Source organism: Pezoporus occidentalis, unplaced genomic scaffold, assembly GCF_034315485.1.
Source record: "Pezoporus occidentalis ecotype Australia unplaced genomic scaffold, CSIRO_AGI_Poc_V1 ctg23, whole genome shotgun sequence".
Classification (NCBI taxonomy): domain Eukaryota; kingdom Metazoa; phylum Chordata; class Aves; order Psittaciformes; family Psittacidae; genus Pezoporus; species Pezoporus occidentalis.
This window is the reverse complement of record NW_026914180.1, coordinates 8311061-8455239: the sequence shown is the minus strand read 5'-3', so window position 1 is coordinate 8455239 and position 144179 is coordinate 8311061. Positions and strand designations below refer to the sequence as shown.

The window sequence follows — 144179 nt, the reverse complement described above, 5'->3', positions numbered from 1 at the left end:
AAGAAAGATGACATTACTTTGTTACTGTACTGGGTGCATGAGGGATAGCTCAGCCTACCATGCACAACGAGAAGAGATATGGTTATATCTCTCATATATATTGTTATGATATAAATATTCATCATAACTCCCCAAAGTGCCCACCCAATTCCAGTTACTCATTCATATGGTGATCTGGGTGGATTGCAGACACTGAGAATTCGCAGAGTGGTTTCCGGGATTGCGGTCGTTTGGGGAAGAAACGCCCTGCTCATTTTACATTTTCATGGAGAACCCTTAGTTAACAACTTTGGGATGCTTGTTTAGTCTTGCCAATTAACTGTATGATCTTGTTTGGGCAAATATACGACCATGAGAGGCTCCTTCAGCTGTTTTCTGGCAACTGTTTACTTAGTTCTCAGGCCTTATCAGCAGGAGGAAAGTCCACATCCATTTGAAGGAAGACATCTGTTTGTTTTGTTGTGTGCCTTCCTTAAGAGTCCTTGTAGACTTGTTCATGACTATGTCTCTATACCCATAGACACATTCTGTTCTATCACAGTATCACAGTATGCTAGAGATTGGAAGGGACCTCAAAAGATCATCTAGTCCAATCCCCCTGCGGGAGCAGGAACACCTAGATAAGGTTACACAGGAATGTGTCCAGGCGGGTTTTGAATGTCTCCAGGGAAGGAGACTCCACAACCTCCCTGGGCAGCCTGTTCCAGTGTTCCATCACCCTCACTGAGAAGAAGTTTCTTCTCAAGTTTAAGTGGAACCTCTTGTGTTCCAGTTTGTACCCATTACCCCTTGTCCTATCATTGTTTGCCACTGAGTAGAGCCTGGCTCCATCCTTGTGACACTCCCTCTTTATATATTTATATACGCTCATAAGGTCACCCCTCAGTCTCCTCCAAACTATAGAGACCCAGCTCCCTCAGTCTTTCCTCATAAGGGAGATGTTCCACTCCCTTAATCATCTTTGTTGCCCTGCGCTGGACTCTCTCCAGCAGCTCCCTGTCCTTCTTGAACTGAGGGGCCCAGAACTGGGCACAATATTCCAGATAGGGTCTCACCAGGGCAGAGTAGAGGGGAAGGAGGACCTCTCTCGACTGTCTAACCAGCCCCCTTCTAATACACCCCAGGATGCCATTGGCCTTCTTGGCCACAAGGGCACAGTGTTGGCTCATGGTCATCCTGTCGTCCACTAGGACCCCCAGGTCCCCCTCCCCTACACTGCTCTCTAACAGGTCGTTCCCCAGCCTATACTGGAACCTGGGGTTGTTCCTGCCCAGATGCAGGACTCTACACTCTCCCTTGTTATATTTCATCAAGTTATTCCCTGCCCAACTCTCCAGCCTGTCCAGGTCTCGCTGGATGGCAGCACAGCCTTCTGGCGTGTCAGCCACTCCTCCCAGCTTAGTGTCATCAGCAAACTTGCTGATAGTACACTCAATTCCCTCATCTAAATCATTGATGAATATATTAAATAATACCGGTCCCAGTACTGACCCTTGAGGCACTCCACTAGTTACAGGCCTCCAACTAGACTCCGCCCCATAGACTACAACTCTCTGGCTTCTCTCCTTCAGCCAGTTCACAGTCCACCTCACTACCTGATCATCAGACCACACTTCCTCAATTTAGCTGTGAGGATGCTGTGGGAGACTGTGTCAAATGCTTTGCTGAAGTCAAGGTAGACCACATCCACCGCTCTGCCATCATCCATCCACCGTGTTATTTCCTCATAAAAGGCTAAGAGATTGGTCAAACATGATTTCCCCCTGGTGAAGCCATGTTGACTGCCCCTCATAACCCTCTTATCCTTGATATGCCTTAAGATGGCACCAAGGATAAGGTGTTCCATCACTTTCCCAGGGATGGAGGTGAGGCTGACCGGTCTATAGTTACCCAGGTCCTCCTTCTTGCCCTTTTTGAAGACTGGAGTGACATTTGCTTTCCTCCAGTCCTCAGGCACCTCTCCCGTTTCCCAAGACTTGGTAAAGATGATGGAGAGTGGTCTAGCAATGACTTCCGCCAGTTCCCTCAGCACCCGCGGGTGCATCCCATCTGGACCCATGGATTTATGGATGTCCAGATTGCTCAACTGGTCTCTAACCCATTCCTCATTGACTAAGGCAGACCGCTCCGCTGACCTGACTTCATCTAAGGTCTCAGGGGTACAGGGCTCTTCAGGACTGCCTGCAGCAGAGTAGACAGAGACAAAGAAGGCATTCAGTAACTCTGCCATCTCTGTATCTTCTGTCACCAGGGCACCCATCCTGTTCATCAGTGGGCCTACATTGCCTCTGGTGTTAGTTTTATCTGTCATGTATTTGAAAAAGCTCTTTCTGCTGTCCTTGACCCCTCTCGCCAGGTTTAATTCTAAGGAGGCCTTAGTCATCCTAGCTGCCTTCCTATGTCCTCTAGCTGCAGCCTTATATTCCTCCCAAGTGGCCAGCCCCTCCTTCCATGACCTGTAAACTCTCCTCTTCCACTTGAGCATACCCAGCAATTCCCTATTTAGCCACACAAATTCTATACACAATGAAATACTGTAATATTTAATTCAGTATTAGTTTCTTCTGCAAACTGTGTGGAGTATGATAAAAGATCAAAAAGATAACCTACCCACACATCTGCTGATCTGAATGGGACACCAACAGGTCTCAAACCATGTTCTTCTTTCCAAATTACACACTTTTCACCTGCTCCCTCTGGATTTCTGACTTCCTAACTGCCTAATACCACACTGGTGAAAGCCAGCCTTTTCCTGGTGAAAGCCACACAGCTGCCTGCTTTAGACTTGCCTAAGGGTAGTTATGCTCAGGCTAAGCCCTGAGTGTGGCCAAAGTGATTTTTGAAAATATGTAATTTCTTCAAACTTTATCCCTTCTGGGATTTTTTTTGCATTGAAAGATACAGAGTTAAGGCTTACAATTAATGAACTGATTATTCATTTAAATTATTTTAGATCACTCATCCACTTCAGCAGGTTTTAACATTATCAGGAAAAGTAACCATCCCTTACAGCTAAAGGTGGATTTTATTTGTGATTTTCTTACTAACCAGCTAGGTTGCCTTGGTAATAACTGATTGCATAAGGGAAGGCCATGAGAATCCTTGTGCAAAATATAGTTATGATTATCTCCTGTCCTACTTAGCACTGAAATAAAAAAATATGATCCAAGACTTCAAAGCACCTCAGATTTAAGGTAAAGACAAAATATTATTTTGCAACTTGAGTTGAAGTTAGATAACTTTATTATTTATTTCCTTACATACTGAGAATTTGGAAGTGTAAACTGCACACTGTATGAAATGAAGACATCTCATTTTGTTCTGTGCTCCTACAACACCTAATGTGATGGGAGCCCCAGGCTGGGTTGGAAGAAAAGTGCCACATAGCAGATAATGTGTGAAAATGATAACGGGATGTGTGTGTGAAGTAATTTCACTTATCACATTGCTTGGAAATTATAAAAACCCCACCAAATATACACATTTAAATAACACATTCTTTGTTTCCAGTTCCACTGAAGTCTGAGATTGCCTCTGAATACTGAGGTCACAGTAAAGGAGAGTACCTGAGCCAGAAGAAAACTGACAGTTTTAGTTAAAATCACCCCAGTTTTGAATTTGCTATAGTGTACCAGGACTTACTGAAATGGCATCACTGATAATTGTGGATGTCCTTATGCCTACAATTTTGCTGGGCCTTAAATTACACTTGTCTTTACCTTATCCTAGAATCATATTTGCATTTAGATGCCCACTTTATATATTTGTTTGGTAAACAATACCTTTTGAAATGATCACTTGGCATCTCAGATAGTTCAGTAATGCTTTTGATCAGATTTTTGATTTGATTAAATGCATCTGTAAATCCAGCAATAGATAGTAAAAGCCAGTTGTTGCTACATCAGTACTTATGGGCTTCCCATACATAAAAAAGGATGGAAGTAGTGGAGAAAAGATCATTAATATATAGGTGAGATCCCCAAGCATTTGGTGAGAGAGGTTACCTTGGTTCCAAGAGAAATAGCAAAACGGGTGGTGTATTTATTTATTTTTGCCACATGTATTTTACATATAAGTATCCTCCAAAGATATAAGAATAAAACCTTACTTTTTAAGGGTGAAATTGCAAAAATTATGAGTAGAATCTCTTCTTAAAGAACATTAACAGTGACTGAGCAATCACTTTGAATTCAGACTTGGCTATTTAGATGCAAGGAAGACTTTGTGTGATTAACTTCCAGGACTAGGATTAAGAACAAATTTGTCAAATTACGAACTCCTCAGTAGATATATCATGTGACATTAGATAAATTACTTCACCTATCTTCTTAATTTATAAAAGAAGATCCAATTCTTCTCTTCAGTTTCACCTTCCAAAAAATAAATCCTTTGAACAAAGTGAGAAATAGAGAATAATGCTGCAATCTTCCAGTTAAGGTAAATTTACATATTTAAGTCTTAAATACTTATTTCCAGTCCTGATGACCCATAGTTGTAGAGAGACCAACAGTACTAAGCATTAGCTCTATACATATCATAAAATTAATTTGGACAATATTTCAGTAGCATTAGTCCTTTGCTTTACATGGTTCATTGTTGTTTCAAACTTGTGCTATAAGGATGGGGAATAAATTATGGAGGCCTCTGCCATGAAAAATGAAGACAACACAAGTAGATGAAAACACTGATCAGAAGACAGCAAATCTTCCATTCTTAGTAATTGTGTCTGTAAGCAAATCTTCCATTCTTAGTAATTGTGTCTGTAATATGGCTCAAATATGAAAAACCTGCGTTTTACTGAATTAACAGAGTTTTTTGAACATATTGCTGATACTGAGAAATTTTAATAATTGAAACTAATGTCATATATGAGGAAACATTTTCTTAAGGAAAATAGATCTTACAGTCTCTCACAGGCAAAACTAATCTCTTTCCTTCCATATCTGCTCTGTCCCCCACTTCCCTGAGAAACTTATCTGTGATGGGGGGATCACAATGTGTGTCCACCTTACGAGGGGATGATGAGAGTGTTGTTGTCACCCTTAAGTGACTACCAGCTGCTGCTATTAAATCAAAAATGGCTGGAAAAATTGAAAGGGACATAAGAAAGTAATCCTTTCAAATCGCCACAATATTTACTGGAAAGAGAGGCTTTCAGGGGAAACCAAGCATGTAATCCTGTAAGCCCTCTGCCCAGTCATAGCAGGAGCACACAGGGGCACCTATCAAAATATGGTAATGATCACAGTTCCGCAGCCCAGGAAACAAATGAAAATAATGAGCACCCTTAAAAAATAGGGAGAGATTCACTTCTCAAGTCTTTTTCCACGGACTCAGAATGATTGTTACTATTCATAATTAAAAGCATCCAGCTACATATTTTTAGCTCTTATGAAGGTTTGTTTAGAACTGAGATGATAAAAGAGCTCTCCACCCACCACAAAAACATTTATAGAAATAGTCACAGCATTATCGTGCTGCATAATATCGAAAACATCAATTTTATGGCTGCACAATTTCCTCCTGATACTACTGTGCACCAGCAGTAACAAATACGAAAGCAGATCGATTTAAAGTTCAACTTAAGTTGCATGAGTTCCCCATGGTGAAGCAATTATTCCCTCAGAGGCTCTCATTTTCTTTATCACACCACGAATTCCTCAGACAACGAATGTTCAGTTTCCACCATGTGGTTACTTACATTGCAACAAAAATCTCAGGAACAATAGTTAAGGAGAGGCATTTTTCTCTCTGTGATGCTTCCTAAATTTGAAGTTTGATCTCTCCACAATCAAAAGCATTTATTTTTAACAAAATCATGTTCCCATTTATCTAATGTGAGCCATCCTTTACCCTTTAAGCTCAGAAGTTATTTACTTCTCAATAATAAAGATTAAACTTTATGATAAAAACCTGGGGATTATATAATAGCACTGTATATTGGGTTGCAATGAAATGATGCAAAAAATATTTTATACATCTAAGAGCTGGAAACAGACATCCTTACTGAACATTAACAATATACTTCACTGCATCTCATTGCAGGGTATAGACAACATTGGTTTCAAACCTGTCAACAAGCTCAAAAACGAGCTTCCCCCTTGCAACGCTCAGCTCTATATGGAGCAGTAGCTTCCATCTCCAGCTGTAGCCTTCCTGTAACCACCACCAGGAACAGGGTCTCTATCTCTTTGTTTTTTTTCTCTCACTGGCTTTATCTTTAGGGGGTAGAGAGCTGCAGTTTTTCTGTCCTAGAGTTGCAGGGTGACTCTGCAGAAATACATTCCTTACTTGAGTCCATCATTTCTCGTTTCCATTTTGTTGGTTAATCCAGTTAAAACAACCTGCTTCACAGCGAATTTCCTAAGGCAATATAAAGTAGGTCAGATAATTTCACATTGCAAATGTGAATGGACTTACCAAACTTGTTAAAACTGATTATGGTTTTATTTCTGGTTTGAAAAAGACATCCTTGACCATCTTCAGTGGTCAGGAAGAGACATATTAAGCCCTCTGGTTCCAAGAAAATAATATGCTACATTAATAAAAATAATTCCATTAATTACATTGTTTTTCTGCTAAATGTTATTTCCTCATCTCTCTTTTTTTCATTTAATTGCAGAGTGCCAGAGAACTCACCTGATCAATTAGCAAAAAAAAATACTTTAAGACCTGAATCCTGTTTTCATTCTTATACTGACTAGGCATGATAGGAATATGTTTTTTTGAGTTTTGATTTCCATTAATTCCATTTTTTCTGAGAATTTCTGCTTCACTCCCCCCTCCATCACCTACTTCTTGGCTTTGAAACTGGGACTAATCAGTGTATGTAATTAGGGGGAAATATAGTAGGAAAAATTAACATATTTATTGTTCTTCAGAAAGCAAATTTGTAATTTCTACGTTTCCCATGAAAAAGAAATTTTCAAAAATAATTCAAGAAAACAAATAGTTTAGTTGTATGAAAGTGAAATTCAACATCTTGCTGCTCCCTTGGGGAAGTTCCCTGCTGAACAAAACCAGCATCCAGAGAGTTATGGGTGAGTGATGGAGCTGCAATTTTTGCAGAGGCCCACCTCCAGAGCAGGCAGTAGGAAGGTTTACTATATTTGACCTTGCTGAGCAAAAGTGGCCTGAAACTATGCTTCCGTGAAATTTGAACTCCAAGACAGGCTCTGCTTTGGTGAAAGTGCATCAACATCAATCTATTTCCATGCAGTACTTCAGTTTTGACAAAGCATTGTTTCCCACAAAGAAGCTCAAAAATTCGTGACAGGCTTTGTTCATAGGGCTGAGCTTGATAAGAGCAGCTGTTTTTTGCAAGGGAACTTAGATTTTGACAGTTTTATAATCCTTACTAGAGAAAAAAGATATCTCCGAAGAATGTTATTTTTTTTTCTTTTAAAAGCATATTAGTAAGCCTTGTTACACCAAATGTATAATGGTGGACAGCTAGGTCATAACATAACGTTGCTGCAAATGTAAGTTATAAGAAGAGATAAAAAAGGAAAAAAAGCATGCATGTCATTTGAAGGTGCAGCTGAAACTACAATTTATCAACAATTTGATAACTGGTCAGCCAGCAGTGCTTGCTGGTTCATGGCTATTATCTACATGTTTTCCCATTTATTCAATACCAGCTGAGGCCAATTTTCAGCTGGGAACTATAGCAGCTGTCTCTGTGGAAAAGAAAAGAATGTCACTTTAAATTTCTTTGCAGCATGAAAGAAATGTCAGCTTCTTGCTGGAAATGTACAGTGATACATATTTTTTCTGACCTGAGCACATTGCATCAATTCATGCTCATGAAAATGTCATTTGGGTTTTTTTCTGCTTTTTAACCAATTTCTAACCTAAAAAACCCTCATTTTTAGCTGCTGAGTGATCACAGTATAAATTCAACGCTAACCTTTCACACAAAGTCCTGAAAACTTTAAAGAATTGATATTTGTGGTGGTATGGTTTGCATGGAATAAATTTTGATAGAGAAGACAATAAAAAAAGAAGGAAAGGAGGAGAGAAGGAAGCAAAACCTATTTTCTATGTTGTTTTCAAATTACATCAACAGTTTTCTACATTCACAGCCTGTTTTCTTCTCAAACTATGTAATGACCAAAGTTCTATAATTTTAGCTCATTTTTGGCCATTGCAATGTTTCATCAAGTCTAGAGTTGTAGATTTATTAGAGATCTGATCTTTTAATAACTATTTCTGGAACTATTCACCTATTCTTCCACTATCATCAGTCACTATCCCTAGAAAGCATAAGCCTGATACAGGACTAAAAAAATAGTTTTATATTAAGTCACTATCCAGCTTTAAACAATAGGAGAGAAACAAGAAAAAGTCACATTTCATCAGTCTTTAATTTTCTCTTCTCATTTACGGAGAGACTCATCTCTGTATTCTTTACAGAAATATAAAGCCCTCCCTACCTCTGATAATCCTTTTATGCTTTCACATTAATATGACAGAGTACAGAGTATTAATTATTAAATACTGCTTATACGGTGCTGTAAATATACACTACTTTACAGAACTTAAGATAAGCAATGGCTCCATTCCTAATGAGCTTACTATAATTAAATTCATTGTTGAGTCTACATATGGAATACAGCTAAGAATCAAGCCAGACAGGAAAAATCTTTAAAACACATAGGAGGTGCAGATGTAAATCTCACTGGTTCCTGGGTTATGAAAGTCAATAATAACAATTTTAGATTATGATTAAGTATTTATTCATATAATTCATTGAACATTTTGGCTAAACAGTTATAAAATATTCAGACATACTTGTGGATGTTGCATGCTATACATATGCAGTGAGTTAAAAGCGGACCTGTGATGTCTAATGGCCCATAATATCACAGAATCATACGCTGGCTTGGGTTGAGAATGACCCTTAAGGCAGGGACACCTAGCAGCAGACCTGGTTGATCAAGCCCCTGTCCAACCTGTCCTTTAACACTGCCAGGGATGGAGCATTCACAGCTTCCTTGGGCAGCCTGTTCCAGTGCCTCACCACTCTCACAGTAAAGAATTTATACTCAGCCTAGATCTCCCCTGTTTAAGTTTGAAGCCATTACCCTTGTCCTATCACTATAGTCCCTGATGAATAGGCCCTCACTGGAATCCCTGTAGGTCCCCTTCAGATAGTGGAAGGCTGCTGTGTAGTCTCCACACAGACTTCTCTTCCCCAGGCTGAACAGCTTTCTCAGCCTGTCGTCGTATGGAAGGCGTTCCAGCCCCCTGATCAGCCTCCTGGCCCTTCTATCTAATACATGTAATGTGTTTTTTTTTGCTTTTGGATGAATATGCTGGTTATAAAAAGTACATAATAGTACGCTTACATTGTAAGCACGTTATTACAAGCCAAGATTCATTTTACCCACAAAGCCTGAATGACAGAAATCTGTTTCCTGCCCACATCATACCTCGTGGCTGTGGCATAGTTGTGTGTAATATACTTTGCTTGAAAAGTGGAGCAGCAGAGTTGATCATCTGCTTCTAGAGGAGAATTTGCCTTCTTTTGGTACTCCACTTGCTTCACTTGGGGTAACATACATTTGTCCTTAAATATCTGCTCTTTGGGTGGTTTGGGTTAAAGACAAACACTTGTAAACCTTTGCACAGTAGAAGGAGTGAAATGGGTCCTTTGTGTGATCAACTTCCTATTTATCCCAACTATATAGATCACCTTATGAGCTGCTTTAGCATAGAAAGCCAAACACAGTCACACCCCATACCTGCAGTACTGACTGGCTTTATGCATGGCTAGTTTCTAGGCTGGGCAGATAAGTGCATGAAAGATAATAATTTTTAATCAAAAATCACAGCTGTCTTGGTCTTGATATAAATCAGTAAGTTAGAGATGAAACGCGTTGTACACATATGCTATCCACTTTACTATTCATTATGCATTAGTCAAAGTGCCGGGGGAAAAAATTCTGATTGTTAGTTTCATCAATAAAGCTTGGCAACATCCTGTTAAGCAAGTATATTTGAATACTCTCTGTGAAAATATAGGAATCTACTGTCCTATTCTGAAGTTTTATCTATATAATTTCTTTAAGAACTATACAGCATTCTTATTTCTAGTGGATTATCTTTCCTGGGAGAATCTCTAGATTCCCAGTGTTAAATACAAAATCACGCTTTTCATGTTTATTTGCAGCATATGTTTCTTGGCTGTAGTACATGACACACACTGTGTTGCTTCCATAAAACAGATGCAGCAAGGAAAAAAGAAAGCATGACTTTAATGTTAAAAGTACTGAACTAGCAGAATAGTAGATGCAGAAGCAAAATACCTGTAATTTTCACTAGCAGTTCAAATTGAAAACCATTTATACCATAATCTGTAGATCCAGCTTTAGGAAGCTGTTTTTCTTTTTTTTTTTTCTTTCTTTTTTTTTTTTTTTTTTACGTTAGCTTAAGCATATTTTAAACTATTTAACTTGACTCTTTGGGATTTTTGTATATCGACTGTGCATCAATATTTAATTCTTTATTTTCTCAGGAATTTGCAGTATAATATAACTCTAAATCCAGTGGATTAACTGATCTATCTGGCATATTTATGATAATAGATTTTTATAAATTGTTTTCTGAGAACAGACACTTTTGTGTCATATAATTTCCTTTGTTATCATTAATGCTGTAGTTATTACTTAGATTTCACAAGCATTGATGTGGATCTCCTTGAATGCTTATTTTTAATCTCTTTCGCATTCAGCACAGAACTCATTCTACTGCTCTAAAATGCTGATAATTTATCTTCCCACACATGTCAGGCAAACTGGTGGGGTCAGTGACATTTTGGTTGCTGTTAGCCAGAAGTAAAATAATCTAAGCTGATGTCTTTCCTGATTTACAGGTGGGCCAGTATGAACAAACGGTTGCATCTTATCACTACAAGCCTCTAAAAGACAAATAAAGATGAAAACTGCTTATGTTTTCATTTTTTTGTGAAATGATTGATCAGCTAGAGGAGTTGAGAATTCCTAAGAAACAGTCCATTCAACTTCTCTTGATTCATCAAATCATGACAGGCTTTTTCCAATGAAAGCAAGACAGTTTATCTCTTTTTATCAAAAGATCTTCAAGTGAACTTGACATGGAGTATCATCATATTTCCTTTCTCAAGGTTTACGTGAATTATAATATCTGACACTTCACCAAAGCTTTCTTTATATACTTAAAGATTTTTTTCTTTCCCTAGGTTACTAATATTCAGCCTAACTGGAAGAAAGTTTCCATGTAAAAGGGTGGGTGAAAAAAGTTACATTAAAAAAAAAAAAAATTAAAAAGGTTGTTTTCAACCTGCTGTAAGCTTTTAATTTTCAAGTGCTCTGACAGCCAAAAATCAGTTGGAAAGGGCGGAATGATTTTCTGCAGCCCTAAATGGGTGCTATTACAATCTGAACTTCCATAAACTAAAATATTAAGAGACGTTTTGAAATTAAATTCTGTCTCAAAATACAAATTATTTCCTTTGTTATTAATCTTTATTTATTTTTTTTTTTTAAGGATCCGATCCTGATAGTCTCTGTGTCATACAAGTGAGCTGCTGAATGGCTCATATCCCTTTTCTTCAGCACCTCACAAGACTAGGTATGAACAGCTAACCATACATCTATGCATACCCCTAGCATAGGAATCTCCTGGATTCCAAGGAGAGGAACTAAAATTGAGAAGGGATTTTTTATGCGCTGTGCATTTATGAGAGTGGCTTTGCTTAGGGAAAAAATCCTGTTTCATCTGAGTCAAGAGTCAAGAAATGTAGAGGCTAATATACTATAATAGATTAATTCTATTAAACATTCTACTAAATATTTTCAGACTACTAAGAAAAAACCAAAATAAAACTAAAATTTAATTTGTAAATAATATAGGAGATTTCAAGCTCAAAGCCTTCACTATCCTGAATTTTGAAATTCTTGTACTGGAAAGCAAAATGAAATCATGAATAGTCCAAAACTCTGGAATTACCTGTTTAAATATTAAGTAAATGTATGTGTGAAAAAAGCATGATCAAACTAAATGACACAATTCGTCATCCTCATTAATAAGTAGATTTTTACAATGTATTTATTATATGCAATATATACACTTTCAAGAGGTACATAAATGAAATGTACACTTTACACATTATATTGGTGTAAGTAAAAATGATACATTTTTCCATGTCACCATCCAGAAGTTGAATCTTTAAACTTTTGAAGAAACAAAATTAAATACAGCCTTCTTCCATTGTTGCTTACCATATCATAATCCTGTGCAATCCATCCATACGTAAGAATAAAATTGAACTTTGAATCTTGCATCGTACTTGATTACATTGTACTTGTTTATTTAAAGGTCAACCATTACTCTTAGAAATAAACAAAATGTTGTGACATAATCTGTAGTTATTATTTAAACTTTAAATGATGCTAAAGATATGACTAAAACCTAAATAAGATTCATTAGTATTCACCTGGAAAATCAAGATCAGAGAATGAGCATAGTTTTTTTTTGAGCAGTCTGATATGGGTGGGCATGAAAATTTGGAGATTTATGAGATTGTATTTTAAAACAAAACCTTGGTATTTTCTGATATTTGCTTTCCTCTTTAAGGTATGGATAGTCTTCTGAATATGGCTTGCTGTAGACAGCTACCTCAGAAAGGCCAAAGTACCTCTGAGTGAAAAATAACAGTCAGAACGATATACCTGTACTGTATCAATTTGAAATGTTAATCTTATTTTATCCTGACTGCTAATTGGTTATATTCCTCTTCCTCTTCATTAAAACAACACCACTGGAAAAAATAAAATTTATTATAATCAAAGGGCATGGATAAAACTCATACCTAACAACAAAGGCAAAAGACAATCAACTATCTTAGAAGAAAGTAATGAGACCTTCTGTCTAAGCAATGACAGTTGATCTGGTGCCTGAGTTTGCAAGGGATGAAAAGGAAAAGTGAGCTCAGACTGGAACAGATGCAGAGACAAGGTGCTTAAATGAATGAGGGAATGCTGTATCTGTCATCAAAGTGTGAGCTCATAGCATGTGACCTATTTAGTCTAGTGAAACAAAGGCTGAGAGAGGTTAAGACTGCTGCCTATAAAGCTATCAGAGAGGGGTTTAAGTTTGGGGAGTAAGAAGGCCTGTTTAAGCAAAAGGATATATAAAATCATGACTGTGAATACATTTAGTTTAAAAATGTATGAACACTCAGAAATGTCAAAGCTCAAAAATGCATATATTTAGCAGGATATAAAATGTAAGAAGAAAGCCTTGTATTACTCTAAAAGTACAAAACGAAGGAAATTGTTCTTACTGTGTCAAGAAACAAACTATCAAAATATGAAGCCTAGACCTTTGTTATTAATTTTTTTTAATGCATTATTTTGGCCATTGAGAAGGTCAGTTGTGATCAGCTGGCTAACTCACTTAACATCACTGACAAGGATGTAATACTCCTGTCTGGAAAACAGAACAGTATGAGAATGGTCAGATTACTTATTTTGCTTATGGATGGCCTTGATAAAATTTACAAGGGCTGCTTAATGTGAGGATGTTTTCTTTAAGAACTTAGAGAGGTGTCAGAGTTTCCAATCCAACCACTCTGTCTTTAAAAGTAGGGCTGGTAGTGAGAAAGAGAACCTCGAAAATCAAGGCCATGAATTTGGCTGGCTTACTTTCAGTTCCTGGAAACTGGAAACATTACAGAAAATTATAGGCCATTAAAATCACCTAGACCAGTGGAGCTCTTAATATCTGAAACTGGTGGGAAATGCAACAGAAAGTTTTGTAATAGATGTGTATGTTTGTGTGAACGTGTGTGTTGAGTAAGTGTGTGTGCACAAAAGGCACCAAAGGTGTAAGATACTAGCAAACAAAACAAAAACAGTGTAGTTTTCTATGTAGATCATATCCCCAAAGCAAGACTGCAAAATTATTATATATGAAAAGAACATATAAATACAAATACAAATATAAATATAAATAAATATAAATATAAATATATAAGGCCAATACCTTTTAAAGGACTTTGTCAATGCACCATTTTCATTAACAGCTCTAGTGGATGTATATCCGTCTCTGATGAGTTTAGGGATAAGCCAGCAAAATGCCCAGGGATGGCAACTGCAGAGGAGCAAGACAGCAAAGAAATCTACAGTGCATTTGCTGATTTTATTTGTCAACTCAGAAAATCTGCTTTATTTAATCTTGTAATAAGGAGCATTAAGGCAGGCAGTTATATGATAAATTTTCACCACTCACTGAAAAAAACAGTATCACAAGACACCAGGGTGTCCGTCAGTTTAAGTGTTCATTCCCATGTGTCACATACCTGACTCTGTCACGTTTGGGCTAGCCAGGGAAATTCCCAGTAGTGTTACAGCACCAGCACAGTGAGCTTCCTCTCCCAGCCTCTTGCAGAGCTGGGCTAGCTTGCAAGTGCACCATCTACGTTAAGCACAACAGAGAAATAACACTAAAAAAAATTTTACTAAGGGTTATATGGTTCTGGTAGGGATGGACATCACTATGCCAAGGTGAGAGTCACCCTTTATGGAGATCATAACAGAAGACGATTATCTGCCAACATGGAATTGTCAAGAAAGTCACATAAATTTTCTTCTGTAATTAATACAGTTGACAGGTAAATCGGCAAGGAGTAGGTGTACACAGGATGCTAATAAAACTGTCAGTCTTACAAAATGTGAATTTCAATAAATTAAGACAAAGAAGTGTAGATGAAACTTACTGGATGGGTGCAAATCTGTGTTGTAAAGCCATCCTTAGAGGTGTCTACAAAAATCTTCTGAGTGTGGGTCATACCACAAATGTTCATCTACAATTTTGTTGATGTAAAACTTAATTAATTGCTTGCATGACACCATTGGTTGCTCAATACTTTTTGTATTTTATGCATGTGTGTCTCAAAAACATGAAATCTGATATAGTATGCTATGGAATTTAATATGGAAATGTAAATTTCTATTTAGAGACAAGAATATCATTCTTATTTGTACAAGATGAAGAACAAATAAATAGCTTAAAACACCATTAATGAATTTGTGGGTTGTTTTGTGGTCACAAACTGAACTCAAGGTGTTTGTGTCTTACTGTTTTGAACATTCAAATACAATAATTTAACATTTTTGAGCAGAAGACCTGTAATTAAAAAAAGAGAAATAATTTTATATTGTATTCATGGATTCAAGAGCCTCAGCCACAAGAATAATCTTAGTTTTGGTCACTTATGTGATCAGCTGAGAATAGATGAGGTGAAAGCAGTAAGGATGCTCAGATGTCCACAAAAAGTGTAATGTTACAAAGAAAGTTTGAGAAAACTGAGGTTACTTAGGCTAGAATTATTATCTAGAAAATAGATGATAACATATGAAAAATTCATGCAAAATACAGAGGAAGAGATTAAAAATTTTCATATGTGCACAGAGATGGAGAAGTATTTTACTTAGAGCAGCAACTAGTGAAGTTTAGGTTTGGGATTAAGACAAATGTTCTAGCAGTACATACAGGTGAAAGATCGCTTCTAAAAACTCCATTGAAAGATTAAAATATTTTATTGAAAGATTTTAATAGTAGTTTAAACTGATATGTTTAAAGAGTGATAGAAATAAATTTCACCTTGGGAACCTGATATTGCTTAAGTGGAAAAACTTTCCAGAACGGTTTACCTACAGAACAGAAAAAGGATATTAAACAGTATGGTTTGGTGTACTTTTCCAAGTTAAGTTATGGTGTCAAAAATCACAATGATTTTAAAATGGAGTTTAACATATCAGTGGAAGAGATGGTCATGCTCTTAATTTTGAGGTACTGACCCTGTTTTTCAAGCAGGTAATTGAGGCAGTTATTCAAAACTTGGCTTTGATACCTGTTTCAGTCAGCTGAAGCTACTGAAGACTGGAAAAATTTTCTCAGGTTTTATCAAGCCTCCTCTAGTACTTAATATCTCAAACAGTTCATTTGAAGTGAGTCTATCAGTTTGAAAAGCACAGGATTGCTCACTCAAAATGTGAGTGGTAGCATTTGGCCTTGAATGATTACTTGAATATCACTCCAGTTTTATACCATGAATGAATACGAAACATGTGAAAGATGAATGTGAGGCTAGGAGTTTAAAAGGATTTTGAATGTGTAATGACCATATCCCAATGACTTTCAAAGGAACTGGAATCTTATTACCTTAACTACCTTTCAGCACCACATGTCATACAACAGTGCAAATGTTGTGATTTCAGATGCAAGATGTGTGCAGTTCTCCTCCTTTCTTTGGGGTCTGCAGATATACAAAGTCCAGTTTAATTCCATTTCAAGGATGTTCCCAACTAGTTCAAAGTAATCACCTTAATGCAAAAAGGATTCATAAGTGTATGCACATTTCCTAGCAAAGCCGTAGATTTTAGCAGTAAACTGAAAAGATTCCAAAGAGAGAGGTTTGGAAAATTCCAGGGGTCTTCTATAGCAAAATACTCTGTCTTAAAAATCATTTAGAATATTTTCTCATTTTAAAAATTATTTTTCAAATGTACTTCATAATGTGATTGGGTTGTTATTTTTCCCCTAAATATTACTAGTCAATTCTTGCATTTCAAGATTAATTCCAAATATGAATGTATTTCATTGCTAGTTACTTGAAATGTTTCATTTTCATTTACAAAAATTTTCCAGTGTTTTTATTTTAATTTTGTGTTTAAGCCGTGAAGTGCAGAGTGCCATCCTCCCATATAATATGCACAAATTTCTGTGTAGGGTATTTAAACTCTCTATAGATATTGCGTACCACCTCTTTTTCCAGTATGCATCGAGGCTTATTCTTGATTAGGCATTATTCACTGGTGATGTTACTTAACATCACAGTAACATGGACTCTGTGACTACAGTACATGTGGTTTATGGTGTTTTATTTCAGACTGCCTGTGATCTAATCTCTTTAACTCAATGCCTTTAGCAGCTGAAGCACATTTAACGTGCTCCTGGACATCAACTTTCAGTCCAGCCTCATGCATAAGGAATTCACTTTGTGCACTCTGAGATCATTCTGTAATGGGAACAGATGTGAGAAGAACTGGAAATTCTCTTCAAAAGTGTATGCCTGGTCTGAAATAGACATTAATGTACAAACACCCTATGAAAGGCAATTCCCAGGTGTAAGTTTTTATTAAACAAGAGAAAAATATCTTTGGAAAATTGTCCAAGGGAAATTAAAAACGAGATTTGTGTTTTCATTTATTCATTTATGAAACACATAATTTAGAGTGAAGGGGGTAACTGTGATGCAGTATAGAACAATGAGGCCATTTTCAGTTGAATACAAGAATTATTAATTGCTCTAGGTATGTATAAGCTAATGTGTGAATTCTACAATGTATTACAGAGAAGTTAATTAATCTAATCAAGGTTGTGATCAGTGGCACAAAGGCTGACTCAAAATGAATCAGCAGTGGTGACTCCCAGGTGTCAAGAGACATGGACATGCTGGAGTGAGATCAGTGAAGGGCTGTAGAGATGATTAGGTCATTTGGGTAATTTAACATGTGAAGAAATCCTGAGAGAGCTGGGGTTGCTCAGCCCCAACTGGAGGAGGCTCAGGGGAGACTGCCGGAACTTGCCAATGTGTATAAATACCTGACTGGGAGCAGGGATAGGAAGATGCATGAGCCAAGCTCTTACTGGTGCCCAGTGACAAATGGGCACAAACTGAAATATGGGAAATTACATTTAAAAATAAGATTTTCTTTTTTCCCATGAGAGTGTGAAAACATTGAAATAGGTTGCTTAGAGTTGTGCAGTCTGCATCCTTAGAGATATTCAAAACCCAATTGGACATGACCCTGAGAAACCAGCTGTAGCTGACATTGCCTTGAATTGGGGAGTGGACTAGACAGTCTCCAGAGGCCACGTCCAACATCATCCATTTTGTGATTTTGTGTTTTACTAGGTTTCTTCCTTTGTATTAAAATGGAAAAAAAAAATAATGGGTGTGTTTCAATTCTTGCAGAGCAGTGTCCAGGAATTGTAATTCTACCTGGGGGTAACAGAAATTGAGAATACCTAAGAGTGTATTTTCCAAGAAAACTGTTTACAGTGGATGTACCACAGTTAACATGCAGTGAGCTGTTTCTGTTTATAAAAGCTTACTATGTGATGCATTGAAGTTAAAAGCATTACTTTAAAACAGGGGCCTTTCAGCTCTTTTAACACCTGCTGCATTTGGGTTTGCTGTGACTGTAATATTTTTCAAAACTGTCTTTTACTTGTTCAACATAATCTAAATTCCATTATTTACTTACATTTGTGATGTTTAGTACTTAGCAATGTAGTCTTCCAGTGGTCAGAGAAATCCTGTCTGTAACAACTACAGTTATATATTTTTTGTTAATATTTTCATTAGCTTTCAGTATGGCAGTCTATAACTTGCAGCACTATGGGTACCTACTTTATGCTAACACATAATTGAAGAGGCTGAAAGATGTTTTTGTTTAAATTTACTATATCCACAAGCTGTAATTTTAAGCATAAATTCTTGCTCTGTACACTCCTCAGTAGCATTTCTCTCAAATGTTGTTTGCAAAGCCTATCACAAAAACCATCAAGAAGACAACCGTGAAAAGTTACAACTTTTTAATGAAGCACTAGGGTACATTGCAATGAACTCTAGAAAGTCTAAATGATAACTATTGATTACTACATTTTTCTTTTTACATTCCAAGTTTCTAACAAGTCAAGTCAAAAATTAAAAAAACGCCTGTTCCGTCCACAGTAAGTGAGAGAAAAGAGGCCTAACCCTGACTGAAGTAAATTAATTACAAGACGCATCAATACACTTACTGATATCAGCCCTACACGTTATCCACAAGTTATTCACAGAAAGTACAAAAACCTGCTTATAATGATGGAGTTGTATGCAATTTGCTACTACTGGATTTGCTACTAGAGGATTTGAGAACATACATTGCTTTGACAAGGTATCTAAGCAGTCTTGCTCAACTTGAGACAAATTCTCACATGGCCAATGTTGTCATTGTGAAAAGAAATGCTTTCAGGACAAACATTTTAGAAGGGGCTATTTAAAAAAAAATAAAAACGTAGAATTTCCTGAGAAGGGAATAGCAATATGATGCAAATTTTATGAGTAATCTTTTTTTTTTAAATTCAGATTAATTTTTCTCTTATGTAGAATGATCTAAACATAATAGTCATACAACCTCTTCAGTTATATTTTAGAATGCAGGTTAATAAAAATGTGGTACCAGGGGAGTTTTGCCTTCACTACTCGCCAGTGGAATGCCTCTGCTTTCTATTACACCGATGTATCCATAGAGCCATTTAAACAGAGAGCAGAATTTTTTGCTAGATTTACTAAATAAGACCTCAGTTAGGGAAAAAAAAAAAACACCAACTTTTAAGCAGATTCTTTAATACAACCCTATTCCTAATATGTGTTAATTTGGACAATGGATGATTCATAAAATGACACCTTAATTATTTTGATAAGAGACTTGACATCTTATTTTTCATTTTCATGGCTGTTACTTTTGTACTCCATGTAAAAATTTAACCTTTCAGAAAATATTACTCCATAGAGACTATAAAATAAAAAAAAAAAAACAAGCAGTAGGCTTACCCCTGAAAAGGAAATCTCACCAAGATATGTGCAGGTCATTTTTCTTTTAATGCAGCCCAGGACACGGTTTTCTGGAATTTTCTGGAAATTTCTGTCTAGCTTTTCATCTACCTCAAGTCCTTCTTGCAGGGCCTCTCTCAATTCATTCTTCACCCAGCCTGTATTGAAAGCGGGGATTGCCCTGACCTAAATCCTAGTACCTGATACTTTCTGGAAGTGGATGGATTTCCATAGCTTCAAACTTTATGTAAATGTAGAAAACATACAGAGAACAACAGTGCCATACTGATAACCTTATATTCTGATAAAGAGGGTGTAACTACTTGGCTGTATTTACCTGGGAAATCTAAAAAGTCATTGTAAAAGCCATGCATTTAAAAAACATGCTATAATGACCTCTGCCTGAATTATTAACACCCATTTACTTGGCTATAGGTGTACTAACAATATTTTGATCACCTGGTGCTGTTATATCAATTCTACTAAATTGTAATACTTGTTAATTCTGGGGAAGTATGATACTCACTGCATTAATCAGTGGTGTGCACTGTGTGAGTGAAATTCTCCTCACCTGACCTCTCTGGCAAAAAGTATGAGAGACATGGCTCTGATTTACTCCATCTGTTCCCGCCACATGCATATGAACATATAATCTACATGTTTGAGTTACTGATGGAGTAAATTCTTGGGATATTGTAATTTCCCATATTTTACCTATACTGTTCATGTTGTGCTATGCTTAATGTGCGTCTTTTATTAGACTCACAAACACTGGATGTAGTAGAAAATGATAGTTAAATTATAATACAGAAGCTCTGAGAACTGCCAGTTTTGACACTCAAATAAAATGTGTATAATTTAATAAATTATAAAGCACTAATTCTAGCTCTATCTAGCAGTTGTATGACTGCAATAAATAATCTTATGCTTATTCTTTCTCATGACACGAACTTGAGACTAGGCTATCACATAAAGGGAAAAGTAAATTGTGCTGGTTATGTGGTAGATGAGCTGTTTTTTCAGATGGGATGTAAAATAAGGCATTTTTTAATAATTCTATAACTTTGAAAGCTTTTATGGCACTTTATGAGTTGTGGGTCATGTCACAATGCAAAAATTGGACAAATATATATTGTAGATCTCATTTTTCTGAGACATTGCAGCTTCTAATTTAAAAGAAACCCTATACTAGGTTGCCCTGAAAGATGCATTATCACCTTTATTTGAATGAAGGTGATAAAAGTCTTGTGTGTCATGCGTCTTCTGCCTTGGTTCATTTAAATTCGGTAATTTATAATTAATTTGGAGATTCTTTGATGACATGTGCCATGCAGTAGCAACCAAGTACCACTGCTGAAATTGTTGTCTTTTAGCTTAGCAAATAGCATTCTTAGTTTTTCTCATTCAGAAAAAGCCAGTATAGATGAGGTATACTTGACCTCTTGCCATTAGAAAGACCAATCGTGTCATCATGACTATGACACCAAGAGCTGACTAAAGAGATTACTAGGTATGTTACTGCTATTTATTAGTAAAAATCAGGCAATTAGAGATGATGTACAATGATGCCAATTATATTTGTTCTCATCAGATGGTACATAAAGGCATTTGAACTTCAGTGGTGTTGTAGCAGGTGAAGAAATGTCATACAGAAGCAAGGAGGATCCCTGATTAATACTGAGGCTGCAGGAACCTTTCACATCCAGTGAGCTACTGCAGATACTATACAAAGTTACTTTACTGGTAGATGTCCCTAGCCAGCTTGGGTTATTTTCCTGCGCTGGACCTTGAAGGTTGCCATCTTCTTGATTCATGCTATGGCGGCCTAAGTTTAACCACAGTCCAGCTTCTAGAGAATATATTCTATTAAAATGCAGCAGCTTAGCAAAGAAACAGATTGGATTTGATCCTTAACCAGCTCCTGGGCCCCAAGCTGTCTAAGCAGTAATATACAAACATACAAAATCCGGGCTAACAAATGAAGCAATCACGTAGAATATGGTGACATAAATAAATATCAGCAGAGCTCCTGAAGAAAACACTACCCATGAATAGCTAACAGACATAATGTTTTAAGAAAGAGCAAGAGAAGTGAAAAGTTGCCAAAGAGAATAATTCAAAAGTTACCATAATTTGCCCTCTTATGCATATGTATTAGGCATTATATGAAATTCTATGAACTTACACAATTTTCCTACACATTCTTGTATCATTTAGTATATGGAATGCATGGTGTTTACTTTATGAGGAGCTATTCAAGATTTTGTTTCCCCCATGTGTCCCTAGGCTTTATTTATTATGGGAAAATCTGCCTTAAAGGCATAATTACTAATTTTCTCTTATTCTGAGACACTCTTCCAAGATGTACCTGAATGCCTGACAGATGCGGGGTTTGACACTATCTTGTCAGGCTTTTAATACGTTGTCTGCTTTAAGATGGTTTTGAAGAGACGTTGCCGCTGGAACTAAAGTACTTGGGGATGCTGGTCGATGAGAAATTGAACATGGGCTGGCAGTGTGCGCTTGCAGCCCAGAAGGCCAGCCATATCCTGGGCTGCATCAAAAGGAGCATGACCAGCAGGTTGAAGGACGTGATCCTGCCCCTCTACTCTGCTCCTGTGAGACCTCACTTGGAGTATTGTGTGCAGTTCTGGTGTCCTCAACATAAAAAGGACATGGGACTGTTGGAACAAGTCCAGAGAAGGGCCACGAGGATGATCAGGGGACTGGAGCACCTCCCATATGAAGACAGGCTAAGGAAGTTGGGGCTGTTCAGCCTAGAGAAGAGAAGGCTGCGTGGAGACCTCATAGCAGCCTTCCAGTATCTGAAGGGGGCCTATAGGGATGCTGGGGAGGGACTCTTCATTAGACACTGTAGTGATAGGACAAGGGGTAATGGGTTAAAGCTTAGACTAGACAGGGGAAGTTTAGACTGGATATAAGAAGGAAATTCTTTTGTGTTAGGGTGGTGAGGCATTGGAATGGGTTGCCCAGTGAAGTTGTGAATGCTCCATCCTTGGCAGTGTTCAAGACCAGGTTGGACAAAGCATTGAGTGAGATGTTTTAGTGTGAAGTGTCCCTGCCCATGGCAGGGGGGTTGGAACTAGATGATCTTAAGGTCCTTTCCAACCCTAACTATTCTATGATTCTATGATTCTACTGTTTTAGCTTCAATTTTGCACGACAATTTACCAAGCCGAGGAAGAGACAGAGTGTACAAATTTTTCAGTTTCCATAATGAAATCTGTAAAAGTAGAAAAATCTGGAAAAGGTGAGGTATGTGAGGTTGTTGCTTTAGGGAAATTCTTCTCAGGGAATGAAGTAAGTGTCAAGCAGATTTAAAAAAAGGAAATGCAATCAGTCTTCTTATTGATTTATATTTAGCCTTATCTAATTCAGTACATAATTTAAACCTTAATGTATCTACCATCTACTGCTATGATTTCCATCCACTGGAAATTAAAAACTAGTTGTTTACCTCATGCTGAATTATTCTATTTACAGATACTTCATTTCTGATTAATCAGAAGTAGCAATTGAGCTAGGTATATTCATTAATAATGCGCATTGATGGAGCCCACTAATCCCAGCTCACAGATTTTAATGACCTCAAACTCCGTTGCTGTGTTGGTGCAGATATTTTGCTTCCAAACAGGTTTTTTTTTACCTCACTTCCTACTCGACCCTGTAATTGGCTACTCAATTCCTAATTAATATTAATGAGTCACTTTACCCTGGGGATAATATTCAACAAAGAAAAAGCTATGGATTGCACAGGGTTCATTAATGTCACATTACTTTAAATATTTGAGAAGATACTTCAAAACTACAAATAACTCATTAAACTAGCTACATCACCTACCCCCTTCAGTGTTTCTATACCAAAGCTGTCTGCTTCTTATGTAGGAATGTATTTAATCTTCTGCCTTAGCCACCACCAGAGCACATTCATGAAATTTATTTTTTCATACATTATTTTTGAGATCTAAAATCATGGATATAGATTAAAGTAGACATAAGATGGAAGGAAATAAATTTAAAAGGATTAAGGAAAATATCTTACTTGAGTTGCTCATGTTCTGTTCAATAAATACCAGGTTCAATAAACACATACTGCCAAATGCACAACTTCACCTGTATGAGCTGGTGCTAAGTACAGAAACAAGTGTGAAAAGAAGGAAAACCTTTAAATTTAGCAATATTCAACTTTCCTGGAAGTTTTCCAAGGCAGGCTATAGAAAACATGCTGAAAAACCTGATCAACAGATGCTAGTGTGAAGGCTGCCTGTGCAAGTACAAGAAAATGCTGAAGAGAATTCCACATCTTATATGTACTTACCTGCCCCTTGGTACTCAGATACACTTAGATATTGATATCAAACATCTGTAATATACCAGATATTCATCAGTGAAGCATTTCCAGAAGTTCTATGTCCCTGTCAAGCCCGACTATTGTCACAAAGCTAAATGATGATTATTTTTTTTTTAATAACGTATGCACCAAAGATGCAGAGGACCTGTGTCCACTGCCTGGTTTGTAATACAGAGGTGGGCTGCAAACCTGACACAAAGACTGTTGGGTCATACCCAGGGATGTGAATTTAATTCTTTTCAGAGTATAGCCCTGGGAGGGGTGAGGGGTAGAAAAAGAAGTGTGTGCTAAAAAAATCTATGGATTGTGAATAATGGGTGTCCAAGGTGTGAAATCACACATCAAGGCCAAGGTGAAAAAATATCAGGGTCTCAGAAAACATTCTTCTCCAAAAAGAAAAGATGTTTGGATTAGGTAGAGGCAGGGGAGGTAAGAACTAGCACACATGGCCCGAACTTTTTGACTGTCATATGAAGCCCAGAAGGGGTAAGGATTACAGTGTTTTTAAAAATAAAGCTGTAGGAAGTAGTCTGCACCACTAAGAAACTGTACGGTTTCAGGGAAGAGGACATTCCCTTTGCTGGTATCAGCCAGGCTGCCTGCTAGAGTAGGAGAAAAAGTGCTTGCAACAGCCATGCAGCATCTCAGAATGTCAATGAGGTGTCTGCTTGGCTCTCCTCTGCTCAGCACAGGGTCATTCCTGGGAAAAAAACCTCCCTGTTTCAAGCACAGAACTAATTACTTCTACACTGCTGGACAGAGAAAGGATCAAAATGCTCAATTGCTTCTGGAGTCTCAGGAGGACCAGAGCCTCACTAATATCCCTCTGCACCTGCAAGAGTGACAGGCCACTTTATAAGCTTCAACACTGATTAGCTGCTACGGGTATTTTTTTCTCTCTGTGTGAACATAAGCACTGGCTGGTTCCAAGCAAGAAACTGAAGAATTGCATCTATTCACTGCCACTATATATCTCAAATCTCTCTCAGGAAAGACTTTAATTTGCAACACACAAGCAATCATTTTTGTCAAGTAACCTTATTGTGATTTTTATTTGTAGTATGCTGCTCTCAACACATTTATGCAAAGATGTGGGCCTACCTAAATGACCTTGCAGTAGGCAGAATCACTCCGTAGCCAGAGAGAAAAGTCTGTTTGATGAGTGCTTTGGGTATTTCTGAATGATTAATTGTAGACATCTACATTTTCCAACTTTATTTTGCAGTGGAACTTCTGGGTTTATCAATAAAGTTTAGGCACTTCACTAGAAAAAACAGAAATTTGTCTGGTAACTGAATGCTTTTATTGTAGTTTTGGTGTGCTCACTAAAAATGTTTCAAGTTCTTGATTAGTATTGCTTTTGTTTTAGAGTAGTTGGTAAGCAAAAAGTGATTTGTTTCTGGCTAATAGCAGAAAACTAATGCCAAAAATAATATAAGCATAATAAGTGCAGGAATATCAAGATATAAGCAGTAGGATGCCTTTTGAATTCTAGCTGAGTTTCTCCTACAGTCAGCTGATTTCATCGAAGTTACTGATTTCAAAAGGTGATGACCAGTATCCTAAAAACTTTTCAGCAGTACAGTCTAAAATTGCAAATATTACAGGAGTTAGAAAGGTTTTGTGCACTCTAGTGTGCTTAAAGAAAACTGTGCTTCCATTTATGACCTTAGCAAGCATAAAAATTCATGTACATTTATAACACTTTAGAAAGCATGTCCCCTTAGCAGCAGCAAAGCTCAATGGAAGAATTCATGGTGTAATAACATAATGTGCTAATAGCAACACCTGTACCTGGCTGAGTCTGCTACTCGTGTCCCTCTGGACATGAGGGCCTCATTTGAACACATTCAAATTGTCCTGGACTGTATATGCCTGAAGCTATTTTCAGCTCATTCCACTTCATATGTGCTCTAAAAATAAACTCAGAGTATTGACCTTCATTCATTTAAAAGCACTCACAAGTGGTATGCTCAGTTTAGGGATTTAGTAACATGAAATACTACAGGTAATGTGTAGCTGCTTTCCAGACAGCTTCTAGGTGTAATCTGTGAGTGAAACAATTAACTACCTATATAATTATGCTGAGTACATTCACAGTGCATTGTAGCCTTTGTTACAAATGCACATAGTCCAAACGACCTTAGTGCCTTAGTATGGTGGACCTTTCTGTCTATCTCATATGAAGAACATATGTAGGAATAGGCTACTGCTATTGCTATTTTAACATCTCATTGCCTTACATTTGTAGCAATGTCTTAAGGCTACTAGCTAAGTAGTTGTGCTCCTCTTGGCATATTAAACTTACATATATTAAGAAATTCCTCTTCAAGGAGTTCTGAGACAAAAGAGAACAGGCAAATACAGCAAGCACAGAGGAACATCTCTGGATACTGGAGGAACTGCTTTGTGTCATCAGTTGCAGTGACAGTAGACCAGCAACACAGCCATTACTTTTAAAAAGCATAATTTTCATATCAGTGGTTTCTACGTCTTTTGAGTTGTTTGACATCTGTAAAAGCAGAAGAGGGTATAGCAGGCTTCAGCTGTTGAATCGTTGAAATGCTTGAAATATCACCTAAGTGTTGCTTAATAGAAATGTCACAGTAGTTCTCAAACATTTTTGTTAATTATTCCTCCAAATGAATGAATTCCTTAAAATTGACTTTGGGCATATTTTCCCTTTTTCTCACACTTGGAAAGCCATTTATGAAGGAACAGGGAAACATTAATCTTCTCAAACCAAATAGGTAGAGATAAACACTTGATGCACTCTGATGCACAGAGATAATGGAGGCTCAAGAGGTATGGTGTTGGACATCTGTGGCTCTGAAGTGAAGAATTTCCATCCTAAAAAGTATCAGCTTCAAGTTCTCCTAAGAAAATGGAGGAAAAAAGGTCAAAAAGGGAAAAAATACAGAGGGAGGGGGAAAAAAAAGTCCCCAAAACAAAAAAATAAAGAAAATCTGTAATACAAGTTGATTCTTCTGCCTTGAGTTTCCTATCAGTTGTACAGGTCCAAATCTCAGCTGTTGTTGAAATACAGGACTGTAACTGACAGCAAAATTTAGTCTAGCAAAAATAGTTATATTTTATATTGCAGACACCTTACAACAAGCACTATCCTTTAGAAACAACCCTTTGAAATTGAATGTTCTCTTGCTGCCTTTTATCAGAGAACAGCAGCCTGCCAGACCTCTCTGCAGTTTCCCAGGGGTGTCTGCAGACATTACAAGACATGAGCAGGTCATGGCACATTAAAACATGAAAAAGTCCTGGACAGATCACACCCAGAATTTACCTTTAATTGTCCTCTTCAGGCAAATGTTCTTGCATAAATTCAACTTCATACACACCTGCCAGCAAGTCTGTAGAGTAAAAATACATCTTTTTCAGGGATGAATAATAAATCCAAGCAAGATAAGATAGCCTAGAAATACAGACACGTCAAGAATTTCTTGGTATTGCTGCTGATGGGAGTAACATACATGCAGAAACTGAAATGCCACTTAGATGGGGAAGAAGTAGGACCATGGAGTAGATGAGGCTGGTTTTGCACGTATTTAATATTTGGATTTTGTAAGTTTCAATTTGTCTGGGCATATTTAAATGAGCCTCTTTCTGTGCAGGTCTTTACCAATTATGTCAATTTATAATATTTTCAAAAGTTTTAGGCAGTGTAGGCCCCCATTTTTTTAAACAAAATTAAGTTCATATTTAGAAAAAAATGCATAGGTGCCTAAAGTATCATAAATGAATTTTTGATGGGACTGTTCATTGAGGTCATTTGCTGTTGTTTTGAGAGTGTCCAGCTGTGATTTTTACTTGACGCTTGCCAGGTTAAATTACTCCCAAACCAAACTGTTGTAAAGGAAGGGATCATATCTTAAGATGCAAAACTATGAACTTTTGAACAACCATGCTGCTCTCTTTAGATTATCCTTTGAGATTTCCATCCTTTGTATGGTTTCAATAATTGCAATGTTCAGTCATCTTATAGACATCATTTCAGTGTCTTATTGACTGAAATTATGCCTCCTATTCGCATCTGATAATGGTTCTGATTTTGATTCATACAATTCAGACACTTCACAGCAGTAACAGCAAGAGAAGCACATTGTAATTATTTTGCAATCCCTTTGTTATTGATGTCATTTTATCTCTCATCCCTGCATGCTCTTTTTGTACATGCACATCCCATAATATACATTTAGTACTAGGAACAGGGAAACAACTATGGGGTGGGAGTCATGTAAAGTCGTGTGTTTTGACCTAAGTGTTTTGTTATCACCAAACCCATGTAACTGAAGTTTTCAATTTTGTCAGACATTCATTTGGAGCTAGATCCTCTCAACTGCAGTGGGTTTATGCCTGATGCAGTTCGGAAGGGGCAGATGGGGTGCAAGCTCACTCAGACCTGAATGGTAGTCCAGTTGCCCCCTCCTGGTATGCTTTCTCCCTTCAGAAAAAAAGAAAAAAAAAATATTTATCTTGATAGCACATAAAAATGCACATGCTAAGTCACATGCCTTGTATAGCTAAAAAGGAGATAGAAGACTCCTGACAAATTATGAAATCTGCTATGTAAACCTATAAATTTCAGGACAAATACTGCTATTTAAATGATTCAGGGAAGGTAACTCCAGGTAGCTTAATCCAGGGTCTCAGAAACTTAACAAAAAGCTTTTTCTCATTCTTAGATTGAACCCTTATTGAACTTAGACCAATGCCCCCGTATTTTTAAAGAATGACTGATTCCTGCATTTATATGCTAGGCTGCTATCCCTTTTTCCAACTATTTTTTTTCTGCTTTCTTTAAAGAAAAAAGAAAAATCTTTTGAGGAAGCTGTGTTTTCCATAACTTTTATGTGTTTCTTTCCTCTAAGATATATGATTTATTTCCATATTCTAAAACGTTACCGGAATTAAGTACATACTATAATAGTTGTCTAACCTGTTTCTTAAGAATAGGTACATTACCTTTTTAACATCCTTTCAAGTATTCGATTTTTATACTCCCAGAATGAAGTTTTTCATTTTGGAAATAGCATTATAACATTGACTGTTATTTTACTGCCTATATACTTTAAGGTCCACATCCCTCTTTTCTCCGTATTACATTGCCTTTTTCTTTTTTCTCCTTCCTACTTGAAAGATCTTGTGTTTTCTTTGTTAATTTAATTCTCTTGATTTTGGACTCTATCTCTTAAATGCCAAGTTTATTTTTAACCTTTGATTCTTTCTTTTTATGTCTTTACATGAAACAGTCAAAATATTCCATAGACCTGACAGAAATCTGCACAAAAGCTGACTGACAATAATGTATATACCCACTTTACTACCTCAAGATAACTATGGTATTCCTTATGGGGATTTCCAGCAGCAGATGAACACAACATACAGGCACATGCATGATTTATAATGCATGTTTTATAATGACATACATGGTTTATAACCTCAGACCACTTTTTGTGCATAAGGCTCAATGGAAGATAGCTCTAATTATTGCTCTGTTTTAATGGTAGTTTGAGTGGGTTACGTGTTTATACTTGTGCAGAAAATGCCTTTCAGTCACACCTAACAAATGCCATACTTATGGATGCTGTGTCTGACACCCTTGCTATGAACATATGCATGTTTTGGCTTGACTTTGGTGTAGGCACGTTGATAAGCTCTCTCATGTCATTTATTTGCTATCATCTTGTTTATTCCAGTTTTGATTTCAGGTTATGGTGGCAGCAGTTTGTGCAACATCTAGTGCATGCTTATATAAAAGAAGTGGAGGAAGCTAAATATGCAGAGGTAAAACACTGTCACATAGTGGATAATTTTGTAGATTGCCATCATCACCAAAATCTGTCTAAAAATAAAAAATGTTAAACTAGTAATGCTGCATGTATGCACTCTTTGTAACAAGAAAAGGTAAAATCAGTGTGTGGCAATATGTGGTTTTATGGACAATGTAATTGGTCCAAGGTTTATTTTAAATTTAATCTCAAAGTCAAGAGCATGAAATATCTCTTGTAAAAATTAAATTAGCACATATCTGAAATGTTTTATCCTGATCTGACGCAGATAGAATGCATCCATTGATTTTGCTGGGAAAAAATTCAACTCCTATCACTTGGGGAATCTGCCCTCTCATCAGCACTGAAGATCTGAGAGGCATTGGTGCTTACTAAAATTAACAGGAATAGCTGATGTTCTTGGAAACAAACCCTGTGGAGTTGCATTATTTTAATATGCTACTTTTTTTTTTCTTTTTAATGTGTTAGCTATTTTTATTATAAGGTCCACCAGAAAGATTACATCCTGCAACACAGAAAAATTTCATCTTTTTGTGACAACCACTTTAATGACAATGACTTTTCCTCTGAGAAAGTTATTCCACAATGTATTGAGCAAGATATAACCCCTTTCAGCTAACTGACAATGATACTGTGAAGTAACACCAGAAAAATGTTTTTTATCATTGCAATTTATAGTATTTGATGTGTGCTCTGGTTTTACCAAAGCTGAAAAAACTGCTTAGAATTTTTTACAGAGGAGAATGTTATCACCAGTAATGTATTATTTTAAAGTTTCTTGAACATACATTTGCCTATATTTTAATGTTAATATGTTGCTTTTGAGAAGAGAAACACTGAACAGAGATAAAAACCTCCGACCACTATTTGTTGTAGCAATGTTTGGGCACAGTTGTAGTGAGCAAAGCATGGCCCTTCCAGGGGATGGATCTGTCTGTAATGTGGATTTTTAGGGAGCCACTTCAGGAACAGATACTCAGCCACCCGTCCCTTCTAGTCTTCTCAGAAGAAACATTACTGAAGGTGACCAAATATCAGATCCATCTCTGGGACACAGCAGTGTCAGCTAAGCTTAGCTCTTACCACAGACACAGGCTGATATGATTGTAAAAAAAAAATGGTTTCTTCTGTTTAAAGCAAATTTTATTCTCCTCTGATCAGCAGCAAGGGGAGTAGTTAGTGTTCACCAGACCTTTGAGTTTTAGAGATAAAGACCTTTCTTTGGCCTTATGCAGCTTATCTTGGATTCCATATATTAGTACTTAAAAGTCTATTAATCCTAACTGAATGTGTTTTAGTGGAAACTTTGAAATAAAAAGGCAGGGTAACAGCTGAACAAAACAGAGGGTATCCACTTCTTACCTGGTATTCCCCCTGACATTTCAGTATCCAGCTTCTCTCAAACAGTGTAGCTGTGGCAGCAGAGATGGGGAGATACTGAGTGATTGAATCACCTCTGACATTTATTTTGAGTCTTGAAAACAGTATTATGCATTTACAGTGCAGTCATTTTTCAAATTGAATTTATCCTTGTGGACTTTTCCAGCTTTCTTCTTATGAGGTGATAAGACTGTTTCAAGTTTTGCTCACATTTATTTTCCAGTCATGCTTCATAACTGCTTGAAGATCTTCCATACCAGTTTTGTTATGGCACATGGACTAGTCCACCTAACCATGGCTGTGAATTGCAGGAAAGGTCAGCAAGCAGTTTAAGTCACTGATGCTCTGGTTTAGCAGTCCTTCACAAAAAAAACCCAAACATTATTAGTGCATTAAATTTAGTGTGGTGCTGAAATAAATGTGTATAAGCTGTGAAATTTCAGCCCACTAATAAAAAATAAATAATTTGGTTTGCTTTAAACTCCTTCAGATTGTCAGTTGGTTTTCCCTCTGAGCAGTTTTATTCTGTTAATCCAACCTCTGCTATGAGCAACTGATTCATTCAGCTAGTGTTTTCCTGTAACTGTTCAGAATTAATTCTGCACATCAATTTCAAACAAATTCCAAACATGCAAGAAGATGCCCCAATGTTATGAAACTTTGCACAAAAACATAGGAGTTACACAGAGTCCATTCTGTATTATGCTTACTATATTACTTAATGTAATACAATAATACTATGTTACAAGTGCAGAAGTAGCAAGAAATCTAATTTTACATGCAAATAAGTTATGAAAGTCTTACTAATGAGACCTGCTGTAGTTTCCTAGCGTCTTACCTTATTGCTTTTTAACTTTCCCTGAATGTCTCAAGTCTTAGAACAAATGGTGTGGTATTGAATTGGTGAAGGAGCACTTTCTCAAAAATTCCATTCTTTTTTCTTCCTCTACTATTTGCTGTTGCAGTTTTCTAATTATTTCATGTAAATATGGAACAAACCTTGTAACATCTCCCATAGCAGTAGTATGCGATGACAAGAGGCAAAAAGAAGAGTCACTTGCATAGTGCTATGCTACCCACAATAGCATATGCAAGTTTTATAGTATATGAAGCAAATATTTGGGCTAATGTTTTACAAATATTTTTGATGTCTTGATGTTAACATTGAAAACCACTCAATTAAAAGGTGAACATATTTCAAGTCATAGCAAATCTCTGGAAAATACCTTTCACTTGAAGAACTTTTAATTGCTTGCTTGAACCAAAAATATATTATTTATGGATTAAAAATTAAGTCCAACTGTATTTGAGTGAATCATGGTGGAGATTTTTACTGTTTTAATATATTAACTGAATGTCTTGTATCACATCCAAAAACCAAGTCCATCCAGCTCCTATAACTGAAGAGCAGAAAGTTCCCCATGCCTCCCCTGCCTGTAGTCTGGTCTCCAGGTGAACTTCTGTTGTTCTACCTCTAAAGCACCTGTGTAATCAACTTTGAGTGGTCAGGAAGGTAAATCAATCCATTTAAAAGTTTTTCTTTCTAAAATGGTTAATTATAGCTCCTCATTATAACAAGTACTACATAGTAATATTCTACCTTTGTACAGCACCTTCTATCTCAATTAATTTTGCAAATGTACTTCTAGAAAAGTACAAACCTGCAAGACAGAGCAACAACCTTTCACTGAGAACTGCAGACATTTTACCTCACAACAGTAACTATTGAGGTTTATATATAATTTGTGCTTTGCTTCTACTTCACATCCAAAAGATGCTGCACTTAATACATTTGCTCAGTCCTACTCCATAAGGGAATAAACAGCAACAAAAATATGCAGTCAGCATTTTTCTTCTTAGCTGGCCCTGTAGGCTGTATCAGAGTGTTAATAGACAGCTTCAGTAGGTAGAGTAAATGGGCTGTCCCGTCTACTGTGTAGAGTTAAGGGGACACAGGTCCTCTAATGCCCTCTGAGATTTCTTTTAATGAGCCTTTGGCAACTTCTTTGCATGTGAAATCAAGAACTCTTACTGCTTCTCCTGCACAGCTGCACTGTAATTGTGAATGTTGTATTACACATAAGTTTTGTGATGGGATTCCTAAAACAGTTTTCTATTCTGAACATCCTTGAGTATAAGGTACACAAATCTCACTTTGTGTACCCAAACAGTATGTGTGTTTCACGTATTCAAAAGAGAATTGGTGGGACGATGGTATTCTGTCTACAGGATGAACCAAAACAAGTTCGTCTGTGGGCTAAAACTGATTTTCTTTTCCTTTTTAATCCTGGGACCCCTCCTTGTTTGCCATGAATTCTCACCAGGAACCGGATGGCACCGAGGAGCACAGTGACCTGTAAGGCTGGCTGGTACTTGCCTGGTGGCTGGCTGGCAGACTGCTGGCACGTACAGTGCACAATGGCTGTGTTCTGCCTGGTTTTCCTTCAGGGTGAACAACTAGAATGGGTCAATGTCATCTGTGCAGCTACTCATTTTCTGATGCAGTTTGCAGAAAATAAATTATCATTGAGAATGCTGTAAAAGTGTCATGTTAATGTTCATTGGAATCCCCTATGAGCACTAGGTTTCATCTCAGAGTCTAAAGGTTTTTCCACCTTATATACAATTGCCAGAAGAGTTCAGCATTAACCTATGGGAGGAAGATGAGACAGGAGACAATTAAGCCCATAATCTAGGGGGAAACCAGCAGCTATGATGCAAAAGGACAGGTACTTTTCCCTATTTTTGCCTTTACCGCTATGTGGAAAAGGAAAGAAAGATTCCTCTCCTGCCCAGTGAAATAGACAGACATTGTAGCGTAGGAATTAAGGCATTCATCTAAAACAAATTACTTGAGATATGATTCTTGTCAACAGATTATTTAATATAAAAATCAGAAATGTCTTGCTTATAAAGGTCATATCCAAAGAATTCTCTATTTTAGCTGAGAATAATAACCTAAACACCAGTCCAAAAAAGCCTCCACAAGTCCTGTTCTCTTTTTGTTTCCATGAATATAGAAATCTTATGCTGTCAAACAGCATGGCTTTGAAAGCTGTGATAAGAGTGCTCTGGGCTGTGACCAGGAGACCAGAACATTTTGGGCAAGTGGCTGTCATGGTTTAAGTGGTTGAACCTAGGACCGTGGCTCTTTGTATTTTGGATTTCTCAAGCTTCAGAGAAAATGAACCTGGAGAACAGGTTTGAATTTTGTATCCATAGAGGTAAAATGTTTTCTGTGGTTCTTAGGGGTATCTGAGGCCCTAGTAAAGGGTGAATGGATATTACACAGTATGTAGCAGAGACATGTGACACCCTGCATTAGCACCTGGAGGCCAGGCAGGACACTGTGCTATACAATGATGTTAAGCAATCAAATCCCACCCTACATGTTGGCCAAATATCATAATTTTATTTTAGAAAGCTTCATCTACCTCATTACTCCCTCCATGGGTGCTCCCTGTCATACACATTCTGTGCATATCCACAAAGATATAGCCATGCCTCTGCCATATTCCTGGGCTGTATTTGGGTGACAGATATAACATTAAACAAGTCCACCTATATGCATTTTTTTTTTCCCCAGCTTCTGAGAAAGGGCTTTTTGCCACCTATATTATCACAAATGCCTTCTCAGTAAAATGCTCAGAGGCACTCACAATGTAAATGGTCTAATGCGGGGTTTTAATAATATACTTTAACTTTTTAACCCTACATGATTCATAGGTACTATTGAACTTCTGATCACGAAAAAAACCAACAAAACACTATAGTGGAAATTATATTGCATTGGACAGAAATACAAGAAAGTCTGAGTACACTGGTTCTGATGGCTATTCTAGGATAAAGAAGGAACCTTCAAGAGTCCTGGTAAGTTACAATCAGAAGGCTGTACCTTCCCTTTAAAATGCTTTGCCACCTTGTGCTTTCCTAAATCCTTTTGATTGGATTGTAGCACAAATGCAACAATTTTGTTTTTTTGTAATTGAATTATATGAACATAGCCAGTTTTCTAATTTATGTTGTTAAACATTTTTGAGGAAATTGCCTATTGTGTTTTGTTGTGGTTTGCATGAATATAATGTAGCTCAGCTTCCCCTAAGATTTAAATCAAAGATGAATAACTTTGTGCTCAGCTAGAGCATGCCATTTGCTAATTCTTCTGAGATCAATAATGATTAAATGAATAATTTAGTGAACTACTGTGCACTCTTTTTGGCTTCCTTATTTTCTTCCACAAACTAAGCTTGTTATTTGCAATAATATTACTTAATATTATTCATTTCATTTTAAAATATTATAATCTCATTTAGAGAGCTAGGGAAAAGAAAGAGTTCCCCCCTTTATTTTCCTTTATTTTTTTCTTAGTAAGCAGAAAATGAGTGTGCTTTTCTCTTCTGAATACTTGACTGTAAATTCTTCAGAAAGTTAAAGGTTCAATGTCAGGGTTTTTTTTAAGCCTTCTTTGGACTTTATTTTTAGCTTTTGCTTGGTGATTGTTTCTATATTGCTCATTAAAATGTTGTGCAAATAAGTAATTATGAACAACATACCTAGGGTCATCAAACGTATAATGTTTTATACATGTGTGGTGAGTCTAATTCCACCAGACAGATACCACTTGTCAGACAGATTGATGTTGTGTATCAAGTCCAAAATGCCTAAAAGAAATTATTTGGACTTGAGTGTGAACAAACCATTTGTAAAAAGTTAGGCCAGTGACCTAAATTAAGAAGCTTGGGTCATTCTAGGTATTCAGGTGTGATGCCTCTCTTCAGAGCCATTTTAATCAGGAAAGACTGAAAAAAAATCAATCACTTCTTATGTTTCTATCTAATTGCAACCTAAAATCTTTCTCAGCCAAAGTCTTATGAGTGGTCCAGCAAGTATCCTCAGGCCACATGGGAAACCCAGCAACTATAGTTCACCTCATCCCCATAACCCAGCTCTTTTATTTTCATTTTTTATTGAAAATTCCATCAAAGGAGACAAGTACAGAGATTTTAACTTATACAAGTTTCACCGCATTGGGTCAGGTCATGGAATCAAATAATAAAGATCTGACCAGTGAAATCTTCTTCCAGGGTAGGTTTCTCTGAGAGGTTAAGAGAACCAGGCAGGGTTCTCTTACAATCCTCACAATTTTTATTCCATATTAAAATCTGTTTTTTTTTTTCCTTTTCACAGACAGTTAGACAGTAGAAGGAATGGGGATCTGGTATCCAATGCTAATGTTATACATTGTCAGTATTAAGTAGAAGGTTATTGAGTTGAACAAGAGTGTTGCATGACATGTCATTACCCTGTGTAAGTGAATTAAAGCAAACAAAATAGCTGGGAAGAGAAAATCAGTTTGGTAATACTGCTGGTAGTCATAAGGAAGTATTGATTGCATATTAACACAATAAAATATATAGTTATATGCAGTTTATTAATTTTTACATTGATGTTCATTAAGATTTTTAATCTTGGGTCTAATTGTCCCGTTATACTTTGTTTGGTATCAGATTACGAGGACTTTTCACTAATGGCTAACTTGGTATAATGCTGCTTTCCATTTTATTTTCTTCTGGATTACAGAAAAGACAGATCCATGGTGATCTTACAGCTGATCCTACTGGCTACATGCTGAGCAGAACTTGGACATACAAGGGAGATTTTTCATTGAGCTATGTATGAACATGTGCTACTGTGTTACTGAATAATTATGAGTAAGCAACTTCATTTTAAACTTTGCATTACCTTTTTTGTGTCAGTGACAAACTCTCACCTTTGTGTTTATCTATCCATATTAAGTGTAAATCTGAAAATACATTTAATTTCAAAACTGAAGTGTGTTATGAAGTGACAATGAAAAGAGACCATGACATGTTTATGTTAGTGATTTTTTCTAAAGTAATTCAGTATGCAGCATTTCTTCAGTGTTCTACAGACATCATTTCACATGATCCAGTGCTAGGCAGTGTATTTTGGAGGCAGTTTCATGTCCCTCATTTGGTTTAGTTTCTTTGGTGTCAGATTGCTTTCTGCGTGAAGAATTCCTTTCATAAACCCAGTGTTTCCCTTTCCCTGGCAGCAGCACTGTCAACAACCTATCTGTCAGCCTGACTGAGGTATTTACAAATTGTTTTAGATTTGCACATTAACATGATTCAGAGTAACCTTTTACATCCAGTACCAAGAGATACATTCTTAACACAAACAACATCTAATAAATACATCCAGGCTCTTTTTGTGCAGCCCCTGGCAATAAAGGTGATGCCAGACAGAACAGCTCCATTGGGTACTTGTTTAAAACCCTGTATTTTTATTGCCTGCAAATGTCAGGTATCTAACCAATGCTTACAGATAGATTGATATAGGCAGACTTCATAAGTGTCTTGTTTATTTAGAGAAAAATATCAGAGAACTCACTGGGGAAAGAACTCTTACAAATCATACTAAAATGATAGACTTGAACAGCTATCGTGGAAAGATTCCTACATTTGTGTTAAACAAGCTAACTAGATTGAATACCAGAAACAGTCTTTCTGTGCAACATCAAGCTAGGAATAAGGCTTGCCAAAGTATAGTGAGTATATCAAATTATCCGGTGTGATGGATTACTATTTAGCTCTCTCGTGTAAAGCTAAGTAGGTCACCCCTGTAAGAAACTGGAACTATAGTATAAACGCAAGGCAGGAATGGAATATCTTCCTATAAAATTGTTACTTTGTTTGGTTTTTTTTTCTCTCCAGTTCTAGTAATTGATATAGAAAGAGAGAGTATTTTTCACATCTGACCTCCTCATAGGCTAAAACAGATGCATAGAATGGTTAAATGACTATAGCAAATTTTCTCATGATTACCATATCCATGGTAAGATCAAATTTGTCTCCATATGGCAAAAATATTATTTGAGGGTTTTTTTTAAATGTTTAATATCAAGTAGAGTGAGTGCATCAATAACATTTCATACGTTTAGCAATTCAGTAAAACTCCCTGTAAATTGTTGTTATAGTTTATGCCATAATTCATGACACTGTCATGTACCCTCCGTGACAGTTCAACTACACTTGGAAATAGTTGAAAATAGTTTGTTTTCCATAGTTTTGTAAGATGTGTCCTGAATACAATAGCAGGGCCTTCACTGCTACTTTTATGTTAAAGTGTTACGTATAAAGATTACCAAAGAAAAGCTACATTAATTTTCAGCTCAACTCTAAAAAGTGAGTCCAGGTTTGCTGTAACCTGTTATCTAAAACAATGAATGTCAGTAAAATCAGTGTGACAGATAAGGACTAGATTTCACATAATCTGATTTTAACTGTCTGAAAATTAAAAATCTAGTTTAAATTGCTCTCTGGTTAATGGGGATATTTAGGCAGCCCAGGAAGGGCAGCATGGGTAAGAGTGGACTAAAATATGACATTTAAGGTGGATAGGATAAATCATCCTGTGGAAATGCCTGTAGAAGTACTCACAGTCTGTGGAATCTGGATACAAGCATGATTCAGTCACCTAAATATTGGTGCCTGGTGCTGTTTAAGGCATCCTTACAGGGATCATAATTCATCACTGTATTTGCAACTAATTAAAAATAGATCTGACAGGAGACCTGAGAGTATCTCAGATGTTAGTGGGTGCGAATGATTAACAAACCAAGAATCAGGACACTAACTTTTAAAAATCCCAAATTAGAAGAAAATAGGTCTCAAAGACTAGAATACTTCAAAATAGTTCAAAACCTCAACCCCTCAAAAATCCTTATTTGAAGCAGCTCTGTTTAACATCTTTGTTGGTGACAGGCTGACAGACTTGAGAGGTGGTCCTGTGTGAACCTTGTGGAGTTCAACAAGGCCTGCTCCCAGGTAGGGCAATCTCAAGCACAACTACAGGCTGGGCAGGGGATGGATTGAAAGCAGCCCTCATGGGGATGCTGGTTGATGAGATCAACATGAGCCGGCAGTGTGCACTCACAGCCCAGAAAGCCAACCCTATCATGGGCTGCATCAAAAAAACCTTGACCTCCCAGATCAAGGAAGGTGATTCTTCCCCTCTCCTTGGCTCTTATGAGACTCCCACCTGCAGTACTGCATTCATCCCCAAACACAGGAAAGACATGGACTTGTTGGTGCGAGCCCAGAAGAAGTCACATAGATGCTCAGACAGCTGGAACACCTTTCCTGTGAAGACAGGCTGAGAGAGTTGGCTTTTTCAGTCTAGAGAAGACTCTGGGGAGACTTGATAGCAGCCTTCAAGGGGCCTACAAGAAAGCTTGAGATGGTATTTTTGCAAGGCCATGTAGTAACAGGACAAGGGTGAATGGTTTTATATTGAAAGAGGGTAGATTTAGGACCCTACATGCCTGGTTTTACTGTTTTCTGGAGATTTAGGCTATTAAGGATCATTCAGAGCATTAGAGTTAATTCATGTATTGAATTCATAGGATTTGGAGACCCTAAACTCTCCAAAATACAGGTCCTAAATTACCAGAGGAGGTTGGAAGAGCTGCACGGATGAATCAATTACAAAAATATTGCCTATGACTATCAAATATGCTTTGTATTTCCACCACTTTTAAAAAGTATATTTGATGACCTTTCTAACCAGGAATAAACTCAGACAAAACCCAGTTAAAACTTTAGAATAGGCCAGCTAATAGTAGAATTCAGACATCTCTTAGTCTCACCAGGGAATTGACTTTTGCTTGCTAATTGCTTTGGTCTCCTTGATATGGTTCCTGCTGTGCTGCTTATAAGCCTGACTGATATCCTAGAAATGCCTTCTAGATGACTTCCTTATCAGTGACAAATTCTTTCAGCTCCCTGGAGGAGCAAGGAAGAGAGTTGTTCTATCCTCTTTTACTAGGATATGAAGATTACTACTGCTTTTCCAAAAATTTATGTACCAGCAGACCAAAATGCAGATACTATGGCAGACACTTATTTCAATGCTGTTTTCCATGATGAAAATTGTTTATTGTGGATTCAACACTCTGTCTTACCTAAATCCCTCTAAGAAAAGTCAGGAGCACAAAATGAATTAAAAAATGTCATAAATATTCCTGTGTGGTATAGATAATTCCTTGGTTTGCTGTTATTTAGTTAAGGAAACCGGATAGGAGCTAAGGCGAAAAGACAGTGATGGAAGCAAGTGCAGTGAAATGATGAAAGAAGGTAAACAGTTTTGAGGAACTTCAGGTGAGTAAATAGAAGGAAAAGAAGGAAGTGCATTGAAGGAAACAGTCATCAAGGTCAAAACAGGGAAAAATTAGTTTAAAATACAGTACCCTCAGAAAGAAACTGCAGTTGTTCCTCTATTTCTCCCTTCATAGTACATCCTGCCTTCTTCATTCTGCCTGTCATTATAATATTGTAGTCTTTCAATAATGAAATTATATTTACTTTACATTTGTATGCTCTCTGAATCTTTTTTGCTCTCTGTGTCCTGGATTCAATCAAAGACAAACTGTGCAATCTAATAGGTGATCATGGTGTTATATTTTTTACCTGCTTTTCTGTTGCAGGAAGTTTGAATTCTCCATGATTAGTAAAGGAGCTTCAACTCTGGAATAGCTTGTATAGTGACACTGTGAAAATACTAGTGTCCTGGTTTGACTGGGTATCTGAAAGCAAAACTCGAGGTGGCACTGACAGATCTGAAGATTAAGTTTTTAATTGTGCTTAAAGTTTACACTGTATTACAATATGAATGGAAGTGCTTACAGATGTATGACCCTTTTATATTTATCTGTGAGGAAATATATTGATATTTCTCAGTGATATTTGGTGACTACAAGTCATTTGTAAAGCAGAAGAATCTCCAAATCAGAGGTTTTCAGTGATGTAGCTTTGCAGCTAAACTCAAAGGGAGTGCTGTGATAATAGGTGGAAACAGAACAACATCAGATGTGAAATTAGATACTGAAGCTTCAAATTAAGCCTCTTTCATATGTGTATGAAATACAGTCCTTTTCATGAACTCCAGCACCATCCAATTCGACATTTTTGTTTGCACTAAAGGAAATGTCTTTCCTCTTGCAAAATAAATGTATCCATGACAAAGGTGTACCTTAGTGGTTTTATGCCAGTCTTGTCCCTTAGCTCAGGTAATGGTCTTTACTTCCGTGATCTGACAGCCAAAATATCCTTTCAGCTTCAATCTCCAGCCCCTGCAGGTTGACTTGAGGGGAGAATCCCTTGTAGCTCTTATTGATAAGGAAACAAGTTTAAAAAAGTGAGCAATACTGATTATCTTCAGCAGAGGTCAGTGGTGCAATTTGCTATGAAATTGGTTGTCCCAAAAGTGCGCTGAGACCCAACTTTACAAAACTGCTTACCTAAACAAGGTGGCCTAAAGCTCAGAAGCACTTGGCTTTCAGAGTGGTCAGAGATAAACAGCCACAAATTCAGCCCAACAGGTTTACTGATACAATCGTCCCTCTAGTTAACAGGGTTTTGGAAGGTTTTGTAACCCAAAAATAGTGGAAATTTCTTGTGTGTTTTGTTCCTGGGGCACATGTCTAAGTTTCCAGACTCTCACTGGACATGATACTTACAATCTGCTTTCTCTGTGTTCATAAATTACAGTCTGCAAGATTCCACGATGCTTAGCATTAATCTATTTGCCGTTGTGAGGTTTTGATATTTCATCTCTTCTTACTGAATGTAAGCTAGGCTTTTGTATAGTTTAGATTTAGCTTTGTTCCTGATGGTATGCTGGGGATTAATGCCCAGTGGACCACTTCTTTCTGTGACGGTGCCTGAGTTCTGGGCAGAATAGCTGTCAGGTGCTTCATCCAGATGTTTTGGAAAGACACTTATAAGCAGAATGATTTTAGGAGAATTGTTCCCTTGTAGCCTAAGTTACAAATCTAAAGTTGAGTGTTACAAAGTCTTCCTCCTCTGCTCTTGCCTTTTTAAAGCACATTTAATTTCTCAATTACTGTGGAGTCTTAAGTGAACAGCTTTAGGTAAAAGAGGTAACACTACTTGCATAATGTATCCAAAAAAGTAATTAGAACAGTGTTTTATAGCCTGATTCTGAGATAACATATATGGAGTTTGAAACAATGAAATATATGTCTTTTTCTGCTATTCTTATTATACAAATTATGTCAGTTTAGGTTTCACTGTAATTACTGCACCAAATACAGAAATAGTGGGTGAATCAGGTATGATTTATATGTCAGTATCCAGATTTAAGTATAAAAAATTCAGACCAGATCACGTTTTTGGTCTGAGCAAGGGATCAAAAAATGAAGCTCTTTACATTTCCTTGCAACCCTGAGAAATTGCAGTGGGCTGGAAGCTCAGCTCCATGCAGACAAATATACAAACCTTTCTGGGAGGCATTGTGGTGGGGCACATACTTACTGTTATGCTGCTTCAGGATCCTTTTGGGCGATGTAAATCTTTTATACTTGCTAATCATAGCCAGAGCATCCAAGCTTCAGGAGCCTAATAGGGAGTATTCTGCTTATATTATTCATCAGAGAAAAATACAAGGGCCAAAATAACTAGTTCAGAACCCAGATTGCCTTCTGCACTTGGGCCATAAATTCGGGTTCATCTACCTCTTATACATTTCCAAGATATTCCAATTAACTGCAGCATGATAACAGTACAATACTTTGTAATTCTTAAGCATATCCAAGTAACAGCTGAATTTGTCCCACAGGTCTCTAACACTGGAGTTCACCAGCTAAAAAGCTAAAATAATAACTGTACTGCGGAGATTGAATTTGCCCCAGTGTTCAGTGAACGAGTGGTATAAAACAACAGTGTATAACCTCTGCTAGAAAATATGTTGCTTTTATCTAATATTGTTTATCAGAAAGCATCTAAGCCCCTAACAGGAAATGCAGGTATTACTGTCTGTATTTTACAGGAAAAGAAATTATTTTGTCAAAGTCATGTAGCAAGCCTTTGGTATAAATGGGACACATTGGTACATCTGACTCATCAGTACACCTTTCTGCCCTATACAGTGTCCGGTAGGCTATGCCAGCCCTGCAAACTAGCTGTTAGAGTACAGCTATGACAACAATGACTGCAAGCACCACAGCCAGTGGTTTTAAGAGAAAAATCTAAATAAAATGTATTATAGTAATAAAACAAATTAGCAGCTGTTATCCTGAGGCAACAGTAATGAAGCCCTCACAAAACAGGCTTTATTGAAAGTAGTAACAGTAATCATAAGTTCAAGTTTAACTAAGTGAGCAATTAAAAGTGGAATGCTGAAATGAACTGAACCTAATGGCAAAGTAAAACATGCCTGGGGCAATGAACAGGTTTCAAATTTGTTTAACTTCTATCTCTCTGGTGTCTGGCTCTAAATAATGATGTGACAAGACTCCTCACTACATTATAGTCTGAATGTTAAAAAAAATTAATAACAGGAGACTGTAGTACATACAGCCTATTCATCTCCCACAGTGCTGACATCACTAGCCCTCTATGTCTTTGTGCTTTGGTTTCCATTATTCAGAGAAAACCAGAGTGTCTCCATCCATAAGCAGTCATGGAGACTTTCATATAAGAAGGAGCTACCAGACCCCATAAACCCATCACCGTTTGTCTTAACAGAGGATTCTTATGCTCAAATTTAGCTGTAAAATCACACTGAAAATTTCCTGTACCTTTTCTGATTTTCTTGCTTTAGGGGGAGTTCTGTTGATGTGAACTGCTGGGGGTGTGACACCCCTCTGTGAGCACTTCCAGGCAGACTTGGCATCTCCTGGGCACTGTACAGGCTTATATCGTTCAGAGAACCGCTCTAGGACATTCTCAGAAACTGTTACCCCCAAATCAGAATGGAAAAGAACACCAAATCAGGTAAAAGCTACTTTTTTGAAACTTCTCTAGACCTTCCTATAAAATTCATAGTTTAGCTTCCTTTAAGGCAACATAGTAGCAATTTTGCAGTATAGTCATAACAGGACCGTTGTTTTGTTCATATTTGCTTCCCTGATTTTAATTCAAGACTGGGTTTTGCTCCTATAAGCCTGTTTTGTTTCTGTGAAAATGCATTTTCTTGTGTACCAAAATATTAATGAAAAATAGTGCCAGAGAAATAAAGGTAACCGTGGTTTTCATACAGCATTTGTAAAGCTACTTTAAATGCTGTAAATAGCTATTTCCATCACCAGGCATATTAAAGAAAGTTAACTAGAAAAAAAGGTCATAATGACTTTCAAGGATTTACTGAAGGCAAAAAATTGCATTTTATAAATCAAATTCCTTCAAAATGCTGACTTAGTTTCAAAATCATTTTCTCTACTTATCTACCGAGTTTTTCCTTGCTGTGCTAGAAATTATACAGTGAGCTTTATATGAGCTGTGAAAATGGATTTGTGATTTTTAAGCTGGCAAATCTAAACCAAAAGAGTAGTTACCATTTTAAAAAAACAAAAACCCTACACCAACAGCTTCTGATGTTAAAAACAGCAATCAAAAGCTGACCAGTCAAAATCTGGTTATTACAAACATCGTTACAATATGGAGATTTTTTAAATTTTGTTCTTCATTTATGAGTCAGTGAGATAGTTTCCTCTTGTGAAGAACTGCATGCTACTCTAAATGTAAATAACTTCTATAAAATGCATTTGTGCCTGGAATACAAAGAGCTGTGGAAGCAAAACCTGAAAAAAAAAAAAATTCACGTGTTTATTAAGACAACTTCATAGTATGAGTTGTTGTAGTCTATATAAGAGTGTAAGAACTGCTGTAAGAACACTACATAAGAGTGCAAGAACTGTACAGTGTGTGATCTTGTGTAAATACTGAACGCACTGTGAAAAAATATTACAAAAAAGGGTCAGCTTAGCTATATGCCTCCTAGTCCCTTGCAAGGAATAAGGTAGGGGCCTTCCTGAATCTGATGTTGCATCCAAATTTTCTTGTTGAAGAGCTTCTACTAGACTTACAATAGTCTACTTGCTTTGTTTTTTTCAAACCACTGGTATCTCTGATCTCCATGAAAACCTGTGGCAGCCAGTTTCACAATTTAAATATAGCAGAGCATAAAAAGAAGTATGGAAGAAAAGTAGAAGGGTAAAAAATCATCTTTCTCTTTTACACCTGCAGTACAGTAATTTTGCAATGGTAGCCAGCAGTGACTAATCACAGTTGTTGCCAGTAGTGACTACCCATAAAATATTCACTTTCTCCAAATAATTTTATAGACAGAATTAAATTTCCTATATGGATACATGAAAAAACTGAAGACTCACACACCATACTAGAAAAAGAATCACATACAACTGCAGCTTGGGCAGAATAGCTTGTACTCCCTCTTCATCTGCACATGCTTACCCTCCTGTGGGTAAAATGGTGGTATTCACACTACACAATATTTTATCCTGGTTATTATTTCATAGAATCATAGAATAATAGTTAGGGTTAGAAAGGACCTTAAGATCATCTAGTTCCAACCTCTCTGCCATGGGCAGGGACACCTCACACTAAACCATCTCACCCAAGGCTCTGTCCAACCTGGCCTTGAGCACTGCCAGGGATGGAGCATTCACAACTTCCCTGGGCAACCCATTTCAGTGCCTCACCACCCTCACAGTAAAGAACTTCTTGCTTATATCCAATCTAAACTTCCCCTGTTTATGTTTTAAGCTGCTACCCCTTGTCCTGTCACTACAGTGTCTAATGAAGAGTCCATCTCCAGCATCCCTATAGGCCCCTTCAGATACTGGAAGGCTGCTATGAGGTCTCCACACAGCCTCCTCTTCTCCAGGCTGAACAGCCCCAACTTCCTCAGCCTATCTTCATATGGGAGGTGCTCCAGTCCTCTGATCATTCTCGTGGCCCTCCTCTGAACTTGTTCCAACAGTTCCATGTCCTTTTTATGTTGAGGACACCAGAACTGCACACAATACTCCAGGTGAGGTCTCACAAGAGCAGAGTAGAGGGGCAGGATCACCTCCTTCGACCTGCTGGTCACGTTCCTTTTGATGCAGCCCAGGATACGGTTGGCTTTCTGGGTTGCAAACACACACTGAAGCCAGCTCATGTTCATTTTCTCATCAACCAACACCCCCAAGTTCTTCTCTGCAGGGCTGCTCTGAATCTCTTCTTTGCCCAACCTGTAGCTCTGCCTGGGATTGCTCCGACCCAGGTGTTGGACCTTGCACTTGGCATGGTTAAACTTCATAAGGTTGGCATCAGCCCACCTCACAAGCGTGTCAAGGTCCCTCTGGATGGCATTCTTTCCCTCCAGCGTATCAACTGAACCACACAGCTTGGTGTCATCGGCAAACTTGCTGAGGACGCACTCAATCCCACTGTCCATGTCAGAGACAAACATGTGAACAAGACCGGTCCCAACACCAATCCCTGAGGGGCACCACTTGTTACTGGTCTCCAGTTGGACATTGAGCCATTGACCACAACTCTTTGTGTGCAGCCATCCAGCCAGTTCTTTATCCACCGAGTGGTCCATCCATCAAATTGATCTCTCTCCAATTTAGAGACAAGGATGTCGTGTGGGACAGTGTTGAACGCTTTGCACAAGTCCAGGTAGATGACATCAACTGCTCTACCACTGTCCATCAGTTCTGCAGCCTCATCATAGAAGGCCACCAAATTGGTTAGGCAGGATTTCCCCTTAGTGAAGCCATGCTGGCTGTCACCAAGCACCTTGTTGTTTTTCATGTGCCTTAGCATGCCTTCCAGGAGAATCTGCTCCAAGATTTTGCCAGGAAAAGAGGTGAGACTGACTGGTCTGTAATTCCGTGTCATCCATTTTCCCCTCTTGAGTTATGTTTCCCTTTTTCCAGTCATTAGGAACTTCACCTGACTGCCATGATTTTTCAAATATGATGAATAGTGGCTTAGCAACTTCATTCTCCAGTTCCTTCAGGACCCGCGGATGTATTTCCTCAGGTCCCATGGTCTCGTGCACGTTCAGGTTCTGAAGATGGTCTCAGACCAGATCCTCTCCTACAGTGGGCCCAAGGTCTTCATTCTCACAGTCCCTGCATCTGCTTTCCAAGACTTGGGTGGTGTGGTCAGAGCCTTTGCCAGGGAAGACGGAGGCAAAGAAGTCATTGAGAACCTCAGCCTTCTCCAAATCCAGGGTAGCCAGTTCTCCTGATAGGAGGGGGCCTACGTTGTGCCTAGCCTGTCTTTTATTCACTACATACCTGTAGAATCCCTTCTTGTTATACTTAACATCCCTAGCCAAGTTTAATTCTAACTGGGCCTTAGCTTTCTTAACCTGGTCCCTGCCTTACCAGACAACATCCCTGTATCCTTCCCAGGCTGCCTGTCCTTGCTTCCACCTTTTATAAGTCTCTTCTTTCCTTCAGTTTTCCTCAGCAGCTCCTTATCCATCCAAGGAGGTCTGCTGGCCCTCCTGCTGCATTTCCTTCTAGTTGGGATGCAACACTCCTGAGCTTGTAAAAGGCCCCTTATGTTGCCCCTGTGATTTTAAGAAATAATTATTTTTGCGTGTATGAAATAGTAAGTGTAAAAATCTTGGGGTAGTGGCAGAGTACATCGGAAGAGGATGAATACAGCCATATGAGGTGCAAACTGCTCCATGCTACCTCATGAAAGCAGATTCTGGAGTGAACTATATCCAGAACTTCAGCAGGGTTTTTTGTTTGGTTGGTTTTTTTGTTGGTTTTTTGTTTGGTTGGTTTTAGGTTTTTTGTCTTTTTTTTTTTTTTAATTAGAGCAAACTAAAAGGTTCCTCAAACAAAAAAAAGGTTGGGAATGAAATAATATTTGTGCTCAATAGACACAGGAGGGAAGGAGGGAATTAGACCTCATAGTCCACTGGAGAGCCATCATTTGCCAGTGCAGTTGCACTCGCAAAGAGTATTTCATTGCTTTTTCCCATTCATGGGGAAACTGTAGAAACTTCTGACATTTCACGTTACTCAAGACTATATCAGTCTGAAAATACCCTACACAACAAAGCCTGAGCTAAGAATGTCTTTCCATGCCCCTCACAAGAGACACTTTCTGCCCTAAATTCAGGCAAAACACCCAAGAAAGCGTCACTCTTTGAAGTGTGATGTCTTCTGTGCTCAGAAAAATCAGTGTTGTCATACTGAAAATATCACTGCAGGAAAATGATTCCTGATTTTAAGCTTTTCCTTCTCAGGGAAAGTTCATTGTCTTACTGCTGAAAGTGACCCTTAAGCTGGAAGAGGAGATCTTATTCAATTCCTTTTGTTAAGGGACCACTATGTGCATCATCAAAAATTGCCAATCTCTGACTATGGGTTGATTTTTCTTTTTTTCTTTTTTAACATTATTTATGGCAAGCAAAGGCAAGATACTACAAGATGTATCTTGTAGTCATGATCTTTGTAATGGTAACGCATCTGAACACCCACCATGTGTACCTGGCAAAGTTGTAGAGCTGGAAGCACTTTTCATTTGTGTACTTCATTCAGCAAATATTTGAACTGTATAATATTTTCCTGAGCATATAATTTGTGCACATTTGAAACTACAGGGAAATATAATTGAAAATTTGATATAGCAAGCTCTGCCTTTGATATGTGCCTACAACTTTTTTAAATATGGGTCTAAGTATTTAGAAAAGAAGTGATTACAAATGAGATAGCCAGCAAGTGCAAGTCAAATGATGATAAGGCTAATGCAATTTTGATCTTTCTCTTTGAATGAAATTATATTTGTTTTTTAACTGCTCTGAACAGACGTTTCTATTTAGTTTTACTTGGTTTTAGGAAATTCTATGTGATCCTGATTACACCAGTAGAAAAGTGGTGAATGTGTATGCCAATATTCAAAATTCTATAATAAAATGTATTTAACACACATGCTTTAAGAACAGACATCGTCAAAATGGATTTGATCAACAGATCTTCTAGCATGATGTTTTTTTGTTTTTTGTTTGGGTTTTTCTTTTAATTTCTCTTGGAATCCTCTACATGTTTTTTCAAAGGAAGTTACAAGTTGGACAATAATTATTCTATATATGAAGTTTCTTCCTAATTTCCTAAGTTCACTTATGCCCTGAGGAATGCCTGTATTTCTTTTCTAAAAACATTATTTTATATCCTATCTGAATTAACTATGGATGTTCTCATTATCCTTATAAAGGTTTAATCCTTTTTTAATTCCTGCTAAGCTCTTGGTCTGAATGTTATATTGTGACAATGAGTTTTAATAACGTATTATTTTGCCTTTGACTATTTAAAATCCCTCTTAGTCCATGTTTCTAAAGTACATTTCACCTGCCTTTTTTTTTTTTTTCAATGCAGGTTTTAATAAAAAAGAAACACTCTTCTTTGAAAGCCACGTTTGGCTGACCATTTAGATATGCACTTACCTCTTTCTTGCTTTTTATTTATATGTTTTAATTTCATTATTAATTATGATTGTTAAAGGAGACACAGGTTCAGTGGTTAAAGTATTAGCTTGATCAGCCTTTCCTTATTGTGCAGCTTCTGCCTAGACGATCTTAACCAAATCACTAAGAAGTTTTGCCACAGTGAATCATCTGTACAAAGGGAATAGTAATATTTTATATATTAAACTACATTCAGCAATGTCCAATATGGTGACTGAGGTTCTCTATATAGGTGCATTAAAAACAATGTCACTAGATTTTCTAAGATTTGGCTTCACATTCCTTTTTCCTATTTTAATCCTCACATTTTTATTCACAGTGTTTGTTTTTACATAATTCTTTTACTGAGGGTGTTGAATTTAATTATATGTTAATCACAGTTTACATAGAAACTCAACTATATTAATGAATTAAACAACTTCCTTGTGTTACAATATATGGCTATGTACCACACCATCCTGTGAGGTATAGAAATATAGCTACTTCAGGAAACATTTAGAGTGTCAAGAAATTAATTTACTTTTCATCTAGTTGGACCATTTGACCAGTATATATTTGGGTGCTTCAAGGACTTCTCAATTGCTGTTTTATAAAATGCTGAGTCCCTGCCTTTGGCTTCTTCATTGAGTGATAAGAACTGAATGCTTCGATGAATTATTTGCTTAATTTTGTATGGACATTGGTTATTGATTAACAACTTTGACAGAAAATATAGTTGTCAGATGACCACCTCAGAAAGAGTTAAAGTGGTTATACAGACTAATCATTAACACCATTCAAATAAAAAAAAATGGAAGAATTATCCAGAGGACCCCAACCTAACTCTTTTCCTCTTAACTACTTCTCTTTATACGAACTACAAATGAGATATTCTAAGAAATATATGAATAATTTTATGCATGGATTGCATATTTTTTTTCATAGCAAGATTCATAGTGAAGAAAAAAAAGGTCTTTGTTCCCCTAGGTAAAGTCAAACAGGGCAGACTTCTCGTTTGGCCTTTTTCTAGTTACAGTGATTTACTGGAATCATTATTTTAAGTAAAAATTCTTGTTAAATACTGCATTTACAATGGAAGGATGACTCCTATCTACACCTTTAAGCAGTTTCATTACACTGTTAGTTCTGTTTTGTCAGTATTTCTGTGTTAAATTTTTCATATGACTAATTAAAATGTGATTCTAAATTCTATTTGTCATTACTTCTATTATCTTTCTTATAATATTTCGACATAACATGTTTATAGGTTCTGTAAGCTAACCTAATCTAATATTTTGCTTGTAAATGAAATGCCCTGAATAACAATAGCTGCCCTTGGAAAGCTAATTTAAATATGTGTATACACACACATATATATATTAGTCGACCTGATAGATTTTACCTAATTCTAGCCATGTCTCCTTGTTGTCACTCCAGAGAAGCACATCTTTCCACGTATGACATATTCAAATGGAGATGTTAATTTGTGTTCAATTAAAGGAAAGAGAATCAGGTGTATAAAAATCATATCTGTACTATATCCAAGGACAAAAAGGAAACAAGCATATAAAGGAAATGTATTTTGCTATTTCATGTTGCTCAGGCTGTGAAAAAGCAGATATAGTCTTTCTTCTGGGAGAATATTAAATATATTAAACATGCCATATTTCTTGATTTCATGACCTTTAGTGTGTGAGCTTTGCATCTCCATCACCCTTAATCCTTTCTAGCAGGCAGTGCTGAGTTGCCTGTCGTATTTCTTCATCCTGTTTATATTTCTTCTTTCTTTGCAAGCATCATTTGACCCATAGATTTTAAATGGATCTTATGAAATTCAAAGTTAATTTAGGCTATATAGAACCTTAGTTTTGTTCCTGTCATACATAGCATATTCAATCACAATACTTTTGACTATTTCTAATTTGGATATTCAGACAAAGGTAGCTTGCCCAAAAGCACTTCCAGTTTGGTATGCTTGAAAGTAACTCCTTTAAAAAGTGGATTGTCCTCATCTTTGGTAGTAAAGTTTCCTCTTAATAACCCAAAGCAATACACAGTATGATTAAAGGCTAGTTGGGAGGTACAGAAAAAACAGTGATTGTGCAAAAATTTGTCAGAATATCTTGGGTGACTAAGAAATTATTTAGTTTAGGCTTTGCTTGAACCAAAACCTCAGAGTTCTCAAAGTCAGTAGAAATCTTTCCATCAACGTTCAGAGAATATGAATATATTACAAAGAACAATTGTTAGATTAAAAAAAAAACCCCAACAATAAAACAGTCACATTGTAAGACACAGAAAACTGAGTTTTCTCTGAAATTATGAAGGAATTTGATACATTGCAAAAAGGAATCTAGTCACCAGTATGTTTCTTTGAAGAATTTTATTTTTCTATGTTGAAGTAAAGAAAAATCAACAATTCAAATGCCATTCAAAATCCAATCAGTATCTATAGCATATGTTTTCCAAGTTCTGCTTTAGTCTTGTTTGTGTCTGTTGTCTTTTCTGAGCATCTTGCAGCCGTGTTTTAATTTATGTGCATTTACACCTGCCTTTTCTGTAGTTGAATTACACCCCTAGCTATGTCCCCAGAGAAGCTATCTCCCCCCAGTCCCTCCAGCCAGAAGACTAAGTGTGTCGTTTAAAACAACAGTAACAGTAGCCTTTTAATGGACTTCCTAGGTACCAATGTCAATTTTTCAAATAGTCTTGGACTGAATGAGCAATTTTGTCTCATGGAAAATATTGTAGTATATCCTTTTCTAAGTTTTCCATTGTTCATGCAAGTGACCAGCTTCTTAAACTTGAAGAAGCAGTTAGTAATAGGTGATTCTCACACTTTTCATGAGACCACCTAAAGAGTGGTATTATACTGCATTATACTAGGCTACATTATACTAGGTACTGTGAAATGATATTTAGTGTAGAAAGAGTATCTCCTGCCCCAAAGAACTTTCATGAAACAAGCATGATAGATACAATTAAGGAAAATTACCTTATTTTAAAGCTAGGGATTATGGCAGGGAGAAAGCAAAAGCCATTCATCCAATATTGCAAACCATTCAGATTACAATAAAATCTTTCCAATTCAGAATAATACCTGCACCAAGGAAGACAAATAATTTATTTGCATGTGTTTATTTAGTATTGTGTTGCCCATTCCTGAAGTTTTATTGTGAGTTTTGATTTTGCCTGAAACATCAGTTTTCAAGGTTGTATGAATGTGTGTTTGCACACAGTGATTATAACGTATAGATGTAGTAGCTGGAAATAAAAGCCCAGTAATGTGATCCAAACGCAATTAAAATTTTAAAAGAAATAGAGCCATTTAAAACCAACAACAACAACTGCTTAATTTTAAACACCAAAAGAGGCCTGAATATATCAGAAGAAGCTTTCTCTCAAAAGATAAACACATTTTAAGGCATGTACTTTCCCGCTCTTCTTTTTTCACAGCATAACTAAGGAAAATAAAAGGTCTTCACAGAAGCTGTCTTGCTAAAGAAATAAGAAGCTGTTAAATAGCTAATTTTGGCTGTCCTGGATATGTGGTTACTTACTGAATGTAAAACATAAAAAAAAAAAAGAAATTTGAATGCAGATATTGCGAATTTACCCACAAATCCAAAAAGCAAAAGTCCAGAGTTAATACAACACCACATAGTCCTCATAATTACAAGCTCAACATGAAAGTCCGGTGTCACAAGGAAGATAAATCTTCTAATTAGCCAAGATTTGAAAAGCAAAGGCAGAATTGAGATGTGGAAGGTTAGACAGGGAGAAGCAACATTGTAACATTATAGCGTGAGAAAGTGACAGGATTTAGACAACCTGCAGTAGTCCATATGTCTGGGTATGTGATGGTCTCCACTGGGAATTTTGTCCCAAGTCTTCTGTCTCAAGTTTATCTGTAACAATAACAGCAATAATAACAATACTGCCTTTGGAAGACAGCTTTCTGTCAGTCCAGCACAAGTAAAGTCTGAACAGTTGGGTCTGGCATGAAAAATGTTCTTGATTAGCATTTTGGTATCTTACATCAGGAAAAGGAGGTAAACCTGCACTGGTGGAGGCTTAGTGTGATAAGGATCTTTATATTACACCTGTTTCTCGGAGATCATATCACAGCAACTTGTTTTGTTTTGGCTCACTAACAAGAGCTCACATTTTAAGGCAGTGAAATTTAGGTTTTCTTCAAAAGACTACATAAATAAAAGTAGCAGTAGAGAAAAGACACAATATGGACTTTACTATGAAATTTAGCTGATACTTTCCATCAAGATGCAAAGATGAATTCTTTTATTTATATAAAGCATCTTTAAAAATGTAGTTCAGTAATGGATGTACAGCACAGAAAAATGTAAGCAGGTACAATTTCTGTGAAGTTATCTAAAAGCTTTTATCAGGTACACTATACAAATAAATTACATGCAGAAAATAATGCAGTATAATTGATGGACAGATGATTACTGCATTTCTTCTTAATCAGGACAAATTCCTTTTATTTAAACACCTATTTGAACCAGATAATCATAAGGCATGGTATTCTTCAAAACTAATTCTACCACAAAAAATGTTAAAATTTAATCTCCTGTGTATAATACTGCATCATGCATGTCTAAGACAAAAAATACCTTTGATTTCAGAGGGCCATGATTACTGCTACTGTTCTCAGAAATACTGATAACTTTTGCAATATAGTTGCAATGCAGTTATGCTTTTCTTTAAGTAGAAAGCATAAATTGTCAGTCCTAACATCTGATTTTGCAGGGCTAGTTCTTATCATAGCTCAGGATTTTAGATCCAGACTTTCAGCTGGAACATGCAACTTAATTTATTAAAGAGGCACTGGCAATTTTTTGTTTGTCTTCTTATGGGAGCAAAAGGCATTCAATAGACTATGGATATTGATATGGAATGAAGAATGTACTCAGATGAAAAAAGGCTTGCAACTTCGGACCATATTATTCTGTGGAAATCATGAACATGTACTGGATTTGTTGAGCTATGGTATTTTCATCTGACAGACTCTATACATTTAACAGTCTTTGTTACAAATGCTTGCACAGATGTCTATAAATTCCAATACATTTTAAAGAGAGATTTTTCCTGGGCTGAATAAGGCATTCTATTTTATCCAAATAAAATGGCTGTATATCTGAAGGGGAGAATGTTGTTAGCTGTAATAGCATATCTAAGTGGCTCTGAAAAAAGAACTCATTAATTTGTAGCTTGGGCTCATTTTGCACTGAAATATTCATGCAACATCTGAAGGTGTTGTCAGTAAAACATCTGGCTTGAAAACAGAAATCACCATTCACTATACAGAAGTGGCTGCTCATTCCCATCTCCCATATGATTCTTTACATGCTCAACTTGGCTTGATTATACTCTTCTGCTTTGTGTCTGTGACATAGATGCATTGGCATGATTATGAGGATTTTCAAAGCAAAGTAGCTCTTGTAGTTGCTATAGGCCAACTTGTTTAGCCTGCAGCATGTTTGTAATGATCAGGTTGATTATCGCTTCTAACAAAACAGTCTCTAGTGACTCTCATCTGCATTTGCATATATTTCAGATTGGTATATGTACTGAAATAGGTATTTAAGTAACCTTAAGGAGAAATTATCTTAATTGGTCTACTACTGCAGTGCCTACTGCAGTACACCACCTTTACCTGGAGCTATGTGCCTCCTCATATTGAAAAAGAAAACACATCCAGTTCAGTTATCTGTGTCTGGATTACCTGAGTGAGTTATGTCATGGACTTTTATCATCATGATATGTCTGTGTTATCCAGGCTGTGCTTGAGTACAGAGGCTCAGCTGAATATATATTCAGACCTGAAGCAATCAAAAGGGACTTACTACATAAGTTCAGCCTTAGCTGTGAAGTCAGTAATGCTGTTGTCTTTATGTATTAATTCTCTGCTATGACTCAGTGTGTGATTTTAAAGCCAAAATTAGGTTTTACATGATCTGACTAGAACAGCCTGCTTTGACCAGCCTGTTCTAGCACTTCTTTTCACATACACAGACATCTGCACTTTGTCCCAGTGGGAAGTACTCCAACGCCTTGAGGCATTCCATGCAAACAGAAGATGCACCTCAGGGTAAAATGGCAATTCATAGAAATGTCATTTTGGCAAAACTTTCCACTCTAACAGAGACTAATTTTTTTTACAGATGGATTTTGTTGTTTTGGGAAATTTTGTATGTGTGTGCAGATTTTTTTATCTGTGATTTTCAAATTCATGCTGAATATTTTGGTTCCAGAATCTCTTATTTCCCTGTTTTTTTTTTACAATGTCCTAAAGTGTTTTTTCAAACTTTCAGTGTAATTCACTCATCAAACCTATTTACCTGAGGTGTCTTTAACAGTCACAAATTACTGGGGCAAAATAATTGGCCAAGCTTTCTTTTTTTTTGCTTTTTTGTTTGCATGTGAAAGGTTGATTGGAACATTTTCCTGGATCTGTGACTCTCAGGAATGCACTGAAGTTGTGAAATACTTGTTAATGTGCTAACAATCTGATTGAATGCAGGTACTGCTGCTATAAAAGATTACCAGACGGACATACTTAAATTACAAAAAATAAGGTTTAAAAATGTAACAATATTTGGAGAATATCCAAATGCCACAGAAAGGAGAAGGAAGGAGGAATTGAAATTAACTTTAGTGTAAATCATGTGGCAAGGGATGAACTCCACTTCTAACAACAAAACAACAGGGCAATAAATTCTAAGACATTTCAGCTTTTAAAACAGAAGATAGCTAAACAGATCCATCAAAATCTGTCTGCTGAGGAAGTGAGAAAATGTAACACTGAGTAGATCTCAGCTATGGAAAACCCTGCTTAACAAGGTATGTAGTGACAGGGCTGTTGAATCTGCAATTAGCCTTTACCTCTTTGTCAGGGGTGAGTGAGTGTTGGTAAAGCCATGAGTATGGTCATCTGGAATATTATTCCCAGTTCAAATCCGCACTCTTCTCCATCTCCATTCCCAACAGTGCCTTCAGTTAAGTTGCACACTGAATCCTGAATTTAACATCAAAACTTGGTGCACCAATGACACACTTTCAGTAGCAGGCAGCCACTTTACTCTTTAAACTCTGCTCAGAAGTACTCAGGCACTGAACTCCTCTGTATTGATGAATCAAATTAGATTCTCTCACATCTAGTTTCTAATCTGAATTTTCTTGCAATTGATTTCAACACATGTTGGTATTGTCTTTTTCATTCTTGCTACAAAAAATGTTAACAAATACCATCTTAGAAATATATCACCTATTTGGACTTTCAGTTACAAATTATAGCCAAGCTTTTCATATTTGGGTCAAGCACTCCTTTAAAAACTTGACAGGAAGAAGAGATAAATGTGTGCCAGAAGTATATATGTTTCATTTCAGTTCCTCATGACAAAAAAAAAGACACAGGGGAATAACTTCACTACATCATTTATATCTTCTGATGCCTCAGGCTAGTAAAATCAAATGATTTCTTTAAAATATAATGCTATTTCTTAATTCATGTATTTGCAATGTTTCCAGTATCATTAAGAGCAGCTTTCTAAGTCTGCCCTAAGTCACTGTGTATTTATTTCCGTGACAAGAAATCTTGTAGAATAAAATCAATTAATATATTCTATGCAACAATTAATGATACCAGAATGAAATTGCTGGAGAATTTTCGGTCTTTAGGTACATATTTTCAGCTTTACGCTTGGATATATCAGGCTTGCTAATAGTAACAGCAACTATGTATTTATTTTTGGCATTGGAAATGGAAAATCTTTCAAATAAAGAACAAAAACATAGGTGTTAATGCTCGATTTTGGCAAGGAGAAGGAAGGTGTAACCCACTGAGGCTCACAAAGACACCAGAAAATTTGGCAATGGAAAAACACAGAGATTTGGCAGAGGGCAAAACCAGAAGAGAATATATTTTCAGTGTGGCATAAGAGAGATTCAGCACTCAAAAAAGAAGCCAAATACAAAGACATCTGAATTCTTTGAGACTGCTCTGGCTAAAAAGGGCACTCAGAATTGCTGAAGAAACCTTGGTACATACTTGTGTGCTGCTATTATCCATATAGGTTCTTGCTAATGTGAATAGACTTTCATAATTGAGTCTATTACAAACTGTGTACATCCACTTGCTTCCACTGTTAAGTACTGTGAGAGGCCTCTACCAGTGTTGGAGGTCTTTTTTGTACACAGCAAGCAGGCATGGCCAGTTGTGAGACTGGACATCAGGGGAATTCATTTTGCAGGCTTTAGGCCACCAAAGGGCCTTCAGACTGTTGTAGCTGGGTCACATCCCAGTTAGTTAGCCAGAGGAATTGGTGATTCAAAGCCCTGCTCAGCAGGATGCTTGAGCACCATCTGAGCTTCAAGTGTCTGATCAGTGCCACTATTTAAGATGGGAAATGTGAGATGATTGAAACTGGCCCTAGCGCAAGCTTTGCTAACTAGGTCCTCAAAGAACAAGGGCTCTTGATAGCATTGTTAACTCTTACTAGTAATTATAACTTCATTTTTTCCCAAGCCTTATTTAAAATACATTTACACTGATTATTCACCTGCTTTTAATGAATGCCAATGTTAATCAGTTCATGATGGGTAAGCTCCCAAAAATGCCACATCTCCCCATGTTCAGACATAAGCAGGATGGAGGTCCCAGGTGCTATAAGCCTTTGCAGCATCACGTCTTCCAGATGTTGCCCTTGGCATCCCTTCTGCTGCCAGCCCATTCTCAGAATGGGATGGAGCAGTGAGAAATAAACTTCCAAATGTTTCCCAGCCCTCTGGAATGATTACTGCTCAAAAGGCTCCCATGAAGGTACAAAAAACCCTAAGTTATGAGCTTAAAGTTGAAGTCTAGAGGTTGCCAGATGCCTTTCTCACTTGCAATTTATAGGGAGATTCAACAATATGGACATTAGAGGTAGTCTGACCTTAGGCAGATGGATGTAACTGGATGCAAGTGAAGTGTGAGCCCCATCTCTCTCCTCCTATCTATCTGATATCATGCACTGGACTTATCCTAATTGTGTGACCTGTGTGAAGGTTGAAGCAGCTTTTGTCTCTCCTTTCTGAAACCAGGGCTGTTGAGGGGAACATGCAACTTGCAGATATCTGATAAAAATTTTTCTTCTGTATATCCTAGGAGAGGACAGAAACTACCCCTTCCAGTGCAGCTGGTGACTTTGCTTTCCTTTTCTTTTCTTCCTAAATCCCGGGAAGCAAACAGTGCCACTGAGCTGCAATGCTGTCCTTGGGAAGCAAGGGAGAGAGCTGGTGACAATCTGTGCTGCTGACATAGTGTCACAGTGTAATGAGGCATGTTGGACCATCTCAGCGATGTGTCAAACCTGAGAAGTTTCAAATGGTTTGGTTAAACTGCCCTAAAGGATTAAACTGCACTGGAAAAGGTTTTATAGTCTTTTGTTGTTAGTGTTTAGAACAGGGTTGTACAAACAAAGCAATCTGTGGGCTTGCCATGTTACCGGTGAGGGTTCTGGTGCATCACGATGGTGCACAGCATCTCCCAGAAAAGTCAGTAGTTTGGGGTTTAATCTGTTATAATGTCTTACACCAACACAAGTGTTTTATTGTTTTACTGTACAAGGGTGGATTTCTGTCACTTTCCCAGGTTGCATATTGCCAGCTGTATCTTCAGATTGAGAGATTTCCTGCATGTTCTGTATTTGTCTCCAACTTGTACAAATTGTTTACTATAGTTATATTTTGCCATTTTGAATCAGGAAGTGTGTATGCAAACCACTATATTTGATTTAAGCATTTCTTAAACTGGTATTAAAGAGTGTCCCTGTCCCCTCCGCTGTGGGGTGTGCACGTTCCTTACAAGCAGCCAGGAAGGATTAGTGAAAACCTCATTTTCACTAAAGTTTTCACTAACTAAAGAAAAACAAAAGAAAAAAGGGGGCCAATATTCAAGTCCTAAATGTTGTCGAGTTTCATATCTCAAAAGAGGCTTATGAAGGTCCCCCTTTATATCCCTTTGCTGTGTAAGAGAGACACTACTGTTTCTCCTAACATTGTTAGTGCTCTAAAAATCATTTGGCCTCGTAAGGTTTGATGCACAGAAACTGTATGAGGATATTATCCATTAAATACATAAAACATTCCTTGAACATCAGATGTCAGACACAATAGAAGTATAAAGCATTATTAATTGGTACTATACAAGGGTACCTGGAGGAGTAGTTTCAGTTGTTATATTTATTAAAATAGCTTGAAAAATGAAAAACATTATGTAAGGGGTAGGAATTATTGTCCTTATAGTTCAGGCCAGTCAGAAAGACTATTTAAAAATTAATTTGATCAGCAGCCTAACAAGGGAGGATGTCACAGTGTAAAGCATTTTGCTCTTACATGTGGCTCCTTTGAGTTTTCCATGCCCAGGAGAAAGAGCCAACTGCTTATACAGGCAGATTTATGTTAGTACAAATTGATTTACACATCCACAGGCAGCAAGGGCAGGTGTTTGATGTCATTTTTGTCATGGAGCAGCAAGGCTGGGCTGCTCCGCAGGGGAAGGTGAGCTGCGGTGGAGATAATAGCAAGGCAGTGTTCTTGCAGACCAGTGATGCTGTACCATGGTGCCCAGGCAAGAAGAGCAAAGCATGCCCAGCAACCTTGACCAGATCCAGGCAGCAGTCTCGATCGCTAGAGAAGTTCACAGTGATAAGAGAGAAGACCGAGTCAGAAAAGCAAGGGTCAGATCAGCAAAGTGAAAGGATATCTCTTTGCCTTGCTCTTATGTCAGTGGTCTTTAAGGGTTACATCTAAATTTGCAGTATAAGGTGTGCTTCACATATGTTGGATAATTGCTATTATTGCTAGTGCTGGTTTTACCTTTAACTCCAAAGGCTGTAGTCCTTTGTGAACCAGTATTTTTAATTAGGGCTATATGAAGTTCATATTGTACAGAACAAGCACTTTTTTCCTTTCTATTAGCTACAGATACATGTAAAACACTGTTATACCACAAAAAGTAGTACAAAGCTAAGCAAAAGCTGAATCAAAAGAAGTAATAGTCAGCTGACTTAGACAATCGCAGTTAAACAAACCAAAAGCTTAAGGAAGGACCGGATGGATTCAGACAAAACCTGAAAAGTCCTGGAACTTGTATTTTCAGGTTACTACAGACTATGGCTTGCTGCTAGTAATGACTACATATATTCCCTGGGTCACAAAGCTATACAGGGCACTTGCAGGAATAACACCTTCAGCCAAATGGTCTATTTTTGTTTGCAGTAGAAGAAAAATTTTAACTTTTTCCTGAATGCAATAAACATACTGCATTTTGTCTTCTAAAGGAGGTCAATATTATCACAGATCTAAAGAGATACCTTTTAAATAGAAGGAAACCAGCGTTATATTTTTCAAATTGTCAAACTATGACAAGCTTATACAAATACATATGTACATAAAAAGCTATTGGAATTGCTTACATAAATAAATTTAAAATTACTAAATTACTAGGTTTGTGGACATAAAAGTTTGCCTTCAATCCTCCTTCAAGTACTAGAATTTATTTTTCTTTCTACTAGTCCAAAAGAATCAGCATTTTCCTTTTGATATTAATATAGGAAGAGGAGCTCCTTTTCTAAGAAGGTGTCTAATAATAATAACTATGATGATAGTAATAATGATAATAATAAAGAGTAAAATTTTGTTAATACAATTTGCATAAGGCCTTACTGACTACTGCTTAAATTCATGACCCATGGTCCTGAAGGCTCTATGGTACGTGTGTGAGTAGTGATGCTATTGGCCTCCTGTCTTTTTCTGTAAATGCTGGAATTGTGAGGCATCTAACAACATAGTGGTCTACAGGAGCCTGAGATCTGTGGGAGATCTCAGGTGCTTAAGTCCATAGCCATGATGCTGAGAGATGCTGAGCCTGAGCTGTAACTTAATCCTTGAAGCCGATAAACTTTGTAGGCAGCTGTGTCTGCCTTCAGGTTACACAGCTGTTCAGAGACATCTTTCATGCAGGCTCATTAATAAGCTGACATTTGGCTCACACCTTGTGGATAAGAACTTTAATATTTTGTGCTATTTTCTATCATTACATAAAGCCTTTCTTACATTACTGAAGCATGTATGATGGATCATGGATTTTTTCTGCATAGGCCAGAACCTAACACTCCTATTCCTTACATTTCCTTTTTCTGTCCAGATGACAATTATTATAAACAACCTCAACAGGAAGGATGTTGAACTCCCATACCCTTCCTACCCTAACATGGAAATGAGAGATGTGGTTTCAAAGGTCCTCAAGCACAAAGAGAAAAAACCTCTGTGTCCTTGGAAATGTTATACCAGCTGGCACTGACAGTGCTGCCCTCTGAAAGCAAGTTTAAATTTGCCCTGCACACTTAGGTTCTGTTTGGTTCAAGTTTGCACAGGCACAAACTTTTTTTCTCTCTTTCACTGATTATGTTTATACTCAAATTTAAGTGGCAATGTCAAGAGGCAAGTATTTCCATTGAAAATACAAAATCAAATCCTTCTGCATTGATCATGAAGCTTTGTCCTCACTTTTTTAAAGTCATTCTTTGGAAAGAGAGGACCATTTGCACTTCTCTTGCTTCATGTGTTCTGTATGTAATTGAGAATGTTAACCTGTAATGACAAGGGAGCAAATATATCTGTATTACCACTTGACCACTGACAGTTTTGGCTGATGTTCAAATTTAATCTACAAATTCATTTTTTTACTTTAACATTTTTTTGGTTGTTATTGTGAAGCTCTCTGGTGTTATCCATACATATTTCAGCCAATTTTTGATATTTCTTTATGACTCTATAGGTACGTAGCAAATAAAAGATTAGGACAACATAGGCCCCCTCTGGAAGCTATTGGGAGAACTGGCTACCCTGGATTTGGAGAAGGCTGAGGTTCTGAATGTCTTCTTTGCCTTGGTCTTCACTGGCAAAGGCTCTGACCAAACCACCTAAGTCTTGGAAGGCAGATACAGGGACTGCGAGATTGAAGACCTTGGGCCCACTGTAGGAGAGGATTCAGAGCAGCCCTGCAGAGAAGGACTTGGGGGTGGTGGTCAATGAGAAACTGAGCATGAGCCAGCTTCAGTGTGTGCTCGCAGCCCAGAAAGCCAACCGTATCCTGGGCTTCATCAAGAGGAGCGTGACCAGCAGGTCGAAGGAGGTGATCCTGCCCCTCTACTCTGCTATCGTGAGTCCTCACTTGGAGTATGTGTGTGGTTCTGGTGTCCTCAACATAAAAGGACATGGAACTGTTGGAACAAGTCCAGAGGAGGGCCACGAGGATGATGAGGGGACTGGAGCACCTCCCGTATGAGGATTGCCTGGGAAAGTTGGGGCTGTTCAGCCTGGAGAAGAGAAGGCTGCGTGGAGACCTCATAGCAGCCTTCCAGTATCTGAAGGGGGGCTATAGAGATGCTGGAGATGGACTCTTCATTAGGGATTGTAGTGACAAGACATGGGATAATGGGTTAAAATTTAAAAGGGGGAAGTTTAGACTGGATATAAGGAGGAAATTCTTTTGTGTAAGGTTGGTGAGGCACTGGAATAGGTTGCCCAGGGAAGTTGTAAGTGCTCCATCCCTGGCAGTGTTCAAGGCCAGGCTGGATGAAGCCTTGGGTGAGATGGTTTAGTGTGAGGTGTCCCTGCCCATGGCAGGGGGTTAGAACTAGATGATCTTAAGGTCCTTTCCAACCCTAACTATTCTATGATTCTCTGATTCTATGACTCCCTAACTGAATAAAACCTAAACTCCACAAATTTAGTTATCTGTGAGATCTCACTGGTCACAAGTGTGTTAATATAGTTATTGATAACTTCCTAATTACTTTTTACCATCCTGCCTGAATTCCATTGGTAATTGAACGAGAAAGGATGTAATTTTACGTAGCCCTTTCTTTAAGTTCAAAGGCAGACCTAAATGACTAGTGGAAGCTATCACTAAGGAAGCAAAGTCCTTTTCCTATGTCTCACGTTTCTGTCTGGCTAAGCAGCATTTTCTATCTAATTATACTTTAATTACATTTGCTTTCTCCTTCTTCTGCAAGAAACATATTTAATAGTGAAAATGGCACTCTTCATCAGCATAGGCCATTTTTAAATTTTCACTTGATATTAAAATTCCCCCTGCTTTCAATCGTGAACTCTTCTGGTGCAATGTACAAAACAATTAGGTTTTAATTTTTGTGCTTGGAGTGGAGGACAATCGAGAGTTGGAGAAAGAAGCCAGTTTATACCTAGCCTGCAAAACCTACAGGAGCCAGCTCAATGACCGTAGTCCAAGCAAACAATAAGATTTCCGTCTTTTTATTATTGCTTTCAGAAATGTTCCACTTCTCCAGCTACCCATTCATACCTCATTCTTGTGAAACTTCCACTGAAAAACTTTTCTGTCATGTAACAGCACACACACACACATTGTCCGACATGTAACACAACCAGAGAGAATACATGAATCAGGGCAGAAAATGAAAATGCATGACATGCTAACAGAGTAGTAATTTTCTCCATTCGTAGCTAATAAATCTGCATCACTAACTTTCTGTCCGCATCCCAAGTGCTCATTACTCTCTGTTCTGGAGATCCCATCCCTCCCACTTATAAAAAATGTTGAATTAATTGTATGTACAGCTGCTTTCTGATGGAGGGGTAAAGACAACTCTGGGGAGGAGGACTAGAAATGATAATTTATCTTTTATTCACTGGGTTCTTTGTATTCATTGCTGGTCGCATGAACAAGTGAAAATAAGAGCCTTCTTGATAGCAGGGGCCAACTTCAGTAACGGACATGTTAATCCTAATTTAGTTCCAGAACTAGAACTGCAAATTTCTTGTAGGAATCCATGTCCGTGTGAAATGAGGATAATATTTCCATGTTGGAGAGGGATAAGTAGTTAATAGAAGTTGCCAAGGCAAAAAAAAAAAAAAAAAAAAAAAATCACTGGTATGTCTGAGGAATACATATCTAAATCTGTATATTGACAAGTGCTATTCCTAACAGAAGGAGAAAATACATCATTTGAAGTTTTGGCTTTGATTTCTCTGGACAGGGGTGTTGTGTTGGTTTTTTGTTTGTTTAGTTTTGCTGTTTGGGGGGGGTTGTGGGTTTCCTTGTTTTTTGGGGTTGTTTTTTTTTTTTTACTTAAAATATTGCAATTAAAGGGAGGAAGTTCTATGTGGTGGTTTTCATGGTTTTGTTTTTGTTTTAAATCCAGGTGCAAAAACTACAGCAATTAGTATTAATCTGAATTTGATTATTTGGCTTTTCAGCGTTTCATTGGATTATGTTGACTTTGTAATTTGATTGCTAAGCAGATGTAAGCTGTACTGATTGCATTAAAATATGCAAAGGAAATGAAAAATTTTACCCAGCAATGTTCAGAAAACTCTTCTTCCTTGCTAGCTGTGAAAACTTCCTTTGGGAAGGTAAAAGCAAAGGATGTTATTAATCATACTCTAACGCCAGCTATTGAGTTACAAGTTACATCTGCATAGACGATAAGTATTTAGGCTGCAATACTTTGTTTCTGGATTAATATGTTATATAAGTAATGGAAACTTACTAGACGTGAGATATACAGTACACTAAGATATGATAAAGAACTGGCTGGATGGCCGCACACAAACGGTTGTGGTCAACGGCTCAATGTCCAGCTGGAGACCAGTAACGAGTGGTGTCCGTCAGGGACTGGGGTTGGGACCGGCCTTGTTCAACATCTTTGTCGGTGACATGGACAGTGGGTTTGAGTGCGTCCTCAGCAAGTTTGCCGATGACACCAAGCTGTGTGCTTCAGTTGATAAGCTGGAGGGAAGGAATGCCATCCAGAGGGACCTCGACACGCTTGTGAGGTGGGCTGATGCCAGCCTCATGAAGTTTAACCATGCCAAGTGCAAGGTCCAACACCTGGGTCAGAGCAATCCCAGGCACAGCTACAGGTTGGGCAGAGAAGAAATTCAGAGCAGCCCTGCACAGAAGGACTTGGGGATGTTGGTCAATGAGAAAATGAACATGAGCCAGCTTCAGTGTGTGTGCTCGCAGCCCAGAAAGCCAGCCGTATCCTGGGCTGCATCAAGAGGAGCGTGACCAGCAGGTTGAAGGAGGTGATCCTGCCCCTCTACTCTGCTATCGTGAGTCCTCACTTGGAGTATTGTGTGCAGTTCTGGTGTCCTCAACATAAAAAGGACATGGAACTGTTGGAACAAGTCCAGAGGAGGGCCACGAGGATGATCAGGGGACTGGAGCACCTCCCGTATGAGGATTGCCTGAGAAAGTTGGGGCTGTTCAGCCTGGAGAAGAGAAGGCTGCGTGGAGACCTCATAGCAGCCTTCCAGTATCTGAAGGGGGGCTATAGGGATGCTGGAGATGGACTCTTCATTAGGGATTGTAGTGACAGGACATGGGATAATGGGTTAAAATTTAAAAGGGGGAAGTTTAGACTGGATATAAGGAGGAAATTCTTTTGTGTTAGGGTGGTAAGGCACTGGAATGGGCTGCCCAGGGAGGCTGTGAATGCTCCATCCCTGGCAGTGTTCAAGACCAGGTTGGACGAGACTTTGGGTGATATGACTTAGCGTAAGGTGTCCCTGCCCATGGCAGGGGGGCTGGAACTAGATGATCTTAAGGTCCTTTCCAACCCTAACTATTCTATGATTCTATGATTCCACAATATGAAAAATGTCTCACGTATAAGGAAAGCCCATGCATTAGGCTACTCCTGGGCAATTTCTGAGAATCATATATATTAAACGTAACACAATCTGCTATGTCATTGTTGAGGAGCTTATTAACTAATAACTGCTGTATGGTGGTTCAGTCAGAAATGGCTTAGTCAGTACCTGGGTGAATCCAAGCAGTAATTTCTGGGGCCATCACCTATCACATGTTCTTTTTAAAATGAACAATGTTAAGCTGTGGGGAACTGAGAAACAAGGATGTTCTTCCTATTCCTGCTTCTGTGGCCATTAAAATTTGCACTCACCTCTCTGCTGACTGCAACAGTCACTGAGTGGTTTTCTGATGTACATGAATTCTGTGTATGATGGGACACAAGTGGTTGTTGTGCTCCTTCTGCAAGTAGCTTTCATATTGAAAGCATTTTCTCTTAAGCAAGCACTGTAAGGGAAATTTAAATAATCTTTTTCTAACTTTGGCTATAGAATAATTTTTTCACTGGTACAAAATCATTTTTTCAGTAATATATAGTTTATCATTGTACGGTTATATTTTTTTTTCCCCACTGCTTGTTCAGGTGCCCCAAAAGAGAAGCAGAAGTAGAGAGTAGTGTTGAAATGTTGAAATTTAAACTCTTCACTGTAGTTTTATGTTTATTTGCAGAATGAAGGTGAAAAAAAAACAACCAACAAGGATAATAAAAATGTTAACCCTGTTATTTAGGCAACTCCTCTGTGACTGAGTTTGGAAAAGATGATGTAGTTCTAGTTGGAAAATTGGGTTTGCTAGGCTTGTATTCAAATAATCATACTGATTTTAGAATGGCTGCTCATGGAGCAAGGTTGTATTTCACATTTAGAATCCAAGTCTCAATAAGGAAACAAGCACAATATGCATGAAGATAACCAAAAGATGATTTTAGACTTTAGAGGGTTTAAATTTCATCTCCACTGGGCAGCCTGAGGCACAGCACAAGCTCACCTGCTCTGCGGTCAGGGGAGCTGCCTTGCCAGTCTTGCTGCACAGTCCTATGCATAGATATGCTCATCCCTTCCCTGGGAGAATAGAAAGGAACCTGCAACCTGGGACTCATCCTCACTAAGTCTTGTATATAAACTGGAATTGCTGTGCTAGCACTTTGTCCACAGTGAGGATATGTAAAACTCTACCAGTGAAACTAACAGCTTAAATGTTCATCTTTTTTTTTTTTTTTTTTAACTCAAGCAATCCCTTAAGAGCATTTTTTTAATAACTTAATAATCAGATACACACATAAGCTTTCTAATTGCTTCTACAAGTTCCTCTGGTGTCTAATATTGTACTAAACCATGGTAGCAGGATTTCAGTTACTTATGCAAAAATCACATCTGCAATTGATAGAAATATTTATCAGTGTATTCACTAAAATGAAAAAGCATTGAAGCAAGTAATAACATTTAAAACAAATAGGAAAGCAAAAATGAAAATGAAGCATCTGAATAATTTCACAATATGTAGTGCAGAATAAATGATATCAAAACTCCACTTCTGTTTCAAATCAATAATGCTGCAATGTGACAGGAACTTGATGATGGTGTGTAACTAAAAATTTAATGCAGTCAAAATATCTTCACAACACACTCAGACAGTCGAATCGAAAAAATTATTTCTTAATGAAAAGCAATTGGTTTCTGGAAATGATTAGCTTATTTTATAGCCGCAGTCAAAGAACATATGGAACTAGACAAGAGTCCTGTTCCCAAGTTAAACATTCTAATTTGCAAAGTAAAGCAAAATAGTGTATTGTAATATTTTACATTCATCGCTTTGGTTTCATTTTATGTGAGCTTTTGGGGATACATTCTTAAAGGATATATGATAAAAGCACAGAAACAATAAATTAAAGCAGACCTGTAATGGCCAGTTCACAGCAATATTATGGTAAAACAGGAAGAATAAATACTGAGCATAAGCCTAAAAGAGAGTTATTCTGTTCCTAAGATACCATGCTAAAAATGAATGCTGGTGTCCCATCACCTGAAAATACCTGAGACAAACTAAGATGTTGAAATGTACTTCTGTGTTGAATGATTTATAGTTCCTGAAAAACATAGATGCATAAATGCATAAAGCTGTAATTCTTGTCAGCATAAACCCCAAGGAGGGAAACTTTCAATTAGTTCACTATAAATACTGACTACTGCCGTGTCTTTCTTTTCCTTTTCTTTATTTGGTCAGTTTGTTTGTTAAGCTTTACCTTCTTCAGGAAATAGTTAAAGAAGTAACTTTTCAGAAGCAAAGAATCTTTATCTCAGAGGAAGCAGTAGCAAAACTTAAAAAGGAGAACAAATTTAGGTTAGGTATAGAGATGCAGCATTTAATTTATGGGAGTGCACTGGAAATGAGCTTCTCTAGATAATTTAAGAAAGGAAGATTCATGTAAGCCCAGGGATAAGCAGGTCTTAAAGATAGCATTTGTCCAGTCACAAGTGAGATACAGGCACTGCAGCTTGCTGCATCCTATGATCATGTAGAATAAACAACTCTTTTGAATGTCTAGCAGGGTTTGGGGTTGTTTGGTTTCATTTTTGTTTTTTCTTTTTCTGAACCATTTTAAAAATCATTACTGGAAGCAAGACAAGGAATAAGCAGCATGAATGTATATTTCAGAAGTAACTCTGTAGCAAAGATTTCCCTCAGAGAAAATAATAACAGTAAGCAGTTGCTGAGGGTTTATGGATGTATAGAAGTATACATAGAAAACACACAGGCAGGGTTCCCTTCAAGAAGAGGTAGGTTTTCTGTTCAGTTATGGCTAGCTTGTCTTCTTGAATTCATCTTTAATTCTCTTTCAAAGCCCTACCCTGCAATTATTATTACTTGTGCTGTCCCCGTCAAGCTGAAACCCATGCAGCTCAAACAGACAACAAAGCGAGAAAGAAATCCTTCAAAGTACTGTATCTTAACTTCAAATATTACTTCAACTCCTATGGTTTAGAATCCATGTAGTCACACAGTTGCTCAGAAGGATCAACTAAAGGATTTCATTCAGAAAAATGGTATACCAGAAAGTGTTTTTTTATATTGGCAATACAAGCAATATTGTCAGGCTAGTATATCCTAACTGCTACTGCACATCTCTTAAAGTGTGGTAGCTATCAATACACATATTTTTATTCCTTTATAATATGAACGCAAATATCTACAATTTATTTGTCTGAAGACTGTGTTGAATTGCTTCATCTTTACTGTGGTCTTGGAATGTTTTTTTTGAAATTTACATTGGCTCAGTTAACGCAATGCAAGTTGTTATGCATCAGAACTTCATCATATTGCATATTCCTGAAGGCAACTCTTTTAGAATCAGCCTTCAAGTGTCTTCAAAGTGACTCAGCTTGAGCCTCTGTGCTAAGAATCTGCTGGTTTTACTGTGGTATCAGCAAAGCAGAAGTTGTTCAGGGAGTTTCCTGAAAGTATTTTGCAATGATCTTTTAAAATAAGCACTGGCTGAATATGCCTCTTCAAAAAAAGCCAAATATGGCAACACAGTGGCAATATGGTGATTAGTTATACCTTTCTGCTTTACAGTAATGAATTATGAATGGCATTTATTTAACAAGCTTCTTTGAAGCTTTTATATGTGATTGCAAATGACATGTGTGACGTCCAGCAGTCCTTTCTTTTGCATAATGGTCACAGATTATACATAGGAAGAGTAACATGGAGGTAAAGTGACAGCTCCAGTCACTTAATGAGAAGTTTATTAAGAAACTAGGACTGATTATCAGTTGCAAATTAACCATAATTCGAGTAATCAGCAGAGATGTCACATTGGTGCAAGAAAAATGATAAACAGAAGAATGTTCGTCCCTATGCTAATCAAAAAGTACCTACAGCTCATTACAGAATGTCATTTGCAAGAACCTAGTGGTGCAGGGTTTGGGAAATGTGCTTTTGGAAAATATATTTGGCAGTATCACCATACATACTTTTAAACTGCATTTCATATGCCAAAAGAATGTGGGTTTTGATAGACTCAATGGATTATCTGTGTGATAAAAGCTGTACTTGCAATATATAAAAGCTTGATTAGATTTTTGGACCTCTAAAGTAGACAGCATTTTTGAAGCAGCAGTAAAACAAATTGTGATGTTTTAAATGCATCATTTTGCTAGTTCCATAAAAATAATTGCAAAATGTATGCAAAATCCAGGCCACAGTAATCAATCTTATATATGTTGTTCTAACAATGATTATATTTTTTTTAATTATTAAATAGTATGACTAGCTTTTACAAACTGCAAACTGGGATTCAAACCTCAAACCTGCAAGAAAAGAGCCAGTCTGAGATACAGAGCTTACAGTTTTGTATTATTCAAAACATAACAATTGGTAAGAATATAGATGAGAGGACAATGTAACAGCATTTTGCCATAGCAATCTTCTTTCTATTGGTCCTTAAGTGCACTTTGTTCTACCATAGGTACATTGATTCCTTTAACTCTAGTCCTTCAGCTCAACTCATGTGCAATATTCTGATTCCCCTTTTCCCTGGCAGTGCCCACATCCTCTGAAAACATCAGTAATATCCGTTGATCCTTTTTTCTCCTTTTGCCAGGTTCATTACTGGAAATATGAATTAAACCTTTCCTTTCCTAGAGAAACTTCTACTATTTAACACAGTGCTTTGTCAACACTTTTCCCAGATTTTACTCACGGTAATAGTAGTCTGCAGAACAAAACTGCTGAACCAGGAATTTTTCCTGTGGCACAGATCCACTGTATTATTTTTTAAAAGTTTGCCTACTTTAGAGTATTTTCATTTAGTCACTAATGAAATTGAGATAGCAGAATAGTATTGTACAACCTATCTTTTTTAAAGTTCTGCTCCATTTTATCCCATTCATCTGTGTATAGCCATGTCTTTACCAGTCTTTCCCTCAGTGTCTGTTCTAAAGACAAAATCAGTGACTGAATCCTAGATTTTGTTACTGAAATTTTTCAGTTAGATTTTCTCCATGAGCTATTGTGTTATTTTGAAAAAAAATTTCATTATCTGCATTTCAGAGTTTGATGGGAATAATTGACTGTGTCCAGCACCCGTATACCAGACTCTTCGTATCTACCATCAGAAACAGGTAACAGATTTCCTGAGTATTCTTGTGAGCTTGGCATCATTAAATCACCTCAATACGTTTTAAGAAAGCTGAGGTCTGTAGATATGTTTCTGCATTGACTATTTTAAATATCATTACTATATCAAGACCCACACAAGATTTCCATCGATATCTTTATTAACAAAAGAATTTAAATCCTCTCCAGCAAAGAGCTACATTAATTTCTTTAAATGCAAAAGATATTTGGATTTTTTTTTTTTTTTTTTGCCTGACTGAAATTGAATTGAGATGAGGGTCTTAAATTTTCCTTCCTATAATTCTTTCCTGGAGCAAGGGGGAAGCTTGTATTTATTTTCAATCTTTATTTACACCCTTTGATTAAAAAAAAATAAATAAAATTACATTTTCTTCAGGTTGTAAAATAGTCAGTAAAATGGTCAGGCTATAGCTATCAGAGGAATCAAGGTACAGATTGTTTTTGAGAATACAAAAAAGATGTGATGGTTCCTGTTGTCCCAAATACATTTTTTTGTGTATACACAGACAAAGAAATAACGCTAGAAAAATAAACTTTTATTCTGAAATTACAGCTGTTTGTTTGACAAAAAAAGTCAAAATATTTTATTTTTCCCCCCAATTGTCGCCAGATGTTTTTATAGGACAGTTACAAAATAAATTCTAATCTATGAAACAATTTGTCCATGCATGTTTCATCCCGTTCTAGTCCCAAATCTGCTCATTTTAATCAGCATTCATCTTTATGATGCTTAATAGCCTTCAGCAGACCCAGTATGTGACTTGTATGTGGGACAGCTCATTCTTAAAATTAGATGTAAGAATCTCCAGTGAGTGGATATCTGATAAGCATAAAAACATGCAGTCGTCTCTAGGCACCAAAATCAGCCAGGTACATTAAATATTTTCTGTTTCTGGTTTTATGATGTCTTAATAAAGTAACTAGGTTTTAATTGTTGCAAGTTTTTCATGATTCTTTTTCACATCAGGAGTTAAAATTTTTTCTTAGCTATTTTAACACTTCTGTCAGTGACTCACAACTTTGATGAATCAACAAGTATCATGATGTGCTACCTTGATTCAGAGTTCTTGGGAGAGCAAGAAAGGAGAAAACAGAAGCTGGGGCAGACAAACATATGGAGCTTAGAGCCTATAGACAAAGCTGTAAACTGCCGGGAAACAGAAAGGGCCAGAGGAGCAAGGAAATAATAGCATTGGGAATACTGAAGAAATCACAACTCCTGTCCAAAGCATTGATCAACTTTAGTATCTGTTTCAATGAGAAAAAAATAGTGATTTACAAATAGTAATATCAAATTTGTGTTAATTAAATGGCCTAATGCAGTGCAGAGCTTTATGTACCAAGAGCAAAGGAGGAGTTGAAATGTGGTGTCTTTTTAAAGCCTTTTAAAACATATTATTTCCACTGTCCACAAACGAGCCAGTGCTACACTATGCAGGTGGGAAGGAAACCTTGAATTCTCATTCTGTCTAGCACCCATCCTGTCAAAGGCTGGTCCAAATGGAATACGCAAATGGAATCTTTTGTGTTCTGCCCCATCCCTATGAATATCTTCAAAAGACAAAGTGAACATGGGCATTATGAACAAAGTAAAACCAACAGAACTAAAGTTAGAAGCCAATATTTCCTTCATGTCACACAAGGATAGACACGGTTCCAGTTTAAAAGGCAGTTCTGTGAAGGCAAAAAATATAATATGACACAGATACTGATGCCACACCAAGAAGAACTAATAGCGTTTGTGGCAAAATTCCTTCTAAGCCTCCTAGTATTTCTGCATACTGACCTAATCTGGACGGCATGCCACAAAAAAGCACAATTGTCCTATTCAGTGACCTTAATGAGATGTCAAAGGGTTAATAAGAAAATTAATTTATCCTTTTAAGCACAAGAAGTAATTAAAGTCTAAGGGAAACCTGTATCATAATTGAAAATGAGTAATGAGCAAGTGGGATGTGAAGGAAAAATGACTTTGTAATTAAGACAGGAAGTTCAGTATAACAAGAAGGAATAATGTATTTGTCACCTATGGCACAATTATATCATACTGATATTAAGTGGGAAAGCTTAAGATGAAGCAGAACAATAGAGCTGGTGAATGAGGAGGTGTTAGAAAGTGACACTGCAGTCTCAGCTGGCAAAAGAAACTACTTTGGGGACCAATAGTAGGTAGGCTCCTGATAGCATCAGGCTTTCAAATTAATGAAACTGAAATACATTAAAAGGGATTAAATAGTAATTGTACTAGCATTTATATTAAAGCTCTTAAAGTTATTAGTTCTTTGAATTTTAAGAAAAGGTTCCTGAAACACACACTAGGAACATGTGGGCTACTATTTTAATAGGATGGGCCACAATTGCCCTTGATATCCTTCCCCCAAAGTCAGTAGAGTTACCCCAGTGATGAATATGGTTTATTTCTTCCTATGTTTCTTATCTGAATTTTTATTCTGAAAGTTTGAAGCACAGGGAATTCTTGTATCTCCAGAGACATCCGAGAGGCTATAGCAATTCAGAAGGCACAAGAAAGCTTATGTATAATGTCCTTCGTTTTCCGTGGCAGTTGATGCCAATGATGCCTGGATGCAATAAAGACATGAAAGAAATTGGTAAGGTTGAATTCTGCAGATGACTCTTGCATTCCTAACTCCCAACACTGTTTATTGTGTTGCTTAGGAAGATGCTTGTAAGACTTATACAGCAGACCTAAAATTAACTCTGCAAGCACTCTTTTTTCCTTATGTGTGCAAATGTGTGACATACTTTCCTTCTACCCTCTCATCTAAATAGATTTTTTTTTTACAGGCAAGGTATTGTTAAAAGAAAAAAAAAAGTAAATGTATACATAAAAGCAAAGATCATGTCAGCCATAAGCTTTCTTGCATATATGAGGCTTTTTGTCCTTTCAGAGTTGAGAGGATGGTAAGTAGCACCGAAGGTGAACATCGTGATGAAGTCATTGCATATGTCCAAGTCCTATACTTTGTTCCTTCACCAGTCTTTTCAGCCTTCTTTTTAGAAGATCAAGACAAATAACAATTTAATTTAGAATCTAACACTGTAAATAGATTTTAATGAGCAGGTAACTTATTCCCATTCCTTGACATCCTTTACTATTTCTGAGAACAAAATTCATCTCTTCAACAGAAACAAAGGAAGGCAGAGACCTGAGTATGGACATTTGTTTTGATTCACGTGGTACTGAAAGAGAGTGAAGACCTTTACTGAATGAAATGAAACCAGCTTTACTTTTCCAACCATATACTGCTTTTTACTGAACTGGAAAATATTGAGTTGACTACATATTTCTTCATCATAGTTTGAGCAATGGAGGATTGAGTTTTAGTGAATACAAATCTATGATGGATAGGCATTATTTGAACACATGCATTGTTTAGCACATTAGTGCTCTCTCTCAAAGTATTAGGAAAAGCAGGATTATTTTAGATAAACACATTCAGAAAGGAGTCCAAACAATGGAACTCATATTCTATCAAACCCATAAAATTAGAGGCTATTTTATCAAAACCATGAGCCAAAATAAATACTTCAAAGCAAAACCAAAGCAACAATACATGAGTAACCGTACAAACTATTTTCTTACTTATCTCTACACTATCATTTCAATGAAGAAAATATTAAGTTTATGAAGTGTTCCAAAAATAATATAATAACAGTTATGTACAATCTGCTTAAAAAATAAGACAGAAGATCATCCTGGGGAAAAAAAAAAAAAAGCATAAGCTATGCTGCTTTTCTCTATAGCATGTAGAAGAGCTAAAGAACCAATCACTCACCAACTGGAGGGAATATTCCTATCCTATCCTATCCTATCCTATCCTATCCCATCCCATCCCATCCTATCCTATCCATCATGCTGCAAGCTAACCTCCGCGGTCTCCAGTCTCACAAGCTACATTTGCTAAACTTAAAGTTTTCACTCAGCTTATGTTATTGGTATTCATAAAGTCTCACGTGATCTTGATTTTCCATGCTCCAGAACATATATAAGATATAGATTACTTGCATGTGATATAACCATGCTTTTCAGAGGCTTTGGAAAATAGTTGAAACAAAATTTGAAGTTCTGCAGCCCAGCTCATAAGCTGCACTCACTTATAGATACAGAGAATTTTATTTACCCAGCAAATTATACTGCCATTGAAGTTCATCACTTTAGAACACCTTTGCCTCTATGAAATGAAGCACTTCCACTTCTCAAAGCTGCATGTGCTCCAGATACGTCTTGTGTCCTATGCAGCTCTGATAAAGGAAGACATGTAGCTGAATTACTCCCAAGTTAGCTATGACATGTTTGGTTTTGTTTGGCTGGGAAGATCAAACATCACCTTTCCCAAGATCTGAAAGGTGATTTAGTCTTTCTGACTCTTCTCAACCCTTATTCTGAGAAAAATGGAGCTGTCTGCTCCAGATTTTAAACAAAACCAAAAATAATAAAACAAGAGATGGACAACAGCTGCTGTGTGCCTACAGTATTGTCAGCGTGAAATTCATGGTTTGCTGACTACCTAAATTACTCGGCACACTGCTAACCCTGATCTTAGCTTTGCCTAGGTAAGCACCTGTCATTAAAGGGGTAATTAATCTACTATTCTAATTTTAAGTAAGGTAATGTCAGAAAAGAAAACAAGAAGTGTCATTTAAGCGCTTTTACATTCAAAACCATGCAAATGTCACAATTCACAATAACAACAACAGAGAAACTTTTAGCAGGCAACCCTTCATATTAATCACATATTGCCAAAGGTTCTGTCTTAAACATTACTCACAGGTTAGACAAGTTCCATTAACCTGTAAAATACCACATAACTACTTACTTCTTCAAGCATTAAGGCTGAGAAAATCGTGTTTAAACAGAAAATACAACCAATTTGGGGCAGAAAGACTTAGTCTTCTTTACAGTACAGGAAAATAATAATTGTATGCAAAGTCTGTAGTAGCTAACCCCCAGTCATAATTGGGAAATCTTTATTCTTAATTTACTACTGATTTACATTTAACTGTATCACAACAGATACAATATATACCAAAGAGGAAACTCCTTGACAGTTTTTTCCAAGTTTGAAGAATTTTCATTACAGCATCAGGAACTAGTAGTGTTCAAATACAGCTGTGGTTTAGGAAAGATTAGGAAATCTGGGCTTTCATATATGCTCCTAAAGACATTCAGCCAAAGCAAGGAAATAATTTACAGCAGAAATTTTTATTGGTTAAACCCAAAATCAGATGGGAAAAAAAAAAAACAAACCAACATGTTACTCCTTTCAAAAAGTGCTGGTTTGTGCTACAGTTCCCACAAATTTCTAATGGATGGGAATGGGCAGTACAATACAATTCCTAATAAAGGAAAATAAAGATATTTTATTTCTACTAAAAGAAAGAAAATCCTAGTCTTCCTGCAGTGATAAATTTATAAGTGATCTTTACTGACAACAACAAATTTCCAAGCAACTTGGAAAACCACAGCTGTGATATCTTGGTGTGGCACAGTGACCCTGACCCACTCTGAGACTGCTGTGGACAACCGTAGAGCAATGGCTGCTGAGAAACCTGAGATCAACCTCATCCCCTCTTCTCTTCAGGTCTGTGATCTTCCTCTTGCTCCCCAGCTCATCCACAAAACTCTCAGCATAGAGAGATACCAAATTACATTTATATTTTTGCTTATAATTTTTGTTCCTAATTGGATGTTGAGGACAACTTTTTTTCTTGGGACAGAAAAATTAAAAGCCACAGAGGCTGCTTCTCAAAACTCCTATACAGCAACTTGGTTATGTTTCCCCAATGTGCCACTTGCAAATTTAGGAAATAAATTTAGAAAGCATAATAAGTTTCAGTAAAACAACTCTCTTCTCTGCATTGTCCTGAAATCCTCATGGAAATGAAGAAAATTAAAACTTTCAATACACCAATGTATTTTTAAAGTTGTGTCAAAGCAAGAGGGGAGGAGGTGGCTGCTTTTATCTGGACCCAGGCAGGCAGGATTAGATGTTATTCATGCAAGGTCATAAGCACAGTTTTTTGTTCTGTTCAGAGAAAATTCTTAAATTTCAAGAACTACCTCATTCTGCGCTTTAAAAACTATTTCAGCAAAACATAGAGGCTTATTTTTTTTTTAAAGTGAAGCCAGGTCTTTTACCAAGAACCTCACTAACACTGAAGTTATTAACACCTGAGCTTTTATAAAAGACAACCTCTACTCCCAAGACCACTGTTTCAGACATACACTGGGGTGAATTATGACTCTTGAGTTTTGTAATGGCAATGCAGGCAGGGTATTTGTGTGTGAGAGAAAGACAGGTTGTCAGTACGTGATGTTGTCATGCATTAACTGCAAGAGCACAGAAAATATTCTCTGCAAGATGAAGAAAAATAGGCATGAGACAGAATTTAAAAAGAGATTAGAAGAGTGATGTAGTTTACCACTTAAACCCAGTGAGTTGTAATGGAAAATTCAATGGGGTTTCTGTCCCTAACCCTCTTTACTCTTTTAAATTTTCTGTCCTAAGAAAAAATGTTATTGCTCAGGATATAATTAGGAAAACTAGTTAAAAACACAAATACAGAATTAATTCTATATCTTAAAAAAAAAGTTTAGCTACAACAAATCCTCCTTTTCAAGAAGATTAACACATTGATTTCATATCCAGCCTTAGAGGAAAGATAAACTAATCCTTCTGTAGGTCATTATATTTGACAAATCCTCACTTGATCTTTATTTTGCTGCCTAAAGAAATTGAATTGTGAGTGTAAACTATAAAAAACATAGAAGTCCCTGTAACTTTTTTATTTAGTAATTGATCAAATTCAGCAGTAGTTAATGGCATCTGGAAAGTCAGTAGGAACTGTAAGGCGTGATGTACTAATGCAGATGAAGAAACACTCCCAGACACAAAGGACTTCCCACACTGACAATGTTGTTATTACTACTCTGCCTAAATCATAGCATCTGTAAAATTCTCTTTGGAAAAGTAATAATAAGTAGTAGGGATACAACATGATTATAAAATGCTGATAAACATATTATGATTTATTAAAATAGGAGTAAATTAAGAAAAAGTCAACAAAACAGTTTTAAAGGAGGTGGACTTACACTGGTAATATTTCACCATAGAGCTGCATACCTCTGAATTATTGACATCAGCAGGGGTCAACGTGGGTGCAGTGATCCATCTGTATAAAGATAGCTGCTAGATAAAAATCTGAAATGGTGTAATTTTGTGCATATATATATATGTGTGTGTGTCCATGTATACACATGTACATACATGTGTGTATATATGTGTGTATGTCTAAGCATGCGTATAAACATATAAGGATCTGTGTGCTTATACACATATATGTACACATACATATATGCATGTATAGATACATGCATATATGCATGTAAATGTACATACATAGATGCATGCACGTATGTATGCATACGCACATGTGTGTTCATGCCCTATCCCTGTACACACATGAACACACAAGTTTATATATGCATAAATGCATACACGTGTGTTCTTGTGTTTAAGTGAATAGATATCTATACATATGTACACATATGTATATCCCTATATGTAGATATATATGCATATACACACATACATACAGGAAATATATATATATAAAATTTATATTTTTTTATATATATATATACAGGAAATATATATATAAAATTTATATTTTTTATATATATATAAAATATATATATTTCCTATTGGAAATGCTTTTGCACCATTACAGAACAGAAACTGATATTGTTTTCCCTGGAATTTGTCTAGTAAGAAAGATATATATTGCTTGCTTTTTGTTTTATATTATTCTGGGCTTCCATCACTACCACCTCCAGTTTATGTACCTGAGACAAAAAAAAAAAAAAAAAGAGGGTACGAGGAAACCAGAAATTACAAATTTAAAACCCCTATTTTCTTCTAGAAAATGGGAAAAGTGACTGTAAATAAAAGAACAATGTATATGATTAGATATGTAACAGTACTTATTCTCAATATGTGATCTTCCTAAATTTATTCTTTCTGCAAGAAAATATGACAGCAAGAAGCCAGCTAGAAGCAGATAATAGACTATCTTCAAAGAGGATCTTTTTATCACAGCAGTTAGTGATAAATGGTTCTAATGTCAGTGCTTACTATTTTCTTCTGGTCTTATTTTTTCCTTGCAGCATATGTCAAATCAGAGACTAACAGCCCCCCGAGATAAGATACCTTGACACAGCCTCTTTCCATCTCCAATGGCTGAAGCTATCAAATACCTGTCATGAACATGAAATGGGAAAGGATGTAGATATCTTGTTCCTTGTCAAGTGTATTTCTTTCAGATTATTACAGAGAAGTGAGTGTTATAATGATATTTTTCCATAAATATGTGTCTGTTTTACACTCTTGCTTATAAGTATCTTTTCTTGCTAGCTCTGAAGCTGTTCTACGGAAAAGGTGAGAACAAGGAAAGAGCCTGAGTAGGTCCTGACCAAAGATGAAGAGCCAAAGTATTGTACTGACCTATTTATGACTTCAGAGATGTTTAGTGACAACTGTCATCCTGAATTTTCACTGGAAATTATTAATTAACATGTCATTTTAGGGTCATGCCACTTTCAGAAGAATTTTTAGGCATCAGCAAAACCTCTTTGCAGCGAACATGAAAGTGAAGAGAGGACATGCACTTGAAAGACCTGATTATTGTTCACTTACTGTTCAAAGTCTGTTTTCTCTGACATTTCAGACAAATACGAAGAATCTGCTGTTTCAAGTAAAACTTGGATTCAGTGCAGAACTCAACTACTAAGTATCTGCAGGCAAATCCCTTTGCATTTTTTCCTCTGTTCTCTATCTGTTAGATGGGAGGAGGTTTCACACGCTTTGTAGCATTTTTGTGAAGACAAAATTTATGACTTTGATGTTCATGATGCTATAGTCCTATGATGCATTGGTTAGGGACCTGAGTACACATAACCATAGCAGGTAGGATATTTTGGTTTTTTTGAAGAAATAAATTTTAATAAACAAATTCTATTAAAAATGAAACAGTTGAAAAATTCGATGTAAGTGAGCAGGGAACCAGTAAAGAAGGAGTAAAGGGATGTATTGTATTCCTCTGGAAACTGCTGAAGACTTAGAATCATAGAATCATAGGACAGTTAGGGTTGGAAAGGACCTTAAGATCATCCAGCTCCAACCCCCTGCCATGGGCAGGGACAACTCACACTAGACCATCTCACCCAAGGCTCTGTCCAATCTGGCCTTGAACACCACCAGGGATAGAGCATTCACAGCTTCCTTGGGCAACCCATTCCAGTGCCTCACCAACTTTACACAAAAGAATTTCCTCCTTATATCCAGTCTAAACTTCCCCTGTTTAAGTTTTAACCCATTATCCCAGGTCCTGTCACTACAAACCCTAATGAAGAGTCCATCTCAGGCATTCCTATAGCCCCCCTTCAGATACTGGAAGGCTGCTATGAGGTCTCCACACAGCCTCCTCTTCTCCAGGCTGAACAGCCCCAACTTCCTCAGCCTATCTTCATATGGGAGGTGCTCCAGTCCCCTCATCATCCTAGTGGCCCACCTCTGGACTTGTTCCAACAGTTCCATGTCCTTTTTATGTTGAGGACACCAGAACTGCACACAATACTCCAGGTGGGGTCTCACGAGAGCAGAGTAGAGGGGCAGGATCACCTCCTTCAACCTGCTGGTCACGCTCCTTTTGATGAAGCCTAGGATACGGTTGGCTTTCTGGGCTGCGAGAGCACACTGAAGCCGGCTCATGCTCAGTTTCTCATTGACCAACACCCCAAGTCCTTCTGTGCAGGGCTGCTCTGACTCTCTTCTTTGCCCAACCTGTAGCTGTGCCTGGGATTGCTCTGACCCAGGTGTCGGACCCTGCACTTGGCATGGTTAAACTTCATGAGGCTGGCATCAGCCCACCTCACAAGTGTGTCAAGGTCCCTCTGGATGGCATTCTTTCCCTCCAGCGTATCAACTGAACCACACAGCTTGGTGTCATCGGCAAACTTGCTGAGGACGCACTCAATCCCACTGTCCATGTCAGAGGCAAACATGTTGAACAAGACCGGTCCCAGCACCGATCCCTGAGGGACACCACTCGTTACTGGTCTCCAGCCGAACATTGAGCCATTGATCACAACTCTTTGTGTGCAGCCATCCAGCCAGTTCTTTATCCACCGAGTGGTCCATCCATCAAATTGGTGTCTCTCCAATTTAGAGACAAGGATGTCGTGTGGGACAGTGTCAAATGCTTTGCACAAGTCCAGGTAGATGACATCAACTGCTCTACCCCTGTCCATCAGTTCCGTATCCACATCATAGAAGGCCACCAAATTGGTCAGGCAGGATTTCCCCTTAGTGAAGCCATGCTGGCTGTCACCAAGCACCTTGTTGTTTTCCATGTGCCTTAACATGCCTTTCAGGAGAATCTGCTCAAAGATCTTGACAGCCATGGAGGTGAGATTGACTCGTCTCCCCCGGGTCATCCATTTTCTCCTTCTTGAAAATGGGGATTAAATTACCCTTTGTCCAGTCTTCGGGAAATTCACCTGACTGCCATGATTTTTCAAATATGATGGGCCGTGGCTTAGCAACTTCATTCACCAGCTCCTTCAGGACCTGCAGATGGATTTCATCAGGTCCCATAGACTTGATGGAAGTTTTATACAGAAGCAAGCGAATTTTTACTATAATAAATCTGAAGTCATACATTCTCTTTATACTTCAGACTGCTTTAGTAGAAATAAATGATTCATCTAGAATCTATATCCAGAGTTCCAGGCATGCAGATACTTCCCTTATTTTACATGTGGGACAGTTTTGGATTGGTAGGCTGCACTCTAGTAAAATGCACATAGAAAAATTAAGCACAACTGTTCTTAAACCCAAATAATTTTTTCTATCTTTTTCAACTGAAAATACCTCAGGAACTTCTGGTTGAATTATAGATAAGTTTCAGTTAGTAACTGTGGGTTTGAGACTACAGTTGCAAATGTAACTGTACTCAAATTTCCTGAGAAATTAAGAACTGGACTGTAGGAAAGAGATAAAAAAGGGATAAAATTCACCTACTAATCATTGAATAGAAGTTTACTAGATAAATAAATACTGCAAAAAAAACCCAACTTAGATATATTGGGGAAGTCATGTTTCCCATATTCCCAGAAAGCTATGTTATTCTTTCTGGAGTGCTCAAAGTCTTGGAAAGCTGTAATTTTGCACTTTACTGTGTTGAACACAAGTGACTGCCAACTTCTAGGCCAGGAGGAGGATGGATGCCCCAGGCTAGTCCAGCTAGGTAAAATTCATTTGGGAAGCTAAGGAGTGCTATCAGAATTCTCTGATCACACCATCCCCAAATTATTTCTTCTAACTCTTTCCATCTGCTACTTCTCTCCTCCTGGGGATGAGTGGTTGATATTTTTTATTTTTTTTTTGTTATAGATAAATTACTATCTTAACAATGGCTTACATATCTTAGGCTTATGGTAGTGAATAACACTCAAAACTGAAAGTGCTTTTCAAATTGCAGGTCTGTAGTTATACATACAGTGTAAGGAAGGAGAAAAGAGTGGTATGGTACATCTAAGAGAATCACAATGAGCTAAAGAAAATAATCAAGAAACAGAATTCATATGATTTTTTGCATTATTTTTTAAAACAAATTGTAGTGACAATATTTTAAGAATTATGATTCACTAAGACACCTCATTTATTACTGGCAGTACTTTAATGGCTACTAGGATCTTCCAGAAGACTGAAGATGAAAGGATTTCAAAGATTTCACAAGCCTACTGGTTTAAAGGATAAATTAAATCTATTTTACTCTGCATAACACAAGGCAGAAAGTTTCACAGAATAACCATAGATATTTTAGCTCTGAGACACATTTCAGAGGGTGATCTAAATTAAACACCTCTATCTCTGGTTTGACAAATCATTTACGCTAAGTACCTCAGTCAAAGGTTTGCTGGCCATCTATTCTTCCTGAAATTTCCATGAAATGTCCTCTAGTCATAATTTACTGGTTAGACTCTGATTGGACCAGTAAGTGATATGATATGGCATCTGTTACTTTTGATCTAAGAATAAAAGATGAAGGGTTTTTATAACAAGAACACTTGGTGTCTGAAGTCTTATAAGGAGATGGTCAGTGTGAATTTCCAATTGTGTTATGCACTCTTAAACAGATGTGATTTTTTAAATGGAAATTACTCCTACAAACTAGATCTTCTACTGGAAACTGGGTTTCTTAATATTGCTTGCACGTGATTTTCTCTCCAGAAATATTTTAATGGGTTTCTCTCTTATGACAAAATTTACATCTCCTATTCTCTAAACAGATTTTTAAAAAAATCTACCTGTTCAAGCTACAAGAAATTTGTCATGTGGTTGTTGGTTTTGGGAACCACCTGAATTAAGATTGTCCTGTGTGAATAAAAGCTATTGAAACCTGTGAAGGAAACACATAGCTGTAAATAAAATTAAAACCAGTAAATACATTTAAAACCAATTTTATCTCTTATAAAAGTAGTCATTCCTCTTTAACTTCAACCACAGGACGGTCATGAAAGACAGCCAAACACACTTTATCTTTTGAGAGAGGAATTCTAGTAAGGAAGGTCTTCTTTGTATTTTTAATGCTATGTGGCAGCTAAACAAATAGATTAGTGAATTGAAAGCTTCAAAGGGTCCAGTATTACAGCCAGGCCTAAATTTCTGTACACACAAGTCAAACGATAAGTCTATCAATATTTTATATATCAGTAGATGCAAACATGTAAGTCAGGCCTGTTCTATGCTATTACCTTTTAAAACACGTACAGTCTTTTAACCTATTTTTTTCAAGGTAAAACTTTCTGGTAGGATCTACATATTAAAAAAAATAAAATAAACATATATGTTTTACAATTTTGAATGATAATGGAAATAACTTCTTCTATTACTATTAATAAGAATATCCTAAGATTATTTTCTACACTTCTTTTCTTTGGCATCTTTACAAAGCCGTTTGAGAGCAGAGTGTTTAATGAAATAGCAAGGAAATTTTGCTCCTGAGAAGCCTGAGCATTTTTTTCTAATCAGGGAATAGCAACAAAGAAGTCTGTGAATATCTTTTCTACTGGGAGTACCAGCTTCTGTGTTTACACTTGCACCCAGGAACTGCAGCTTGGTGATGCGTGCTGCTCAGAAACAGACACATTGTGTTGTTTTTATTGATAGCACTTGAATACTTTTTCACTTCCATATGGACAAAACACATCACAGATTGCAAAATCCTGCTGTGTTCACAAGGATGTAGACCTAGCTCTGATATTGTTTTCCTCATGTCTAAAGTAACTCAAGCATATTCTCCACATGAATCACACAGTCCGTGTTGCTTCACTAATTTGAAGTCTGACACAGTATATATATCAACTGCAATTTAGATGGTGTGTTTCGATATTTCATTGGCACAAGAGCCAAGAACAATAGAATTGCCATAACAGATCAGAACCAATGGTCCATCTAGTCCAGTATCCTGCCTGAGGCGATGGTTGCACGCTTCAGAGGAAAGCACAAAGGCCTTGGCATGCGCACAAAATTTAACCATGGAAGCAAATTGCTTTTTGATTCTCTCTGTTGCTCAACTAATGCTACAAAGCATGAGCATTACTTGTCCCTGTAATTGTTATACTAGTCAGTGGAACTGTGCATGATAGCCTAATTTATAAATGTCTGATCCTTTTTTGAAATGCGTCACACAATGTTGTGAGGGTTCCTGTGAACATGTGTTGCTGACGTTAAGATCATTTTTTTCATTTCTATGTATTTTTTTTTAAGTGGGTAAAAGATCTATCAGCAGATGGTGCTGTTGCAGAAAGCTGTGTTAGTTTTGAACAACCTAACGTATAGGCAATTAATTCTTTAAAGGGTGGTTTATTGTCAGGTGTAATGGAGTCCTTTTGGTTTAATAAGAAGAATACCAGAAGAGTTGACTCTTCTTCTTAAAGATGCCTAATTTATACATTTTTATTTTTTAGTTTCAGCTACAGCTCATGGTCAGTGCCCAGAAGCTCGCAAATGTAATTAGCCAAAATGTGAAGTTATGGATAAATTCATGCTGCAATGATATTCCTGTCCCAAAGTGGATGAATAGAAATTTTGTGTTCAACAGAATAACCAGATTATCTCAATATTTTGCTACACCACAGAAATGAGCAATAGAACTCTAAACACAAAGATTTAGTCAGCAACAGGTGCTTTCTACCCCATGCCTGTGCTGGAGAAATTCAAAATCGTATAATGTCATGTATCACATATGTGTAAAACATTTTTACTGTTACAGTTTTCCAGGTCCATAGGCCTCAGATCTGAGGAATTAAAGGGCAGAAAAATTGACAATGGCTGGCAGAAGACCTCAAAGAGAAAGCACAGAAGGTCACAAAAAGTTCTCAATAAACTAAAATATTGATGAAGACAGAAGACAACTACTGGGTATCACCGAGTATCTGGTAAATAAGGGCTTTGACAGAGACCTCTAGGTTGTAGCTATTCTCACCTGTTTGCTCTGTTCCTCTAGAAAAGGCTGAACCCGTCATCTTGCTGTGTCATCCTCCCTGTACAATCAGCACAAGAAAATGTTAGCCTGTCTTCTTCCTTCCCTAGTTCAGTAAATGATCAAAAGTCACCAGTGGATTGATTTTAAATCAATGCCTGAAGGACAAATGTTATTCCTTTCTTTATTACCATGTAGTAACTTTGGGGCAGGTTGATGCCTTCTTCAATCTCTTGAACTGCTTTTGTGGGATTCAGCAGAACCCATGCGTTGGAGTTCCTTGTCCTGGGATTCACTATTTTATTCCAAGACAAACTCTTGCTTGAATAACAATCTGGTGAAATAAGGGAAAATCCAACTCTAGCGACACAACTTGAATGATAAATCTAAAAGTGTTTGTAATAAATCCTCTTTTCTATATTCAAAAATCATGGAGATTCTAAATTATTGCTCTGCATCAAGCAGAAAGATCAAAAGACAAGGAAAAAAAATTGCTTACTAACCAAAACTAGTGCCAGCGGTTATATAGATACAGATTAGAAAGATGAAAGACATGTAAAAATTACTGTAAAAATAGCAGCCAGTTTGCTTTAATTCATTGAAGTCACAACAGTGAAAATAATGATTATCAAATTCCCTATACTTTTAGAATTCACAGCTTTTTCTAGATGATACACAGACAGATAGCATCTGGTATAAACAAAGTTAAAGTGAATAGAAGAATCAGAGTAATTAAACTCTGTGAAAAAAAAAAAAAGTAAGTTTATAGAACAGACACAAAATATATGAACTTTATCATCTGCAAAAATGGTTGCCAGACAGGGAGTTAATTCAGGTTTTTTTTTCCTGTCACTGTCTGAATCAAACTTAATCTTGGCCAGAGAACATTCAGGGAAGTCTAGCAAATCTTCACCAGCTACATGCTCTCCACAGATGCTGATTTTGGGTCGTATTTAACAGATAATTTAGCAGAATAGAACTAGTGGGGAGAGACACTTAAATGATTTGTAGATCTGGTTTGGATAAGTCCCCAAAAGACAAATGCTGGACAAAACTTGTCAGATCTATTTGGTCTGCACATCTCACAAAAAAATTTGTTTGTTACCATGACCACTGATTACAAGGTCGCAGTTGAGATTTGGTTAGTTGCATTGGAAGTTTTAATGCTCAATACATATAGTGACTCATTTTTCCATAAACAGAGTGAAATTTTATTTTGATTCCTAGCAATGTGAGAGACAAAGAAATGGGAACATTCTTGCTTTTCTAGTATACAAAAAGCTTTGGGATGTGTATGTGCTACTTCAGGCATGTAACATCTAATTTAAGTGAAATTTCAAAACATGGGCAGATTTATACCTGTGTTTCAGATCACACTTGTGTAAATCGTGGGACATATGTTTCTTTATTCCTCTAACAATAGTTTACTATCTTTATAACAGAGTAAGTCTTTTTGCTAAGTTCTTTATATCTGTAATAACCTTCATCTTTGTTCTTCTATCCCTCCACTTTTCTCCACAAACTAGACAAAATGTGCTTCCTTTGAACTTTTAAACATATAAATGCAAGCCACAAAGATCATATTGTTTCTCTTACAGCTACTTTTTAGACACATTAAAAAGCTTCCTAGGAATATGAGTTTTGGTACAAAATTGACCTGGATGCTTTTTCTGGACACTTTCCCTTCCTCTAGTAAATATTGAAGATCTTAAATAATAACTTCAAATGCAGAGTCATTCCCCTCTACAACTGAATTTTCTAGGGTCTCTCTAGTGTACTGTGGGTAGATGTGTTATGACTTTAGAATATTTGGAAGAGACCATTACTGAAAACTCCACATTTCATTCTGTGCCATGATCAAAGTTGGAGAGCAGTTAAAAACACTGTAGTCCAAATTTCTTTATTAATGGTCCTCGTAAGATCTGCAATATTTTAATATATATTTGTAAGATTTTGCAGACACAGAAATTCATGGGGATATGGATGATACTTTCAAATAAATGTGTATAACTTTTTTTTTATTAATTTCATTCTCATGAGGAGCTATCGCTGATCTGAACTGAGGTTTAGTTTAAACTACAGTCTTCTGATATTTGCAGAGATGCAGATAATAGACTGTGATTCCCCAGGGTATCACTCTGATTAAACTGCACATATATTACTTTTTTTATTAGCTTACCCAATGTAACATTATCTTTATGTCAAAATTCTTTCTAAATCTGAAGCTAGGTGGTCCTCTGGCTTCAGGAGATTTTGATACTCCTGTGTTTATTATGTAAAAAATAATGTAACCATCAAATGTTTATTATAATTTTCCTACTGACCCCATTTTCTTGAAACATATGGAGTATCTGTTTCATGAACAAGATTTCAGAGCTGGCATTTTTTATTGTGTCTTTGTGTCTTCAAATTTAAGTTATGACCTAACATTGCAGATTTAATGTGATACTTATGGAAGGACCAAGCCTTCATATTACTGTTACAGTAGCTGAGTTCCAGAGGGATCTGCTTTTAACAGCTTTCAGACAGTGAAATCTGGCTTTTATAGCAATGCTCAAGTAGCTATGGTGCTTTAATGGTGGCAACTTCAGAGCTTCTGCAAAGATTAGAGCTTCACTGCAAACTCCCTTTGTCAAAATTGCACATTCCTTCATAGAAGAAATACTGAGGATGATCCTCACTACTGAATTGTTCAGCAGCCAAGATATTTTATTGCCACAATTATTTCAATATATATTAGCAGCTATTGTCCACCTCCTTCATCTCCCTTCCCCCTCCTTTAACATTCAGAAAACATGGTCTGGGTGAGGTGTTCCTGCCCATGGCAGTTAGAACTAGATGATCTTAAGGTCCTTTCCACCCCAAACTATTCTATGATTCTATGAAAACAAATATTCTGACCACTGTTGGGATTTAGACTGCATCTCACCAAACCACCTTCTTCATCATCCTCTCTCTTTCTGCTTGAAAGCTTTTGAAGTTCACTACTAGTTTTCAAGAAGAAAACAAAGAAAGAATGTGCGTAATATGTTCATTGCGATAATGGCACATGAGACTCAGCTTTCAATGGTCAAACTCCCCCCATGTTATTCAGTGGCAATAAGCTATAAACATAATAATCTACAATGATTTCTCTGTTTCTGTCTAGATCCTTCCATACAGTATTTTAAAACACAGCAAGGAAAATTCTGGCTTCTGGGGGTCAAAAAACAGAGAGCTTTCTCACTTACTTGTTTTTAGAGTAGGTGACTGCTTTGCTTGACATGATATATCTCTGGGAATATATCGTGCAAATAACATACAGCAACATTTAGCCAACTTTTGTACTTATTTTCACTTATCCTATTAGCTTCCACTACTATGTTTCTCTTCAGGATGATAGATCTATTTCTAACCCTCCCACCTAGGATTGGTAAATCCCTGAATTTATACTCTCATAAAAGTTCCTTTGTTGGTTTAAGGAAATAGTTTCAGATTCCTGTTATATTCAGATAAAACATTTTGCCTATTTTCAGGTAAAGGGTTCTGCCATGGCTGGAACAGAAGCACCTCACTGGTCCTCTTCAGTATTGCCTTTTATTGGATTAACCTATATTTCCACGTGCAGTCACATAGCTGTTCTCACTCTTAATTTTCTACATTAATAAAAACGGAAAGTTACTTTACACTTCAAGTTTAAATCAATATTATTTTTAGTGTAAATTGTATGCACAGAATTCTTTGATCCTCCATGACATCTTTTCATAGAACATTAGCATAACAAAGAAGAATAAAAGCAACTGGAATTGAATGGTTAAGAATTTCTTTTCTGGAGAATTTAAAATGAGGCAGCTGTAGATCCCAAGGATGTGAGAATGTTATTTCCTTCTGCAGCTATTAAAATGGCTTTTAATAAGAAGAGATAAGATAGGAACAAAGCATCAGGAGTTCCAAAGTAGACAGCAGGCAGAATCCATAACTTGTAATTCTGTGCTGACGATTTGTATTAGCTACCTGCTTACTATTGACTACCGTAAATTTTGTGGTAATTAATTTTATATTTCTAAGAGGTCTACAGCAGAAAAAGATCTAATTTTTGTGTTCTAAATGCAGAAGTCTTCTAGTTTTTTTAAGAGTTTTGTTCAGAGTAATATAACTTAAAAATGTTAATACAACTGCTCCAGATGAGCAACCCTAGCAGTAGAATTGAGTAGGGAATCAATAAAAAAATCTGATTTGTTTTCAGACCTTTAGGACAATATTTTTGTTTCAGATGTTTTTGTCATTTTTATTCATGGGGCATGTTTCAGGCAAGTTTTATGAAGACTGCATTCAGAATCAGAATGTAGGTGCCCTCTTGTTTTGTATTGCATTGAAATACTTGTTGTAAATGCCTCTGTACTGCATGAAGTCTTAATTTTACAACCAAATGACCTTCAAGGAAACAATATGCAAACAATGGATTTCTTGCAAGACAGGTGTTTAAGATATCCCATGAATATTACCCTTGAGCAATGATTATCTTATCCAAATGATAAACTGTATATTTTCATTGGTTTATTATGCATATACAGCTGTGATTACACTTTGGTGTATAGCAAGCAGTCCTATAAATATGCTAAAATGAATATGCTATTTAAATGAATAAATACCTTTTTTTGCAATAGCAAGCTAATCTGTTACTGGAGACAGTTTATAAATGCAACTAAGGAGTATGTGAGATTGGATTTAAGGGGAAAGTTATACTGAAGAGCTCAAGAGAACATTCTTTTTCTCCTAATTCCAAATGTCCAGTCTCTGCTGTCCATTTCATATGTTACTGAATCCTTTTGTATAATGAGTTAACTTTAGAGCCACCTGAAGATCAAACTTTACATCTCTAATCATATAGTTAACAAATAAAATGCTGTTCAGTATTTTCTTTCCCTTGTATTTCTGCATTGAAGCTTGACACACCATGTTAAAGAGTAGGCTTTTCAGGTCATCAATCAGATGCAAGATAAGTGAAGCTTCCTCAAATGCTTCTAATGACTTTTTTATTTGTATACTCCAGAAATTCAACAACATAGACAATTTGTCAGTGTACATCCAGGCAAGCTCTTTTCAGCACCATAGTTTTCTAAGCAGTAGGTGGAATGAAAATTCTTCATCTGTAATAGCAGAATATTCATGAGGGAAGGGGGAAAGGGCTTTTCTATGGCTCCAGCATAAGCAAGAACCTGCTTGCAAGCAGAATTTCCTATTCTTTAAAATAACTTGTGTGCTTGCAGTTGGTTTGAACACCTCAGTATCTTATTTGGGAACTAAAGAGGACAGATTATGATAAGTAAGCAAGTACAAATTTGGCAGGGAGTTGGCAGGGAAGTACGGTTTTGATGAACTATGGCATTTTTCACAATATAGACTTCTTGTGCCTGATGTCAGCCTTTTCTTTCTGTCATACATAAGCACTGCTGGGTGCACAGTGCTGATAAGTTTACTTCTGTGCAGAGGGGAGAATATTAAATGAATATAAAGAAAGCATGCTTCATGGGAGAAAGATTTCATGCTTTTTCCAATTATTCTACTCTGTAAAACTGACATCTAAATGACCAATTTTAACATTTTAAGAATTGAATTCCGATCTGTATAAAATAGGATCTTTGCTAGCTGAGACTTACAGAGCTTCGTCATCCTATGGCTCTGAGTCACACACATCACAGCCTACTGTGTTAACACAAACCGAAGTCAAAGGCATTTTAATTTAGCGTGTCAGATTGCAACTTGTGATGGCTAAGGAATGGACAAACTGCCATTTACAGCACTTCTGTGAGGGGATGGCAACCTCTGATCTAAATGCAGAATGGACAGGTGAAGACAATTGCTGTCATTACCCATCACAGGGAAATCCAAGAAGGACAATCAGCCTAAAACTTTATAGTGAATCAAAAAATATACTTAACCCAGACTGTAGTGAACTTCCTTTAAATTTTGTTGAACATGGTATTCTATGAGAAAAGGAAAGCACACATCCCATTATACCCCCTGTACTTTTTTCTTTTTTTCCTTCACAGACCATTAACTTAAGGTTTCAACCATGTGAGAATTCATATCAAGGCTCTTTGTAAGGAAACACAAAAAAGATCATGATAGGTTACTCACAGAGGGAGAATGTAGTTCAATTTACTGCTACCACAGAGTACAGTAAAGCTCCAAGCATCTTTTCTGGAGCTTTCAGGACTCTAGCAAAAATAAAACCAGTATCAGGTGTTTTTAATTTGTTGTTAACTGAGGCACCTGCACATTTGAAAAGAGAAAGTAGCATGATTTAAATAAGTAGAGCAGACCACATTTCCTCTGCAATAAAACCTATCTTCCTGATCCATAATATATTTGTCTTTCTTCTGCATAATGGGAAACAGTGTTTCAAAGCTTAACAAACTGAATCACTGCAGACAAGGAGTAAATATCTATTTGTACCAAGAATTTATATAACACTCCTCATCCACAAAGCAAAACCATTTTATTATGTCAGCATTACTACTCTATTGCTATGAAATAAAACAAGATACTGATTTGTTCACTATAATAAGGGAAGTAAATAATAGAGCTCACGTAATCTGATTTCCCATCCAATCTCTATATATTGAAGGCTTCAGCTATTTCTATATACTATTAATATTCTTTATTACATCCTGAAATCCACCAGAGGTTTGTGTCCCAGCTTTCTGGCTTCAGTAGAAACACATAAGAGAATATTCTCCAATGATCACTAACTGATCAAAAGCAAATACTTAGCTTCTGTACTACTTCATAGGTTTGATCAAGCTTGCAGCAATAAGACTAATCTAATTTTTGTGGAACACAGTACCATTTCTCAGGTTCTAAAGGAAAAAATAAATTAAATTTAAGTGGAAGCACGGCTACACAATGAAATCACATGTAGAGCAAGACATTAGAAAATGTATTTTACTAGAGGTTCCCATGTAAAAACTAACTTGATTGCATCAGCTTGAACCACATTCCATAATAGGCTGTTTTCCCTAGTTTTAATAAAAGTGGAAAAATACTTTTTATGCTTGACATTTTTTTTAGAATATACTGCCAATTTTAAAAAAGCAAAAAGACATAGCTGATACAGTTGGTAGTGCTTAAAATCAAAGGCAATATCTGTAAGTCTCGACTTAAAGTGGTCATACTGTAATTTCAAGGCCGCATTTGCAAATACTGTTGAAAAACACAAGTTAAGTAATTCTACAGTGAACACTTTAAAAAGCATATTAATATAAACTTTATACATGGATATAAACTTTATACATGGACAAGGCTAAAGTAATCCATATCTAGATATGTTGATTTAAAATTTCAGAGAAGAAAGAAGATTTTTGAAGGTGAAAACAGCCCATTAAAGTGAACTATATTACTAATTTGATACTTATGGTCTTGCTAATGGTGATAAAGATTTAGATTCCATTCTTAAGTACTGGAAAACAAAAGCTGTGTTTTGTATTTTGTATAAATTGTCCTTTGTCCTGATGAAGAACCATTACATTTCGTTTCACCATTTCTTGTATTAACTTGTATTATTACTGTAATATCCAAACCACAAGAGGCACTATTTGTGAGACAACAAAAACATAGCAAAATAACCACATACCAGAACTGGCAAATCACTAGGAACATAACCAGACTCCAGAATCTGACTCAGTTTTGATGTCTCTGGGCACGTCGTCCCCAGTGCTATGCTGTTAGCACTCCCTATGTTAAAGGACAGCCCAAAACTTATATATAATTTTATCACAGGACACCAGTGAAATAAATAGCAAACTGAAGATTATTTACTGCACATTAAATATATACTTGCTGGAGTAAAGAAGGCAAGACGAAAAAAAAAATATGGGGAAAATGACAACAAAAAATGTATTACACAAGCAAATACAGTGTATAAGTTACATTTTAAATGGAATATAGATTTAAACTCTTAGGAGGGCATAGATCTCATGGAAGCATACAATGCTTTTTTGACAATAAATGAACAAAAGCAGTGAAACATGGAACCTGTGTGCCTAGGTTGGAAGGTTTATCCAATGCCAGCCACCCCTTCCCTCTGTCCTTCCAGCCTGTCTGCATTTTGGTTTTTTAAATTTCTCCCACAATTCCTTCTGTTTTTCCTTTTTTGTTTGCTTTCTCATGTGTTTCTTTATGGTATGAGCTAAACAGACTCTGAAAGTACAGTCACTTCTAAATCCTTCAGGCTCTTCTACTTTGGGGGGAAAAAAAAGTGAGTTAAAAGGAAGCAAGGTGGGAAAAAAAGTGTTGATTAGGACTCTGTTTTGTTCAGGGCTGTTTTTCCAGAAGCAATTCTTGCAGCACCCACCTCAGAGGACTTTCTTCCTGTAGCAAAGTAAAAAACACAAAACATGGAAAAGATTAATGCCTGCAACGTCTCCAAAGTAACCCTGCATTTTGAGAGGTTCTTAACAATGAGGCAGATCTCATGTCTTGTGAATATTTCTCATAACCGAGGCTAGTCTTTTGTGAGAATATTTGCTCAAACTATTATAAATTTGAGGTCTTGTTATAACAAACCTTGGTCTGCCCTGGGCAAAATGCTTCCATACAGGCAGTTCTGTTGCAGTGTGTTCAGAACAATAATCAGCCTTAACAGGTACTTATAAACAAACGTGTTAAAGCCAGACATTCACTAATAACTTCAGAGAGGAGAGGAGTCAAAGAGTCAGGAGTCAGGAACATAGACCTAAATTACATTAATGGCATTGCAGTAATCTTACAACTATAAGATTGATTTTGCTTTCACATTGTGTTAGTTGTCTACGTGGGGGATTTCACTAGGAAAATTTCTAAACTCCTAAACACTGCTCTGTATTTTAATTTTCTATAGAAGTATTGTCACAAAATCACTGTGGTCCTATCTCTGAAACATGCTGAGGATCCTGGACTTTCCACCGTATGAACAGGTATTTCTATCTACACGCAGCTGAACCCCACAGAGATAAAAGTCTCAGGCCTCAAAGGCATTCTGATTACACCAGCATGACACCACTCTTAAGCTAATTATCTCTGCCTTTTGATAGGACCAGCTATTTTGGCACATTGTAACATCAATGTACGTATACTGTTTCTGATTCTTGGACTAGCTTAGTATTAGTTTCAAGATATTTACCCAAATATGTCTTGGATGTCTTTGAGCAGATTGCATAGCTACTACAGCAGAAATCAAAGGCCTGAGAAAAACTTCTATGTAAAATCTATGTGAATAGTACATTGGATGCAATGCAACTGAATTAAAGTCTTTTCATTGCTTTGTTTGTTGTTTTTGGTGGTTTTTTTTTTTTGATAGGAGGAATGGATGGGAGTTATGTTTATCGTCATATTTGTCACTTCTTTATATGTATGACATTAATAAGCATAGAAAGAGAAACAGAGAGTTAATACAATCAGCAGCCCTATTTCCTCTGTAGTGAGGACTAGGTGAAGCCACCTCTAGAGAAAACTGTACAGAAGAATGAGCACCGTGGAGTGCTGGTGGGGCAGATCTGGTAAAGATGGAGCCAGTGTCTGTCACTGACCATCTCACTCCACAGTAATGCTGGGGCAGCAAATGTATACACCTACACACTGAAACCATGGCACTTATGTACAAAGGAAGAAAAACCTCATGGCTTTCCTGAGGAGATACCAGGCACTGAGCTGAGTCCTGAGTCCCTGACACTGAAAAAATTAAAATGACAAGTGCTTCAGTGAGGGAAACCTATCATGATGCTGAACTTCGAGTAAAGGAGAATGCCGAAAGCATTTGTTATCATTTTTCCAAATGCTTGACATCTCCTGTCTCTGAACAGCAATCTGGGATCACTGTTTGTAATGGAAATACCAACAATTGGAAACAAGACCTCAGGAGACCCTGTTGCTACTGGGCTGTAGACTTTTTCTTACACTTGAAAGGTTGTAAAAGAAGTCACAACCCCTCAGCTGAAGCCAGTATGGTATTTTCTCTGTTTGTTCCCATTGTCTGTGTCACAATGGCGCAGAACTGAACCCTATACACTTTGTAACTATTAAACCACTTATAAAGCATTAGGACCATAAATAAGTCTGAGACAGGTGTTCATAAAACACATTTTTTTACCAGACACCTGTTGATCCCAGACAAATATCAAAGGAGAGTCTAAAGGTCTTCTTGCCCTCTAACATTTTTATACTAATGCATAGAAAAAGATTTTGAGGAAGTATTTAAGTAATCTTGTATACTAAGGATATGATTGTATGCAGTTTTACTGGAATTGACTGGAATTCACATTATGGTCATCACTGAAGATTTTTTAAATGGTAACACGCATTGATGCGAAGGCAGTGAAAATTGGTTTGATTTGTACATATGCTCTTTAAAATTATATACTTACTTATACATATTTTTTTTTCTGATATCATTTTCCATAGGAGCTTGGTGCATATTATTTACTCCTAGACTATGGTTGGTTTATTTTAATTCATACATCCCATGATATATGTGGTGGAACACTTAGAACTTTACACATAAGTGATGATTTTGATTCAGAAATTTTGCTAACAGAATTATCAATTTAAAACTTCAAAACCCCAAACTTATTAAAATTATTAAAACTAAATTAAACCTTATTTTTCCCCTCATAGCTTCCTCATGTTAAAAAAAAAAAAAATAGAAACCTGTTCCATTTGGGCAAAACAGTTGTATTTATTTATTTATTTATCTGTGCATCTGTAGATTTATGCTCAGAACCATATGAAAAAACAAATGTCAATGAATGCTTACATAAAAAAAGTGGTAAATGGTTTACTCTTATTCCTCTATCCCCTTGTTACAGTACTCAGCAAGGATGCAGGAGGATTCAGTCTAGTGACTTTCATAGTCTGAAACAATTTAAACATGTATCTTCCATTTTAACTCCATTTTAACTGCAGAGCATCTGTGTGGGGCTTTTTTCTGATCCTTTCACTGGAGATATTTCAGTTCAGAGATGTATCAGTCCTGTAATTCTTTAACTTAGAAGCTGGGACATTTATTTTTTAATGTAGCTGTGGCGTATATTAGTAGACTGTGAAACCTGAACGCAAGCATTGTCCCATGATTGTTTGCTGATAAAGTGTTAATGTGATCCTTAGCACAGTGTGGGTCTGTGACAAGTGGTGTCCTCCAGACAACTTCTATGTATAGCTGGGATTAACAGTGGAATCCTTCCCAGTCATCAGACTGGATTCTGCCACCATGTTTTTGGAAAAGTACTTAACCATATGGATACAAGCTGTGAAGTTTCTGTTGGTTGAGATCTGTTTTGACTACCAGCATACTTCAGAACTTGAAGAACTGTGCCAGATCTGTGTGCCCAACAAAGCTGAAGGAGGGAAATTACTAAATTTTACCAACCCCAGTTTTCCCTGAATCTTTTGCAGAGTGTACAGATGACATCTTAACTCAGTTTTGTGAAGAGGTAAAATAAAGGATACACAGAAGTTGAGATCATACCCCAGACTTCTTAATTTGTATGTGGGCAGTTCTGCCCATGAATGCTTTAACAGCCTTTGTTTGTCAATTTTCTGTAATCTGTCTGACTGCAAGGGGATGGTGTATGCTATATTAAACACCCTACACACTCTATTTGTAAATGCAGAGTTTGAAAGCAGTGGCCACCAATCATTCATAGAGCTACTAGCCCTGTGTGATAAGATCATAAATACACTTGTTTGAAGAAAGGTATACCTTCTCAGTTCCCAAAGCATACCAATAAAACTGCCTCTAACGTTGTAAGCCAATAGTCACAGAAAAAACTGCTAAAAAGCATTGAAACATAATGGAATCAAAAAGCCAGCGTGAATCTGTGAAACATCACAGATATTTTGCTTATTATTTGTTTGACTTATTTAATGGTAATACATAGTTCCTGACAAATGCTTTTCCTGAATCTTGCTTAGACTTCCAGATAAGGTAGAATAAATATGCCTGAAAACACCATCACAAACAAAAGAGCCCTTTAGGAAGGACAACACAATGGTTCTATTATGTTTTCAGTATTTTGGCATCGATTAGAATAACAAGTGCTATATGAAGTTCAGTGATACCTTCACATTTAGATAAAAAGCAGTGCATAATTCCTGCAAAGGTATGTATTGTTCTAGACAGCAAAGCAGAATATATAAAGATGGTACTTGTTAAAATGTAAGAGCTTTTGAATTGAAGATTTTAGATGCTTTATCTTTTGATTACTTTAATAACATTACCCTAGCAAAACAATTATACACAGCATTTTGTCATTCTTCTTTCTTCAAAAGATTTCTACTGCAAAATTTTTGGACTATTGGACTAATTGATAACAAAAATTGTTTTGTGAAAGTGGAAAACAGAATGATTAACTGTTTTCATGATATCCAGCTAAAACTAAAATAGATTTTATAGTAAGCGTTTAATTCCTCAGAAATATTTGTGTCTTTCAGCAGCAGTATGTGATACTTGAGATGCACCCAATAACTTGTAGGAGATTGAAGTTTGAGTTACAGAAGAGGCATGATACCAAAGTCTTCTTGATATCTGGACCTCACTGTTCATGAATGCATGCATAACATGTTCTCAGGTGTGCTTACTAGATCATGAGTCCTGGTGAAAGCAAAAAGGACGCAGATTTTCTTTTCTGTTGAGCAAAGTAGAAGGACAAGAGGTTTGTCCAGGTCATCTTAAACTTCTAAATGCAAAGGTAAATTGTCCATCATAAATGACCTGATGTGGTAAAGTAAATAATATCCATTTTTGGTTGGTAAAAGTTGTGACATTTAATAAATTATAATTCTAAAAATGGCATGGCAATATTATTGCAATTAATTGTATTTCCTTTTATGTTATCTTATTAAAAACATCAATTTATCAACTAATTTCATTTTCAATTTAGTATAACCAATGATTTTTAACACTAACATTAAAAGTCATTGATCTTGAGAAGTACCATGCAATAGCCATTATTAGTTAAGTACTGTTTTGAAACCAGCTTGAAATTTTATAACATATTTTGTAGTGCCATGAATAATCGTAGAATCATAGAATAGTTAGGGTTGAAAAGGACCTGAAGATCTTCTATTTCCAGCTCCCCTGCCACGGGCAGGGACACCTGCCACTAAACCATGTCACTCAAGGCTCTGTCCAACCTGGTCTTGAACACCACCAGGGATGGAGCATTCACAACTTCATGATAATACTTAATTCCTAATTTGTTGGAGTAATGTTTTGGTTTTCTTGCTTCTGGTTTTGTTTTTATGCTTGGGTTTTCTTTTTTTCATCTAAGTTATAGCTGCAGTGTTTTAGAAGTTCAGCAGAGGAAAAGTGATGGAGCTTACATTCACTACTGTATTTAGAATTCACTGTTAAATTGGAATGTTTGTAAAGATGGGTCTAAATTGCAAAACTTAAAATAGCCGCTATCAGAGTGTGCTGATAGAGATACATCCAAAATTTGTAAACATGGAAGATGTAAGAGTATTACATTCAGAACTCTGAAGAAACCTTTTCTGGTTTTAAAAGCTTCAAATGGAAATATCCAAAGGCAATGAAGTGGAAGACATTTTGGATTACAAGTTCATAGACAGAAAATTTTTACTGCAACATATAAATTATCTATTTATGTTTTACTTCTGACAGAAAACTTAGTCTCTTGAATACTGAAAATTCATGAAGAAAATTTATAATTTTGAATATTTTTTTTCTCTTAGGAAAGTCAATTTGAAGTATTTTGTTGAAGTCATCTGATGTTAATCTAAAAATCTATAATTGATCGAAACAATATCTCATTGTACGAATGGGAAAAACAAGGGCCCGGGAAGGCTTAAATTACTGTTGTACCATTTTGCCTCTCTACCTGTGGTATTTCAGTCAAATAGTTTACAAAAATTCTAAATTGATTTCATAGCTTCATAAGATCTCCTTTTCACATCCCCCTATTTAAGATTTCTTCTACATTTTAAACAGGACAACCTCCATTTACCATGACAATAGTTTGCATTTGCTGTTATAAAGGCCCTTTTAAAAATTAAGACAAATTTTTTTTTCAATTTCCACACATTTTTTGTTGTTTATCTTTCATTCACAAATTCTTATCAAAGTTGCTGAAAGAAATACGTCAGTCCACAGTGGATAAACCAGTCAAAAAAGAACATCTGAGCTATAGATCCATTATTAAATATAATTAATTCAGTAGTTATGCTTTGTGGATTTTTCGGCATCTAATTTACAACTCACCTACTTACATGTGCACTGAAATACCTATTCATATCAGCATTTTGGTTGAAGACAAACAATAAAGACTACACACCCACTACCCTGCTTTTCCTTTTTTTTAATGGAATGGAGTCGTGATTTGGAAATCTTTACAGTGCATTACTGTATTGTAATTAGAATTACAGGGTAAATCACAAGGTATGGTTTTCACCGTAGCCTCAAACTATGCCACTGTAATCAACTAGACTACTTCTGTCAGATCCAGAAACATTTGCTATGCAGAAATAGTGAGAAGATTTACATGCCAATACCCAAAACTTATGTTAAGCACTACCTGCTTCATTGCAGAACTGCTTTTTTAGTGAAAGCAGAGGTAAAAAGAACAAACTCCTTTGCCATGTTTAACATGAGCAAGACCTAATTTTTTATTTTTTCCCCATGCTGACATTGGAAGGCTTTTCTTCACTTTAATGTTCCTTTGTAGACCAAGGCTATGATAACTGCTGCAATAGGGAATGCCGAATCTGCAGAGTATCACAAATAACCTTCTCAAAATGTTTTGCTCCTTTTTTGCCAGGCTGTGTAGACGTGTCCCAGAGAAACAAACGTGGGAGGAGGTATGGAAGCATTTGGTCGTTGCATATATGCCTTTTACTTTCTGAAAAACAAACACTTCATTGCATCTTCTGATCCTTACAACAACAGAAATTGCTGATAGTGTCTCTTGCAATCATTGGTATTAATGTATGACCTTCTTTACATTAGAAACCTCTGCTTTCTTGTAAAGTGCACAGCTGTGTGACCAAAACACTGACATTTAAAACATGTTAATGTGAGGTGGGAGAAAACATGGTTTAATTCTAAACCACTAATGCCCAATTTTAATCTGATTTAGAGTATTGGATGTGATTAAAACTGATTATAAATGAAAAGTATCTACTTCATTCAATCTACTTAATGTTTTAGCCTCTATATTACAGGATTTGTACTTTTCAACAGTTCCCCATTTTAAGTCTTAACAAAGGGCTTCCATAAATCATCTTTCATACCTTTGGTTGCGCAAACAAGAAAAGAAATGACAAGTTGCCGTTTGTCAAAAGAATCTTAGGTTCAGAGATTTCATTTGCTCATTTTACTTATAGTCTACATATAAGTTTGTGTGACAATCTTCCTCTTTTATTTGCCCTTTGTTACAGGGGAAAATAAAAGCCAAGGATAAAAGGGATCAAACTGGCAGCTATTTTTAGCTGTTCATAAATGGTTTAGAATCAGGCTGTTCTTTCTGTGCTCAGGGCCATAGAAAAGAGGGCGACACATCTGGTTGTGGCTCGCTTGTTTTAAGGGCTGCCCTATGCAGAATGTGAGCTGACAACACCTTAGTGGAAGATCGGAAAAGCAGAACAGAAGTCTAGCTTGACTTTCTCTGTCATTTATCTTCTTTCATGAGGACTATTAAGAGCCTGATGGCAAAGCACTGAATTCCACAGCTGTAGGTCTTCAAAGACTTCTTAACTTCAATCAAGGAACTATTAGTCATTCAGACTCTTCATTCACTCTTTAGTAAATAACAGATACAACAAATTTTGTCCCCCATGAAATACATAATCTCTTGAAAGAAAGTAGCTCAAACTTCAGAATTTCAGCCTCTGCTGTTAGAGAAAGTATGGCATATCTTTTGGGTTTTCTACCATGTCCACTTTCAACAGTTAAACATCTGACTTTATCCTCCATGTCATGGCAGTTGCAGACTGCCTTATTCCTCTGCTATCTACTTTCAGAATTCCCAAAGCAAAATTCAGGCTTTGATTTAGAATATCTTTCACTATAGAAAATACAGTTTTTACACTGCAATCCAATGCTTTAATTTTTTCCTCAGAATCTTGTCTCTTGACTAGGATCCAAATTCTTCTGAAGACTGAGATACATCTTTGTTCCAACTTTGAAGTTGGTAAATCTTTTCACTTGTATCATCATACAATCTTTGAAGTCCAAAGGGCAAAGAATCAGCAAAATAAAAGGAATTTTCTGTTTTTCAAGATAGGAAAATTAATGTGTGTATTCGCTAATACTGTTTTAATATATGCAGAAGAGTAGCAAAAAAACTTTCTGTCTTTGGAAAAACAACAGGTAAATCAGGCATGTCAGTGGGCAGGTGTCTGGTATGCCTGGAGGGGACAGTTTAAAAAAAATCTCAGATAATTTCCTTAGACCCCCATAAGGAGCAGATTCTTTGTATGTGTTGTCCCCCAGAGAGATTCACATGCTCATAGCTGCTGGAAGCTAAAGTCATCATCCATGGCTGACTACTTCTCAGGTATGCTAAATATATGTTGAATTTTCAGTGCTTGAAAAGCAGGTGCTTCTCAAACAGATACCTGGTACATTTGTTTAGAGGCAGATGAATCAATAAGACAGTGCCTCTTGGGCAGCAAACTATGCTGACCTGCTTGAAAAGGAGGTCACTGTCAAGAGTGCCTCCAAGGTAAGCTGGTGTGCATGCTGGCTGAACAGACTACACGTGGCAAGGTTGTTTTAAAATGAGCTACTAGGCATGTAACTTGACTGAGGACTGCAAGGGGGAAACTTGTTCACACAACCAGTCTAGTCAGTCTATCTTAAAGGTCACATAGGCTGTATAATAACAAAGGGCTCATCACTAGACTCTATAATTCCTTTCCATTTTGCTCTCTTATTTATTTTGCCTGCTTTACCCTTTCTTCTCTCTGTTTCACAATCTTTTCCCCACAGTGAATCACAGCCTGAGCTTAGATAATCTAAAATAAATCCCCAAGGAGGAAATAACTGTTTTCTATAGTTTAAATATACTCTTTCTTCAATGCACTGTGCAGAATTGGTAAAGCCCCAGTACCAACGGAAAAACCTCTGGGCTGATTGTTCTGCCACTTGTGCTCATTTCCTCCTGGCAGAGGAAATGAGCACAGCAGAACTCAGGGCATGTGTCTCTCTCCTCCATACAGTTAAGTGGTATGTCTGGGGACAGTGGACTGACAGAGGGGTATATAAATTGGCCCTGTGACAGTAGGACTATCCGATGTTTGAATTCAAGCCTGCATTTTCTCAGGGAAGTTATCTATCTTAAGTGGAGCGCAGGAACTGGGGCAAGATCAGTGTTACAATTTACTCTTGGCAAAGATAGGGCAAAGAAGCATAACATATGACATGGTTCTCCTTGGCAGATGGCAAGCTGACATTTTACATTAGGGAATCAGTAACTACACTGCATTAAACTTAATCTTCTTGTGAAAGAGTTACTATGTCTGCACCCAGTGAAATGCAAAGCAGTGACCACTACACCCACATTCAAAATAGAATAATTCAGAACTCCACGTCTGGGACAGAAAATCCGTCAGTTTTGCAGAGCTCATGTTTGCTTTTTCCAGATTTCTTCCACGGGTTGTTACAGTTACCATTCAATGGAAGAAGTTACTCAAGAGGCAGGTGAGAAGCGTGTTGCTCTATCTGCCCTTCATGTATTGCTAGGTCCACTTTTTTGGTACGATGCCAACACTGTGTGGGCTCTGCTCCCAGCAGGATGGCAGCTCACCTAACCAGAAGCCAAAACTGGTTGTGACAGGTAGTTCCTACATGACAGGTGTTTTTGACAAATCCATGCTTCAAAAATAAAACACCATTACGAGATGATGGAATATAGAGTAGACTTGCATATGCAGAAGCGTAGATACCAAAGCATGTCTATCTTCTGTATCATTCTTTTTCTCTGATGCTTTCAGTCACTCTCCCTCTAAGTATTGGCCTGAATATAAACATTTTTTTCTCTTTCAGTGGGTTATAAAGGTTCACAAAAAACAGCAAGTCAAAAATTCTTGTGGTTACTGACTTGAAAATGTTAAGATTATATTGTCCGACTGGAAATTACTTGGATTAATTCCTTGCTATGTATGGTTTTAGCATGTTTACTTCATAACCAAGGCACTTGGTTTAAAAAGTTAAGTCTTTCAGTACAGAAGTTAAATATGCATTTATTTTCATCTTTATCTACCCCCAGAAGCTACTAAACAGAAGATATGTATTACAAACTCAATAGGAAGAGGATCCAACCAGCTGCTCAGCAGAGAATTTCTTAAAACAAAAAATCATTTAAATAAAATTCTGATAACAATTTTAATTCTGAAATCTTATGATTTTATTCAGACATATTGTGTTATGTGCCATTTGTCAGAAATACTTTGTAAGAGCAGAAGACTATATAGATGCCACTCTTTGACCTGAGCTGCAAAAACTTTGTATATTATTCTCCTACATGCTTGTATTCTGCATGACTGGATTAATGAATACAAGAATAATAGGCCTCCAAGGTGATTTACATGCATTGATTAAATGTCATCATTGAAATGCAGTAGGTTCTATTGCTGCAGATGCTGGAAACAAAGACAGTGGGATTTTAACCATTGGTTAAACAAGTTACTTATTACTTCTTTTTAGCATATAATTACATTTTCTGGTTTTACCGAGAGGATACTCAAATAATAAAACCTTTGGAAAGTTGTACATAAATTTATTTAATTTTCAAATTGCAAGATATGTTGTTCATTCTTGTACTGTATGCTAACGTGTAGAGTACAGTAAAGATGGGGAAAACACTTTTGTAACTGAAATAAAATTCAACATGTTCATGGGATAGCAAGTGATTGATACCAAAGGAAATAATATTAAACTTGCCTCAGTGTAACTTAATACAGACGCTGTAAAAGTGAATTAATTTTTTACCTCTTCAAAATATTTAAAAAATGTGATTTGGGCATGATGATTGTTCAATTAAACCTCAGTGAAAAAGTTACTTTTCTGTGTTTATCAGTATGTATCAATCAAATATCCATCCTAACCACCACAACAACGCATCTAATAGCAAGATCTCCCAGGAGACTAAGTAGTCCATGACTGGCAAAGCTCCCTTCACAGCAAATAAAAAAGCCTGAAAAAAACAGTGACCCAAAACACACTGCATGCTTTAATATGGTGTTTCCCCCAAGTCCCAAACTATGTGTAGCGCATCATATGTTGTATTACCCACATGTGATGTGTTAAATGCAAGTTAAGTAGGTCTGCACAGTTACGGTCAGACAAAACCCAATTGGCTAGTAAAAGCAATTAATAACTATGGGACAACACTGTGTTGACATGAATCATTTACGCAAAGTCAAAGTGATGATTCATTCAAGTATATTTGACAGGATGAAGCTTTGGACTATATAAAGATATATATACATGCATATGCTATTTATGTTTTTTTTCTAATAGGCACAATTTATCATGTACTAACTCAGCAAGGTATTTTTCCCAGCTCCCCATCCTGACTAAATCAGACATTATGAAATTTTAATAGATTCTTCCTGTTACTACAACTACCTTATTTTGATTGAAGGCCAAAAGATGATATGTCACATCACAAGTAGTAATAATAAAGAATATGTAATAGCTAACACATTCAGGGAATTGAGCTAGGTAAGTAGTAAGTATAAAATGAGACATATCAGATATCTGTGAACCATCAGAGAAAAAGGTGGTAAAAATCTAAGTACTTGTAGACAGGAAAAATAACATATTTGTTCTGAGAAGATTAGTTTAACCAGGATTTAAGATTGAGATAGCAGATGTGCACAAAAGGAAATGTACACAACACCATTAAAAAACAAATAAACAAACAAAAACCTTAAGGCTGGATTGTTAAGAATTTGTGTATTGTTAAAGATTTACTCTCCAGCTTGATAGCTGATTAGTGACTCTTTTGAACAACTTATTATGTTGATGCATGTATGCACTACTCCACATTGCAACAGTACACCAACCTTAGGGAGGGAGGGGGGCTGAAAAGTATCTTCATGGATCAGTATTATACAAGTTATTTCTTACTCCAAAAATCATTCTTTCTCATGTTATTTTCCAGCTCCTGGTGTTTCTGAGTGATTTTTCTGTTTTGTGCTGTGGTGATGAATGCCAGTAAGAGCACAGACTTGGATAGTCACATCTCCTGTAATGCCTGGTCTTTACCTCCTTCAGGGTCAGGAAGGTGCCATGATCCCCAGTTATGAGAAAATACTCGGATGGAGAAGTAAACATTACCAAATCTGACATTCACTTTTAGTGCCATAAAAATTATTTGGGGGGATAATGGGAAAAAGACAGATGGTTTATAAAGACATCAAATAGTTAATTTCCAGTTGTTCAGAAAAGAAAGAGGCTCCCTGAGGCTTATACTGCATCTTGGTATTTATTGAACTTTAAGCTACAACCACCAGGCTGGTTAATAACAATTCATGCAGCTGTCAATCTTTTTGACCAATGTCATCAATATTTCACGCTGCCAAATAACAACAATTAAGAACCAGGACTGGAAGAAGCACTCAGGGCAAAAGTGTTTCTGCCACTATAATGAAATTGACGGTGTAGGACAGACATTTCCAATGGGTGTTCAGGGAAAGGTTTTGCTGTGATTTTCTTTTCAAAACAGTATGAATCAGTGTCTTTTATCACGCACGCAAAGCGTTCACACACTGGACAAATTTCACAATCTTAACTCATGAAACTCAAATGTATTTTTTTGCATGCACATTAGTTAGGTAAAGTAGAATTTTAATCTGAGAGCAATGCCTAGATTTTTATTATGAGCAAAATTTTTCAAGTGTGAATTAAGCATTTACATTTTGGTAAATTCTTACTCTCAGCACTAGCTGAGACACCTGCTCCCAACCCAAATGAGTAAAAGCAACCAACTTTTTTAAATTCTTTTTCAAAAACTTCATTTAAATGTTCATATTTCACATTAAGAAGATCATACCAACAGTTCTGCTTCCAATCATAATCATAGACATAAAAAAATTTGATGGTTATGAGCAATATCTGACAAAAAAAGATATAAAGGAAAAAAGGACCTATGCTCTTCCCATATTAAAACAATTAAGCTTTTATTTTAAGCATTTATTTTAATCATATTATTCAACTATAGATACAAAACCCATATTTATCTAACAGTTTTTAAAGGGACATTTTTAGAGGACATTTATGTGCATGTATGTCTTAACTCTAGGTAGGTAAGACTATCCTAATAACTAAACTTACCCAGGATCAGGAAACATCATCAATTTTATTTTAAAGTTGTGCAAGTCTACCACAATTTTTAAACTGTGTTAATTTACATTTCTTCAAGCCCACTGTTCACATTTCTCGGATGTTTCCTATGTCCAACATATGTTTTTGTATTTCTCCTGAGCTGTAACATGAATTTTATGAAAAGGATCAGATAAGTTTGAAACAGTAGCTGTAATATCTGTTTTGGTATTTGTTTCCTTTGCAAAGACCCCCAACACAGCTCTTTTAGATCGCATGCATTTTATTTGATGCCATTGAATTAAAATAAAGGTAAAATCTCCAAGTAAATGTCAAAGTGCATACCAGCAGTCAACTTACACTAATTCACAGGACTGCAAACAATTTTGCAACTTCATTGTGCTTTTAAAGGTGTAATATAAATCCCTATGTCATACAGGCTTATGGTATATTCTGCAATAGCTTTCTTACAGCACTCAAGGACTCCTAATCTTTTGACCTGCTGAAACAAATGGAAGAGCTTTAATAAAAAATAGTTAATTAGACCACAGAATATACATATCTTTCTAAGCGAAGAAGAACAACAAGCAAACAAACAAAAAAACACAAAACAAACAGAAAAATGATTAAGAACTCCACAAGTGCCTGGAAACACCATGTAATGAAAATAAGTGAAATGAGAGACATTTTGAATTGTAGACTTGCATGACCATTATTTTTTAGATTAAGTATTTATGTTACATACAGACAAAAAAGTCACAGCAAATCTGAAGACCCTTTCTTGATCCCAGATAAAAAAACCTGCAACCGAGAGAGTTCACTGAATAGGCATCTGTCCCATAAGGATCACTTAGATAATACTGGTAGTGTAGCAAAAGTAGCAGTATTCGTAATAATAATGTTTATATGCATTGCACTTAAGCATTACATGGCTGTTTACAAACAGGTCAAATAAGTCAGAGTTGTAAATGGAAAACTAACAGCAGAACAGAATGTGATTTTACAAGATTTCCAATAAGGATTTGCATATTACAGATGTTAAACTCCTAATTTTACTGCTGTTTCATTATTTTTCAGTTTCTACTACTGTGAAATAAAATATGAAATTACTAGAAAAATAAAGATTACTTACATAAGAAAGACCTTCCAAGGAAATCTTGCAGTAATAGTCATACTGTTGATGTTTCTTTGCTAAATGTATAGAAAGACCTCATCTGGGACTGAGGATATACTCGTTAGTATATCACTACAAACATAGGCAAGATATTTGTAACTGCAGCAGAGAGAGAGATTTACCAGAAAGTCCAGCTTGAACTGGTTGATTTAAAGTAATGGGTCATCCTTATAATGGTGAGAATTGCTTATCCCCCAAGGGACAATACTTTATTCCCTTTTTGCTTTCTGCTGGCCTGTAGTTGTTTCATTAAATCTATTGATGTTTCTGTCCTCTCCATGGTTGCTAATCTTTTTTTCTCCTCCTATGTATGTGTCTTGCTGACTTAAATACTTGGCTACTTGGCCTTTAACCTCTTATTAAAACTGTGGAAGTTTTCAGTGGTAGGACTAAAATTTTGTTTGATTTTTTCCTTTACATTTTTTTATTTTGATTAACGTGCAGAATGGGGAATTTTGAAACTTTTGTTTGTTTGTTTTTTGAGAGGGACAATATAAATTCTGTCACATGGGAAAAAAGTTTTTTTTTTTCTTCTGATTTTATTTTTTGTGGCTGAATAATACTCTGTGAATCTGATCTGTCATGAGGACAGAGCCTACATACAGATGCAGGATTATAATATGCAGAGGTCTGTAATTCTTACCAACCATTTTTGCAGTTTCAGAAAGACTTGAAAGAAAGTGGACTTTTTCCTTGCTGGGAGGAAGGAGGGAAGCTTTTTCTTGTGGAAAATTATTTTAACTTGTGCTTTGCTGCTGAAATTTTCTATTTAAAGTAAATCTGCAGGAGTGACTGTTTCTAGTCTAGGCAAAGAAGAAAAATAGCAAATAATTATATGAAGTAAGAATTATGCCACTTATGTATCTCTCCTACTTGCAAGTTTGAAGCAAAAATTATTGTACTCAGGAATGAAGTTCTTTCTTTTTGATCTTTTCTCAATGTTTGTATATATGTATGGTTTAGCCCTGGCCATCAGCTCAGCCCCACAAAGACATTCACTTGTCCTCTGCCAGTGAGATGGAGGAGACAATAGGAAGAGTAAAAGTGAGAAAACTCATGGGTTGAGATAAAGACAGATTAACTGGTAAATCAAAAGCTGTGTATAAGCAGAATAAAATAAGGTATTAATTCACTACTTCCATCAGCTGTTAGGTGTTTATCCATTTTGAGGAAAGTAGGACTCCATCATGCATAACGGTGACTTGGGAAGAGAAATGCCACCACTCTGAATGTCCCCCTTGCTCCTTCTTCCCCCAGCTTTTATTGCTGAGCACAATATCATATGGTATGGAATATTCCTTTGGTCAGTTGAGGTCAGCTGTTCTGGTTGTGTCCCCTCCCAAACTCTTGTGTTCCCCTAGCCTACTCATTGGTGAGGTGGTGTGAGAAGCAGAAAAGGCCTTGATGCTGTGTAAGCACTTCTCAGCAAAGCTAAAACATCGGTCTGTTATCAGTACTGTTTTGGTCACAAATTCAAAACAGCACCCTACAGGCTGCTATGAAGAAAATCAACTCTACACCAGCCAAAAGCAGAACCATACAGAAATGTTTACTGGTTATGAAACTGTGGGTCCTGACTCTTGAAAAATTTTTTCTCCTCTCCTGTCTTTCAAATTTGAAGTACAAAAACCAAGGTTCCCTTATTATTTCCTAGCTGTCTGTGTGTTACTATATGCAGAGGGTGTAACTCTTCAAACATTGTGCTAAGAATCCAGTTGATAAATACTTTCTAGCTGATTTTATCTCTTAGGAAAGTAAACCATTAAAAAAGTTACTAGGTACCCTGGGTGATCCTTAATATTGAATCCCTGTTTTCATGTTGAAATAAATCAAGACAATCCAATACCGACAAGGGCAGATATGTTCCAAATTTGTAACATTGGATTTTGTTGCTTTTGTTGAACAAGAAAATGGAGAAAGAACAAGAACACATGACAGGCTATAATACAGTTTAGGCTACAAAGCAAAGCTTTTTCACAAATAACACTATGAACATAGTGTGTTACTTGTATTTCTTCTTTGTCTACATGAAATACCCACATTTCAGGATCTCTTTTGGACTACCTTTCATCAAGAAAAGGCATAGGCATACTGCACAGCACATTAAACTGAACTGTTGGTGCATTGGGTCGACAATATAACTGATTTCCTCTCTGCAGTGGGAGTCCAAAATCTAAAACTTACCAACCAGCACTCCATAGAACATGTTTCCTACTAAATATTCTGGTATTGGTTGTGGGGCAGAAGAAGGACTCTCTATATGTGAAGAATTTCTTAGAAGATTAAAGGGAATTTGCCTGCAACAGAAATTAAGTCTTATCTTCTCATTGTGGAGGAGCCAGAGCTAGAGGAAAGGGACCCCAACAAATCATTTTTTGATACAGTAAAATGGAATGAGTTCAGCATTTGCAAAGAATCTTTCAAATACATATTCTTACTAAAGGTTTTAAGCTAAAAGCATTAGGTTTGAAAATCCTTGGCTAAGAAATGTGCAGGCTGTAAAACATGTATATCTTTGCAAAAAGAAAATCTGCAAAAATAAAGCCACTGGTTTATAATTATAAAAAGGAACTGAGAGTTCTCATCTTTGCTTCATTTTCACCTAATGATCTCCTAGTGTTTTATGAAAGCAATCTGGAAAAGATTATTTCCTTGCTACAAGTAAAATACAGGCTAGTTTATATTTGCTTGGATTGGTTCAAATTTATAAATTATGCCAATAGCAAAGTAATCTATAAAAGCTAGATGACACTTTCTGGAAGAATAAGGAAAAAGAAAAAAACATTTAGGATGCCAGCAGTGTGGGTAATCCAGTGAAGGATATTTTAGGGGAGTATAACTTTTAATTATTTCACATTTTATCTGATTGTCCCAAACGTTTCTCTGATCGGTATGCAAACCTGCTCCATTTGAAAAGTTTAGAAAACAGCCACTAGATATTCAGATTTTCAAGGGCTCAACTCTTCCATAATTAAGATCTGAAGTTGCTGTCACTGAAATGATACTACCTTTAGTAGGAGCTTGATTATATTAGGAATTATCTAAGTTTGTTCAAGTTTTGTTTGTTTTTTGTTTGTTTTTGGGGGGTTGTTTGTTGTTTTTTTTTTAGTTTGTGGAAGCATTAGGAATTATTTAGTGGCAGGTCTTAGTTCTCTGCATTTCATGGCCATATCAGACCCCATCTCAGTAGTGCTGAAACAGTGAGAAAAGAAGCTCTTATAATTAAAAATAAAGACACAGACTTTTCCGGAGTGTGCAATTTGCAAAATAATACCCCCAGGTTACAGGAAAATAGTGAGACTAGCAGACTGTACAGCACACTGTATAGTATAGTATGATGTCTCTAGTTAAGAAAGCAACTGAAGGGTACAAAGTGAAGTGTAGAAGAACCTTTTGTCTCTTCCCAGTCACCAGGCTTGAAATGAGCCAGCTCTCAGTCATAAGCTCCACTCTCTTCTGCTAAGTTTGTATGGTTAAGGAGGATCCTGATTCTCTGAAGTCAGTGGTTAATGTCCCATCAATATCAGCATACCTGAGATTCCATTTGTGCATTACAAATTCGTTTATGGGTCTGCATAATGCACTCAGAAATGAGAAATTTTCTGCCTTCTCAGAGTGTTTAAACTCACCTGGAGTAAAGCCATTGCATGCATTAACTTGTGTGGTTCAGTCTTCCCAGAGGAAAGTTCTATTAGATATTCATCTGTCAAATGAAGGATTCCTCCAGTACAGGTATCTTCTCATGATCAAGAAAACCACCTGCATGGACAAAGACAAAGACATGTTTACCAACTCAAATGAGACATAATGAAGACCTCAAATTGCTCTGAATAGTTGTTGCTGTCTAGACAGAATTGTTGAATGACATAGATGTCCTTCCTATGCTTAGCTTTTAAGGCCTATTTGGTACACTTAACTTTCAGCTAACATCTTCTGATAAAAGGATTCTTCGAAGTCTAAGTTGCCGCAGTTTTCTAGCACTTCCTCTCTTTACATGTTTTGTGCTATTTTCTCCCACATCTGCCTGTTTCTTTGTCTGAGCCACGGCCTGGATCTGGACAGGCTGTTAGAACTTAAGAATGGTCTGAAACCTTGATAATATGGAAAAAAATTTTACAGGAGTTATTTCTTATTCAGTTGATGTAAGAAAATGGTTGTTTTCCTAGAAAGGACATTATCGTAATAAACCAATTCTTGATAATTTAAATTTTTACAAAGGCATCTCTTCTGGATGACCCTTTGGCTGCTGAATATTATAGTTAAGTTGGTACATGCTGTTAAAAATATTGCTCTATTTTGCCTTTAGCAATAGTGCAGCAAAATATTGCTCAGCATGAAAATGAAATGATAAAGATAATAATTGCAAGATATGCTACTGTATCTCCTGTTATTAAAATGAGTAACAAGAGAGGATTTGGAATGCATATACTTAATTATTTTGACTGTCTATTGAGGAAATAGAGAACCAATGTAAAATAAAACCCCCCACCACAACCACAAAATCTGGTTTTATTTTATGAGATTAAAATAGTTTTTTTCTTTCAGGGCTTTTCCCATGAACTAAAGCTCTGTAATCCCAATTGGTATTTTAAAGTACTTTTAACAATTATTTAGACATAATTAACATATGCCACTGCAAAGACTAGGAGGGTTAATGTTATTATGGCTGGATTCTTCATATGTATCTCCTAAAAAATGGCTTTCCCTAGATATAAACACTGCATGAATTGTATCATCTACATGACAACATCAGCACTGCTGTCTTCCCATGCCATAGCTTCTGTTCCCATGCCATTTTGAGATAATGGTAAATCAAATACACAAACCAGAGATAAAATAAAATTCTTTAGAAAATAAGTACTTGATCATAACTTATATGCACCCAATCAGGTACAACTGACTAGTGCAGTGGTCCAGATATAATGAGGCAACTTAGGAAGAGTTTAAGAATAAAGTTAAAAGGCCTTTCTGCATTTACCCCTCTAGTTAATCAAACGTGATCACATCATAAAATTCTAGAGAAAAATTTACTGTGTTGTTTTATAAGAAATAGGAGCCTTGCCTGCTGAGCACATGCTGGAAAACTATTCCAGAAACTTACTCCTGCGACTTCTCCTTTCAGTTATTTCAAATATAAACTATCTGTAAATGTATTTCTCCTGGTTTCAGCTGTAACGGTTTTTTTCCTCCTTCCTGGTAGCTGATAGAGTGCTGTGTTTTGGCTTTAGTCTCAGAATAATGCTGATAGCACACCGATGTTTTAGTTGCTGCTAATAGCGCTTACCCTGATCAAGGACTTTTCAGTCTCTCATGCTTTGCCAGTGAAGAGGAGCATGGGAAGCCCGGAGGAAGCAGAGACAGCACACCTGACCCCAGCTAGACAAAGGGTTATTCCATACTTCAGCATGTCTTGTCCAGTATAAAAACTCAGGGGAGTCACCCAGAAAGGCAGATCGCTGCTTGTGTCAAGCTGAGTATCGGTTGGCAGGTGGTGAGCAATTGTATTATGCATCACTGCTGCTTATTTTTTTTTTCTTTCCCCTTTTAATTTCATATTCTCTGCCCTTGTTGTTTCCTTATTAGTGGTAGTACTATTATATAGTACTTTAGTGATTGTACTGTTCTTATACCAACCCCTGGGGTTTAACATTCTTTTGGTTCTCCTCCCCATCCCACCGGGAGTGGGGAAGGAGGGAGGTGAACAAACAGGTACATGGTGCTGAGCTACTGGCTCATTCTAAACCACAAAATATTTAACCACAGAGCTTAAGAACCTTTACAGGTATTGCTTGAAGGGATGCCTCTGTCTTCTAATTTGATATGTGTTGTATTTTATCCAAACAGCATTCATATTTATTATAAGCCTTTTAGGGACTCCAAATAGCATGTTTTAGATGAGCCCAGATTCAAGAAAATTAGATTTCTGAAGTGATTCTTTTACAGTATTCTTCAGGTGGAATAAATCATTTTATGAAAATTGGACTTATCAGGCCTTCTGGAATGTAGAAACTTACTTCTTCCGTAAGCCTTTCCACCTGCAGTACTGCTGCCAAGTACCTCAGTGCTGGCTTTCCCCAGCACTCCAGAAGTCAGATACACTCAGTCTTTCTCAATGGTGGTAGGATATCCCAATATTACCAGGTATCTCAACTTCAGCTGCTGACAGAAGAAAATTCAGGGGGCTCATCTTGATGGACCATTGCTTTTTTAAATGAATCTTCCATAACATTTTATACATTAGCAGACTATACAATATGCTTTATCTCTAGACTAAGTGGCATATACTCTTTATGCTCACCATATACATTCTGAAGGATATTTACGGCACTATTGCTAATCCAAATTCAGAGAATATTTTAATAAACAGTATTTCTTTATTTTATTCTGAAAATAAAACTGCGCATTAGGACTCACAAGAGAACTTGATACTCCATAGCATAAACAAATAAATAAAAATTCATTGGAAATCTTCATTGTCCCCTTCTTTGGCCCAAAAGCTTTTTGTCAAGTTTTGCTTTTCAAACATGGTTACTGTTACTAAACCACTGAAATTTTATAAATCAGTTGTCTTTGGCCCAAAAGCTTTTTGTCAAGTTTTGCTTTTCAAACATGGTTACTGTTACTAAACCACTGAAATTTTATAAATCAGTTGAGCTCACATCACTTTACCTGACAAAATGCATCACTGAGACCTCCTCTCACAGTTCCAATGACTCTGTGATATCTGCTCTGTGGGTCTTCATGAGCAACTTAAAAAGAGCTGCATATTGTTGTACTCTGATTTCATGTTCCAAAGTCATCCAGACTTTAAAATATTTTAAAGCTTCAATCAACAGAAATATCAGAGACATATTTTAATATGAAAATTTTTAAATACATTAGGAAAAAAAAACACTTATTGCCCTGATAGAGTACCATTCTTCTGGAGGTTCTACCAAACAGTAATAGGGCATTGCAACTTTATGTGTTGTAAATATATTTTCAGCACATGTAACTCTCCTTGCCATCTATTATCTCCTAGCAGAGGCATCAACACCCGAGCCTATTCCTTAATTATGTTACCGAATTTTAGTAGGTAATTTCTTTAGCTTACAACACAGGTTATGTAGCAATATATTTCTTTTATTAGTAGTGAAAGAAAAACCCACAGTAGTGGCCAAACCTTTTCAGCAAACATCTTTTAATTTACTTTAAACTGATTTAGGATCTAGGATTAAAATGTAATTCAAAGTGTAAGGGTCTTTATTCCGCAGGGAACAATAACTAGTTAGTCAGTAAATCTAGAGTGTTAAATAAATATTGCTAGAAGGAATTTCAAAAGGCCATTTGTCTACCTCTTTGTCCTCAGGCAGGATCTTTATTATTGCCAACATATGTTTGCCTAATCCAACCTTAAAAGACCTGTCATGTCCTGGTTTCCAGTTCTGGAAATTCCAAAATTATAAATTAAAGTTATTACAAATTAGAGGATATTTTCTGCAGTGTGTGTTCTCAGACTTCTTTCTTGCAGTGTGTGACCCCTGAGACGTGTTCTACAGTGTTTATAATTTCTCTTAACCTTGTTTCTCATATTTTTCGGTTGCTACTGACTTTGCTAGAAGAAGGAATCAAGCCCTTGTGAGGTCCACTTTGATATGGAAGTGGGTAAATTTTTGGAATTACTTGAAATTGTTTCATCATCCAGTGTAAAGCTAGAAACAAAAGAAAAGATTAAAGAAACAAAAGTCATCACAAAGACAATCAGGTGTTCTTTTCTCTAGGTACTTTTACTTACGTAGTGGGCTGAAGATAAACCACAAAATGAGTAAGCACTTACCTTCCTTTTTTCAACTTTATCTTTACAGTTTACAATCCAGACACAACCAAGACTAAATTATTAGTTTGCTTCCAGAACTGTGGGGCTTTTTTTCAATAAAAGACATTCTTTTAATATCTTAAATGTTTTGGAATGAAATTATTTCTGGTGACAAAGGTCAACATTATATGTAAACTAGCAAAATATCACTTTTAAAAAAAAACAAATTTTAGAAAATTGATATGGAAGGGAGCTGGAAACGTTAATTCATTCTCCCTGCTGAAGGGAGATCAGCTGTTCCGGTGTAATTTCTGACAGACTTTCCCACTTTATTTTAGAAAGTACCCATGTTAGAAAGTTCACAGCCTTCCTGAACAGGCTGCTTCCATGCATAGGTTTAGGAGTTTGTTCTGATCTCTAAGCTAAATCCTCTTTTCTGCATTTTAAATGAATTTCAATGTGGTGAGCTTATATTCTTTCATTTAGTATGAAATAAGTTTGTGTTTGGTGTTGGGAAGTCCATCAGGCTTGTGGTATGAGAGAGTTAAAAAAGGTACAGACTCATTTTGGCTGCTCAGATTAAAAATTAAGGGGTTTACTATACATTAACAAATAATTACACTACTTTTCATGAAGTCTAATAATTTATAGTGTACTTCTACTCTGCTTCATTTAAAGCCATGCAAAACTATGTGAGGGTTATTTGTGGATGAGCAGGTTAATTAGTCATGAGAGTGGAGGGTCAAGTAGTCCAACCCCAACCAGTCTATTGATGACATCCACTAAATTTGCACCTGCATCTTGAACAGAGCACAGTCCAATGCCATATGGATGTTCCTTTTTTTAAGCAAGAGGAAGGAGCAAGGAGGATGGTTGCTGGATTTTTGAGTCCAAATCATTCCCTAAGTATGTCTGTGGGTATCACAACCCAGCCTTTGGTGTACAAGTGACTGGAGTCTCTTCTCCAGTTTCTCTAAAGCAGCTTCTACAGTTTCTCTAAAATGAGAAAACATCTTTCTTACCATGAAGAGTCAAATTCTACCTCCAGGAGGTAGGAATTTTAAAAGGAATTGGTCTTAGACAAAAGGTTTTAGAGCATTGTTCTTTTTTTGCAAAGGATGTTGTTCAGTGTTCTGCTGAGTGCCAGGAGTGATCTCCTTCCCAAAGAGTTCAGGTTTGGCCTGGCCCATAGTGTAACCACAATGCCATTATTGTGCAGAGACCAGCTCTGTGCAAGGAATCTCCTCAGTAACACCTAGGAGATTCTTTAAATGCCTGCAATAAAAGCTCATACTTTCAGTTTGCACTTGTTTACCAAGCTTGAGTAGTTCTACTTCATGTCAAGCCGCCAAAGAAACATCAAAAATTAACACAAACTCTATGTAGTACCACCTAAGTGGGAAGCAGGGAATTACCTTCTCCCCTTATACCATGCTGTCCTTAAATTTTTTTGTCTGTCTTTATTGTGGGAGCATTCATTTTTCATTAGAGAAGGATCTGACTACACATTCTTGGATGTTTGAAGCAACTCCAGATCTAGTCCTTTAGAAATGAGATTTGTTAGCCATTGATGACTCCTAAAATAGGATCCTTGTTAACGGCAAGGGGTTAATGGCAAAATAATTCAATATAGTAAGAAACACATGAGATATAAACAATTACTATCAGTCTCTCAAACCTTCTTCCATCTATCTCAGTGCTCCACTTATCACAATGTATGCTGTAAAGTGTCAGTCTGTTCAGTAGTGTTGTTTTATCAGTGAAAAAATTAAAAATATCATGCAGTCCAGACCACAATAAACTTAATAATTTATTCCAATCTTTTTGCAGAGCCCTTTTAAAGGACAAAGAAGGAGGTTAAGTGGTGAAAATCAAAATATGGAAAATCAAAATATTGTCATTTTCATATCCTACATTTTCCTGCTCTATTAGTCCAGATAAACTGTAGGATCATCTAAATTATATCCCTAACAGTGATCACAGCAGGATAGGTAATGTGAGAACTGTAGTTTATTGGCAGAACCCAAGAAGAAAACACACATGCTACTCCAGGTAAAATCAAGGGGAGAACAAGATGGGCTCCTCTTAAACCGTTAGTCAGCAAAAATGTCTGTATGGCAAAGAAATTTCTTCTGATAATTTAGGATGGAGTATCTTTATTATCCCATTATTATGCTCCAGTGATTATCCATTATTATGGGTATCACCAGATCATGATATATGGGTGCTTCCCAATCCATTTCAGGGCAGTGAAGTTATCCCAAATCACTTCTCTAGACAGTTCAGGCTGAAGTATTTGAGTTTGCAGATTCAAACACATGCTCTGAAGGCTAGCAATGACAGCTGATGATCTAGCTGTACTTTCACTGTTAACTTTGCAGTGCAGGGCCAGAAATCAGTGTCCGGAGTAAACAAGGCTTTTTTTGCTCTCCATCCTCCTCAGCAGGCTTTTCTACAGTAGGATGGACATATTTCTTTTATTGTTCTAGGTCCTCAATAGTATCAGTGGGCTCTAAGAGTTTTAAAGTTCCAGAACATTCCAATAAAGATTTACTTCTCCTTTTCCTTCCCAAATATTATATATGATTTATTAAAGTATGAGTTGCTTTGAAAATAATTTCAGACAAAAACAAAAAAAAATCCACATTTTTAAAACATCGTGAACTACATTATATCTTTGATCGTGTTTGTTTATATTATCTTTGGATGGCTTGTTTTCTTTTTCAAATGTTTTACAAGGACTCTCAGTATGTGCTATGTACTGCTGATGACTTTTATATTGGGTAAGAAAAGTTTGATAATAACATTCTTAATAATTGTCTGCTGTGGTATGGTACCACACTACATATTTCATTTTTTCAAATCAGCATTTACCTTCTGTTATATTTGCATATATATCTTTTGTAGTAAATGCTAATTGGAAATGTCAGAGTTTTCTTTCAATTCAATTAGCATAATTGCACATACAAAAGAGTGGAAATATCTTCTAATTTAAATAACATTTATTACGACTGCCCAAAATATCATTGTTGTTGGAGTTTCCTAGGTAACCTTAAGCATCCAGTATCAACTTACAGAACAGCTTGACATCTGAAAATTCCTACAAAGTTTCAACAACAATGGCTCCTTGATTTATTCCACTTTTTTTGTCTTTTACACAAAACAGATTGGAGAGCCTGACTTTCATAATTTTCTTCTTTAATTGTTTCATATTTCTGACTTTTTGCCATATGCTTTTTGGGGACTGAAAGTCTTGTTTGGGAAATGAAGTCCCTGATCCGCTAAGCTTGCAGAGAAAGAGAACCAGTCCCCTGTGTGCTGACAGCAGAGCTGATGTTGGATGGATGTAGCTGCTGCTGGGCAATTTCTAGTTCTATCAAGTAGATCTGTCAGTGGAGTTTGCTTCAATCAAAAACACAGGATCTAAAGAAAGCAGTTGGTACTGGTATTTTCTGGCACACATGTGAGTCAAGTAAAGAATGCATAAGCGTGTTTTTCAGCAATGATATGTGAGGTAGGTAGGCTGTGAAACTCAGCTAAAGAGAGATGTATGAGACAACCTTTTTACTCAGTGGCATGCATTCTGTAGGCATCCTAAATGTCCTACTGTATTTTAGATAAGCCATTTCTATTCTGCCAAATTTCCTCACATATGGTGTTCAGAAAGAAATTCACAGGAACATACAAGAGGAAAGGATTATTTCAGGTACCATGGAAAGGCCACAGAACCTCATTTCCTGGGTAGTACTTACCTACTAGAAATTCAGATCTGCAATAAGATATCCAAAACTACAGCTGAACCATCAAAAGTTTTCTGTAATATTTCTAAAGTCTGCACAGGCAGACCATGGGAACCAGAAAATAACCATACTAAAACTTCCAAATTCTCTAAAGGGGCCTTTTTCAAAGATTTTTATATTTCTCCTTCCAAAAAGCACACATAATCTGCATTAACTCTAAAGAGAACAAAACCTTTGTATATTTGAGGGCACTTAATGAACAGGCATTCAGTCATGGGCACACATTCATAGGGAAACCTGATGGAATTGATGTAAGGGTTAAACCACAGTAAGAACTCAGAGTATTTTTTTGAGTAAAAACATATGTGGGTTGACCCGTCTATTACTACATGGAGATATATTCATAAATAGAATCACATAAGGTTCACAGCTATTTAATTCTGAATTTTTTTAAGTTAGCTTAATTCCCATGCTTCAAGCTTTTATAGAAGTTGCTGGAGCACATTAAAAGTACTGTCAAATTAATATTTTTTTTTATTCTAAGAACAAGCTAATCAAATCTTGTAATAACATTTTAATGTAAAATGTGAAAAATAAGTTTTTTCTTATTTTTAATGAAGGGCAACTCAGTAAATATTTGTTTGTAAAAAACATACAGTTTTGCAGAAAAGACTCTCCATTAAAAAATAAGCTTATGGAAGCTGATACAATTTCATTCATGCTACTGAACTGTAATAAAAATTACATCTCTTTAGAAAGACCCAGAAATTATATACTCCAATATCTTATTAACACGAGTATTACCATGGAAAATATTGCAAGTTGTGCTATGACATTTCTTGAAAACTAACCCCATGTTCATCACTGAATAGTGTGCTGTGTGGAACAACCCTGTTAGATGGGTTAACTGTCTGTTTTTTCCTAAAGCAAATGAATTACTGTCTTCAACAGAAGTAAATTTCAAAATAATTGAATTTATTTGCTTTCAAATATCACTTTGGAGTGTTACAAGAAAGACAGCCTATTTGTCAGTGTCAGTGTTGAGATGGTTGTTCACCTTTGTGCAAGAAGAAATACTTCCAAGAGTAATCCATGGGCTACACAGTTGCTGTGGTATGGATTTCTTTTGCTCACCATTTGTAACTTGACAGTGCAGGTGGAACATGTTTTGAGTGCAATGGAAATGCTGCTCAAAGAATGCTTAAACTTTAAGATCTGTTTTCATGGGCATCTTAAGTAGTTTGCGAAAAATACTTCAATTAAAAAGTTCACACTGCATAGTCTTTTTCCATGATGTTATAATAATACAGGGAAATTCCCTTCAACAAAAATGTATCTTAAGGGAAGGTGATTTACAGCTCTTTTATTTGTTGCTGTAGTTGAGAAAGGCAGAATGCATGGTTGCTACTGGTGTGACAGACCTGGAAAACAGAACATAACCTCTGGCTAAAGCTAGGTTGGCAAGGTCTGGGGCCTTATTTCATTTCAGCAAAATCACTCAGATTTTCTGCAGCGACTATATGGCTGTTAGGATAAGCCTTTCACCTGCAAATGAGACGTGGGCATGTTATGATTCAGTCCTTCTTGTACAACACTAAGGACTTTGTGGGCTACACAAGTAATTGCCAGACCCTTCTGGCATGGTGGTTGCAAGATCAGATTGCCCTTTTATGTATCCTAGTGAAACAGAATTTGCAGCCTTGGGAAAAAAATCAAGAAAACATGAAAGGCAATACAGAAACTCAACACTTGGAATGCTGAAGAATAGGTTAAATCCTGAAAACTCATGGGTTGGTAGGATGAATAAGCAGTGGTTTGGGTTTTTTCCCCCCTTTTCCGCCTCAGTTAAACATTTCAGACATGTTTTGAAGGCTTACAATGTCTGGCTAAGCAGTTCACTAACCCTGTTCCCCCATTCTGCTTGTTACCAGTGATGCTGTCTCCCGACTCATCAGGTTCAGAAACTATTACTGTTTCTGTATTTGCAACTTCTCTTTCCACTAAGCAGAAAAAAAAATGCTAGTGGTAAAATAAAATATTATTGAGAAGGGTGTCTCTAGATTGAGGGACCTGCTCTGAAAAGGGTCAGGACTCTACCCTGACCCATCCCACATGAGGAAGAGTGATGCTAAGCTGAACTGGGAAAAGAAATAATTTGCATGGCTAGCAGTGATGCCCTTGGCAATGAGAGTGGGCCCAGTGAGAAAGAATAAACACTTGTCCAGTGTGGGAGGTAATCAGCTGATATTTCATCAGTATAATTTTCAATTCAACATATTCAGGAAGAAATTAGTTACAAACACATGGTTATCATCAATCCAGGTTGGAAGGGACCTCCAATTCTCTAGTCCAAAGCTGGGTCATCTTTGAGAGTGAAAAAGCAAAGAAACAAAATGCAAACATTAGGGAAAAGAAAGTCTAACTCAACACTGTACCCACTTCTTTTATAAAATTCATACTCTTTTTTTGAAATTTGCTGCAAAGCGCCAAAATATATTTCCTCTAAATTTTGTCTCCCTGCATCAATTCCTCTAGTTTCTTTTATTTTGAAATCATCTGAAGTATCCTGCAGTGACTCCTCTCACTGGGAAAAAGGGCCTTGTCGTGGTTTAAACCCAGTCAGGTAACTCGTTTGCTCACTTCCCCCCCCCCCTTTCTTGCCCTCCCCCTGCTCTAGGAGAATCAAAAGAATGCAACTCCCACGGGTTGAGATAAGAACAGTTTAGTAACTAAGGTATAACACAAATCACTACTGCTACCACCAATGATAATAATGATAAAGGAAATAACAAGGGAAGAGAATACATCATCTCACCACCAGCCGACCGATAACTCTCTGACCTACCTCCTCCAACCCTGCAGTCTCCCAATCCCAGTTACATCCTGGGCATGACGTTGTGGTATGGAATACTTTTGGTCAGTTTGGGTGAGAGCATGAGGCTCACAAAGTCCTTGGCCAAACCAAAACATCCTTGTTATCAGCTCTGTTCCCGAGCTGAAAGTCAAAACACTGCACTACACCAGCTACCAAGAAGGAGAAAAATGACTGCTACTGCTGAACCCAGGACAGGCCTCCTCCTCCAGTTATAGCTACCTCCAGTTATAGCTACCTCCAGTTATAGGTACCTCATAGGATTTTCATGTTCAGAGCATCCCACATTCCAAGTTCAGTATAGCAGTGGGCATCAATTTCCAATTTGTCTACTGTGCTATGCCTACTGTGGTTATGTTGTGCTGCAAGAAGTGATACAAGGGATGTCTTCTTCACTGCCAGATGTATTTTTATGAACTGGACCCATCATAGCCAGCAAATCAGAAGTGTGACTAGGAATTTACTAAAATGACATGGACAAAAGCATAAATAGGGGTGTGGAGCTTCAGCGAGCTGACTTTTCTGACAGCTTAGATCTAAGAGCAATGATGGCTCTCTTAAAGGAGTTATGGGTAGCTGGACCTCACCAGAAAACAGAGGAATACTGATCAGAGACTTGGTGCATTCCAGCAAAGAAGAGAGTGCTGTGTAATGGCTGCTTTCATCCACAGTTTCCATGACCATTTCCTCATTTCTAAGTAGTGCTGCTCCCTCACCCGGTTCCTCTCAGGCTGTTGCTTTTCAGCCATACAGGATGTTTAATTTGTTTCCAGATCATTTACCCTCTCCCTGTTTCTGTAAGCACTACCAGCAGCCTTCTCACTCCTGGCAGTTGTGATCAGCCTGTGCTCCTGAGACAGAGCTCAGCTCTAGCCCTCACATGGAAGCTGTGTGCATAAAATTCTCACATCCACTCAAGCCCAGAGTTATGCAAGACCCTGAATACACCAGCAGTCTGAAAAGCATTAGTGGCCTCCCTCTTCTCCTAAACCATTCAGAAATTAAGGAAGAAGTGGTAAAGCAGTAGAGGAATATTATGTTAGGTACATAGGACTTTGTTTTATCTCTAACGATTACAGAATGCTTAACAAGGTATGGTTGAAACAGGGTGTGATTGGTGTTAAGTGATTATATGGCTTTCTGGATTATGACACTCAAGTTCAAAACAATTGTAACCTTAATCATCGCAACTGCCATTCACACCTAGGACAATACAGAAAACCAGGAAATTGCATGTTTTCTGTGGGAACTTATGAAAGCAGAGGAGGGAAGAATCAGACTTAGGTGCCTGTCATTTGACACGAGTGCCCATGAACAGCTCTTCATAATGCAGATGAAAAAAACACCAAAGGTTTTTATTTAGTTGACCTGTATGTACTACCAAGTGACTTGTCAGTGACTTGATTTTGATACTGCATCCACTGAAGAAAAAGTTTAATGGCACATCATATCAAAATTCATCTTATCCTCATTCTTGATTTTCTTTAGCCTACTGCTGGGCAAGCCTTTCTATCTAATCTGATGTTCTTGATTTGTCATCCTTTCTATAGTAGAAAGACTTCTGACACTGCACTTTACAGAAGGTATGCTCCAACTAAGTTTTGGTATAAAGCTAGTACAGTGGACCCCTTTAAACTCCCTTTCTTTTTGTATTTGCTACTGAAGGAAAATTACTGATAATTATAAGGAGCTCATGCAACCTTTCCACTTTGAGTATTTCTTCTTAACAAACCCCAACTATTATAACCCCTTCTGCACTGGTTTGTGATGTGAAAGGTGGCTGGAGTCAGGTTGTACCTTGGCACCTTTGTAGGAATCCAGTGGCATGTATTTCAGGTAACTGATTACTCTGACTCTATCTTGTGGGTATCATTTTCTGTTTGTTGCTTATGTTAAATCTAACCATCATCCTTTTATTCTAGAGATAAAGGAATTGTCATTTTGTCACTATCAAATTTAAAACTTTGGTGGCTTTGACTTTAAAGTCCTACTTTACAATGCAAATTTCCCAAGAGAAAAAGAAAAGGATCACAGTCTCTCAGCATTAACCAAAATAGGAAGTGATATCTGTAACTACGGTATAAGCAATTCTCTGACAATTCAGGCTAATGAAGTTTTCTCTGTGAATTGCCACAGAGGCTTTTATGACAGAAGAGAGACCAGTAGTTCCACCACTGAAGTCCCTAACTATAAAAATGTGGTTTCTTAACAGTCTAAATTCAGAGCTTATTTAAGTGATAAAACCGAGTCAATGATCACAAGATCTGAATGTGTCTTTATAAGTTGCTAACAACTAAGTAAAAACCACTTCCCAAAAGCTTCAAGATTTAGTGAATAAAACATAAGTCATGTTACTCTTTTTCTCACAGCACAAACTTTGGTATTGAGATACAAGCACTGACTGCAAAGTGGAGTTTGAACATGACTTTTTTCATCTTGTACTGCCAAACTTTGAATAGCATCAATGCCCAAAATCTATCACAAGTTAGGCTAGGAGAAACACACTTCTTTCAGTAGAATGAATTAAGATATTTGCTCTTGAGTGGATGGTCTTAGCTTTTCAATTTCATTATGGAGGCACAAAAATTCTCATATAAGTGCGAGTAAGTGATTCTTCATTTTCACCAATTTGCCCTTTAACTTGAATAAAAGTATCACTACAGGGGTAGAGGAGAGGGGAGGGACAGAGAATATGCTCTTCTTTATTTCTAATTCTGAGACTGGTTACAGCAGTATAAGTTGGCAGTTCTCTAGAAGTCTGTGGAGACAGACCAGTTTGTGTTTGTTAGTCTGGAAGAAGAATTACGTACTAATCTGCCTAAGAAGCATATCAGATGCAATAAGACTGCAGGACTTGTTACAGCTGTGGAAAACCGAATATCATTAGCTTCCCCTCATTTATTTTACTGTTAGGCTTGCAGCACTTGTATCGAAGTGGCACTCCTGAATAAAACCAGTCTGCTTCTCTTATGTCCTGTATTGTACTGTGACATTATTAGCTAAAAAAATAAGATATAGGTTACCTTGGTAAAAGGGAACTGCCATTCACATTTTTCTACAGAAGAGAAAAAGGTCCTTTTGACAATTTATTTCTATGAATATATTTATTGTAAAGTGAAAGGTACAGATGGCTTATGAAAAGAGAGAATGGAAATGTCATTATCAGACACTTTTACACAGACTTTTAAATAGCAATTCTCATAATATTTCTAATGGACATACAGAGCTCCCCATCCTTCCTGTTTCTTAGGACCATAGGCTAGATGTCATCTTTGACCTTCATTTCCTCTCATGTAAGTTTTCTCACTAAGATTGTCACAAAGTTATTTGCAGTACTCAGCTGATAGATAGAGAACCTTTAGAAAAGAGTGGTTTATACTTGTCCAGTATTTACCATATATACCAGTATGTCTTGTATGCAGTTTTTTTGTAGCTCACACTGTTTTGTGTAGCTCACAGGTTTTTTGATATTACCTATGAACTGCTGTTGAGTAACTGGAATTGAGACTGAAACTTTGCTTGTAGAACGAAGATTGAATGTTGTCCAAAAGAAGCACTCAGTACCACGCAGGCAGATCTATTCAATCACTAAAAAGCAAATCCTCTTTTCTTAGCAATAAGAAGAGCAAACGGTAGTTGTAAAGACTGCTGTAATGAACCCATCAACAGGAATTTTGAATGCCTGGTCTAACAAAAGTGTAGCTGGTTTCTCCCCTGTCTACAACTTGTCCTGTTGTATATATTGTGCTTTTCTTTCACTTAACATCATGACAGGGCAATGATTCACAGCACAGTTAATGTTAATGGCAGAGTCCAGCACAAAAGGATGACAAATCTCACCTATGGGGCATCATCTCGAAATGCTGGTGAAGCAACCATTGTGCGTAGTATTCCTCATGGAGAATTCAGGGATAAAGCAGCAACTATCACTAATATACTATGATATAATATATTATACTATGATATACTATACTACAATGTAATGTAATGTAACATAATATATATTGAAATAACATAATATATTATATAATATATATTGAAATAAAGTAATATAATCCATGTCTCAGTAATAGCATCAAAGATCATGTGGTTTTAATATTTATCTTCAGCTATTCCTCATTCTTAAAATTGCATTTAAGCAGAGTCTTCAGGTTTTATAGAATAAAATCAGGATTTTAATTTTAATTGCACAGAAACAGGGTACTGACATTTTGATTCTCTATACAAATGAGTTTATGATTTGCCTTATAGAGCTCAAATAACCGTCTCCCTGTCTATACTTATTGCAAATTCTCAGGGTGTCCTCAGACTAATACTGTTTTTGTAGAAGACCATTTCCTGCAATCAATCACAGCACCTTTCATGAACCTACTTTGCCATTTATTAAGCACTAAACAAATGGTCTAAAGCATGCAAATGGCCGGTTTTAAGGCCAGTGCAGATAATTCAAAGCAAGATAATAAATTATCTTTGTGTCCTTTGACTATGTACATTATAATTAAAAGAATAACTACAGGCTAAGTGATGGGGTTAGTATAAAAATACAGGGTTAGTTTAGAAAAACAGTGGCAGACAGTGATAAACGTGGCTAACTTTGCTCCAAACATGTCATAGTGACTGTCAAGTTATGCCCTTTCACTTCCTTTAAGGAGGTTTCTCTAAAGGGCTTTGATCGTCTTCTGTCTCATTTTGTCTTTTATACATAGAGCCACTAACAGAGGTTTTCGCAAAGACTAAAAGAAAAGGCTGACTGACATTTCTGAAAAACATGCGATTAGTGGCACATTAGTGAGCTTTCAGATATAGAATCATAGAATAGTTAGGGTTGGAAAGGACCTTAAGATCATCTAGTTCCAACCCCCTGCCATGAGCAGGGACACCTCACACTAAACCATCTCACCCAAGGCTCTGTCCAACCTGGCCTTGGTGTTCATCCTCCAGGGATGGAGCATTCACAACTTCCCTGGGCAGCCCATTCCAGTGCCTCACCACCCTCAGATTAAAGAATTTCCCCCTTATATCCAGTCTAAACTTCCCCTGTTTAAGTTTTAACCCATTGCTCCATGTCCTGTCACTACAGTCCCTAATGAAGAGTCCCTCCCCAGCATCCCTATAGGCCCCCTTCAGATACTGGAAGGCTGCTATGAGGTCTCCACACAGCCTTCTCTTCTCCAGGCTGAACAGCCCCAACTTTCTCAGCCTGTCTTCATACAGGAGGTGCTCCAGTCCCCTGATCATCCTCGTGGCCCTCCTCTAGGCTTGTTCCAACAGTTCCATGTCCTTTTTATGTTGAGAACACCAGAACTGCACACAATACTCCAGGTGAGGTCTCACAAGAGCAGAGTAGAGGGGCAGGATCACCTCCTTCGACCTGCTGGTCACGCTCCTCTTGATGCAGCCCAGGATACAGTTGGCTTTCTGGGCTGTGAGCTCACACTGAAGCTGGCTCCTGTTCATTTCCTTATCGACCAACACCCCCAAGTCCTTCTGTGCAGGGCTGCTCTGAATCTCTTCTCTGCCCAACCTGTAGCTGTGCCTGGGATTGCTCTGGCCCAGGTGCAGGACCTTGCACTGGGCATGGTTAATGCCATCTGAAGCAGCTCTGCTTTTTATAAGCATTCAACAGAAGCTAGCCACTGGCAAGAGTATCAGCTTCCTTTGTTGTAGTTCATCAAATGGCTATGGATATCACAAAATTCTGTTTTAACTGAAAGTCTGTCACATATCTTTGGTAACAGGTGGCAAGGTTCAATCTGGCAGGCTTTAAATATACACCTAGGGAGAGAAAGTTCAGATCAGAGGGACTCACCATGCAAAGGTCATTATCTTGTGTATTAGTTACAGTGGAGTACTCCAGCTGTAGTAAGATGTTATTGGGTTTTCTTCCCTACAGTAGAACAATAGAGGTATTTTAAATGGTTATTGTACATGAGTTGTATGCACTGTGGTCGCATACTACCAGTGATAATTGTATTCACAATCAGTTGTCTTACTTCCATGTTTTAATGTGTGACAATGTTGAACAATATGATTTTGGTCTCACTTAAATGTATATGAAGTCAGTACAATTTTTCAGAGGAGCTGCTTGAATTATTAATACTGCTTTCCCCAAACCCCAGAGTCAAATTGGACCTAAGAATTTTTGGTGATGCTTTTGGGTAATATCAGTAGGTTGTCACAAGAGAGATATGCAAAATAGCTTTGTGTAATTTCTACTTTACATTTTCATGAGAAACGCAAATCTCAGACCAGTTTTGTAAGAAATTTCACGTGGATGATGAATATTTGGAGTAAATTGGCCAATTTATGGGTCTGAATAAAAATAATTTATTATGAAGGTTTGTGACATCTGGCAGTTCAACTAAGTTTTGCTTTGGGATGTTGGAACATGAAGTGAAATTCATAGACTGTAAATCTGTGAAAGCTCTGCATGACAAAGAAAGATTTTACAATTGATAAAATTATCTCCTTTTTGAAACATAATCTTTGGGGTTTATTATTAAGAATGAATCTTCCAAATTGTCTATAAAATGAGCAGTGGACAGCACATTTAATGATAGAGACACAGGATCCATTAAATAGGAACATATTTGCTTGGTAAAATAAGTGACATATGCCATCATGAGGCTTAAATCCTTAGTACTGTGTGTCCTAGTAGGACAAGGGGTAACAGGTTTAAATCTAAACAGGGGAAGTTTAGATTAGATATAAGGAAGAAGTTCTTTACTGAGGGTGGTCAGGCACTGGAATGGGCTGCCCAGGGAAGTTGTGAATGCTCCATCCTTGGAGGTGTTGAAGACCAGGTTGGATAGAGCCTTGGGTGAGATGATTTAGTGTGAGGTGTCCCCACCCATACAGAGGATTGGAACTGGATGATATTAAGGTGCTTTCCAACCCTAACTGTTCTATGATTCTATGATTCTGCTACCTCTATAAATGTTTTCTTATTGTGTCCATAAACCAGGTTTACATAATGATTCACAATGACCAGGAATATTTTCAAAGCAGACTTAGGAAACATTAATGTAACATGTCCATAAATAGTGCACAAAAACAAAAAATTCTCTTTGTCAGCTTTTTGACTGTCACATCCTAAAATCATTCATGGACTAAACCTGGCAGTATCATTTAAGTCATCCACCTTGCCCCTAATAGAATCCTCAGCTTTCCCTAAACAATTCCTCACAGATATTTCTCTTAACCGGCTCTCAGATATACCCAGTGAGAGACCTTGCACAGCATAGACACACAATGTATCCCAGCACTCATCTGTCCTTACAGCCAGAAATTATTTCCCAGTGTCTAAACAAAATCCAATCTCTCATCTACTTATACACTTGAGATCTCTCATTTGCTATTTCTCTAAATGCTGCAACCCCAAACCATTTTAGGTGGCCTGCAATATACGCAATAAATCTTGTCACTAGGACACTGAGTGAATGATTACTGTTCTTTATGTACTAAAATGAAAATGCAAAGCTTGACATTTATGCCTGTTTCTGCTGTTTACCCGCTGTTCCTTCATGGCTTCTAGCACTATTCCTTAGTCATGGTTATCAGCCTAAAATGTGGCAACAGCTACAGTGATGTTCCTTACATATCCATGTTGTCACATACCTCGGAAGACCAGGACTTGTTATTTCTGACATAAGAGAATACTGCTAGAACCAAAAAAAAAGGCATAACAGATATATCTTACAGAAGCTGCAGTCTTACTTACACTGGTGTGATTCTATTTTCAAAGTTTGTTTGTATAATTTCTGCCTTTAGGTGTTCTGTTCTGTTTTATTTGACACTTGCTTTTGAAGGTATGTGAAGTAGCAAATGTCCGCTGCTAGGGGTTATTAGCAAGAGAAACATATCTTTTATGATGGTTCCTAGACACAATTTTAATACACATAGTAGTAATTATATTTGGAAAATCATGTTCATTGCCAAGTTTCTGTGTGCTTAATATAATTAAAATTTGCAGTGTTTATCTTGTTTCACATACCTCTATACAAGAAACACTGTAGTTAGAGAATTTGCCATTTTGAAGTCGCATTGAACGATTTTAATTCAAAGCCTTGTAGCACGTGTGTCCTGGGTTCAGCAGTAGCAGACATTTTTCCCCTTCTTGGTAGCTGGTGCAGTGCAGTGTTTTGACTTTCAGCTCGGGAAAATGCTGATAACAAGGATGTTTTGGTTTGGCCAAGGACTTTGTGAGCCTCATGCTCTGCCAGGGAGGAGGCGGAGCCAGGAGGAAGCAGAGACAGGACACCTGACCCAAACTGACCAAAGAGGTATTCCATACCACAGCACGTCATGCCCAGGATGTAACTGGGAGTTAGCCGGAAGGGCTGGGGACTGAGGGGTTGGAGGAGGTTTCAGTCGGAGCTTGGTCGGGCTGGGGGGGCGAGTTATCGGTTGGCTGGTGGTGAGATGATGTATTCTCTTCCCTTGTTATTTCCTTTATCATTATTATCATTGGTGGTAGCAGTAGTGATTTGTGTTATACCTTAGTTACTAAACTGTTCTTATCTCAACCCGTGGGAGTTGCATTCTTTTCGATTCTCCTCTCCGTCCCTCCGGGAGCAGGGGGAGGGCAAGAAAGGGGGGAAGTGAGCGAACGAGTTACCTGACTGGGTTTAAACCACGACAGTTATTTTTGGCGCCCAACGTGGGGCTCGAAGGGTTGAGATAACGACAGATCTGACTGGATTAATAGTCACTCATCACAATGATGATTTATTGGCTCTCAGAGTTGTTTCTCTTGATCTCACAGCTTCAGAATGTTGTAACTTACGTAGAGCCGGTATTTGCTGTGTTAGTGTTTATCAAGTGTGGGGCCTGGGCTAAGGTTCTTGTCTCACTGTGCTTTATGGCAATGGCTTGTAATACGGGTGGGCTCCAGCAGCAGGGCGGGACGGACGTGGCCGTGGACTTGTACCTGGCCGTCCGGCTGCTCTTCACCGTCCTGGCCCTCACCCTACTCTCCATCTTCGTGAGGCTGTGGGGAGCCGAGGGGGAGCGGCCCCGGGAGCCGGCGGCAGCCGACGCGGCCCGGGAGAGCGGCCCCGGGGACCAAGCGGCGGCGGGAGCGGGGCCGGAGGCCGCGAGGGGACGGCTGCCGGTGGAGGAGGTCGGGGCGGTCGAGGAGCAGAAGGAAGCGGCTGCCGAGCAGCGGGAAAAGGCGGCGGAGGAGCCGAGCCCCGCGGAAGAGCCCGGCCCCGCGACAGCCGAGAGCATCCTCCGGAAGCCGCCTGCCGAGCCCCAGGAGGATGCAGGAGACCACGCAGCATTTCCCAGCAAGGCAGAGGAGGAAGAGCTGGACTCAGGAAAAGAGAAGCTGGCGGTGGGAGAGCCGGCAAGCACAGCAGCTGCACCAGCCCCAGTGACAAGTACAGCAGCTACACCAGCCCCAGTGACAAGTACAGCAGCATCGTGTGAGAGTTCTGAAGGTTTTGAATGGCCTTTGGGTATCCTTGGGACCTGCCTGCTGATTGTGATGGGGATCAGCATGTTGGCACACACACAGTGTTCTACCCACCACCATTTTGTCTGATCTCAGAAGTTAGGCAGAGTCAGATTTGGGTCTTGTCTGGGGTTAGACGACGATGTAGGGGGACCAAGAGGTTTTCCCCAAGGCTGGACAGTCAGGAGTGGCAGGGTGTGTGGGACAGTATGGGCAAGTATCTAGTCCACTGGGCCCCTCCAGTGCTTTGGAAGCATCGGAGATGGAAGGCAGCTGTGTGGAGTCCCCAGCAACAAGCTGCAGAAACTGCTGAAGGGGACAGTGAATTATTTTAAGCCTGGTGGGCCCAATGCACTTCAGGCCATCAGAGCAGAGATGCAACACAGAGATGGACTCATGATCGAGGGGTGGACTTAGCAATGGACACTATTGCCCAGGTTATTCACAAGTGTGAACACTGCACACAGTCTCTCCTGCTCTGGAAGACTGTTACAAGAGATGGAGCCTGACATGGATCAGATGGACGCAGCAGCTTTATAGGGACTGGTCCATGCACTAAGTTAAGAGTGCACCGAGATAAGAGTGATGGTATATTGAAAATGTGGGATCTGAGCATGACGTGAATGGTATGGAATAAGGGGTGGATAATGTCCTGGGTTCAGCAGTAGCAGTCATTTTTCCCCTTCTTGGTAGCTGGTGCAGTGCAGTGTTTTGACTTTCAGCTCGGGAACAGAGCTGATAACAAGGATGTTTTGGTTTGGCCAAGGACTTTGTGAGCCTCATGCTCTGCCAGGGAGGAGGGGGAGCCAGGAGGAAGCAGAGACAGGACACCTGACCCAAGTTAGCCAAAGAGGTATTCCATACCACAGCACGTCATGCCCAGGATGTAACTGGGAGTTAGCCGGAAGGGCTGGGGACTGAGGGGTTGGAGGAGTTATCGGTCGGAGCTTGGTCGGGCTGGGGGGGCGAGTTATCGGTCGGCTGGTGGTGAGATGATGTATTCTCTTCCCTTGTTATTTCCTTTATCATTATTATCATTGGTGGTAGCAGTAGTGATTTGTGTTATACCTTAGTTACTAAACTGTTCTTATCTCAACCCGTGGGAGTTGCATTCTTTTCGATTCTCCTCTCCGTCCCTCCGGGAGCAGGGGGAGGGCAAGAAAGGGGGGCAAGTGAGTGAACGAGTTACCTGACTGGGTTTAAACCACGACAATGTGTCAGTAGGAAATCCAGTTGCCACAAAGCTATTACTGCTATGTCTACAAGCACCTATTCTGCAAGTTTCAAACACTGCCTTGCCCTGACAGACACCGTGGAGTGATCAGCTATGAAGTAACTCTTAGCTCCCAAGATCCCTCTCTGAATTCATTGATAACCCCATGAAATACTGCAGTTTGACAGAGGCAAACATAATATTGAGGTTAATTTTTATTCATTCATTTAAAGCATTATCATTTTCATAACAAATTATACTAAAAATAAACTTTCAATACCAAAAACTTTGCTTCTTTGCAGCTCTTAAATATAAAATGGTGAAATAAAAAAAAAAAGGTATTTGTTAGTATGTTAGTATCTAGAAGCTCACCAATGAGCCTAGGCCTTTTGCAGTCCTAAGTATTGTTGTAAGGAAGAAATTCTGTGCAGTGCAAGGCAAAAGAAACAGAAAATATCTTAAAATACTCTTTATGCTTCAACAGCACAACGTTCCAGCAGATATATGCTTGTGCCTCAAGAAACACCCCAACTCTCATCAAGTATCTCATTACCACAATTAAGGAGGCTTTGCCTTTCAGAAGTTAGAGTAATTCCAGAAGCTAACTTCATTAACCAGTCTATTTTGGTAAATTTGTGGTTTATGTACATGCAAAATAACTTTCAGTTTGTAAATCTCTACTCATAGCTGCTAAGTAGCCTATAAACAAATGCAGATTCTAAGATGAGAATCTAATAACTGAGTCTAATTTATCTTAAATCCCTGAAGTCCTACAGTACGTGTCAGATGCCCGGTAGGTGATTCACAGCTTGCTGACTAAAATGAAAAAGAATTGCTGGGTTACTGGAGCTAATAAATAACATTGCAGATTTCTGCCATTAAATGCTGCTGAAGTGTTAGAATGTACGAATGACAGAATCAGCTTTTTTAATTCTTTAATTCCAATGCACAGAGTTAATGATTTAACACTGACACCTCTGTCACAAGAAGACACCTTTCAATCCTGAAAAGCCTCATGGCTGATTGATCTGCTGCTAACTAGCCCTGGGCTGAATGGCACCACTGTTTTAAGAATGAAAAGGACTTCAGTGCAAGAAGTTAAAATAGTTGAAACATTGCGAGGGGTGGGAGGCAAACAATGTATTAAATAGTACATAGAAATGATGAGCTAATGATTCAATTGTTCCAAAAATATGTTTGATAGGACTAGGGAAAAGAAAAAATGGATACCTCACAGAGTGAAATCCAGGTATAGCAAAGTATGAGGTGAAATCAGAAAGGGACCAACAGCAGCATTAGCAAAGCACATTCTTCAGCCATTATACACAATTATTTCTTATTATAGAAAATGAGCAATCTGTAAAAAGCACACAAGCCATTTGCATTTAGTACATTCTGCAAGATAAGAAATGACAATCATTTCTAGAAATCTTTCTAATGCAAACAAGTTTGCAAAAATAAATTTAACTGTCTAAATGTACTTTTGGCAAATACATAAAAAAACTGATAGCCATTTATTTCTTTATTGTGCAGAAGAAATTCACCCCAAATCTTTTAAGAAAAACTTTACCTTCTCAATATTTTTGGCACTTTTGAATATTTTTATATGAAGAAGCAGATGAGAATTTTACTAATAGCTATATAAAAATGTTTATTGGATTAGACTGTAATCCTGCAATTTGTTTCTTTCAACTGCGAACATATTTTCTGTCTTCTTACAGAAGCACGTAATTTATTTAAACATTTTGCTAATCTGTTCTTTTGCTTGGACTCAGAAGAATAGCTACCAAAGCATCCTACCTCCAGCTATTGGAGTTCTTGTGTGTTATATTGTAATATAAGAGATTGTCCGTCATAGGAAAAAAATTTTCTCATACAAACAACAGATGTACAATAGATGTGTTCACTCTGAAAGAATCCATACAGCTGTATCAGGCTACAGCTTGTCCTTTCATTATGTAGAAAAGCAAAAGCCCAGATATTTCTTATATAACAGTACAATTTGCCACCACCACACCCCTAAGGAGTGGAGTTTCCTTAACATCTTGGACTACAGACTGTCATTAAGATCTCTTTAGACTCTAAAATAATACAACAGTGAAATGAGAACTTTTTCATGTTGAAACATCTTTGATGATGAAAACTAATAACAAAGAGCTCATGCCTTTCCGAGGGTAGAATTATTCTCCAAAATCTTGACAGCATCCACTCCCACTTGGCATAGAGATGGAAGCTCTGTTATTGTCAGTGCTATAATCATATTATTTATAGACACTGTTTACAGATGAGGCAGCTGTGTGTGTAGTTCCCTATTTCAGCTGGAAGTGGAAGGCGTTGGGCGCAATACTTTTCAATACATCTAGCAAGCTTGGAGGCATGACTGGACTGCAGGAACCTACTGCCTCACCTAAACTTGATAAATAGAGAATTGAAGCATGAAGAATACAGAAGAGATTGGGAAGACAATGCATGCCTTTCAAATGCCACTCAATACATGTAGGTCCTTCAGAGTGTGACTGACACAGATGATGGTGCTTTGTTCCCTCCTTCATGGACTCTTCTCCATGGCACTTCCACCGTGTGCACCCACCCTTGAGCTTGTTTGCTTCTCCTTACTCAAGGTATTGCTAACTGCATCCTTTAACTTCATTCTTTACAGCACAGGGGGCTCTCCGCTATGATTTCTTTTTTATTTTACAAACAAGCTTGTCTAAGTGGTTCTGTCACACCACCAGTTTCATCCTCTTTTAGAAGCATAGTCCTGTCATACCTGAGTACTCCTCAGCTATTTCTGTCCTTCTTTGCTCATTTTAAGAGCCAACAGAAGAGATGGTTGAGACCTCCTTGACTAACATAGACGCTACAAATATTCCAAGCTTAGGTACAAATTGGCATGGATGGTCCCCCAGCTTAGGTCAGGCATAAACTGATCATCTGGAGGTGTCTGCCACTGGAATGATTTCTTGTATCTCAGTATTTTACTTCCGAAAAAGCTGTGAAAGTTACCAAGCAAGGGGAAACAGTCTGCTGAAGTGCATATTTCTACTGTTACCACTTACAAAACTTTGCAGATCTACCACTTGTGTTATGTCAAATCAGTTCTTCCCATGTGAACACAGAACAAATGCACTATATCTTTACTGATTTTAAAAATAAGCTTAATTCCATTTATTATATCAGTTCTTGTATCTTGTGTTACCGAAGATTTCAAAAGACAATTCACTAAATCAGAAAGTCACCTAGGAGAGGAAAAGATTTTATTTTACAGTGCTACTGACAAGGGATTTAGATCAGCAGAAATATTTTGACAGAGCATCCTACTTCCCAACAAAGCTTTAAAGAACACCCTTTTACTAAAGAATACTTTCCTTCGATACAGGGGGGTTATATTCTACTTTCAAAGCCTAATCCATCAGTGCAGATTCTGAGACAATTTCTCAGGTCTTGTGGACTAAATCTTTCTGTAAACAATGTTTATGTAAATATGAAATAGTTCTGCTGTCACTGTTGGAAATCTAACAGAAGTAACAAGCATGGAGCAATTTTTCTTTTCCATGGAGGAAAGGAACTGTGGAATTAGATATTTCTAAACACTTGGTGGGTATATGTGTGAAATACTGTCCACTGCAGTCATCATGAAGAGCTATTCATTACTAAAGGCAAGCATGGCCGTGAATTTCCTAACTACCATTAACCTTTGAGTGAATTGCCTACATTTGGCTGAAAATACAGACCTTGATGGTAAGCCACAGGTCTCAGCTCCAGCATTTGTACAGGACAAAGACAAGGGAGAAAACAGGGCTGAGTTCAGAAGCACTGAGTAACAGCAAGAGAAATTGTACCTTACATGTTTTGAAGAAGCCCGAAGCAGAACAACATTGTTCCTTCCAGTGGAGGTCCATGCACCCCAGGCAGAAAGCAGTCCCTTGGCTGCAGCTAGTCAGATCTGAAAAACTGCAGTTTGACTTTTAGTCTACATTAATTCCAACTTTCCAAAGGTTTCTTCTAGCCAGCTACAAAGCTGAGCAATTTCCTTTGCTGCTACTTTTCTGCATGGTTGCCTGGATACTCAGTCTCCTTGAAGATCTCACTGATTAAAGTGCTGCTGCAATTTGGTGATTTGAAGACCCTGATCTGTCATCTAGATACAGAATTCCTTAGCAAAAAAGAAAAAGACTGATTTGTCAAGTGCCTACTTTAGCAAAATTACTTAGACATGGTTATACACAAGAAAACTTCATAATTTATAGATTTTTCTCTTATATGATAAAGATACTATGTGCATAATGAAGTTCGGTGGTGTTAACTCATCATTTGTCCTATAGTGCAAAGCAGCACATTTTTTAGCACTTTTTATTCCTACACTATGATGTCTCACTCTTGCTTAATATGCAACTTTATGGCTGCTTCCAAAGCAGGTAGCAACCTTTTCCAGTGGGAAAACACCACAGGCCAACCAGCACATTTTGATCCTATTTTCTTAGGGCTGTCAGAAGTTACAATTTCAATATAATCTTTGGACAAAAGTTCCAGCAAACACCCCAAATTGTAGCAAAATAGGATTTGAATTGTGCTTGCAGATCATGCAGAGGTCAGAAACAGAAAAATTCTTTGTGGATGGTCAGTGTTTGTTGCCCACTTTGCTCTTCCCTAGAATTTCAATATATTTAGTAGTAAAAACTACCAGAATTGGAATCCATTAATTAATAGACAGTATGCCATAAGTTTATCTAAAGCCTGCAGGAATTTATAATCACATTAAATAAATAAATAAACAAATAAATAAATAACAGTGAATAAATAAATAAACAAATAAATAACAGTAAATAAATAAATAAACACAGGCAAGAAAACATATGATAAACATGGGATTTAAAAGTTGTCAGGAAATAGTTTCTGACAACACAAAAAATTTTCCTTCATGTCTGGGTGAGGGGAGAAGTATTTCGAAAAGGAAATCCAAGACAATCTATGAACATCAGACTGCCAATTTTACATTTAACTAAAATTTCTATCTCATATTTAGTAAATCTTTCCTGGCAAAAATTTAGGAAAAATTATTAAATTACTGAGACAAAATTGGCCTTCATAAACAGAAATTAAAATATACTTAATAAATATTTCTGGTCAATTTACTTACAGCTTGATGTGAAGAACTTAACAACTTTTGTAATCTGGCTAGTCATCTAAACAGTATGATTTTGGAGGGCGATTATTGTCTTTGGAATACTGAGAACATTAAAGCTCTTGCCAGCAATGGTTAAAATTCTCTGAAGTCTTTATTTTTTTCTCCCTTACTTTTATAATTATCCATGACTTTTTGAAAGCCCTTGAATTTTGTTCCAGCATTCATTCAGCCATTTCTGAATTGCAGCAAGGCAAATAAAATGTCTTACCCATTTCAGTAAATGGGTAAATCTTCTTTACTCCTATGTAACTCAAAAATACAGAATTGTTACAAATCAGAGCTTCCAAGGCCATCGGCTTACTATTCTTACTCAGCAACACTTAATGTTTGTGAATGATTTTAGTACATTACTGAGTAAACATAGACTTGAGGACATACAAAAAGATTTTCTTCAATGAAGTATTAATTTCCTTGTTTGGAACAATATAATATGACTATTATTTGCATTTAGAAATGCAGGTTCTGTTCCTTGCTTATTAATTTCCAGTATGTGAATTTTGTTTATTTTTATAGCTCTGATTTTTCCTCCCAAATAAGAGCAATTATGCAACATACCAAGTTGTGCAGAATGCCTAGCCTTATTTCCAGCACAGCAAGCAAATGAGCAGGAGGGTAGTAGCAGTTGCCCCCCCATTGCAAAAGATGCAGAGACAATTACTACTTTTTCTGGAAAAAAGACAGATTTTGCAGTTTTCCTCTCACAACCCTGTTTATCCAAACATAAGGAGCACCAATTCTTCTTCTCAGGTAGAGCAACAAGTAATAGAAATGAATAATTCCATAACATGTCAAGACAGCAAAGTGATAGAAGTCAGTTACTTGCTAGTTTCTTCGTTTGCCTTCAGATAATGTATAATAATAATCTTTTTTTAAGGCTAGACACAGTGATATGCTTATTTCTTTTACCAGTGTTGACAAGTGGAAACCTGAGCGCTGAAAGTCAGGCATCTAAATAAACTTGATTCCATGATTCCATCTGGTGTAAAAAGATGCACAACTTTTCTTTAGTTGTGCAACTTTTCTTTAGCTACTCAAAGTCTTAGCAAGCTGTACTGACAGTAAAATATTGGGAAAAATATACATCCTTCTGTTTTTTTAGAAGAGAAGGAACATCTTTTTTTTAATTCCAATTAACTGTACCACTGAGATTAATCTCAGGAAACGGTAGGCAAGAAGAAAACACAGCACTTAAAATGAAAAACTAAGCAATGCCATGTGACAAGTCTCCTGTAAATATGGAGCAGCATTTCCCATTTAGAGACCATTAGGAGATTTTAACACAGGTTGTTTGATTTCATAACCCAGGGTACAAAAAAAAGAAGTGGCTTGTGTTGTAAAAGAATAGCATAATAAAGTGAGTAAACAATCTCATTCTTATGGCACTGAGTGATTGGTCTTAATGAATCTTCAGTAAACTAAATGTAGAAAGGTTCAAAGAGGATTAAATCTGCAGTAACTGAGGGTGTCTAAAAAGGTTATGAAATGAGCAGAAAGTTTAATTAATTCAATAGATGAGGAACTGGTTAATAGCATAATTACTTGAATTTATTGCAGATATTTCATAATCTGTGTGAAATGAACAGTTTAACCCTGGTATTAGGGAGCTGCATGATTCACTCCTTTCTACTGAATAGATTATTCACTTAGTTATTAACAATTATTATATTCTTTATTATTATTATTGTGATTTTTTTAAGATATGTGTGCTTTGATTTACATCTCTCAACCACACCAAACCTCTTCTTTTATGAAGAAAAAATATACAAATGATTTACTTTCTAGAAAAGCATACAATACCTGGGTGATGCTGAGTGTGAGGTTATTATTTCAGCTCTAACATCTGGTGAAGAATCCCTCTATACTTATACAGAAATGAGAATAACTTTAAGTTGTGCTACAGCTTTTCCTGCAGGGTAGCACAATTCAATTACCACAGAAAAGTAAAACAAAAATACTCTTTTAACTTAACAGAAAAAAAAAAAGTGATATAACCATGTTCTCATGAACTATGCTTTACTGTAAATAGAAAAATATGCATGCAGCTATAAATCTCACATGCCACACAGTTTCTGGTTACTCTTACTTACTGACCATAGTAAACATCGTGATCTCACAGGCTCTTTAAGGCATACTATGACACTTTTCCTTCCTTTTAAATGCCTCCAGAGATTTTCAGTTACATTTCTGTTTGTATCTTTCCTTATTTCAGTATTATCTACAGATGCCTGGTTCAGATCAGGTTCTGTCATTGCTGTTAAGGCTGTAAAGATAGAAAAGGTATTTTTTTCCCCTGAAGATGTATCATAAGCAATAAATTAATCATGCCATGAGAATGAAGCCTGTTGTTGGACAGCATTTTATGCACTTACTGAAAGTTTTAGAAGTATTTTCTGGATTTTTTGCACACTTAGAATGCTACTAGTGAAGCCAGCATGGCTTCACTAAGGGGAAATCCTGCCTGACCAATTTGGGGGCCTTCTATGATGGGGCTACAGAACTGATGAACAGGGGTAGAGCAGTTGATGTCATCTACCTGGACTTGGGTAAAGCGCCCAACACTGTCCCACACAACATCCTTGTCTCTAAATTGGAGAGACACCAATTTGATGGATGGACCACTTGGTGGATAAAGAACTGGCTGGATGGCCGCACACAAAGAGTTGTGGTCAATGGCTCAGTGTCCGGCTGGAGACCAGTAACAAGTGGTGTCCCTCAGGGATCGGTGTTGGGACCGGTCTTGTTTAACATCTTCGTCGCTGACGTGGACAGTGGGATTGAGTGCGCCCTCAGCAAGTTTTCTGATGACACCAAGCTGTGTGGTTCAGTTGATATGCTGGAGGGAAGGAATGCCATCCAGAGGGACCTTGACAGGCTTGTGAGGTGGGCTGATGCCAACCTCATGAAGTTTAACCATGCCAAGTGCAAGGTCCTACACCTGGGTCGGAGCAATCCCAGGCACAGCTACAGGTTGGGCAGAGAAGAGATTCAGAGCAGCCCTGCACAGAAGGACTTGGGGGTGTTGGTTGATGAGAAAATGAACATGACCTGGCAGTGTGTGCTTGCAGCCCAGAAAGCCAACCGTATCCTGGGCTGCATCAAAAGGAATGTGACCAGCAGGTCGAAGGACGTGATCCTGCCCCTTTACTCTGCTCTTGTGAGACCTCACCTGGAGTATTGTGTGCAGTTCTAGCGTCCTCAACATAAAAAGGACATGGAACTGTTGGAACAAGTGCAGAGGAGGGCCACGAGGATGATCAGGGGACTGGAGCACCTCCCGTATGAAGATAGGCTGAGGAAGTTGGAGCTGTTCAGCCTGGAGAAGAGAAGGCTGCGTGGAGACCTCATAGCAGCCTTCCAGTATCTGAAGGGGGCCTATAGGGATGCTGGAGATGGACTCTTCATTAGGGACTGTAGTGACAGGACAAGGGGTAATGGGTTAAAACTTAAACAGGGGAAGTTTAGATTGGATATAAGAAGGAAATTCTTTTGTGTTAGGGTGGTGAGGCACTGGAATGGGTTGCCCAGGGAGGCTGTGAATGCTCCATCCCTGGCAGTGTTCAAGACCAGGTTGGACGAGGCCTTGGGTGAGATGATTTAGCATAAGGTGTCCCTGCTCGTGGGAGGGGGGTTGGAACTAGATGATCTTAAGGTCCTTTCCAACCCTAACGATTCTATGATTCTATGATACTAGGTTTTGATGCAGTTTCTCTCTCTCAAATTAGATACAGAGACTAAACTGGATGCTTTGAAGAATGGGAGTTGATCATTGGGTGATTGAAAGTCTGCAGAGAGAAGCAGCTCTGTGGAAGCTTGAGGGACTAAAAGAAGGTAAGGAACCACTTGCAATGTGATCAGTTGGGTTTTACCCTGGCTATTTCACCTATACTAATCAATATATCTATTCTTTGCTTTCAGAAAGCTTTTGGGGGGAGATAAAAAAATATTTACTTAGTTGCACTAAATGCCTAGTATCCCTAAAAATGGATTTAAATTATTCAGTTTCATTGAAGAAACATGCACTTTCCATGGATTGAGTGGCAAGGCACAGTAAAACAGAGGTGCTTAAACTGAGCAGTAACCTACCTGTGTCCTAACAAAGAACAACTTTCAGGTAACACTAAAGATAATTTTGTCTTCCTTTATTAAGAGAAATTGTCCCCCTGACAATGGGTGTAGGTCTGTCTCCAGATCTAAATTAAAAAGTTTCTGTTTTTTTTTTGGAATGGGGCTATCTATAGGTACTTTACTGATTACAAGCTCAAAAGCTAGATACTGACCTACTTTTTTTTTTTTTTTGATGATGCCAGTATGCGATCATACAATTATAAAATAAAATCAGCATGGATTTAAACATCCAACAGTGTTTTGACCTCTCCATTGCATCTTATGGCTGATGTTCAGAAATCTTCACCATATTTCAAGCAGATGGTCAATGGATTTTTATCATAGTAAGTGAAAAGACCAGGTGACAATGCCACAGAATGAAACTGCTCAGATGCTTGTGGTTTAACTCATAAATAAAATAACCACGTATTTATTTCAGTATTAGTTGCTATGCATTAGAAAATCCCAAACTTCAAAAATGCAGTGCATAATGATGATGAAGTTGTTGCTAGATATCCATTTTAACCTATCTTGAACTGATTTATCAACCTACCAGTGTGGATTTCCCACTGTTACTCATGAGATTTAAATCACGTCTTGCAAACCTTCTATCTGAGAAACTATAATTTTAAAAAAAAACAAGAAGAATGGAGTGACCAATTCCAACCTACAAATGTGGTTTAACACATAAATAGATATGGATCAAGTTTCTTAGACCCTTTAAGGTTCTTTTCTCCCTTCTTACAAAGAAGCAGTAATTCACATGAAAATGCTCAAAGGAAAACTCATTTTCGTATGCTTCCTGCTCACTTAAGTCCAGGAAGAGCAGCAGAACTCCTTTACCTATCAGTGGTGCCAAACCCACTGAGACACTCAAATATACATGCGGCAACTGTAATGACAACTTCTCCCAGAAAAGTCCTCTGAATCATGAAAATGGTGGTGTATTTCTCTTCTGTTTGGCACAGAGACCTGGTACAGCATAAACTGGCCAACTAAATAGCGTTGTTTGAACAAGACATGTTTCAAGCCAAAACCCATCACCTTCAGACTTAAAATATTCAAGTCTTTATGGAGGAAACAAATTTCAGTCATCTACTCTACACTTTATAAGAGCAACAGCTGATAAATACTCAGCTCCTATAAATAGTATAATTACCAAATAAGTCAAGGATGTTTAAAAAAATCAGTCATAACCTCTTGAATAAAATACTTCATATACTTAGTTTTTAAACCCAGTTCTCAATCCATTATCATCAAGATTAATCAACTAATATTCGGATATGAGGAAATACTGAGGAGTCATAATTGCACAGTGCTAATCAAAGACAGGAAGAGTGATGAGAAAACAAAATAAAGAGAGCAGAGTTTTTTGCAGTTTTTTTACAAACATTTGTGCATACCAATTTTCACTTG

The 144179-nt window shown here is 37.2% G+C and overlaps 1 long non-coding RNA gene across 4 annotated transcripts; it reads left to right on the top strand.

The window, feature by feature from the left end:
* The first annotated feature begins 32574 nt into the window (after positions 1-32574).
* LOC134165144 (uncharacterized) lies at positions 32575-95169 on the top strand. Of its 4 annotated transcripts, none has more exons than XR_009965392.1 (5): positions 32575-32662; positions 39580-39690; positions 43856-44028; positions 85721-85878; positions 94786-95169. It is a non-coding gene; the product is annotated as an uncharacterized LOC134165144 (long non-coding RNA). The 4 variants fall into 4 exon arrangements; XR_009965394.1 differs by lacking the exon at positions 32575-32662 and adding an exon at positions 34302-34434; XR_009965395.1 differs by lacking the exon at positions 32575-32662 and adding an exon at positions 37932-39234.
* The last annotated feature ends 49010 nt before the right edge of the window (positions 95170-144179 follow it).